The sequence below is a fragment of the Rhipicephalus sanguineus genome, chromosome 2 (assembly GCF_013339695.2).
Source record: "Rhipicephalus sanguineus isolate Rsan-2018 chromosome 2, BIME_Rsan_1.4, whole genome shotgun sequence".
NCBI classification, from domain to species: Eukaryota; Metazoa; Arthropoda; class Arachnida; order Ixodida; family Ixodidae; genus Rhipicephalus; species Rhipicephalus sanguineus.
In genome coordinates, this window is record NC_051177.1 from 25,846,900 (window position 1) to 25,991,078 (window position 144,179).

Genomic DNA, 144,179 nt, shown 5'->3' on the forward strand with positions numbered 1-144,179 from the left:
TACCTTTGGTTCAGTGTATAGCTTGCTGTTGCTTCAACTGTTGTTGATCGTTTTAACTCCGATGCGTTCACCTGTGCCCGTATCTACAGACGTCTCTTTGGAGCCACTGCGAAGTCTGATCGGTGGGCGAGATCGGATGTGTTTTCGTTCGGCATAACTAACGATCGATTAACGCGCCGACTCGAGAATTACTCCCAACAGTGTAACTTGTCGAAAGGCGAAAGCCTTGGATGCCTCATCAAATACGAAAATTGACTGTCGGCGGCATCGGCGTCAACACGAGTGATGTAAAAAATCATCACGTGATGACGTCACCATATGACGCCGTCATAGCACCAAAACTTTTGTAACGTCATCATGACGTCAGTATGACGCCACATAACGTACCGTCACACGAAGACGTCATCACATTACTTCGTCGCTTGGTCAAAGGTGGGGCCGATCGCGGAGGCAGAGCAAAACCAGATCAGGTGCAGAAAGCTTGCTAATGCCTCCGATCCTGGAGGCAGTGCAAAACCACGCTAGGTGCAGAAAGCTTTCGGAGAGGGGCGGGTGACGATAAGTACATCGAGTGAGAAGAAAACGACGGCTTTCGCCTTCGACGCGTCTTAGGCGAATACATAAGGGACCCTGTGACTTGGGTGTGAAAGTGCGTACGTGCGTGCGTGTGTGTGCGTTCGGCCCGTCCGCAACATTGCTGTTCGAAGCTAAATGAAGAAAATCTCAGCGCGCAAACCGAAGCGTATACGTTGCGGGGCTAAAATTATCTCAAGATTAAAGAGTAATATTGTCGAGAAGCTGGTATGTGCTACACACAACGCCAGCCAAAAATTTTCGCTTCGCTCTCTGTTCCCAATTACAGAAAAATATACCCCTCGATCCTTGAACGAATTATTCGATGAACGAATATAATAATGATATCTGGGGTTTTAAGTGCCAAAACCACGATACGACTATGAGGTACGCCTTCGTGGAGGGCTCCGGAAATTTCGACCATCTGTTTTTCTCTAACGAATCCCCGACTTTGTACATTGTTATTTTACAGCGAAAGCTGTTATGAGATCACAACAACGGCCGTTTTTGCCGCCGGTGTCCGTAACCGCTATCGCGCGAAATAAGAAAAAAAAAAAAAAACGCCAGGCCTGCGCTGAAACCGCAGCACAGTCACAGCGAAAGCTGGAAGAGCGGCGTTTCTAGAGCCCGTTGTAAGCTCTGTTGGGGCTACTAATACAAGTACACTACCATGGTACCCACTACGCCATAAATCACAATTTTTGTGAAGTTGGGAAGCACCTACTAAGCCATTATTCGTCATTCTGCGGGGAAGCGAGGCACCAGCTACACCTTTGTAAGGCATTATGTGCACTTTGTTGAGGCGACGACTGATGACAGTGAAGAATTATGGCTCAGCCCTTTCTAATGGGTTGGAAGCTTTACACGGCCCACCAGTTATGTAATTTGCATTGGGTGACGCCCGGTCGCTATTTCCCTCTCCTGTCATGCTGTATAACATACGTTGACGTGGGAGAGAGACGGGGGGGGGGGCGAAGAACTTTACTGAGACCCCGAGGAAATAGATCATGCGCTTATGGGCTTCCTTGGCAACCAATACAAGTGTACTTGCGAAGAACCGCTACGCTATAAATCATTGTAATTTTACTGAGACCCCGAGGAGATGGATCATGCGCTTATGGGCTTCCTTGGCAACCAATACAAGTGCACATGCGAGGAACCCACTACGCTATAAATCATTGTAATTTTACTGAGACCCCGAGGAAATGGATCATGCGCTTATGGGCTTCTTTGGCAACCAATACAAGTGCACTTGCGAGGAACCCACTACGCTATAAATCATTGTAATTTTTGAGAAGTAGGGCAGCAGGCACTGTGGCATTTTCGTCAATCTACAAAGAGCCGTGGTACCTGCTAAACGCATGTAAAGCATTATGCGCACTTTGTTGATGCTGTGCCTGATGACGATGAAGAATTATGGCAGAGTCCTTTGTAATGGGTTGGAAGCATTCAACAACCTACTCGTTGCGTAATTCGCATTGTTTGACGCCTGGTTACAGAATTCGCGTTGTGCGACGCTTGGTGCTTATTTTATTCTTCTACCACGCTATATTGCATATGCTAATTTGGTTCCTTCCCGACATGCAGCCTGTATAGGACCTTTTTGCAAAGCAGTTTTCAAGTACCGGCATGGCTCAGAGGTTGAATACTGGGCTCCCACGCAGAGGGCCCAGGTTCGAACCTCGTTCCATCCTGGAATTTTTTTCTTATTTCGAGCGATACTGGTTACGGACACCGGCGGCGGCGGCGGCGGCGGCGGACAACTACGGCGCCAAAAACGGCCGGTGAAATGATCTCATAACAGCTTTCGCTGTAAAAAAAAAAGAGAAACAAATTCCAGGATGGAACGGGGTTCCAACCTGGGCCCTCTGCGTGGGAGCCCAGTATTCTACCAGAGCCATGCCGGTGCTTGAAACTACTTTGCAAAAAGACCCTATACAGGCTTCATCTCGGGAAGGAACCACATTAACATGTCTAATATAGCGTAGTATAGAAGATTAAAATAACAACCAGGCGTCACACGATGCGAATTCCGTAACCAGGCGTAACACATTGTGAATTGCGCAACGAGTGCGTTGTTGAATGCTTCCAACCCATTACATAGGGTGTACCATAATTCTTCATCGTCACCAGCCGTCGCATCAACAAACTGCACATAATGCCTTGCAGATGTGTAGCTGGTACCTCGCTTCTCCGCAGAATTACGAATAATGGCGTAGTGGGTGCTTCCCAACTTCACAAAAATTGTGATTTATTATAAGTAGTTGGTACCTTGCTAGTGTACTTGTATTAGTAGCCCCAAGAGAGGTTACAACCGGCTCTAGAAATGACACTCTCCCAGCTTTCGCTGTGGCTGTGCTGCTCTTTCCGCGCAGGCCTGGCGTTTTTTGCATTACATTTTTGCACTGTTGTACTGCATTATGTTACTTGTGTATTCTTAGCATTATTGTACTGCCGTCTTTCAAATGCTACGGTCAGTGGACGCTTTCAAGCCCACTTTAGACGCTCTTTGTCTATTGCCCACAACATCACTGCACACTGTATCTTGATGTGAAATAAAAACCGAACCGACTGGCTGACTTTCGAGTCAGCAGCCGAGCTCCGTAACCACTGTACCAATTCGATGAACGAATATTTGAAAAGTCGACTTCTCACGAAAATGTCATTGCAGTTTATTAAACTATAACTAGCGTTGCAGGAAACGTTATTCACGGTTCATTTAGACTAAAAAAACTTTTTCGATAATTACTTTAGAATGATAGTGATTGCGTGTACGCTTATCTTTTCTTCTTTGAACTCAAACTCTCTGGAGTGTTCTGCTTTAATACACAAGTTTACTGTACGCCACAGAACACGATGCAATCATTGTGCAGGTGCAGCAGCAGATCTCTGAAATGTTCTGCTTTAATACACAAGTTTACTGTACGCCACAGAACACGATGCAATCATTGTGCAGGTGCAGCAGCAGATAAAGTTTTCCGCAATATGCGTAACGTCCGCGTGCTTCTGTGCTGCGCCAAATAAATTAATGATAAAGAATGAAATGACAAAAAGAAATCTACATACTACTTACTTTTCTGGTTTATAAGAGTTCGAATTATGGGCAATTTCAGCGAACACCAAACATTCCCCGTGCAACAGCACCTCGTTAGCATGGAAACTCGTTGTCTAGATTTTCGTACGGTTAACAGCGTCAGTGTGGACAGGACCTCCTATAAACCAAATGCAGCCGCCATCTCTCGCACTTACACACACGCACGCACGTCTTTTAATGAAAGGGACGCAGTTCCCAGGAGGAAAAAAAAATACGTACTGATTCCGAGGCCAGTCAATCAAAAAGCAAACAAAATGTGAACACATGCACTGAAGCGCATAACAGTGGTGCAATCTAAAACACTTGTGCCCGAATGAAGCCCAACGCCTGCGTATCGTCCACAAAACCTCTTTGTGGATCACATCCTGCGCACTGATTGAAAAAAAAAAAAGTAACTATAGAGGCAAAGCTGATTGGGAGCGGCGCGCGAATTTTCCACGGTAACATGGAAAAGGCGAGCCCAATTCGTGCGAACTTCAGTGCCGGCGCCTGCCGCCAGACGTAAGGTCTGGCGACTACGGCGCGGGAACGAAGGGGGGCCTTCTAACGAACTGCATGTTGGGAAACTCTGTTGTCACGGCGGAGACACGCAATCAAAAGAAAAAAGAAAAAAAAACGACGTCGCCGAGAGAAAGAGAAGTAATTAAGGACAAGAAAGCGTGAAGGTTGTTTGGAGCTCGGTCGGTAGCTACAAGGTCAACCAGAGAAATTTGCGGTTTGCTACCCCACACACATGGACGAAGAAATTAGAGGAGTGCACTACGTCACGCAGCCAGCTTCGCGCTCTTTCCTTAAATACATTCTCTGTAACCTTTCGCGTGTTGCGTTGTATCGACCCGATCGCAATGGTCGACCCGACCCGTTGCGTTGTATCAGTTGTATCGACCCTTCGGGGAGGGGGGGGGGGGCGAAGGTTCGTCGCAGCGCTCCCCCTTCCCAATTATGCCAATGTATGGCGCTGACATTGCGCCCCCCCTCCCTATTACGTCAATGTGTGGGGGCTGACTTTGCCCCCCCCCCCCCCCCCCCCCCCCCACTGCCCTTCCCCTCCCCTGTGCGCACGTCTATGGACCCGACGAGTGACATTCGAGAGACAGCGTATTGGACAAGATTGTTCGGCTCCGCCAGCTGCGCTGCCTTAGCTTTGCCTGCACAGCACGTGAGCTCTGTCGTGGCGGTCACGTGTTGGGCCAATTGTCGCTTTATTTTTTTTCTTTAGCTTAAATCGTGTTTCACGATGCTATCTCGAATCTTCTTTCCCTTCCTCAACGACCGCAAGGAAGCTAAGTGGGAATGGACATAGTATAAAGGAATCGACGCCCTCCAACGATTTACAAGCACTTATGTTTGGGCGAGTGTGTATGAAACGTGCCAAAACCAAGATATGATTATGAGGCACGCCGTAGTGGAGGGAACCGGAAATTTCGACCACCTGGAGTTCCTTAACGTGCTCTTAAACCTAAGTACACGGGCCTCTCGCATGTCGGTCAATACCCTCAAAATACCTTACAGGAAGCATTCACGTCACGTCAATGTAAGCCACTTCGCCGTACGATTCGCAGCTTTTACTGTGCTTCCAGAGACGAAAGGTCTATGCCACGTCTAGGCAAAGCGCAGATTTTCGCCGTGCTTGCTGTATAACAGATAGGCAGCCTCGGTGACGTCTAGCAACGCTAAGGGTCCACGTCAGGAAGCTCAGACTTCAAGTGCTCTGAATGATTTCTGACGGAGATGGCAAGAGCGCGTCACAAACGCATGTACTGAATAAATATTGCGCTCGAACGCTGCCTGTTGCAACGGTATGAACTTAATGATACACTCATCGTTTCTTTAGCTAAGGCACGCGATTGCAGCAACAGCAGGACCGTAATACAAAAAGGTCTCTTTGCGCCCGGCTCTACAGCGAGTCCTTCACACAATAACAGGCCCGGCAATGACCACTCGTCCATAACGGGGAAATCGTTAATTAGCTAATTAAGAAAGAAAGCTGTAAGCGCGCTCACGGAATTGTAAAAAAAGAAAAGAAATACAGCATGTTTCAGCGGCTCCTTCGGCTATAAACTCATTATACTGTTAAACGCTTAGCAAGACCGAAGGATGGAGAGAGGTATAAAGGACAAAAGCGCTCATTCCGTTTGTGAAATTTTGCGCAGTATATGCCCATTAATTGCTCTGTGTGAAGCGACTGTTCCGCAACAGAGTATGCTTTTGGAGTAATGATTCAGGTGATAAATATTGCTTCTTTAATTAACGTTCTGAACTCCTTTTCTTCTTCCTGAGCTTTGACTATCTCTTTCCGGCGGCGATCAAAACTATGCTCGATGCAGTGAAGCATATCCTCCTTTGTCATTACACTAATGAAGGTTCACGTTAGAGTTTGAGAGGAAAAAAATAAAAGAAAGAAATTCAAACACGCACCGACACATCAGTCGGCGCGACCGGACCCCGCCACCCGGCGAGCGATGCAACGAGTGCGAGTGACAATTTAAAGTCGCCCTGACATGCAAACTGTCGCAGCTCTTCGCGTTGAGAATCACCGGGGGCCAGCGAGGGTCACGTTGGACCGCGCGTGCATACACACAAACACACACAAACACGCGCGTGCGCGCGCGCAGAGGCTCGTGCATTGGGAGCACAACGTTGATGTTTCACGCTCGCAGTAGCAACGTACGCCTGCCTGCTCGCACGGCAGCTGTGTTGCTCGACGAGGCCATCAATGGGGGGCGAGAGAGGCTCCGGCAGCACGGGAGACGCAGCGTGAAAGACAACGACAGCGGTGTTTCACTCAACCATATACAGGTGTGTGAAGTGAGCAAGAAGATAACCAGGGGTTATACAATCAGCGGTCAGCCGCCGTAGTAAATTAGCGGATGTGTGTAGAGATGCGCGACTATATATAGCACGAGGGCGCGGGTTCGACTCCCGATTTCGGAGAGGACAATGTGTAAGAACGCCCGTGTACTATGTGTACTATATAGTGTAGATTAAAGAGTTGACCCCGGATGGGCAAAAATAATCCGGAGTCCGACACTAAGGCGTGCTTGTTAATAACACCTTAATTTATGCACATAAAACACTTAGAATTAAATTACGTAATCTGTAACGACTGTATGCTGTGTGTGTGAGTGAGTGTGTTTGTGTGTGTGTGTGTGCGTGCGCGCGCGAGCAATAACACCTTAACATGAAATCCTACAGTTAAGCTAGCTTTAACGACTGGATTCTAGGTGGGATGGGGTGGTCGTGGCTGCGCGGGATACCTAAACAGCTTTATAGCTGCACTCACATGACAACGCGGTAGCGTTCGTCGTTGTAAGTTTACGAATTTAAAGCTCAACACGGTACAGATAGGTGGCCAAATGCAAAGCGCGTAGTAGCCGCTTCAGTGTGTGTAGGTACGCCCGCAAAACGGGCGTACCTACAAAACGGGCGTATACCCAGCTGTGGAACTTAGGATTAGAGCACTGCACGGGCCCGGGCCAAAGTGTTTTCCGGCGGGCCCGGACCGGGCTTGAAAGTGCGGGCCTAGGCCGGGCCTGAGGCTGCGGGCCGGACTAGGGCCGGCCCGCAGTGTGTTAGTTGTACACTTCTTTCAAATAAATTTTGTTGCTATGTTTTATTTTCACTATACTGTCATTGCATTGACTTGCCATGTGCCATATATAGGCAACATTTCATTTGATATTACGTGCCCAAACCACGATATGATTACGAGGCACGCTGTAGTAGGGACCGGATTAGTTTCGACCATCTGGAGTTCTTCAACGTGCACCTAAAGATAAGTACACGGGTGTTCTTGCATTTCGTCCGCATCAAAATGCGGCCGCCGAGGCCGCGGGAATCGCACCCGCGTCCTCGGACTAAAGGCCAACTCCGGCGATTTTTTGGCCATGTCAAAGTAATGGTGCTTTTATGTTCCTGAGACGCTCCTGTCACGGGCCCGATAGCAGAAATACTCGGCAAATTGGAGAATAATTTTAAATAAGCAAAAAAGCGCAACACCGAAACCGAAACCCAACCGAGTGTACCGTTACGCATGACGTAGACGTTGTTACGAACGAACCGGAAGTCGTGCAAGGCATGCCGGTCACGCCGGCGCGGAGTATGAAAACTGTGACAACCGGGACGAGCAGGCGCACAGTGGAGAGGTGAGCACGCCACGCATCAGCTGTAATGTCTGCGACTGACAGTGCCGCGTCTGATAATGACGGTGTCTTGTCTCGGCCAGCACAGCAGACGCTCGCTGTAGCGGCCGAAGTTAGCGGTGCCCTCGGCTGCGTCACTTCCGCCGCCTTCCCAATACTGACGTCACAGACGCAATGTTGCCACTAATTGTGGGAAGCCAGGAGGGCGTTTGCAGACAATCTTTAAAATTCATTTGCAAACAATCTGCGCACGTCTCAAGCCTGTAATTTGGCAGAAATGATGGAAACGTGCAAAGGAACGTACCCAGCGAATTTTATTGAGATCCATCGACCTCGAAAAAACGCCGGAGTTGGCCTTTAACAGCGAAACAGCTTAACCGCTGAGCTACCACCGCCGCCAAAGCAACATTTCGATGCATGCACACTCCGGATTTTCCGCCCGATCACCCCCTACAAAGCGCAAGTCATCATTAATAATCATCATCAACAAGTAACATCCTCTAGCGGGCCCGGGCCGGGGCTGGTCATGAACAAGCCCTGGATAAGTTTAGTAATGAACGCCTGGGCCGGGCCCGCGCTTGGGACCACGGGCCCGGGCTGGGCTTCATAAAGCGGGCTCGGGCCGTAAAATCAGGCCCGTGCAGTGCTCTACTTGGGATATTTTCCTATGCAGTAGCAATAACCACACAGTTTTATAAAAAATGTTGAGAATTGGGGCCCCAAGGAGCTTGGGGACCCAGGAGCTTGCGAGCCATCAAAGCGCATGCGCAGAACTCAAGCAACTCATGGGATCTTGCGCTGGCGTTGAACCAAGACGCCGAAATCGAAAACTAGCGTGGGTCCCCAAGGCGTCTTCGGTCACCAGCGAGACGACACAGACGCAGCGCGCGCCACGATGCAGTATGAACCGCGTCTCGCATGATTTCAATTTCGCCACGTGTGGCACTCCGTGCGCTTGACCCAACGCAGCCAACGCAGCCTGCAATCGGCCCAATTCTCAAACTCTGCTGATCATCCGAACGCAAGAGCAGGCTGCCCAACGCAGCTTGGGGACCCAGCACCTTGGGTCCCCAATTCTCAAACTCTCTATTAGCACACTACGGCACTGGCGAAGCCAAGGGGATTCAACCTCCCCCCCCACCCGCCCACCCCGAATGTTTTCAATTTTGCGTGTGTACATATACACGCGCACATACAACGCACGCACGAACATACGTAAAGTATGGCTGAGCCCCCCCTCCCACCCCCCCACCCCAAAGAAAAAAAAATTCTGGCTACTCTGCACGCGTGTCCCGCATATCCGTGTGAAACAGTCTTCAGGATTGCCATCCAACTTTGCACGTTACACACATTATTGACTTACCTTGACTGTCATGTCACGGCACTGAAAGAAAGGCTTTCTATGCTGGATGCCCTTCCCCCTCCCCCCGCAGAAAGCGCAGGTACAAGGGCTCCACGAGGCAACTTCGGCAGAGCTATCGGACGCGAAACGTGCAAACATGTTCGACGGTGCTCACAGTACACGGCACGTGGGCATCAAACAATGCAACCACAACTATGTACTCAGTGCGCCTGTTCGTGCGCGTGTGTGTGCTCAAGCACGTGTCGACAGAGCACACACCGAAAGGAGAACTCAATGAAAAGGAAAAAGGTACCTGGTAAACCTAGACGCAACGCCTTCTGTGCCCATTAAACCATTCTTCGCTTTGGCAAGTGCACCCGCGTGTGTGTGCGGCGCCCGTTTCCGTCTATCGGTTACACGTGCGGTCTCCGCGGTGTGTTGTCGTGAATGTGTATAGTCTAAAAGCAGCAAAGCTCGTGCCAAAGGCATCTCACGGGCATCGTTGTTATAACGGTTTGGCGTGTGCTAAATATAGCTCTAGCGAACGCGCCCGTATTATGAAGGACTTCCTCCACGCAGGTGTGCAATAAATCGCGATGCTCATTCACAGTAGTATATCTATCGGTGGTTCGAGACACGAAGGATTGAAATAGGTGCATACAGAAAGGTGGTCGCAGAGATGGTTGACCCCCCCCCCCACCGATTATATATATATACACACACTATATATATATATATATATATATATATATATATATATATATATATATATATATATATATATATATATATATAAGGAATGAAGAAAGAGACTACGACTTTCGTTGGTTTGGCACTGTGTATTTTCATTAACGTTTTGTCTGGTGGACCACACACACTGGTCCACCAGACGAAACGTTAGTGAAAATACACAGTGCCAAACCAACGAAAGTCGTAGTCTCTTTCTTCATTCCTTATTCTATCGGGGTCTGCGTGATTCTTTTCCCACTATATATATATATATATATATATATATATATATATATATATATATATATATATGTATACACACACCTTTTTGTCTTGCTCTTATGTGCTATGCTATGAATTATGAACTTTAGCACTACTGTACTGGCATACCAGTGAAGGCATTATTTGGTTACCCCCTCTACAAGTACATTGTGTAATTTTTAAATGTGTATTCCAGTATTCCACATGTACCTAATGAGATAGTCTGAAGGTTTTCAACCAGGTGACTACTGTGTTGCAGATTGCAAACCAACAGGCTCTCGCAGGCACAAAAATTGAGCCCATGATTGGCACCATAAACTTGCATGAGTGACATTAAGTGCAAGGTAGTTAACAGATGAAAACATTGGTGGTTGCAAGCGGGATGGAAGTGACAGGATGCCTGTGTTTACCAGGTGCAAATTCAGAATACAGGTATAGTGCACCAATATTTTTATGTCCAAGTATCACAACCGAAAATGTTGTTCTTATGATGCCGAGTGAACTACAAGTGGAAAGTGTACCCCTATCACAACAAGCTTTGCTTAGCTTTACACTGACAGACACATAACAACATCACTCTGTCAGCTGAAACATTTACTTTCGATATGAAAGCAGTACACATAATTGTCCCTGCAGCCAACAATAATGTGGTCTTCAAGCACAACTGGTGATGAGAAGACTTCACTGTCCAACTGATATGAGCTGAGCACTTCTCCGTGATGACTGTCAATTATGCACAATTTTCCTTGTGTGCTCGCACCAACATAAGTCTTCTCATCATGGGAACAAAATAATGTTGAGTAGATGGGTGCACTGAGAAAGGTCTTCCAAAGCACTCCCCCGTCCTTACTAGAAAGTTTGTAGACATAATTATCATGGCACCCAACAACTAAACATGAACCTGCATCTCCAGTTGACACCGAAAGGGTTGAAAATATTGGGCCACCAGTTTCTGCAATCCACAGCTGCACATAGACAAGAAGTGTGTTGGTGAAAACGCCAAACAGCATGCTGAAGAAAGGATATACAGAGTACAAATGAGAGATGCAAATACAAAATACAACTCTTTTTGCACATCCAATGTTATCGAACCACCTGCTCACATCAATGCAGGCATGCTTTATTTCACTCTTGACCTTCAGAAAGCATGCCTAAAAACAAGTACAAGCTATTTGGGGAACACAGGCAGCTCACACAGTTCCAAATATCCTGTTCAAGCAACAATAAAATTTACTGAAGAAATAATTTTGTAGTGCATTTGTATAAGCTTGACATCATTAAAAACTGAAATGAGTTAGAAAGAATAAAGAATAGTTCACGACATATACCGAAGATTTCCGCTTTGCACATTCAACATCTAAATAAACAAAACACTGCATCAGTTGAACATACAGCTGTACAATGAAACTTTGAAGTCAAGGTGATGCAACCAGGGTTTGTGAAGAGAAAGCTTTTTCATGTAGTTAGTAGTGCTCCATGAACTTTTTGATGACTATGCTACCTGATAAACACTTAAATTGCCTCAGAGGCTTGCATGCATGCACACACACATGCACATGCAAACACATGCACACACACACACACACACTATCTTTCACAGAGATTTTGCAATGTCTCTCTCACTTATTGAGCCTGCTATGAGCTACTTCAGATTAGACACACTCCAGTGTCCACAGCCACGTCATCAACTGCTCTATTTCTTTCAACACCAACAGATGGCACTGTCTTCCGTGCAGGGATTAATGCAGTGGTGGCACAGGATGCACAGACAATGTAGACGTTCAGACAGACAATGTAGCTGGTCTACAAGGAGACATTGGCTAGCTGTTGCGAACATGCTAATTTGTTTGTGTGTGTGTGTCTAGCTCTTTTGTTTTTCCTCCACGTCTTTTTTCTCTTACTTTTTTCTGCTTAAGGCACTTGAGAGCTGCCTACCTGCTAGAAAGGGCATGACCACAATTTACCATCACCATCACCACCACAGTGAAAATGGCGGAAACACAGACAGCAATATGAATATTAGAAGACTGGCATAAACACACGTTGTTGCAGTCAACGGGCATGTGCACTTTGTGGCAGTGTTGCCTTGTGTTTAACATCTTTCCGACATTTGCTCCGTATTTTCATGATGTCTCTCTGGGTTATCATACCTGCTTTCATGCCAAACCTGCCTATAGCTGTGAGCACCTATCTGTCCAAACTGCAGTCACTCGAGCCTGCTGCAGTCTCAAAGACAAGGCATGAAACACTGTCTGCTCTGCTCTGCTCACATTTAGCTTTGATTGAACGATGCACATAGGGTACAGTTGGGCATAAGGTCGTGTTTATAAAGTTTCTGCTTATACACTGCCTGCACACTATTCACATTCCCTTTGACAGTCATTGCGAGACGGTTTCTGCAACCATATCTCTACATTATGACTGATAAGTTCACATCTTTGCAACATATCTTACTCTACTTGAAAACATGTCTGCCACTTGGCTAGGAACGGGCTATACCAGCTGCCCAAACAACAGCTAGTTTTGTAACTCGAAAGAGTAAATGCTGACCACTTGCTGCAAACTGAAGACAAGGTATGGCACACCACTACTCACCTTGCAACCGTTTGAATGATCAAGGAGGAAAATCTTGCCATCAACACAGCAAATGCCCACTCCAAAGTCACAAACAGCAGGTGAGGAGAAGATCGGCTTTTCCAACTTACAAGTCCATACCACAGCTCCATGCTCCTGGAGAAACATTACCCATGCATCACACCAAAGTGCCCTTGGTAAGGCAGAATAAAGACATCTGTATGTGTGCGCTCATGCATGTCCACTCATGCTGTCCATGTTTTTATTGCATTATTATTCAAGCACACCTCTCACAAATACAACGTTAGCACTACTGCTGATACTACTACACATATATAACAAAACTGGCAATCCATTCAATGCAATGACAGTCTCTGTGTAATCAAGCAGCAGTGTAGTCATCAATAGCAATTACAATACTATTGGCATATGCATTTATTATTTCCCAACTTGCATAACATTTACCATAGAATCAATTTTTCTCACAAAATTCTATAAGTTAACCTGCTTCCAATGGTTAAAATAACCACACACAGCCATACCAGAGAAAGTTGTGACACATTTAGTTTGATATTTATTACAGAGGAGATGTAAATGGCACACCTCCCTGATTTTGCAGCGTCTGTCCACATACAAAAAACGCCTAGCACCCCCTAGGGAGCAGCGCTATATTTTGAAGCATTAAAGTGGAAGCCCTGGTGCCGTGTAGGGAGTGGCGGAAGAAACTAATGCATTAGAGTGAAGAAAAAAAAACAGTCAGTATGCATTTCGTACGTGTTTCGCCACGCTAGTCAAGTCTAGGAGCTACACTGGCATGGTCGTGCGTGGCGAGTATGGGTTGACTGTGCGCTGTGAGAATGCCTGAGGAGCAGCATGCTAATGAAGAATGGCGACGAGAGCAAAGGCAGGAGTGCGACCGTCGCAAGACCTGAGGTTCATGAACAAGATGCTCAATACAAGCGATTAGTGAGAGAAATACCTGAGGGAATGCCAGGAGCCCATGAGTGATCGTGTGTATAGTGCAGTGCGCATGGAAAACGACGGACGAAAGAGAAGCAAACAGGACTAGCGTTTCAAACAGCGCTAGTCCCGTTTGCTTGCTTCTTCTCCTTCGTCGTTTTCCGTGTGCGCTGCACTTTACGCATGACGAAGATGTACCAACACTCTGAAGTTTCTATATTATTGGCCATGAGTGGGATGCACACCAAAAACGAGTGGTGCTTCTTGCGAAAGCACACAATTTTGAAGTTAGGCTCTTCTGTGTGCAGCAGAAAAACAATGTTAACAATGTGGTGTTTTTTTACAGCTTTGCTGGTCAACCACCTCCACACAGTGGCATGTCTCCTACTTTTTGTTCCAAATCTTTCACTATAAATAAATTTAAGTGCTCCGAACATTTTTATATAAGCAAGTCCAGCAGTGATGTCATTCAGCCTGGTTGCAACGAAACAAATCCTAGGGTGCTAGAAGATGGAGGTGGGGCTGTGGGACTGCAGTTTCCCGTTAATTTTAGACATACTGCCATGTTTATCAGGTTTAGCTCCTTTTCTTTCAGTGATGTCCAACAACATTGTAACCACACACTGTAAGAACAAAGGTGTGATTGTCCTTTCCCAGCAACGTCACAATTACATCCACATCATACAAGATGATCCACATGTAAGCCTGTAACTCTACCAATTGTTGGAAGGTTTATAAAAATGAGCAGTACAGTGGTAGCCTAGGGCAGCATGCTACCTCCTAACTTAGTGTCTCTTGCTTCCGTGGAGAGATGGTGATGTAGCTGCTGTATGTGCTCCTTTTTTTTACACAACGATGTCATTAGATGTGCCAAATGCATGTTCTAAACTGTACTTGAATAATGTTCGTTGTCCTCATCACATTTATTCTTAGTGAGTTCTTCATTTCATGGGCCACGAGACTGCCCAACAATTTATGGGCTCATTCAAATTCAGCTGTTCATAAGTGATGCTACTACTAAGTGACAAATTTCTTGTCTTCTTGTATTTTGACCAATAAAAGTAATTAAAAAAAACCAGCCCACAAAAAAAACAAAGATAAGAAAGAGAGGCCTCTCTTTCTCATCTTCGTTTTCTTTGTGCACTGTTTTTTGTAAAAATGAACAAGCACCAGCTAGCCCAACTTGCCATTTTGTTACAATAAAAGTAACTTATGATAACAGCATAACGTTGATGTTGACTGTCATTTGCAGAACGCATAAAGCTATGCAACAATTACCGAAATAAATTAAAAGCTGTACAGTGTGCAAACAAACATGCTAGCAAGAAAAATGACATTGGTAGATTAAAACTTACAGGAGATAATGCTGCGACCAATCCGTCAAGTGTAGCTCCGTATATCTGGTACGGCTCATATGAAACAGATGGAGATGCAAAGATGCTTCCTTCTGAAAGCCTCTGCTTCCAAAGAAGGCTTCCAGTCTAAGAAATGGTGCATGATGAAAACAGTTCCATGGATAATACACAACTTAGGAAGCACAATGTTAGTAATTTGTAGGAGCCCTGCTACACCCTTTCAACTTACAAATCTTAATACTATGTAGCTAGATCATGCTCACATGAACATACGGACCCAATGGTCCATACGTTCCATATGAAAATTCTTTAAGTTACATAAATATTTCAGGGAAATGATATTCACATATCAGATATCTTAAAATCTTTAAATGAAGAGATATATTAAGGTTATGTCGAGTCCATTTGGTAGAGAAAAGCTTATCTCATTATTTCATAGGTGTTCAGTCGCAACGGAATAAGATTAGCACAAGTGACTGGTGGCCGGAGTGGCAAATTTGCGCCACGCGGCGCTGTTGTTTCCAAGCACGTCGATAGCGAGAGTGCCCAGGACATTCCATTTTCCAAAGCAGGGGTGGCTGACGGAAAGCACTCCAACAAGCAGCTTTTTCGGGCAACTGACCCCAACGAAAAGGAAAAAAAAATCATGTGCCTAGCCAAGTCTGCCGATAAGGAATGCACAAGCGTGTATTTAAGATGTGGGCTTTCAGATGGGCCAACAGCAAGATGGGCTGCTTTCTGCCGGCCACCCCTGATTTGGAAAATGGAACGTGCTTGGCACTCGCGATATCACCGTGTTTGGGAGCAACAGCGCCGCGTGTCGCAACTTTGCCGCTCTGGCCACCGTCACTTGTGCTGACCTTTTTTTCATTGCGACTGTACATAATCCAATCCATAAGTGGAAGTCCTCTCAAACGAGCAAGCTGTAAACGAGAACAGAGAGATGATTGTGCAGGGTTAACTGTGATAATAACAGCAATAAAAAATAGAAGAGCAGATAACCGAATGCATGCTCATTTATACGGCCAAGTGAAATTGTGCAGTCATGCACCTTGTTGTAAAGGCATTTCGAAGATGGCTAAATTGGCCAAGTAATAAATTGCTGTGCTTAAATTCAGGCAGCATGTTTGTAAGGTGCCTAATGGAGAGGCATCCTAATGAGTGACATGAAGGTAATGATCTGGAATTATCTGCCCCATGCGGCCACATATGAACTCGTAGTGCATCTGTGCAATGTCCACACTACTCCTGCAGCAAAGCTGCAACATCCACTAGTACACTCATGGTGCTTTTTTTCCTTTCAAGATTAAAAAATGTAAATCTTCACATTCGAATGGAAATTAGTATTAAAAAATGTCGAATACTAAGTTCTTGAATACTGAGTTCTTAATCATTTAGCAAGTGCTATTCAATTTGAATTTCATACTTTAAGTATTTATACACTTCTTAAAATTCTGTTTGCTATCTTTAACTTTCTGAAACATCTGCAATTTTCTGTCTACATTTCTAGGTACTCAAGAACACGGTGACCATTGGATGAATATCATATAATGACCACAACGAACTAGTGCATGTCAGAGAAGCAAAAAGAAAAGATTTATCAATGATAGGGCAGTGGGAACATCTGGTGCCAGAGAATGATGCCGCGATGCTGATGCTATGGCCTCTGAGATTTCGTGGCACCACTGCTTAACCCTTTCCCTACTGAAGATGAGCTGAGCTCGTCCACACTGTTTGTACCGCTCCTACCGAAGATGAGCTGGCCTTGCCCACGCTGAAAGAAGCGTTTGGGGGCGGTGAAATTAAGCTACCCTGATTCATTTTGCTTTCTCTTTGGCTTCAACAGATGGTGCAGTAAAAATATAAAACATGAATTAGAAAATGGTGTCCTCCTCTGTGCACGAGCGATGCACGCGTGCCTGCAACAGCTCTGTTCAGAAAAAACATGGTTGATCTCTCCGTCATAGGAACCGGAATAACACAAAAGTAAAGCGTGCCCTTACAGAAGCAACTGAATGTTTACTGTAGATTGGTATAAGAGAGTTTGCACAATGTATATTGATGTCTGGCAGCTATAGCACCGTTTAACGTGGATGTACCCACTTTGATGAATGGTGGTACATCTCCATCCTGACGACTAACTTCCATGCTAAATGATTAAACAAACCCTTGTTGTAGTTGTAGTAGTAAACGGTGAAAGTGTAATCAGAGAATGAGGTGTGATAGCCACAAACGCATCGCACAGAACTTCGTCGCTATCCCGCCGCGGCATGTTAAAATGCGATTGAACACCACGGCCAGAGGGAAACGCAAAGCGCGTCGTGCCTCCCCTGCAGCCCGGCCGTGAGTTTTCTCGGAGTGAGCGCGTGAGCGAGGAACGCGGTGTTACAGCCAGGTGAGGCAGGCGCGCGTCGCAGAGCTATTTTTGGTTTGTATTCGCGTGATGATATGAGTGAGGCCGATGATTTTATGACGCTTGGGCAAAGGTCGCCACCTCGCGGTGTGTTAACATATTGACAAACTTGAAGTTCTATTGAAAACGCGCCGAATGGGACGGACGTGTAACGCGTTGCAGGTGCTAATCACGGAGGCCACAGTAATGACTAATTACTTTACTTTGCCGCTCCTAGAGGGCAACACCACCACGCCGACTGTGAGAATGGTAGATATAAAAGGCGCGTTTGTAAAGCCTCTAAAGTCTGTGACCGTGGCGCAGTAGATAGCGTGCCCGGCATGTGTTGCTGCGGACCGAGCGGTCGTGGGTTCGATGCCCGTTGACGGAACTTTTTTTCTTTGCCATCTGATCGTGTATATTTTTTCGACGTCATTTCCGTGATGGAAATACGTCACTGAAGTCTTGGTGAACCCCGGCATAAAACACTTTCGTGTTAAAAAAAATGCTTGTTTGCCAAAGTTTTCTGGAATGAAAAATTCCATTTCTCCTGCGAGTATGGCAGCGACTACACAGAGCAGCATATTTTCTCCAAATCATTGGATTTGGATGACGACAGTGTCCCAACGTATTGCCAGTAGATGCTGATAGTGTAAACAAACCCCCACTGGCCAGTCCAAGGCTTCTTTTCAAGGGCCTGTACATTATTTTTTAAATTTGAAAGAGACATTTTCTACACCGAAGAATGGAGAAGTTAGGGCACCTTCTGTGGTGCAGTGCAGTGAAACCAATCCTCTGCATATTTTCAAAAAGATATTTTGCGTGTATCTTGCAAATAAAGCGCCTTTAAATAGTTTTTTTAGTTGTTTCAAGACACGTAGAATCAAATGGGCAAATAAAAAAAATCGGTATTTTTGTGCAGTTTCTGGCCAAAAAACTCAGTAGGGAAAGGGTTAAAGACACACATTAGTGCTGATGCACAATGTGGCAGGTTCCCATGAGAACAGTGACACTGGTTTGAGGACTCCTTCAAATGACTAAAGACATAGGAAGGCAATGAGGACCCAGCAAGCCTTTAGTTACTGAGAACTCCACTCACACAATGCTTATTTTTTTCAAGATGACAGATGAGATCTATTTTGCCTTTCAACACCAAACAATAATGATTGATGGCAACGTCAGCACTGTGGGAATGCTCGCGTCCATCATCCCTTTACATTCTGCTACCTCGTGTGACATGCAAGAAATGTGGGTGTCGTAGCTTAGAACAGTGGTGGCTTGGACTAGTTGGTGGGTTATGAAAACAGCTATAGTGCAAACCGGGTTCAAGGAACAAAGTAACACACGGGGACAAGTGCTCGTCCTCAATTGTTACTCTGTCCCTTGTCCCCAGTTTGGACTAGAGCTCTTGTTGGTGTTATGCAGCTGTGACGATAGACAGAGTGCAAATGCAAGCGCCACCCAATAACATGAGAGTGAGAGGTGCTTACATCCAGCTGTTCTGCAATGGTATATTAGCACATGCAAACTAGCCATGCATTCACTGCTTCTTGCAAGCTAAAAGCATTAAAGGCTTCTTGTTTAGCTTCGGGGTAAAGTACCGGTGTTGGCAAACACAGCTGCTTGGACATATTTCAATTTGCACGGCTGCACTCACATGTGACTATCGTCGGATACAGCTTCAGAAGGCAACAACATTTCCATCTCAAAGGAGGTTGCACACAAGCTGGCACCAACAAGCACATTCTCTTGAATGGTGTCACAAGCCGCACGGTCAGTGACCCCATCGCAGAAGATCATCGCCAAGTACATGAGCGGGGCTATTTCTTTAGTTGCCAATTAAACCACAATCCTTGGTTTAATTGTCTGTTGGTTTCATTCGGTGTTGTCGAACAAAAAAACAAGCCACTCAAACAATTCCCCTTCTTTAGCTAGGTGGTATCGTAATACAAGGACCAATATAGGCGGGTGCACTTTTTACATGTTTGCACATCTATGTGCTGTGTTCTTTGTCACCAAGAGTACTTCAGGTCCCACAATGCAAAAAGACAACTGATGTGCAATTGCAGTCCTGCTTGCTAGGGAAGTGTATCGATGTTCACAGAGGATGAACTCTTTCAATGCAGCATCAGTTTCAAAACAGCTCACTCACATTCTGACTGATGCAGTACAGGGACTTGTCATGGGATCCACAAAGGAACGAGCAGTTGATTCTGTTTGTGGTGGGTGAGCTTTTGACTTCTGCACCAGTATTTAATACCCACTTGACACTTCCATCCTCAACATCAGCACAGTAAATGTGGTGATCGTAGCAACCTAAGAAACAAACAAATGAATTTAGCGTATTAGTTCAAAACATCATAACTTCATTCTTTCTCAGCACTCCAAAATATTTCTTATACAAATTTTTGACAATGACAATGATCATATTTATAAAAGTGTTGTAAAAAAAAGACAGGTGTGAACTAAATACACATCATCAACATTTTGGTTAAAAATTGTGGAGTTGCTGTCATAATTCACATCTATCAGTAACATAATCATTATGTTCACACAGCAAAATAAAAGGAGAATGCATATCTGCATTTCTCAAGGTTAACATGTGAACAGTGCAAATGTCATGCGGTCACCATCACCGAGTTGTTGTCAACATCACTTGCCCAGCTGCTTTTTTATTTTGGTAACACGAGTTTTCCTTGAACTGGTCTTCTCTCTTGCAAATTTTCAATATTAAGGCAGATAAACAGCACCAGCAAAATGCACACACTTAATGTCATTCAAGCAAGGCACAAATATCCCAGACACATACCAAATGCAACATATTTGCCACAGGTGGAAAGTGTGGCAGAAGACTCTATCCTGTCAGCAACTGATATCACCCAGAAGCAATTTCCAGACTTTTCATTCAAAGCACAAAAACGGCCTGCATGAGATCCTATGAACACAACTGTGTCTCCCCTGTAACAAATTAAAATAAAGCTTTTTTTTGCATGCCAGGAATTATGCGTGACAAGCAGAAAAGGCACATCTCACACTATGCCTCCACAGTGAAGATAGCTAAAATAAAAAAAACTCCAGGCCTGCGCGGAAAGTGCAGCACAGTCACAGCGAAAGCTGGAAAAGCGGCATTTCTAGAGTCGTTATAAACACTCTTGGGGCAAGTACACCAGCAACATACCCACTACGCCACAAATCATAATTTTTGTGAAGTTCGGAAGCACCCACTACGGCATTATTCATCATTCTGCGGAGAAGTGAGCTATCATCTGTAAGGCATTATGTGCACTTTGTTGATGCGACGGCTGATGACGATGAAGAATTATGGCTGAGTCCTTTGTAATAGTTTGGAAGCTTTAAACGACCCACTAGTTTCGTAATTCGCATTGTGTGACCCCCAGTCGATATTTCATCCTCCCCACCATGCTATATAACATACGTTAACGTGAGAAAGAGAGAAGGGGGGAAAGAACTTTATTGTGACCATGAGGAAATGGATTATGGAGGCCTTATGGGCCTCCTTGGCAACCAATAGAAGTGCACTTGCGAGGAACCCACTGCGCTATAAATCATCATAATTTTTGTGAAGTAGGGAAGCAGTCACTACGCAATTTTTCATCATTCTGCGGAGAGCTGTGGTACCCGCTAAACACCGGTAAGGCACTATGTGCACTTTGTTGATGCTGTGGCTGATGACGAAGAATTATGCGAGAGCCCTTTGTAATGGGTTGGAGCATTCAACAACCCACTCGTTGCGCAAGTCATACTGGAATATTGGCAGCGCAAACTAACGGGACACAGAAGGGGAACACTGCGCAAGTCACATTGTGTGACGCCTGGTTACAGAATTCGCATTGTGTGACGACTGGTTGTCATTTTACTCTTCTACCATGCTACATTACATATGTTAATGTCGATCCTTCCCAACATGAAGCCTGTATAGGGTCTTTTTGCAAAGCAGTTTCAAGCACCGACATGGCTCTGAGGTAAAATACTGGGCTCTAACGCAGAGGGCCCAGGTTCAAACCCTGTTCCATGCTGGTTTTTTTTTTTCTTATTTCGTGCGATAGCGGTTATGGACACCGGCGGCGGACAACTACGGCGCCAAAAACGGCCCTTGTTGTGATCTCATAACAGCTTTCGCTGTAATAAGAGCCAGGAAGCAGTCGAGAAGAACCGGCAATCTGACTAGGAGTGAGAGTTTCTATCTTTCTTTCTTCCCTTTTTTTCTTTCTTGTTTTTTTTACAGCTGAGCTGTATATGGCACATCTCCTTTATAATGAAGCATCCGTCTATATCTACAAGAAACACCTAGCGCCCATTAGGGAGCGGTGGTGTACTTTGAAGCTTTAATGTGCTACCCCTGGCACCCTCTACGGAGTGGTAGAAGAAACTAACGCACAAGAAATGTCTAGCAAGCCCTAGGGAGCAGTGGTGCATTTTGAAGCATTTAGGTAAAACCCCTGACATGCTCCATGGAGTGGCAGAAGGAACTAACAGATTAGAGTGTAAAAAGCTTTCTTGCTGATCCTGAGGTTTGAATTCAGCCCCCACCACCCTAAAGGCAAGTCTCTTAACTACTGGGCTACACACCCACCTTTGCAAAATGTGAATATATCTGAACGATATCAATGCCTTGTACCTGCGGTTGAAAACAAATGTAAAAGGAGAACACTTTCTATGAAGGCTGCGTTGAATTTTGTGGTAGTGGAATAAAAGCCCCCTGCAGGACAAGATCTAAAAACCCCTAGTTCCCTCTAGTAAGTGTTTTGCCACGTCAGTCGAGTCACGGTGCTACCTTGGCATGGTGGTCTGTAGCAAGTATGGGGCGGCCATGCATTGTGAGAACGCCTGAGGAGCAGCTTGCTTATGAAGAACAGCAACAAGAGCAGAAACGGGAGTGAGCCCGTCAACTCCACTGGTTGCCCAACTTGAGAGAGTGGAATGGTCTGGAGTTTTTTGGTAATGCCTCATAGTAATTCTCAAGTTTGTTCTTTTTTCACTAGGAAGGTTTCAATATAGCAAAAGTTTGCACTTCCTTAACAAATGTGTGGAAGTGAAAATATACAGGAAAAAAACCTAGCACAAGTTTAATCAGGTTTATAGAATTACAGGCGCTTGCAAATAGTTATATTATTAGGAATAACATTGAAATTAAATTGTTGGGCACCCCTGCACTACCACCCCTGCTCGTTGGAAATGTCATCACAAGTGAGTTTGAAGACTTTGAACAGAAGCCTAGTGTTAACTTATTGTAGTGCCATTCTGCTGCACAATATTTTTGTTTTAATATTTGATATATACCACTAACAGAGTTCTAAAAGAAAGGAGTAAATGTAGATGAAACATCAGCATTCTGCAATATCAAAGGAGCAAAGTACTAAATGGGTATAGAGCAGCGCTGAATGAAAAGTTCACACAAGTAAACTTTACATGACTGACTTTTTCGACTTTCGTGCTTTTAAAATTTTTCCAAATGACACTGCTACACAGAGTGCAGCACTGTATTGCCCTCCAATTGCTTTAGGCAATTTCAGTACTTTACTGCAATTATAGTTAACTATAACAAACAAAAGCGAGGCAAACCTTTCATAGCTGACAATGAGAGGAGATGCATCTATGCATTTCTGCAGGTCATACTTCCACCTTTCAGAGAAAGTTGGCCTCTGAAAATCACGGTCAGCTGTCGTCCTCGGTTGATGACAGCTCTCAGCACAGCAACAACGCTGCCAAGTTTCAAACCTTGTTATGCATGTAAAACAAGATGAACGCTTCACGTGCGCAGATTCAGGCGACACGCTCCATGAAGGTACGTGTAGTTTTGCTCTTTTTGCAGGAATGGGGTAACTGAGTTGTTTGTGGCTTTCTGTCATGGCGTACAAATATTTCTCGACATCCGAGAACTTCTCATTCAGAATCTTGTCCACAAGAAGTGGCAGAGGGATGCCTGAAGCAAACTCCAGTTCCTGTGAAATACTCACAGCACCCAGTGAGTTTCCACCAGCAGCAACAAACTCTGAATCCCCACAAACAATTGCGCTGTCATTTCTTGTTGTTGAGGTCTGGAAAAGGAAAGAAGGGACAATGTTTAAAAGATATGTCGCAGCGAATGCTATCAGTTGTTTCTCACAAAAATTGAATTTGACCAACAGAAGCCATGCACTTAGATTTAAGTCTATATCTATTACCGTATTTACTCGAATCTAACGTGCACCTTTTTTTCGGCAAAACGAGTCCTAAAATCGCATGCGCGCTGGAATCAAGTACAGAAAAAAAAACTCTGTTATTGTATTGCCATCGGCATTTCAATATGGCCGTCTCCTACGCGCCTCGGCTATTTCTGCCATTGTTTCAGTTCGTACGTGTGCTGAGGAGTTTGTCATCCCGTTCTGCGTTCACATCGACGGCATGGAAGTGCCAACTCCAAATACTCGACAAGTGCACCACGATGTCGCATTTAAAAGAAAAGTTATTACATGTGCAGAGACGGACAGAAATCGGGCCGCATCGCTGTCGTTCGGAGTTCCCGAAACGTGCGTCCGAGACTGGCGCAAACAGAAGCAGAAGATTTTTTACAGCAAAGCTTCACGAAAATGTTTCAGTGGACCAAAGGGCCAGTTTCCCGAAATCGAAGAGCGTTTACAGAGACAAGGAGTTGTCCGACAGCGACGAGGACTGATCCATTACGCGACTCGTATCGCCGCCGTAGTGGTGACAGTTTTAGCGGCAAGGCCCGCTGTTTGACTTAGTGTTTTATTTTTTGAAACTTTAGTTATTTAAAACCCAAATACTTGTTCTTCGGAATGTGCGAAGGTTGATTCCTACGGACTTTTTTTGTTCTTTTTTCTCACAAAAAATGGGTGCACGTTACAATCGACGTTTTACTTTTTTTTTTGGCCACGGAAAACGGGTGCGCCTTACCATCGAGGGCGCGGTAGAATCTAGTAAATACGGTAACTCAGAGCCCTACTACATTGTGCCATGTAATCATATCGTTGTTTTGTCAAGTAAAACCCAAGAATTTAATCTATCAGGTGCATTCGTGTGCTTCAGTAAGTCACAATGAATGTGAATGCACATGTACGTAGTGCTGTTCATTTTTAAGAGCAATGACTGCTACAGAACAGTGTCCAAGTGGTCCGTTTAAGCCTCACTTTACTATAAGTGTGGGAATATACAAGAAAAGACACAGCTAGCACTGAACTTACAATTGCTGAACCCTTAAGCTGGCACTTAACAGATTGATTGACTAATTGACTGCGCTTTACGTATTCATGGAACACAATGGTTATCAAACGTCATAGTCAACAGCTTTCAATTACACTCAAACCTCGATATAACGAACACAGATATAACGAACTATTGGTTATAACGAAGTAAACAAAGAATAGCCTTGGTAATTGCTACAGTGGTTCGAATGTACGCTTATAACAAATTTTTGGATACAGCGAAGTTATTTTCGTGTCATATGCAACTTTGCTATAATGAGGTTTCAGTGTACTACTGACCACTTTTCTTGAATGTAAACCTGATTCTTGGTTAAGACCTTGTATTCCTCCCAGGGTGTTGGAACGAAATGTTTTTCATTTCAGTTTTAGTTTCGTTCCACCACAAAAGGTTCCGTTCCGTTTCTATTGCGGAACGAAAAAGAAAATGTTCCATAACGTTTTTTTTTTTGTGCAAAAACTTGAAGTTAAGGTAATCACAAAAAACATTGGATTTGTGATATAGTTACTTGCCCTCTTCTTAAGAAAGTGGGACAGGGGTAAAATACATTCTTTTCACATTCTTCAGAGGAGCGGAAGTAATTGTACCATGAATTCCCACCAACTAACCCAAACCAGTATACCCTTCAAAGTCATAGTACCTATTATCTCAAAAGTCAATAACGATTTTTTTTTTTCAGGCTCAATGCTTTGTGTCAAGGGAGTGAGCACGGTCTCAGAAGCAACCCATTCTTGAGTGTACTCTCTTACGTGCGAGACTGCTGCTCTGATAAAAAGAATCGCCAGGCCTGCACGGAACACCCAGCACAGTCACAGCGAACGCTGGAAGAGCGGCCTTTCTAGAGCCCATTGTAGACTGTCTTGGGGCAACTAATACAAATACACAGGCAAGGTACCCACTACGCCATAAATCATCATAATTTTTCTGAAGTAGCAAAGCACCCACTATGCCATTTTTCGTCATTTTTCCGAGAATCGTGGTACCCGTTACACATATGTAAGGCATTATGTGCACTTTGTGCTGTGGCTGATGATGATGAAGAATTATGGCTGATCCCTTTGTAATGGGTTGGAAGCATTCAATGACCGACTCGTTTTGCAATTCGCATTGTGTGACACCAGGTTGTTATTTTACTCTTCTGCCACGCTATATTACATGCATTAACACGATTCCTTGCCCGACGTGACGCCTGTATAGAGTATTCTTGCGAAGAAGTTACAAGCACCAGCGTGGTACTGTGGTGGAATACTCGACTGCCACGCAGAGGGTGCGGGTTAAAATCCCATCCGATCCTAGAAATTTGTTTCTCATTTCATTGTTTCTTATTTCACGCGATAGCAGTTACAGACACCGGTGGTGGTGGACAACTATGGCACCAAAATCGACTGTTGTGATCTCATAACAGCTTTTGTTGTAACAAACTTCAGCGCCGACAATGCCCTCTCCACGCTGGCCCGCGTGACAGGCGCGCAAAGGTACACTTACATTAATATAAACATCTTTGGTTGCCACTGTTTTCGTTTTTCGCACAATTTCAACATATCTTTGCTTTAGAGTTCCTGCCTGAGGTACGCACTAATACTGTACCCTGAGATATGCATAACTGCTCACGTTGCATGACCTCAGCTGTTCCGGATTGCCAAGTTTTCTCGTGAACCGAAAAACGATTAAAAAAACATGGCTGATCCCTCCGTCATAGGAATCGGTAAAACATGAAAGTGAAACGTGTCTACACAGAAGTAGTGCTTATTCTGTAGTGATATATGAGAGCTTGTACAATGTCTATTCGTGCTTGGCAGCTAAAGCACCGATTGGCGTGAATGCATTCATGTTTACACCTAGTTTGTAGAGGTTCTTAGCTTTACCCGCAAACGCCTGCGTCCCACTGGCCTCTATCTCGCTCCACCAAGGCACGACATTCACACGTCGAAATCATGTCCTTTCTGCAACACGCATTGCAGCAGTTTTGTTAGTTGGTGCTCTCGCAATCGAACTAGTCGGCGGCGGAGAAATGCCGTTGGTGCATGTGGAAGCTGCACTACTCCGATGAGCCGGCGCACGCTCACATGAAGCGAAAGGCAAAGAACGTCACTGCGTCTAGGGTGCCTCGGCGACGCCAGTGTCCCTTGTTGGTATCGAGACGCTTTAACCATGAACTCCAACATCGCGCACAATCTCGGAGTAGGCGCTAGTAAGTGTCGATCGTGACGCATTACTTCTTCTCACCTCTCACAGATGGCGGCACCGCCCCCGCTCTGCCCCGCCTATCTACACCGCCAACAGAGAGCATTGTGCGAGAGAGAATGTGTGAAAGATATAAGGCACGTTCGTGAGGTGTCCAGCATCTGCCAAGCTAGCTTAGTTGGTTTAGCGTCGAGCGCTTACCGTCGCGACCGCAGCGTCGTGGGTTCGATTCCCAGCAGCGGATCTTTTTCTTGGTTTTTTTTCTTTCTCACCCATTGGCGTCCATTTTATGAACGTCATATCCGGTAACGGAAGTACCTGGTGGACCTCGACATAAAACACTTTCGTGTTAAAAATTTCGGTTTCACTCCGGAATGAAATAATAGATAAAGTTTCGGTTACGTTTTTGTTCCGGTCAAAAATATTGTTTTTCTTAATTCCGTTTTTGCTTTTCGTTCCGTTCCGGCACACTGATTCCTCCTCTACTTGAATGTAGTCAAAATAACCTGGAATTGAACTTGGTGACTTCATGCTCACCAGCAAAATGCCACAGCCACAAAGTGGGAAACAAAGAGAGCACCCCTGATTCTGCTTAATATGGACATCATGATGTTGCTATCACAAGCTGTGAACGTGCCACCAAAGCCTTTGTTATATGCTCATTAACAGGTGGCACTATGTGGATACAAATGGTTCTTGATGCAGGAGGAATAACCTATTGCGAATAGGAAAAGGGGAAGCAGAGGGTAGCTGTGACCAAATACACATGTGTACATTTTTTGGTAAACTTACATTCCAAAGTCTGGCCAATAACATATGAAGATCTGGGAAGGAACCTTGCAGTCTTCGTTTCTTCTGGTAGGCTACCAGGGCTTCAACATCTATTTTTCCTGCAAAACAAATCAGAATCACACCCTTCCATTAGACTCTGAGCCCTAAACATGAATAGAAAGCTGTGTTGCAAAAAAAAAAAAGGTCTGCTTAAAGATTGCTACCATGCTATTTTACAATGCCACAAACTGTTGAGGGCATTGTATCTGGCAGTGCACAAATCCCTAAGTAAAGTACAATAACCAGCCTTGTTTCCTAATCTGTCACTGTTATACAATGTGTATGAATACACTATTTATGCATTAAATGCCAAGAATCAACAAACCTTTTCCATAAACTTTGTGCATTATCCACAGAGGACTATGATCCATGGCCTAATGACTCATGGCCGCTTAATAATGCTGCCAACGGCCCTCTAAAATCCCTTTCTGCCAAATAAATTTTCTACGCACTCACTAAAAAAAGAAACATAGAAAGCTGTGCACTTAAGTTTCAGCACTGGACCATGGCCGATAAGTTTGCGGCATAATAAATGGAGAGTAAACACATTAAAGTATGCACTGAAGGTTGATGAAGCTGGCTAAAATGCCTACAAGGGATTACAGGGATCTCAAATGGCCTCACTCAAAGTTGGAGAAGAAATAAATGACTTTGACAAAGTGTGTCAGTGGACAGGCAAATAACAAGCAGGAAGGCAAAAGCCCAAGTGCACATTTAGTAACCTAGGCAATGCCAGCCGCAGCTTAGGCATGGAAAAAAATACAAATAAAATGCACATACAACGCACTATGTGACAAGCAGGACAGATGAACGCTGTCACGCATACCCTTTTTCCACTTAGGTATTTGAAGATTAAGTGCGGAAATATGCTGAGCACATTCTCAGACCTACCAATGCACAGTGGCACCGAATGTGCAGTCAACTGCAACAATTTATGGACCACGCGGGTGTAAGCAAAACTGCCTGTCCGCACAACCTAGCAGTGCACCATCTACTGTCAACCGCATGATAGGCTGGAAATAGGTCTTGTTATTCACTCGCAGTGGCATCCCAATTTTCAATTGTCATGGAGCCAGGGTGTCGGAACGAAATGTTTTTCGTTTCAGTTTTAGTTTCGTTCCACTGCAAAAAGTTTCGTTCTGTTTCTGTTCCGGAACGAAAAAAAAAAATGTTCCGCAACGGTTCGTAACGTTTTTTTTGTATGCAATAATTTGAAGTTAAGGTAATCATAAAAAAACATTGGACTTAGTTACTTGCCCTCCTCTTAAGAAAATGGGACAAGGGTAAAACACGTTCTTCCCACGCTCTTCAGAGGTGCGGAAGTAAGTGTACCAAGAATTCCTACCAACTAGCACAAACCAGTATACCCTTCAAAGTCAGAGTATTTATTTTCTCAAAAGTCAATTACGATTCTTTTTACGGGCTCAATGGTTTGTGTCAAGGAAGTGAGCACGATCTCAGAAGCAGCACGTCATTGAGTGTACTCTCTGATGTGCGAGACTGCTGTTGTGACAAAAAATCGCCAGGCCGGCGCAGAACACACAGCCCAGTCACAGCGAAAGCTAGATGAGTGGCCTTTCTAGAGCCCGTTGTAGACTTTCTTGGGGCTACTAATACAAGTACATATACAAGGTACCCACTACACCATACATCATCGTAATTTTTCTTAAGTAGCGAAGCACCCACAATGTCATTTTTCGTCATTCTTCGGAGAATCGTGGTACCCGCTACACATCTGTAAGGCATTATGTGCACTTTGTGCTGTGAGTGATGCCAATGAATAATTATGGCTGAGACCTTTGTAACGGGTTGGAAGCATACAACGACCGACACGTTGCGCAATTCACATTGTGTGATGCCAGTTTGTTATTTTACTCTTATTCCACGCTATATATTACATATGTTAACACGATTCCTTGCTCGACATATGACGCCTGTATAGAGTATTTTTGCGAAGGAGTTACAAGCACCAGCGTAGCACTGTGGTAGAATACCCTAGTGCCAGGCAGAGGGCACAGGTTACTCTGATCCTAGAAATTTGTTTCTCATTTAAATTTTTCTCATTTCACGCGGTAGCGGTTAGGGACACCGGCGGCGGCGGACAACTATGGCGCCAAAATTGGCTGTTGTGATCTCATAACAGCTTTCGCTGCAACAAACTTCAGCGCCGACAGTGCCCTCTCCACGCTGGCCTGCATGACAGGTGCGCAAAAGTCCACTTGCGTTAATATAAACATAACTGATTGCCACTGTTCTCGTTTTTCGTACAATTTGAACATTGCTTTAGAATTCCTGCCTGAGGTACGCGTGAATACTGTACCCTGAGATATGCATAATTGCCCACGTTGCATGACCCCAGTTATTCTGGTTTGCCATGTTTTCTCGTGAACCGAAAAACGATTGAAAAAATTTCGGTTTCACTCCGGAACGAAATAATAGATAACGTTTCGGTTACGTTTTCGTTCCAGTCAAAAATATTGTTTTTTTCGTTTTTCGTTTTCGGTTTTCGTTCCATTCCGACACCCTGCATGGAGCACATTGTTAGTTTGTTGTTTTCACATAACCTGTTCATTCGCGGCAGGGCCGTACCCAGGGATTTTTTTCGAGGGGTGTTTGTGTGTAGAGCAGCCAACTTTGGCAACTCGTGGTCGCTGTGAAGGCATGCAAATATTTGACTATCACCCGAAAAGTTAAAGAATGAAAAAATTTTGGGGGGTGTCATAACCCCCTCAAACCCCCCCTAGTTACGGCCCTGACCTGCGGTAAGGCCATCACTCTCTTATTTCGGCAGCAGAATCACAGCAATCATGGTGTGACTCAAGTTGTGTGCCATTTGGTATATACATATCATTTTTTGCGAAGGGTTGCAACTGATAACAGTTATATCGATATTCTGCTCTTGAGGCACAAGCACGTAGCTATCACCGCCAATGAGTGTGTTGCAATAAAAAAATAAAGATATAAAATATTTGTGCCAAGTGAGAATACAGACTGATTAAGGAAGGAATGCGTCTTGGGCGTAACACTACTGTCGATCACTGCTGACACAGTGCAAATGTTGCACAGAGGTTGTTGTCCACGTGGTTGCATGGTCCATAAGCTTTTGCGGTTGATTGTACATAAGCGAAGTTTTCATTAGCAAAATTAAGGCAAATTTTCTACATGGTCTTAACTGGCCACATTATCATTCTGATCGTGCATAAGCAACATTTACAGTTACAATGAAAAGCTCTTATGCATCCCTCATCCTTCATCACGAAACACAGCACAGTGGTCACTGAAAACCACTGCACTAATGTAAAAATGCATGCAACAATCACATCACCTTAGTAATCAAGCCATAGAGGCAATTAAGTAATTACAAATTAATATTTGTATTAGCACTTAGATACAGCATAAGATTAAAGTACAACAACTTTTATTATTTTGTAATACTAAGCAGTGGTTACAGTAAATATTAATGGTGGGATATGTTACTAGAAAGGTCTATACATGAGCAAGACAAGGGTGACTTGAAGTGCTTTGAATCCACCCACCAACAAAGTGAGCAGAAACTGAAACAACAGCAACACTGAAATGCCTGAAAAATTTTTGCAGCCCAGTGACATTTGTGCCTTTACTAAAGTGACAAACACCACAATAAAAACGACTGTTCTCACAGAAAGCATGCAGCTTAGGCTAACACAACAAAAAGCAAGCACACACCGTGGCTTGTGAGTGGCCATCTGGGAACAACTTCAACCTGGAAGGGACATTGACACTCCTTTTGAAGCCTTTGTATCAACTGTCTAGTCACAGCTTGGTCAATGCAAGTAGGGTGCAAGATCAGAAAGAAGTACAGTGTCCGTTCTGCTTTAGAGAAGTAGGTATGGCAACTTTGTATCATTCCCATTTCCAGGAGCTGTGTCGCAAGGTATGGAGGGTTGATCTTCTTGCCATGATACTTGAAGATAGAGTCCTTCCTTCCTAAGAAAATTAATCCATCGGAAGATTTCCTGACCCTGTCACCAGAGCAGCGCATTTGGCAGGGATTCAGATTTTTCCACTCTTCATTTCCAACCAGGCAACGCCGTGCAGATCCACCTGTATGCAAGAGAGGCGTATACCTCTAGCACGAGACTGAAGGCACAGAAACACCGGAGGCTGTGACTGGAACCTGACAGACAAAAGGCATAGCAGAACAGAAAAACTAAACTGTAGCTTTATGCTCCTCTGAAGAATGTAACAACCTTTCATTTCAGAATATTGTACAGTCGATCCCGGATATATCGAACTCGGATATATCGAATTATTGGCTATATCGAACAGTTGAGAAATCCCCTTGAATTTCCCATGCAAAAGTATGGGGCTGGTGTGCACGTATATCGAACTCCCGCACAGCGAAATATCCGCTATATTGAACGCTGCCCCGCGCCGAAGCCCTGAAAGTGCATTTATCCTAACAGATATTCATCATTTTTCGGTTCCTCGTCAGTTCCAGTCCCTCGTCGCGCGCAGGTGACGAAACTGCGTTGCTTTAGTTCGTTGCGCAGCGCTTGTCAGTTCACCGGTATACTTGACGCGCGATCCGCAGGTTTTAATGCATGGGCTAGTGTTTTTCAAAGAGGCTTATTGCCGAGGGCACCAAAATGAGAATTCGAAGTGACTTGGCAGCCTTGTTGTAATGTTTGTATAGGCACCGTCCACTGACCAGAAGGAGCTGCGTTGCTCGCTGTGGGCCGTCTCAAGTTGGCTGATATTGGCCGCTAGGGGCAGGCAGAAAACAGACGCTCACAGGCGTCCTCCCTTTTGGCCCGGCTACTGTCTGCACACTCATGCAGAGGCGGAGGGACGCGCATCGCGTTTGATTTTGTCCCTGGGCCGTCTCAACGTTGATTTCTTTATCCGCTAGGCTGTGCGTTCTGGCGCTGCAGTCACACGTGAGAACTCGACTGCACGGTGCCTATTCTCTTCCTTGTTTGTTCGCGCACGATGGCATGCGGGCCTGCAAAGCATGGCCTTCGAGATCCGCAACCTCGTGACGTATTTTTAGTGTTTTCGGTTTTAAAATGCAGATCTCAGAGGCTACGCTTTTTTACGCATTTCTCGCCAAAGTAGTGGCTGCCTTCTGCAAAGCCACAAGTGCCATCGGTATCGCCAACATGTCGACGGTGGAGAAATGTTTCTTTTCTCGCTCCGTTCTTGATAAATCGTCATTCGGGAGTCGAACTAAACATTGTCCCGCTCGTAGCGATAAAAATGATGACCGGTGCTTGGAACAACGTCAACTAAAGCACCGTCGTGCACTGTTTCCTTACGGGCCTTGGTGCCAGGTGACGACTTTGGGCGCGTCATGACCGCCGACTACGGCGTACGGTGCGTCAGTGAATTTTGCGACTTATTAGCGTTTCCGGGCGCCGTATAGGACGGGAGCACAGCGAGTGACTTTGTCGGTGCAGATAACGACGTAGCTGTTTCTGATTGCATCGATGCCGAGATCATAGCTGACGTTGCCGGTGCTGCGGAAATGGACCCATGCGGTTTGAAGATGCCAGCCGCCGCTGCCACCGCTAAACCCTTTACCGCGCTACGGAGCTCGCATCAGCGTTCAGCGTCGATCACCGCTGTTGCGGCCGAAGGTGTTGAATTTACTTATCTGGAAAGCTTCAATGATATTGACGATGACTTGGTAAATTCACGGCGCGCAAGGAGCAAGACAAGTTTATGGACTATTTGCATGCGAAATAAATTGCGCTAACTTGCAAAGAAGAAGTTCTCGCCTTGTTCTTTAGCAAATGTGAGCGAATCGTTCGCGCTTTTTACGATTTCGGAAAACTGTGTCGAGGCCTGCAGTGCTTTCATTAAAGCCTTAAATACGCATATTTCGTTTTTCGAATTATCGATATATCGAACTATTTCGCGGTCCCCTTCGAGTTCGATATATCCGGGATCGACTGTATCTGTTGCGAGTGTGGGTTCTTAAGGGTCATTCCACGCCAAACGTCCCAGACATTGCGCTCGACCCTCTCCAAATGTATTGTAAAAAATTGTGGACGTTCATATCAGTGCACTATTTGCCCTCGGAAAGTATTTTTTGGAAAAAAAATTTTTCTTGTCTGTTACAGTGATTTGAATTTTGCCGTAGTGGGTGAAACATAGGTTGCGAAAAAATACTCTAAAAAATACAATACTTTACGGAACGCCCTAAATATCTGCTGTTTACTTGAAAAGGAATGGCACTATCTTATTATCACCCATTGACGACCACTACTTTGTCTCACGATGTGCTTTGTGGTGAAGCAATGCTGCAATTCTGCGCCCATTTTGACTATTTTTTAAAAATTCTACGAATATTACAGACAAAATAGGACTATATCACATTGCTGGATAGTTGGCAGTAAGCGTGTCAAAAAAGTATTGAAGTCGATGACCGAGTAGTTTCGAAGTGGAAAGGGCGCAAACATTGAAAAATGTGTGAAATGCTCCACGTTCAGGCACATGTAGAGTGGTGATGCAGTCCAAGTAAAAATGCACGCTTGGTCTCGTTGGGAAGAGTAAACAAAGGAGATTTATTTGTGAAAGTTTCATCGGAGTGTTTTTCGTTTTTGGCGAGAAACAAAAATTTATGTTGAGCGTTCGCGGCGTGCCTGGGCGCGGGCCCGTAAGTCCGCTTCACTGCGCCGCCACTGTTCCTTGGGGCAACGGAAGTATGCAACGCCCACGCGGGTGGCACGATCGTGTGCTGCTGTGAGTTTTCACGTTGCTGAAAACTTGCAAACAGTGTATATGGCTGGCAGAATGTTTCGGAAGGGCACTAAAGGCTGCCGGTTAGTAGTGGGAGCAGAGCACGATTTCATTGCCACGTCACTGCATGCACACGTACGACAGGTGCAGAGCTTGGGTTGTGTTCTCGATCTCTGTGGAGGTTGCAGTTCTTACTTCCGTTGCCGACGTATGGTCTTCGGACTCTTCGCCACTTGAAATCCCTGTGTTGCTGAATAGGTGGTGAGCCCGGCATTAAGAGTGGTCAGTGATGATGGCACGAAAAGGTGAAACGTGCGCGTACCTTTGAGTGAGATCGTATACTCAAACCTTGCTGAGAGGTCAACTTCCTGCCACGCTGCATGCGATGCTTTCATCTTAGTAATCTCCTTGCGATTACTAAGCGAAGGCGATAGACATTTAAAAGGACGCAGCCGCCTTAAAGGCAGCTTCGTCCTTTTTTATATTTATCGCTTTCGGTTTCCGTTGCACAGGCTCTCCATCTAAAATATGACACGATAGCAGTATACACACCATTTGCAATGTTTATCTTATTACGCGCTGCCAAGGGAAGCGGCCGAAAGACGAACCTTCGAGTGCCGCGTGCTCGCTCGGCGACGCGATCACCGGAGCAAAGTTCACCTCTGCCGAAGATCCGAGCTTAAGAATACGTAGCACCATTCGGCTCCGAAGCACGAATGGCGCGAGTCACGTTCAAGCGAGCTGCCCATAAAAAAGAATTATAAGTGTATTCCCGGTGACTATTAGCCACTTTTATTATATAATAATATATTTTAAACAAACCATCACTCGTTTTCCCTGACACTTCGTCGGCGGCACTGCGGAAAGCCGAATAATGCGTGTCGAAACGAGAAAACTCACAGCAACACATGATCGTGCCACCCGCATGGGCGCTGCATACTTCCGTTGCCCCAGGGAACAATGGCGGCGCAGTGAAGCGGACTTACGGGCACGCGCCCAGGCACGCCGCGAACGCTCAACATAAATTTTTGTTTCTCGTCAAAAACGAAAAACACTCCGATGAAACTTTCACAAATAAATCTCCTTTGTTTACTCTTCCCAACGAGACCAAGCGTGCATTTTTACTTGGACTGCATCACCACTCTACATGTGCCTGAACGTGGAGCATTTCACACATTTTTCAATGTTTGCGCCCTTTCCACTTCGAAACTACTCGGTCATGGACTTCAATACTTTTTTGACACGCTTACTGTCAACTATCCAGCCATGCGATATAGTCCTATTTTGTCTGTAATATTCGTAGAATTTTAAAAAAATAATCAAAATGGGCGCAGAATTGCAGCATTGCTTCACCACAAAGCACATCGCGAGACAAAGTAGTGGTCGTCAATGGGTGATAATAAAATAGTGCCACTCCTTTTCAAGTAAACAGCAGATATTTAAGGCGTTCCGTAAAATATTGTATTTTTTAGAGTATTTTTTCGCAACCCATGTTTCACCCACTACGGCAAAATTCAAATCACTGTAACAGACAAGAAAAATTTTTTTTTCCAAAAATACTTTCAGAGGGCAAATAGTGCACTGATATGAACGTCCACAATTTTTTACAATACATTTGGAGAGGGTCGAGCGCAATGTCTGGGACGTTTGGCGTGGAATGACCCTTAACTGAAGTGGCACGTGTTTAAGTACGACTGCAACAAGCTAGAATTAGATGTGCTGCTCAGTGCATCAAGTGGAAGGAAATGGTTACCGTATATTGCCGATTATAAGTCGACGTTTTTTTCATAAAATGACCTTCCAAAGTTCGGGGGTTGACTTATAAACGGAGTCGACCTATACACGGAATCCTAAAGTCGACTTATCTGTGGGGTCCGACGAAAGGTCGTCGTCCTCGGATTTCCTGCTATTCGACGCATCGATAACATCAGCCGCAGAGGCATCGGAGTGGCGGCAACAGCTATCTCCCAACGCGCGCGCGCCGCTTCCGGAGCCGGACATTTTTGCGATCTGCCACGACGATCACGAAACTATAGCGAAACCACACGAGGTGAAACTACGGAGCGCGTTTGAAAATCACCGCCGTGCGGCATTAATGCAAACTGCTTGGGAAACACGGTCTCGAAAGCAGCATTTCAAACCTTTGACAGAGGGTGAACGATGCTCTATGAATAAAGAGGAATTTACCTTGTGATGCGCCCTGCAGTTTTGTTTTCATACAATAGAAACGATTCGTTGACTAACCATCGGCGTCCGTGTGGGCTGGTAACACATTGCGGGGAACTAAACCACATGACCGGTCACATGCGCCCACAAGGCGTCTTCGCATCTTTTTGCACTCACGCCTGTTCGCCATTTCTGCATTTCACTTTGCTTGCGAGCAGTGGTGTGCGCAATTTGCGACGCTGCCAAATAAACGCCAAGATGCCACCGCTACGCCGGCGACAGTACAGCGCTGCTTTCAAGAGGCAAGCGATCCTCTACGCAGAGTCGGAAAGCAACGTTGAAGCAGGGCGCAAGTTTGATGTGTCGGTAAAATGCGTGAGGGAATGGAGAAAACAAAGCACCAAGATCTTCGCATGCGCTGCTACACGCCGTTTCTTTTGCGGACGAAAGTCTGGATGATACCCTGCCGTTGAGGAGGCGGTTCGAGATTGGGTTCACGATCACCAGGACCCGTTCCGACGGCGAGCAGCAGCAGTGGATCACACGATAGTAATGACCGTGACTGCGTCCTGCTCTCAAGCGACGACGAGTCGTAAGCAATGTTTCACGGGCAAATAAATGTTTCTTTGCATCACTCACTCTTCTGAAAAACTTATTGGTGATCTATGGCCGCAGCATGAGGCTGTGTTCGTAGTCAACCTTTTTTTCCCCTAGAAGGGGTTGCAAGTTGAGGCGTCGACTTATAATTGGCAATATACGGTAGTATTAGCCGATCTAAATGAGAGATCTTACCAACAAAAAGAGTGCCCTCTCCTTCTTGAACGAGTGCTCCAGAATCATCTCTCACTTCCAACAGTGTACCATCCAGTGGTGTTCCCAATGGTATAACTCTGAAAAAGCACAATGCAGTATGAATGCGTAGGTATTGAGCATAAGAATGATGTCACAAATTGACATTATTTACTCATTCTCACATCCGTTATACAGTACAAAACAGCCTCTGCTTATCAATGTGGACATAAACATCTTGCGGTGAAGTTGCTACTGAAACTACTAGAAGCCCTAAAGAAAATAGCAAACATGCAAACAGTAAACAGCCTTCTTTCTTGATGTAGGTAAAGAGTGCACATTAGTCATGTCACCCTCAGCCTACTTATGTTGTAGTTTGCTAATTTATTCATTAAACCAAATACTCCGTTATCTGCACCAGTGATTTTCTTCTCTTGGCACCCATCATGCAAACCTAATATTACCTGGTTATCTATTCTACGCATTACATGGCCTGCCTAGCTCAATTTTCTTTTAATGTCAGTTAGTATGTTGGCTACCTTACTTGCACTCTGCTTCACATTGCCAGCCTTCTGTCCCTTAACTCTTTCAGGACCGCTCCCTTGGAGCATCGATCATAAATGATCGACGGGTTTGCACGTGCTGCCGAGTTCAAATTTTCCCGTGTTTTTACATTTATTGCTATTCAGCATCTAGTTTCATCACTAGACCTTTGGTTTCTGCATAGTTTTCCATTTTTCCTGACGGCAGCGATACGAGAGAGAGATTTGTGGGTAGCGGCGGTGGCGAACATAGCGGACCATGGCGTCGATCTCGCATCAGGCTGTGCAATGAAGCCGACGTGAGTCACATGATTCCACTGCTTCAACGGCAGATTTTTTTGGTGAATTGAGCAGCAAGGAGGCCGAAGATGACTTGAACAGCTCGGATTTAATTTTGGAGAGCGATTTGGATGAGGGTCAACCTGGGACTTCAGCCAGTACTCAAGGGTGGGCGTAGTTTCACATTCACTTCTCTCGCGTGTAGCCAAAGAGGCTTGCTGTTTGTACACATTTAGTATTTCTGTTTGGTAGAGTCTCAACAAACTTTTAGAGAAGAGCTCATCCATCAGATTCTCAATCTTGACGATGCCAGGCCAGCCCACACTGCTCCACCTCCTACATTCTCATCCGTGAGGCATGTGCCCCACAAGCCAGAAAAAGTACAGGTACAAGAACTGCAAGCTCTGTTATGAGCAGAAGAAAACCAAGCTGAAAACAAATGTTTTTTTGCACTACATGTAAACTACATTTGTGTTTTGCTACTGCGTGGAACTGTTTCGTTGAGTGGTGCAAGCGCCATGGGGCACGAGTACTGCACTTGTTTAGAAGCACACCCATAAGAGTGCTGTAGATATGCATACCAAACTTTTCAAAGTAAGAAAAGAGGCAATGAGCCATGTTTTATATATCTTGTTTTTTTTTATGTAGTATTTTTGCTCAAGTATTTATGTTCATTCCAACTTTTTTACGTTGTCCTTGCAGCAAGTGTTCAGTAGGACATATTTTATTATTACTACATATAACCTTTATGTGTAATATTTCAATCTGTATGAAAGACCATTTCATTAGCTTCATTTTGATGTACGTAACAGAAATATAGGTCTATGACTCGATATATTAAAACAAAAACTTCTGACTCCCTTTCTCATTGCCTTTTTTAATGCCCTCCCGAAAGAGTTAATGTTATGCCTAACATTTCATTCCATTTATCGTTGCAAGGCCCTTAACTTTTCAAAATGAGTCATATGGATATTCAATGAACTATAAACATGGAGTTGTGTACATGCCCTGTGTTGGTAGCACTAATCCTATAGAATGTTGCCCAGCACGACACCTCTGTGATTCCATAGAGGTTGTAGATTGCTGTCCTGTTTCCTGGTTGTCTCCACAAGTTTATGCAGGCTCCAGAAGGGCACTCTTCACCACCAAGAGCCAAGACACGTAAGCACGAAGCTTCACTAAGCAGCAAGTTTTGGATGCGATCGAAACCAAGGCTTTGAACAAAGCTTGGTGTTGCCTGCGAAAACAAAACAAAAGAGTAAATGTGAACGTTTTCATGCAACTTTCCCAACTTTAAAGCTGCAATTCAGACTTTAGACATCTTGGAATGATTCACAAATGTGAGGTTAAACATTGTACGCAAGCCATGACTGCTCTAATTAAAGGTGTACACTGAAGCTATAGTCGGATACAACATTTGAAGGCAATGACATTTCCTCCTTATCGGTGGATGAATATGAATCTGAACCTATGGGCGCGCACTCTAGACTGACGTCATGAGATGGACGGCCGGTGACTCTGCCATCTGGTTCGTGAGCAGAACTATTTCTTCAGTCTCGAAGGCAATCATACTTGTCATCTGGGCAAGGCATCTCCTGCCTTCTTAAGTTGTATCTGGCTATGGCTATGCTCAAGATAGGCGTTGGTTCCTTTTTTGACACTTAAAGTGGCGACCCATGAAGTAAAATGCATTCCTACTTATTTCACGTCTATCTTTCCTTGTTTCGTACTTCTTTCTGTGTTGCCTTACTCGTGACGTGACTGCATTGTATACAGCTATGTTATATGTGTCAAGTCAATCTGGGTTGCCATAACAAAATATCATAGAAAATTGTGATAGCTAGCAGGTGCAAATGAGACATGCCTGAACCTACCTGAATAACCGAGACTGAGTTGTCAACGAGGAGCTGTGTAACAGCTCGAGGGATGCGCTTGACAGCCTCAGATGTCAAAACCAGCTGAGCACCGGTTGTGAGAGCCAAAAAGATTTCTATGACACAAGGATCAAAAGTCATGGGTGCTGCCTGAAATATTATATCTTCTTTGGAGATGTTGAAGATGGACCTGTGACAAAAAAAAGGGGGGGGGGGTGTTTAGCATGCATTCATCTTGTACATGAAGCTTCTTTTGACAAGGAACAATGCATGCCTAGCAACTCTACAATAAAAAAAATGTATGCCTAAGCAGAAATAACACATGCATGTGATACACAGATATGAAATATGAAACATGGAAGTACCATGATATGTACAAACATCTGCTATCTCTGGTACCTCCTGCACTCACTTCAGTGTTTGCTCAGTATTACAGTTGTTATAATCTTGGACTTCAAGGCATCATGGGCAAGTTTTAGTCATTTTGGTGCTTCACTGCTTTATTTGCCTGAAACACTATCCCTGTTGGACAAACGAACAGAACCCTCTGCGTACACAGATAAATAAGTTATGGCTCACTGATGACAACATGCATAAACATTGTCACTCTATGCATGCTCAGGGAGTTGTTGATTAGTTAATTTTTGTGCACCAGATCCCCTTTGGTGCACCTAAAACAGCTACGTACAACTGACAAATGTGCTTTTGATGCAGTAAAAACAATACCCTGAAGGGAAATTGCAGTGGGAGAAACCTATTTGACATATTCAGGTGCATTAGGTTAACTTGGCTCAAAACAAGGTTTGCACTAGATATTGCAGGCTTAGTCATAAGCAAAAAAAAGAAAATGAATGGAAAATATTCTTACTTCATTCTTGTTCTTTTTAGTGTGTTTTGTTACTTCATCTTCATATTTGACATTTGCTAGCTCACAGGGGTTGAGCATACTAACAACAGCATTCAACTGCATTCAAGAATTTTGGTCATGATTTACCCAGCATAATTAGTCAGCAGCATTCGAGAGTGACCGTGCAGCTTGTACCAAGTTCAGTCATGCTTAACTCACTCCAATATGTGTGTCTGTGAAAGTGCTGAAAGCATATTTTGTTAAAAGTAAGCACAAACAATGGCTGTCAACACAGCTGAACACTAAAATGCAAAGCTACCATCGGTGTTAAGAAAACAGTAAGTCTTACATTGCCTCCACAGCTTCCTTTCAAAGGTTTGTGCAGTGACATCGTTCTACAAAACTCCACAAAGACAGTGGTCGAGATGGTAAATGAGCGCACCTTATACGTTATGTGTGCAGTATATCTATGTCTGTGAATGCACATGTAACCATCTAGGAAATGTAAAAATGGACTGACGAAACATAAATATTTAGGGCTCTATCTCATGACAATACATCTGCAATGTGATTCATGTTGAAGGATGTAAGAATGGGGTTGTTGGTGGCAATACGGGGCGAAACTTGCAGTGCACTGTGAAGGACACGGACATAGAACACGAAGGACACAGTCGTCCTGTCTTCGCTTTCTTCATCTCGTCCTTAAAGGGCTCCTAAACCACCTCCAATAATTTTTAAACATTTTAAGTTAAATGCATGCATCGAGTTCAGAATGCCGTCACGATCAACAATGCCTAATGCGGCAGCGCTACCAGTCGTGGGCGCCTCAGAAATTCCAAGAAACAATCCCTTCTCCTCTCCGTGCCTTTCGGCAATCCTCATCCCCTCAGCACTCGCCGTGACATCAACATGTCATCTGCTCGTCATTCACAATACCTGTTTGTCTGCTTGTAGGTACGTATGCTCGCTGCTCTTCCTCCTCAAACGGTGAGGAGAGACGAGCCGATGAACGGAGCATAGCGAAGGAAAGAGCGAAACGAGCGGGGTGGAGGGGGTGGGGGAATCTTTTGTATCATTAAATGCATGTAACTTCGCTATTACAGCACCGTTTTGAAAAATTCTCACAGCTACAAGTTCACTGTAGGCTTGTGCAAAACTGCAACACCACAACTAAATTTCGTTCTCTGGATGGTTTGGGGCCCTTTAATAGTGCCGTGAAGTTTGAACATGAAGTTTGACCATGAGTCATGTCCATTATATTGCTAACAAGGCCAAGACTTACACATCAAACATAAAATGCCCACACAAATGCCTTGAACAAGCCTTGATCGCTCATGATAAGCAGTAAATTGAATGTGGCTGCTAAGCTGTTTAATGAAAAACAGAAAATTTCTGACAGTGCACAAACCTGTTTTTGCTTTCATGGCCAACCTAAAAGCCAGCCAAAAAGTTATATGCAGTGTGACATGACGAAAAACACTTTGATGCTCACCAAAGTGTTGAAACAGATGCCCATGAACATGGACTGAAGTTTTTGTTGCCAATGGAAAATAATGCTTGTAGCAGCTAAGTTAGCAAAATATTTGTCCTGTGTATACATGAAACATGAACAACCAGATAGTAAGCACATAATTACCGTAAGTGTTGGACATTCAGCAAGGCACACTCGTGTGGAACCCTGACCACTTTTGGTTCACCTGTTGTTCCTGATGTGAACATAGTGTAAGCCATCTGTGGCTCCAGCAATGTTGACTGTTCAGATTGTTTTCTTGCATTGCCACGATAGCTTGCAAATATGAATTTGCTTTCCCAAAAAGTATCGAGCACAGACCACTCATCATTCGTAGCAAGACAGTGCTGCAAAGGCAACAGAAAAAATTTCTGTAGCAATAATCAACTCTGATGACCCTTTTAAAGTGGGTAAAACCCATATAGAAATCAAGTTACATGTTATCAAGGCAAAAGTACTACACTAATGAGCAAATGTATATGGACCACAGACTCGCCAAAATGGTATTTGTGCTGTAAATGCAAAAACTGAAATCAATGAGTGCACTGGAAGCCCATGTTCATCTCGTTTATATCACACGGGAACATACAAATTGTCAAAATGAACGCAACAAATATAATTCTCCTGTTAGAAAATTTTCAGTTTCACTAAGGTCAGTCTACATTGCAAAAGATTGGCTCAACTGAAGTTCACATCTTTCTACAGAGCACCAAAGTGTGCTTCAACTCAATATGTAGCAGTGTTCGGTTTACATGGTTTCATCATCACAGATGCTAGCAGGCTTGGGAACATCTGTGCAACAGACACATACAGTTGAAACTCAATTTAACGAAGTGTTGGCTGTGCTCGAATTATTTCGTTAAATTGGAAAGTATATAAAACCAAGAAAGACATTTTTCGGCCATTCACAAACTAAATTTGTAAGACAGTGACACCCAAAAACTACCACAGTATTGCTTTTGCCGCCAGCCCACCCGGACATAGAGGCCCCCACGTGTGGGCGATGCGAGCCAAGTAGACGGTCATGTGGAGCTATCACAGGCTATTCAAATGCAAAGACATGTAGAACACAGGTAGTGATTGTGTGGGCAGGCCGAGCGACAAAGTTGGGAGGAGACTATCAGTGCTATCTGTTGCATAAATGAAAGCAAACACTGCTGCCTTTAGCACCATTCGATACATAACAGCGCTACCGACTGTCGAGTCCGTTGTTCTCTGCATGGGCCGTGAGTGCAGCTTCGTAATCCCCACAGTAAAAATAAAGCTAGGGTGGCGACTAGGGCGCCTAGATGCTTTAACGCGATGTTGTTAAAGTGCACTCGAAGAAAAATCTGTCTCTGTCAAAATTAGAAGGAAATCACTGCCTTTTTAATCAGTTCTTTCAGGAAGAAGTTTGTTAAACCGGGTTTGGTGATGCCAATTCAAGATGATGACAACATTGAAACCTATAAGTATTTGTCGGGGGAATGTAAATTTCTTCGTTAGATTTGGAGCTTCGTGAAATAGGGTTTCGTTAGATCGAGTTTTAGCAGTACTACATGTACAAAGGTACAATACACAGCTACTTCAAACTGAAATCTTCGCATGCCAAGATGGGAAAGGCAAGAAAATGGCACACCGTACCTGATCATACAACGATTTCATTGCTACTAAATAAACTGGAGTTTTTGTATCCACCAGTGCCTTAATGTGCTTTTCAGGACATTCGGGCCTCAGGAATGCGAAAGCACAGGAAGCCTTCAGTACCCTGTCGGTGAAAAAAAAAAATAAATATAAAGGTAATTCTCACGTGCAAAGAGTGTAAAATGGAGGTTTTTGGGGAGCATTGGGGGAGCAGAGGCCTCAACGCATGTCCCCCAGGGGCTAGGGCCAATGATGAAGGGCTGGTGTCCTCTTTATTTGCCGGAGGAGGGATTTCTGCAGGCCCTTTTCGTCTCGGCAGGCCCTTTTGGTTCGCCAATGCAAGCGCCAATAATATCGCTCCGCGTACAGTGTAGAAACGCGAACGCCGATGTGCTCGCCATGCAACCCCCAAAAGCAATTCATCTTGACCAACATAACTCGGTCACCCGCATACTATATCACTCGATGGTGAGTCTCTGCTGTCATAGGTTGGAGCCCCGGTTAAACGCGACGTGACACCGAAGTTGGCCGTTCGAGTGATGACAATCAAGTAACTTTTACTCTAACTTCTCACAAGTTCCACAGCGAATTCGAGGTTTTTGATGCAATGTAAGTTGTCATCAGTGCTTTGATTATAATCTGATACCGAGCAAGCTATTGCACACCGCCGGTATTCAGCCCTGGCCTACGAAAACTGTCGACACTACAGGCATACCCTAGAACGAGATCCACGGTGTTGGTTGTTGTCTCACACAGACACGCTACGGTAGCCCGTGATACACCGTGGCTGTTGATCGATGCAGAAATCTCATCAGAGCGTCGCGACAGCTCCGAATACGTCAGAATGGTCTTATTGCTGCCATCGTCGTACACCACAGCAGTCCTCGATGGATACAGTTCAACGGTTGCATCGACACAACCATGCAATGTCGACATGTTCTGATCCACGGAGGCAGGATTGGTAGGATCATTCTTGAGTCACTTGCAGACGCTGGGTAGGCATGCTGCTTCAAGTAGCCTCCGCGAAAGGGAAGCAAGTGCTGTGCCATGTAAAAGGCTATGCATTATAACTTTTTGTATTCGCTTGTGAAAGCCGCGTCAACGTTGGCCATGTGCATGAAAATTAAGGTCATGTGATCAAAACAACCAACCATCAAACAACGAGGAGAAAATGCCATGATGATGATAATCGTGCTGTTGACGAGATCATAGAGTTTGGGTGAGGTTGGGGGCACGCAGGCACGTCTACGCGTCTACTCTACTGCTGAAGTCCACGACATGTTCACGACCTTGTTTGTCGTGGTTTGGGCATATCTGCTTACAAAACTGCGATTTGCTGGTTGTTTGATGGTTTGAGCACGGCCGCTGGTTTGAGTCACAGTTTTTTTTTTATTATTATTATTATTTCGTTGTAAACAACTTGGTTTGTTCGCGACCACTTCAACGGAACTTAAGCGGTTTGGGTAGTTTGTGCCAGAAGGGACGTCAGAAACGTTTACAAGAAAAACAAAAAAAAAAAACCCGAGAAAACTTGTATGTCCACCGCTTTTCACGCGATACCCCTCGTTTGCATGCGGCACTGCTCAGCATCAGCTGAAATATTTGTTTGGTGGGTTCAACCATACTTTATGTACGTTCGTGGGCAAAACTGAAAATTTTCAGAGAAGCCCGCCAAGCCAGTGGCCAGCATGAACGAATCGTGCCAGACGTCGTACTCAATCAGGATCAGGGATGCCAACCTAAGTCAGCGTTTTATCCCTAGATTTACCCCTAAAAATATCCTAGATTGACTGTTTAATGACATCATTCAGGTTAATTCACCTTTAACAAGGTATAGGGAGTATGCACTGAAACTGAGCCGCAATGTGGCGCTGCGGTGCCCCGAGCTGGGCGCCATTTTTGCGGTTCTTGTGCAGCAGCCGACCCACGCTTGCTACTGTGTGTACGCGCTAGGTGTTGTGTGGTGTTTCCTTGACTTCCGTGTACTCGCGTGTTTCATTAACGATAGTACGGCGTTGGAACTGTCCCCTACCACTGCGTGTTGCATGGACTTGTAAAAGTGCCCAAGCCGCAGGACGTTGTTGCGCGTCGAGCTGCGTCAATCGGCTATGGTGAACTGCGCTGTTTACGGTTGCTCCAACCGCACAAAAACAGCCCCAACGACGAGAACTTTCAACGGGTAGGGTTCTATGTCGTGCCGAAAGTTATATCAGGACAGTGTGCGAAGACAACGGAGCTGTCGTCAAAGCGGAGAGCTCTATGGCTGAGCAGAATTCGTCGCGAAGACCTGGACGAATCGGCGACGCACTACCGCGTTTGCGGGGCGCATTTCATCACAGGTGAGCGCGGCAGCAGCATAAAATGCGTCTCCTCGGCGTTATAATTTACGTACAGCACTGCAGGCTGTGTACGTTCCATTTCAGGAAGACCAGCTTATTCGATGGATGAGGCCAATCCCGACTGTGCGCCGAACTTCAATCTCGGCTACAAGTCCACAACGCACGCTAAAAGAAGCGCGAGCAACAGCCTACCTTTGAAACAACGACGATGTTGCCATCACGAAGAGTTTTCACCCTTGGTGGCTCCACGAGGCCGCTTGTGACATAATTGTGAGCCTCCAAGGATTTGTAGCTCTTAAGCTGCTCCCGCGTCACGAAACTTGTCCCGTGAACAAGATAATCGTTGATATCCGCACGGTCTACGCTGGGATAGCAACCAACATCGTTCGTGAACTGGTCATCAGAAAGCGCGAAGGGGTCGTCGCTACCGCATTTTGCGACTTCGATGTGGTATCTCCTGCGCTCGGGATCAGACAGCGACTTGGCGTAGTCGCTGAGCAGCATCTTTTCACTGCAGCAACACGGCGATCGCTTGCCAGGCAAATGACTAGATCCGTGCAACACGCAGTGGTAGGGGACAGTTCCAACGCCGTACTATCGTTAATGAAACGCGATTACACGGAAGGCAAGGAAACACCACACAACACCTAGCGCGTACACACAGCAAACACAGTAGCAAGCATGGGTCGGCTGCTGCACGAGAACCGCAAAAAATGGCGCCCAGCTCGGGGCACCGCAGCGCCACATTGCGGCTCAGTTTCAGTGCATACTCCCTATAAGGATTGTTCGATTTTGTGGCCCAATCAATCTGAATCCTATTTGAACTAAAATGCATCGTATTAACAGCCACTGAAGGTCTTTTTTCTGCATTTTCTGTGAAATAATTGCACATAAAGGGCTTGCAGATGGCGCCATTTGCTACAGAGACAGAAAGATTTGTCAAGTTCACTTTCCCACTAATTGAAGGCATAAATGTGATCGTTCAGTTCAATCGCAAGTCTGTAACCCCTTTTTTGTACTTGCAACTTACGAGGCGGCAGTCAATTTCTAATTTTCCACATTTGAAATCAGCGTTGCGTGATTAGCACTAGATATACAAGGCCCTTTTTTTTACTGGATCATAGTCATCCTGTGTATTTTTGATCAGCTTCACATATGGCCAAATATTTCTGCCACTATTTTTGTACTTATCAAAACAGCGCGACAGAAAGACTGAAAACACAAGAACGGTCTTTTTGTCTTTCCGTCACTCCGTTTTCACATATTAACGAATCCGTACCAACTCGCCCAATTATCAGCCCTACTTTCGATCTCCTATCCATTAAGGTCTCCTGGTCCAGAAGTTACCTGTTAGACATGAAGACATTGCACGAAGTCACGCGACGACCGTGAACTTAGCACGTTTCCATGTGCACTAAAAGACGAAATTTCTCATTGTTTCACAGAGCAGTAATCACTCAGGGCGCTCATAATGATACGCGCGTGCATGCTAAGCACTTTATGACAACAAAGTTTCATTTCCCCCCATTATCCAGCATATAATAATCTCACACCATAGGACTGCTATCGCCTTCATTCGGCCCAGCTCTCTAAAATGCAAAACAGCAAATAACGAAAACTATTGTCTTTTACAGCCTTTCTAGCTGAATAAGCCTGATTACTCAGAAACGCCCGTTATTAGGCCATGTAATGTAACGTTTCCAGAGCCTTACAAAAATCCCTAGATTCAGTAAAAAGACGCCAAATTCCTGAAACAGACAGAAAACCCCTAGATCTAGGGATAAATCCCTAGGGTTGGCATCACTGAATCATCCTAGTGCCTTTCGTCCATGCTTTGGTCGACAGAAATAATTGCAACTGTTATGCAGCATTGCCATCGGCGGCAGAAGCACAGTTGTTAGAGGTGTGCGAATATTCGGTACTCGAATAGCATATTCGAACTACCGAATAATTTTCGTATAATCAGCACCGACAAAAAACCCCCAAGGAACAACACGTTGGAAGAGCGAATGATCATTTTTGCTGTTCCACTCTCATCATCATGAGATTCATGATGTTCATTCATGAAATATTATTTAACCTTTAGGTCTTAGTGTTACTTTAAAGCTGGTGACAAAACAACTTGAATACGGAAGTAACTGCTGCATCCACCCTACAGTTAAAAAAAATGCCTCGAATGCTTTAGTCACATACTAAAGTATGTATGCAATCTTACCTCAGGTTACATAATTGCAAATATTTTGTTGGTTAAACGCAACACTAATGTTACTTTCTTAAAGTTTGTGAATATTTGTTTCAAAGAAAAAGCTGTAGAATTCTAGGCCAGTCTTGAAAATGGTTGCTGTACTATTTGGAAACTGTTCAAACAGTATTCGATTCGGTTCTAAATTTCACTATTCGCACATCCCTAACAATTGGAGATCTTGAGCTGCGAAGCGTATATGCAGTACCGGTCCCAATGAAGTACCGGTCATGGGTAACAGGTGACATCTGATGCATGCACCGTAGATGGTCTCGTGTACTGGACAGAAGCTTTTTCAGACAGGCCCACACTGCTCGTCTTACATGTGGGAAGGCATTGTTACGTAACAATCTCTCAAGGTCCCATCTTAGTCCGCAGCTTGACTCCATGTTGCTGCAGCATACTTTAGGGACAACATTCATACGTATTGGACGTTTACACATTCTACATCTGAGCACAACTAATAATTAAGCTGAGGAGACCCCAGTCCTGATCTATAAATACAGCATTCAAAGAGAAGCTAGGTAGTGGCCAGAAACGTGCCACATTGTGCAAGGTTCTCGTGCCCAGCTTACACACTACTGTTACTCAATTTAGCTAACTGTCACCTTCAGCTACAATAAATTATTCACACACATGCAGACACACTTACCTGCACAGCCAAAAACGCAGTTGCTTCAATGAAAACTTCAGGCGTGTGTGGTTGTTTACAACACAAGGGAGACTAGGGACAGGAGAAACAGGCTGGCTATGTTTGTTTATTCATTCTTGTCAAGTAGTAACGTATTGCTAAAATTTCAATTGCATCAGCCCCTGCCCATGTGCCTGCTGCAACTAATGGCCCCCCGAAAGGATCAATATTTTTTACCTAGTAGACACGTTTAATTCTAGGATACAACAAGCTAATTACAGATGAGTGACCTGCAATGCAACGCTCCCTCCACCACTTTCTCATGGCCAAGCTACAAACTACGTTCGAGTAATCAAATGGTCCACAGACACAATTATAAGCCATCATTTAGTTCTATATATAGCTACATCCAGTAGTGCCAACCGTTTCAAACATTCACTAGCTGTCCAATTTTCCCATGCAGCAAATATAGTCGAAATATGGCCTTTTCAATATATTTACTCAACATGGTTCTCCCTCTCCACCTTTGTTACAGTGCACTAACTGGATTGGCAGTTTCAACTGAAGGCACAAGTGTAAAATACTCGTTATACTTACAAACTGCACAGCCTAGCTCTGTAGGTCTCCAAGCGATTAAGCACACAGGAAGCCAAGGTAGAGAGTGAAACAATTTATTAACAATTCAGCACGATTTGTACAATGACTTATGAACACCTAAATTTGAAGATGGCACACTAAAAAGAAAGAAAAACTAGAGTTCTTTGCCACATAAATAAAAGCAATACACAACTTGTAAGGTCCATCACTTCTGCTTTGAAGTCATTAATGCTTCCAGTAGCTTGCTTTGGAACTTGTCCACAACGCTTTTAGAACTCCCTGCCGTATTGTTGAGGTGCTTAGAAGAGCTGGATGCAGACAACTTAGAAGGCTCCGTCACAACTTGGCGGCCAGAGTTGATGTCCAGCTCATTCAGCACCTTCGTGATGGAGTCTACTTTTCTTTCAATAAATTTCAGTTCAGATGCAGCAACAGAGTCTTGGTTCATGTAGGCTGCCATCCTTAACGAAGCTCGTTTCTCCTTCAATTCTACTAATTTTGCCTCAAGGTTGTGCCTGAACGCATCTTGCGAGCCGCTGTCGGTGACATCCTCAGTCTGACTTTGCGCCATGAACGCAGAGTGAGTGGTGTCTTGTGACCAGCTGGCATCATTAGTCCTGTTCAAAGGTGAAGAGGCATCATCATAGCTAGAATGCCAGTTATCACAGTTGTCAGCTTCGTCCATAAACACAGGCTTATCAGACAGAGTATTAAAGCTGGCTACCTTGCTCTCCAACTCACTTCTCAAATTGTCTGATGGATGCTGCAAGATTCGAAGAATGTATGGAACACTGTGTAAGTGATACAACTGGATGCTGTCAAAATAAAAGACATTGTCGCTCAGACATACTTCAAGGTGAAGTTCTGGGACACACTTTTTTTCCAGCAAAGCACCATCCACACGGATACCCTTTTCAGAGAGCCTTTTTGAAACCAAGTCATCTTTCCAGCCAAAAAGCTTTGAGATACCCATAGAAGACATGTAACGTTGCCCATTCCACACGATAATGTCAGCAGTGTAACCGCCTGAGAAAGCCCACGTTTCTATGGAAGTTCCGGGTGCAGCTACTTCTGTCACAATTGTGCTTACTGCAAACTCTTCGTAAATCAAGACCTCACTAAGAGAGTACTCCATGTTGCCATCAGACATCAGCAACTCCACAACACAGGTGTCCCCCTCTTTGCTCACGACAGAGCAGCTGCATTCACCCATTCTCACTAGCTGCAAGAAGCGTTCCTTAGCTTTAGGCATCCATGCTTGTTCGTTTTTAGGCTTCACACCTGAAAGTGAAGCCTTTATAGCCTGTGCGGGAAGTTCTAAAAAGTCAGATCGCAGCCTCCTGATGTCGGCAACTTTCACAGGCATTACTGTGCCATAGTCAATGTAGAACACAAACACTTGACGAGCCTGAACACTTTTTACAACTGCCCGATGCCATAGTGGCTGTCCGTCGTTTGTGTACAGAGCAGCACAAACAAAGCCTGGCTTCAAATCACCGATATTCACAGAGTAAAAATCCGAAGAAGCACTGTTGTAGAAGTCATCAAGCTCATTCATTAGCTCTGTTAGTTGAGTGAGGGCACCATCTGCTGTAATTAAAACATAAAACTCGGATGGAGAGAACACTTCTCCTATAGCAACAGAAAATGTCCAGCAGTGGGGTAGTTCTTGTACGGGATAAGCGTTGAACTCGTTGGCAGTGATTTGTGGAGTAGGTTGACCTGCATTCTGCATTGGATTTTGAAGACCCTCTTCCAGCATTTGCACAGTGTGTCCTCCATCACCACAGTTTTTCACAGCTGTGAAGGGAAGCGCATACAGAATGTTGCGGATGAAGTCACTTGTGCGTTGGCCATGAGCTTTGATGTGGCGATGCTCTCCAAAACGGCTTTCGTACATGTCAAGCAGCTCTGAAGCTTCTAGGCCTTCAGGAGCTTTGAGGAGAATTGACAACAATCCACACCTGAGATCGTCAGGCAGGGCAGGAACACTATTCTGCTTTTCCTTCTGGGGAAGCATCACTCTGAACATACCTCCAGAGTCTGGCATAACGCACGCCGAAGAGACTGAAGATAAAATATCTGGCAACATTTCAAGGGGGTGCTTATTCTGCTTGAAGTAAGCACTGCTTCCAATTCTTTCCTCGCACATTTCCATTAAAACTTCGATGTCAAGGCCAGTGGGATACTCGTCCAAAATGCTCCTCAAGCAAGTTGCAAAACCTTTTGGAATGCCAACAGTTAAATCACCTGTTGACGTTCCTTTGCTCACCATCTCGGGTGCAACTTGTGTCTGGTTGTCAGCAAACTCTCTGCTGACAGCTCCTCTTGCGAGTTCAATTTCACCTCGGCCAGTACTTGCTTGTACCCCAGTAGGCGTTGGCTCATATGCCACAGCACTAGGATTGAGCATGCTACACACAGCCTGCTCGTTTGGTTCACTGTTACAAATAACATCCTCTTTCTGTGGTGAAGTTATGAACGGACGACACAGTGAAGGCCTCAGAATAGGCTGACCAGGGGGAGTGCTGGCACCTTGCACAGGCAAGGTCTGTGGATGGGACGATTGAAACATGCCGCTGGTAACATGCTGCTGTGCTGTCCACTGTTGAACAAGGCTGTTACAGGGCATATAATATTGACCTTCCTTTACAGAAACTGAGTTGCTGCCCAACAATTGGCCTAAAGGGTCACCACTGCAGGGTGCATGCTGAGCAGTATTTGAAACTTCCCGACAGTTTTCACTTTGAGAAGTGAATGGCGATTCTTTGAGAATTGGTTCCCGTTTAACAAACTGGGCTGATTGAATGGGTGAATCAGCTTCAAAATGGTGTTTTGTGTCCGTATGGATGGGAGAGCTTGATGCAGTGTTGTTGAAAGAACTAGAATTTTGTAGTAATGAATAGTGGAGCCTTGACACGCCCCTGCGTTGAGCTGCGGCTGCTGAGGTCGTTGATGTAGGCGAAGTTCTGTTATTCGAATCTTGAATGCTTGGAGGTACGGCTCGCGAAACTGAAGGTTCACACGACTTCTGAGGCGCAGTGGCTGTTGTTGCACGGTCTCTCCCACCAAAGTAGCGGCCACCTCCTCGGGCCCTTGGCACATACCTCCCTCGTGCTGGTGGTCTGTGCATTGCGTGCTTGATTTTAGCTTTTGTAGAACTTGGCTTTTGCTGCTTGACCATTTGGTCAATGTGCTTGACTTCCTGCTTTATCTTAGCTTGAATTACATCCTCTCCAGTAGAGCCACGTGTTAAAGTGACAGTGTCGGAGATTTTGCTTAGAAACTGACGAACATTTACACAACCAAAATTTTCAAACGGCACGGGATGGCCTTCTTGAGACTTGTACTCCCTTGTGAATTCGGGAATTGTCATGGGCCCTCTATGTGCAATGAGCAATGAAGTGATAATACACTTCAGTGAATCAAGATCATCTGCCATTTTCTCTTAGCAAAAGCGTGTATCTACACAGTTTTGAATGAAACAACTGAAGAAACTAATCTAAAAATGCTTAGAACAAGTTAACTGCTGAGCAACATCAACTCCTGCTTAGTGGAAAAGCAGGCTTGTTCGACATAGAGTCAGCGTATGCAGCTGAAGGCACGGCAGTCGACACTGGTGAAGTTGACTTTGGGCATGACACTGACGTTCGCTTGCTGGACGGGCGAGTGCACCTTGATCTGACGGAGGTGGGTGTCCCGGCCGTTCTGGTGATTCGACAGCACAGCAATTTGCACAAAGAAGGTACGCACAGGGTGGCCAGCTGCGTCGCGTGTCGCAATATGCACCCAGCCTGTAGGTTCCGTCAAGTCCACAGCCTCCAGCTCCTGTAGGTCGTGGAAACTGCTGCCCACACGCACAGAAATCCTGCATGTTGAAGAGAAGGCGAATGACAACAACTCTTGCCCTTCTTGCTTGTTTTGGCCAAGTGCATTATCTACATTAAGGGGCACTCAGCATTTTGCAATTTAAAAATAAATGGCAAATACAATAAGAGTTATTTCAATTGCCATAATTAAGTTCACCAATTGTGCTGAAAACAATGCACCATTCAGATGCATTTTGTGCAATTCTCGCATCAAATTCAGTGGATGTTATAACAAACAAACGTTTCACTGCAAAACGATTATATATTCAATGGTAAAGGTGACGACAGCTAACAAAAAAATCCAGCAGATCCCACACACTGGGGAATCAATGTAATATGAAGCAGCCGGCAAACAGCTGCATACATTGCCTTTTTCGTCTTTGAGGCAAATGAAGTCATTCCTGTCGTGACATCAAGTTCACTATGTATTGCATGTTTGTCATGAATTCATGCATGTACAGTCTGGTACATAACATGTTAATGAAACATATATTCTGGTATTTACAATGCATGACCTGTCATTTATGTTCGTCACGCACTCATGTCATGCCATATAAATTTTGGTATATATCCAGTTAACAAAATGGCCTTAAGCGCACCCAGAGAGCGTCATGTAAATCATGCCGTACATGACATGCATGTCATGATTTGCAGGTTAGGACTTGTCATTTACGTTCGTCATACAGCCGCATTGCGCAATACAAATTTTGGTGTATATCAAGCTAGTGAAACAGCCACAAGTGCACCATGAGTGTGGCATGTAAGTCGTGCCATACATGACATGCATATCATTATTTTCATGTTACCACCTGTCATTTATGTTCATCATAGTCACATCACAAAATACTAATTTTGGTGTATATATCAAACTAGCAAACCAGCCGCGAGTGTGGCATGCAAATCATGCCATACATGATATGCATGTCATGATTTTCATGTTACTGCCTGACATTTATGTTCGTCATACAGAAATCTCTTGTCATACCAATTTTGGTATACATCCATAATTAAACGGCCGCGGGTGCCCAGAGACCATGTCATGTAAATCATGCTGTGACATATGTGTCATGACTTTCATGTCACCACCTGTCGTTTATGTTCTTCATACAGTGACGTCGTGGAATACCAATGTAGATGTATATCAAGCCAGCGAAACGGCCGCGAGCGTACCATGAGCATGGCACTTAGGTCCTGCCGTACATTACATGCCTCTCATGGTTTTCATGTTATGACCTGTCATTTATGTTTGTCATACAGTCATGTTATGCCATACCAATTTTGGTGTACATCCCATTAATGAAACGGCCAGGAGAGCGCGAAGTCGTAGGTGGCTAGATAGAAAGATAGCTAGGTACGATCAGTTGCAGAAGTTCGCTAAGAAATGCTTTGCATTAAAAAAAATAATTTTCTCACTGCTACCATACATACGCAGTTAAGGTTGGCAACTTTCATGTGGTGGAGGTCTGGAAAGGAGGGCTTGAGTAGAATAATGCGTAGAATATGCATTCGCCTCGAATATGCATGCTCAGTTTGGGACCCGCATCAAACTAACCTCTCAACCGCTCTGGAATCCATACAAAATCGTGCAGCTAGGTTTATTTGTTCAGACTACTCTTATCACACCAGCGTCACCAAGCTTAAGTCATTTCTTCATCTTCAAACCCTCGAGCAGCGCCGCAGGACTGCAAGATTGTGTCTTTTTCATAAGTTCTATCACCTTTTACCTCACCAGGCTGACATCGAACCCTTGCATCGTACTTCATCCCGTCATGGCCACCCAAAGGCAGTCTATCCTCCGGCAGCCCGTACTACCGCTCACATGAAATCATTCTTCGTTCACACGGCAAAGGACTGGAATCGTCTTCCTGCCGACGTTGTACACCACTCCAGCCATGCATCTTTCAAGGCATCCATCGAAACTATCATCGACTAGTTATGCCCACCCCTCATGTAATACCCCTCACGGGGCATTTGAGGTACTAATAAATAAATAAATAAATAAAAGCTGTCACATATATCTAAATCTGCTTTACTTCCTGTTAAGCAGTAAGAAAATGCAAAAAGAGTTGGAGGACACTTGAGCTTCGTCTTCAACAGTAGAATGTGATAGCGTAATCGGGACCCTTGCACATCGCCTTCAACTGTGCCGCAAGCAAAGGAATGTTTGCGCGCGTGACATTGGCCGTTTCAAACTATCCTAGAACGCCTACTGCAAGAAGAACAGCTATTTGAGCTAGAGTTGGTTAAAGTTCATTCAATACTTTCAATACACTTTCAATATGCGCCTACTGCAAGTAGAGTTGCGAAGAGCCCACTACGCCATAATTCTTCCTAGCAAATTGGCAAAGTATCCACTACACGTCCATAAGGTGCCACGCGCACCTGCACACTTTGTAATGGTGGGCAGCTTTAAACCACCCACTCGTTGCGCAATTAACATGTTTGTGCGATTTTACGATTCTGCCATGCAATACGGTCAAACACGGATACATCGAATCCACATATATAGAATTTTCGGCTACATCGAACTCACAAATTATCCCCTTGAAAATCCTTTGTAAAAGTATAGAAATTCGCACGTTTATATTGAACGGTATTTTTACCTGCCATCAGACATATAGAACGCCGCGTGAGCTGGAAGGCGCGCTTTGGCACTCGCCGCGCACCGTGACCTTCGCCACCTTCGCAGCACCGCGCCTCCGCCGAAACCCAAAACACTAGAAAAACGTGAGGGCGAGAGGGCTCGGACTGTACTCCTGTTGGGTGCGTTCTCCAACTTGTGGAACGGCTTTTTTTCTTTTCTTTTCTCTCTCTCTCATGCTTTCTCCGCGTTACCGTCGGCTCGGAGAGCAGGAACGGAGCCAGCGGCTTCCTCCCTTCGCCTTTTCTTTTTTAAAAGCAGGAATGAAGGACCCGGCGGCCTCCTCTTTTCGCCCTTTTTTTTTTTGTTGCTGTTTTGTGAGTTTTAATAAGCCAACCACAGCCCGCGCCTTCCGTATTTGCTCAGCCAACCACAGCTCGCGCCTTTCGTACATCGCTGCTGCCCTCGCAGGTCATCCGGGTAGCCATCGCCGCCATATGTTGCTTTTGGAGCTTGAAAAAACAAATCTGTAGCAACTTGGAGGAACAAGCACATATTTTACTCGGCTTAGAATACACATAACATTCAAACAGCCTTTGGAGAAAGCTTTTTTTTAACAGATCATCACCAGTTATGAACTACACTACATTTTACAAACCACGCAATTTATACAACCCGGGTAACAACATATGAAATAGATGAAAAAAGTTTTTCCGACTAGGTTCACTTTACATTTGAAAATAAGAAAAGAAAAAACATCACACTTCTCAAATAATAAAAAAAACTGATTGTACAAGAATTTCAGTCACACAGCAGTAGGTCTTTGCTTTAGATAAGCAATACCATTTAGCAGACTACTGCTTTGACTTTTTGTTGGTCTGCTTATTTAGTTTTTCAGTAGGGGTGTGCGAATATTCGAAAGTTTCGAATATTCGTCGAATATTATATTCGAAATATTCGTATTTGATTCGAAAATCGTGTATTCGAAATGTTTCGAATATTCGATAACTTCGAATAATCGAAAAATTCGATTATGCGATTCGATTATCATGCAAAAAATAACCCGTCTTCCACATTTCTGCTGCCTTCGTATAGCTAAAGACGTTGCCGAGAGGAGCGATAAACATCGTAAGTACACGGAGGCACGATATCTGCCTGCGACGAGCGCCCCAATACGTATGATTTATTGCTGGTGCATCTCCGATGTGCAGCGCTGTTGGCGATCGTGTAACCGTACATTTTCAATATTATGCGGCCGTAATGTGCCGCACCAAGTTAACTATGCGGGACCACTTCTGAAGAAAGACAGTGACCCATGTGACTGGTGGCGGACTGCAGGCACCTTCAGATACCCCAGTCTGGCAGAACTTTGCCCCATGTACCTCTCTATACCAGCCACTTCTGTTCCAAGCGAGCGTGCCTTTTCAGTGGCAGGGGGGGGGGGGGTGTCTGTTACAAGGGAGCGCCTGCTGCCTGATCATGTGGAGCAACTCATATTTCTTCATGATAACATCTAGTCATTACTTTCATTGTGCCGTGACATTTGCTTGTGTTGTGATGTGCATTGTGCTAGCCTGGACATTGTGTTCTGGAGATAGCAGTGTATGTTGCGTCGCCAGTCAGGCTGTCAATGTTGTTTTTTTTTTTTTTTTCAAATAGCTACATGTTAAATAAAATATTGTTACTGTGGAGGCATTTTTCCTTTGATATTCGATATTTGATTCGATATTCGAAGGTGGATATTCGCGTTCGATTCGTATTCGAAGCATTTGATATTCGCACACCCCTACTTTTCAGGCTTACCCAGAGTTTCCTGTAGGTCAGTGTTCCCCTTTGTGGAGGGGGGGGAGCACAAAGTCTGCCCCATACCACCCATACTTTGACTTAATCGGGATTGGGGGCGCTGCGATGAACCTTCGGCCTCCCTGAAGGGGAACGAACCCTGTGTACGCCTGTAAGCACCCCACCACAATACAGCGCCTTCAGCTATCCGCTCAGCCGCGTGGGTGGCGTCGCGTCAACTGTACCGCACGCTTTTAATAGGTGATAACAAAAGCGCGCTGCACCACCGTTCGCTGCCACCTCGTGCGGGACCGCCTTAAAGAATGGGTCGCGAGCGCCGAGAAACCTTACCGCTCAGACACTAAGTCGTCAAACACGCGCGCGTACGGCGCTGCAAGTGTAGCGCCGTTGTAAGCGTAATAGTTTCGAAATGCTCCTTGATGTCGCCACCATGTGCTGTAGGACGGTCGTACGAGAGAGCCCGAATGAGCGCAGTGGTAAATGAACAAACTAAGAAAGGCTTTGTCGTGCGCACTTGAGGCACTATTTACAGCGGCACTGCATTTATTTTTTCCTTGACGGCGTCGGCGCTAGCCAGGAGATGCAAATTGGAACTTGGTGGTTAGTGCCTACTACTATTTAATGCGTAGTTATGCCGCGTTCATGGAAGGAATGTTTTAACGAGCTTAACACATGCAGCCGGAAATATTCGCTCTATCCACACGAAAAATTCTCACCTTTGCTCATTGCGGGAAAACACACAGCAGCATCAACATCAAAAACGTAGCTAGCAGAGGAACAAGCTATGCACAGTAAAGAAACTGAAAGTGAACAACCCCGCTACGCGCTACGTATGCCACTCGATAGTTTTCGCTACGCGACAGTTGACAGTAGCGCCAGAACACTCAGCCTACCAAGAAGCAGCAAGCTAGCGGAGCGGCAGCGCATTTTGGGGGGGAGGGAGGGCACATATATTTACAACCGCTCAGAGGCGATTATCACAGCACTATGGAAGCCTCCATTACAAAGGCGTTTAGAAGGACACGCTTGGGCGCGTTAATGTGTTCTGCGAACGTATCCCTGGCGCTGCTTCTAAAGTTACGTTTTCCCACGCTGAAACTGACGCGGGTTTGAAAATTCTTGCTTGTGAGGCCGTTTCGGCGCAATTCGGTGCAATTTTTGCAATTTTTATGCTTTTGGAGCAGCTTGGCGCAGGAAAACGGAATCGTATCAAAAATGTGCAATATGCGCAGCTGTCTCACCCCTGATACAGTGCAAAGTAAATACAGACAAGATGCACACAGGACTAGCGTGGCCTCCGCGATTAGCTCCGGCAATGGTGTTGCTGGAGCTAATTGCAGGGGCCATGTGCAGCTGTTCACGAGCATTGGATCATACGTCAAGCAAAGGTGGAGCCACTGTTGTGCTCACTACAAACAAAGGTGCATCGGTACATTTAAGGTTAGAAAAGATTATAATAAAAGAAGTGTACTGTAGTTTAACACTGATATAAAGACCATTAAATATGTGCACCAGTAAACGGTCCCGTGATCGCAATAAAATGCATCTTTGCTTTCTTGCTGCGTGAGGCGCCAAAAGTGACTTCAGCGAAGAAATGAAAATATAAATCCGCGTCGATTAAGAAAAACAGGGCTTGTTTTAGCAAATACAATATACAGTAAAATCTCGTTACTACGAACATCACATTAACGAATTTTTTTGAAATCCCCGCCAAAATGCCTATATTGCCAATGTAAAAACTTTCAGTACTACGAATTTCAGGATACCGAATATTTCAGATTAACGTACGTCACTTAACCCCGAAATCAACAAGATGCTTCGTTATTACAAAGTTCCGTGAATGTTTCGGTACGGAAATCACTGAAGCTTACACCTATCATCATCTGCAGCAGATATGCGCCGGAAAACCAGCTTGAACGGGTGCAGCCCCATCAGCGTCGACATCAACGCAAGCGTCACCAACCGGTCAAACTGGTCAAACCAAATCAAACAACGTCGTAGGGTTAGTCCCACTGTTGCCGCTGTTCTCACCACGTTTCCAGTTGCTGTCGTTTGGAGCTGCGAAGTTGAGATCGTGTTGTGCAGTCACTTTTCTGGCAATGAGTTCTGGCCACAGCGTTAAAAAGAAGCGAGGCGAGTTTTCGCTCAAGGAAAAAGTGGACATTCCGACTGAGCTGAATGCTGGAAAAAAGCAAGTGGACATATGCAGGGAGCGTGATATCGCGCCATCAACAGTGGCAACGATACTGAAGGATTGGGAGAAGATCGTGAAATTACATCGAGAATCGCAGCTGGCTCCCTCAAGGAAACGATTGCGAGTGGGCAACTCCCAAACCGTCGACGACGCCGTCCTCACATGGTTTAAGGATGCCAGACAACATGGTGTGCCCTTGTCAGGCCCTATCATTCAAGAAAACGCGCGACAGTTCACGGTCGCTTTGGGCACCTCTGGCTTCGACGAAGTGCCGAATGGCTCTATCGGTTCCGGCAAAGGAATGGCATCATGTGGCAAGTCGTGCGTGGGGAAGAAAAGGCGGCTGATGCCGAAAGTGCGATTGCCTGGCGGAACGAGCGCTTTCAGGAAATCGTCGATTCGTTCAGTCCAGACGACGTTTTCAACGCCGATGAAACGGCGTGCTTTTATCAGCTGTTACCTGATAAGATAATGAACTTTAAGGTGAAAAATGCAAGGGCGGAAAAAAAATCGCGTCTTCGCATGTCAGTGCTCTTCTGCTGCAACGCCACAGGCACGGAAAAACTCAAGCCTCTTGTTATTGGCAAGTGCACCAGGCCAAGCTGCTTGGAAAACCTTGTCTCGTAGCCTTGCGACTATCGGGCAAATAAGAAAGCGTGGATGACGCGGGAACTGTTAACGCAGTGGCTGCTGCAGTTCGACAACCACAATGAAGAAGAAACAAAAGAAGGTTCTTCTAATCGTTGATAACTGCTCGGCACATATGGTGAACATGCGTTTGAGCAATGTGCAGCTTGAATTTCTGCCTCCGAATTGTACGCCTTTGCTCCAACCTTTAGACCAGGGCATAATAAGATGTATGAAGGCTGAATTTCAGAAGCGACTTGTGCAGCGCCTTCTCATTAACATACGACTGAAGCTGCCCACGGAGGTCAACATCTGTCAAGCCGCAGAAATGCTGACAGGGTCGTGGTGGAACGTCAAGGCAAGCACCATTAGCAACTGCTGGCAAAAGGCAGGTCTTCTTGAGACTTCGCTCACGCCGCAAGACTGCAAGCCTACGCCACGAGACTGCGATGACGAAGCGGAGCTCGACCCAGAGCTTTGGAATGAGCTTACCGAGAAGCTCCCGGTAGACGCTGCGGTAACCTTCGAGGATTACGTAGACAGTGACTGCGCAGCAGCTACGTCCGCAGAGCTCACCTGCGAAGAAATCGCGAGTCAAGTGCGTGAGCAAGATTGCTGTAGCAGTGACGAAGACGACGCTTGAGATGCAGATTCTGGGACAACTGAAGAGACTATTTCCAGCTCGCATGTTGTGATGTTCCTTGAGAAGACCCGATCGTACCTCGGGTGCTGCAAGGATGTACCCGAAGACATCCTTAGGTAGGTTGCGGACGTGGAGGCATACATGCACCAGCGCCTGCTTTCTACTTGCCAGAAGAAGATAACCGACTTTTTTAAGCAGTAAATTGTTTCCACTCAGTGCCTAGTGTTTTCGTTCATTGTTTACGCCCCAACACGTGCACCTCCTGCAAAGGTATGTTATTTTCGCTGTTGTGTTACATTACCAACATCATTTTTCAGTACTACGATATTTCAGAATAACAAATTAAATTCGGCGGTCCCGCGAAGTTTGTTGTAACGAGATTCTACTGTACAATCTTTCCATTAGTGGGGTTATCTAAATTCGAGTTCCGGTACACGAGCCTCTAGCATTTAGTCTCCATCGAAATGCGACCGCTGCGGCCAGGATTGAACCTGTGACTTTCGGGTCAGCAGCTGAGCACCATAACCACCATACCATCGCGGCGGCTCCTGATTTGGCTGACATGCTCACTGTTGTAAGATAGTGGCTATGTAAGATAGGCCCTGTGTTAGTATTCACCTGACAGCACTTCAGGAGTTTTTCGGGGTCTGAAAAAAAAAAAAAAAAAAAAAAAGCCAGGCCTGTGTGCAAAGCGCAGCATAGTCACAGCGAAAGCTGGAAGAGCGGCATTTCTAGAGCCCGTTGTAAACTCTTGTGGTTACTAATACAAGTACACTAGCAACGTACCCACTACGCCGCAAATAATTTTTGTGAAGTTCGGAAGCACCACCACGACATTATTCGTCATTCTGCGGAGAAGCGGGGTACCATCTTTAAGGCACTTTGTGCACTTTTGTGATGCGACGGCTGATGACGAAGAATTATGGCTGAGCCCTTTGTAATGGGTTGGAAGCTTTAAACGACCCACTAGTTACGTAATTCGCATTATGTGACGCCCAGTCGTTATTTAACTCTCCCACCATGCTTTATAGCGTACGTTAAAGTGAAAAAGAGATAGAGAGAGGGAATTAACTTTATTGAGACCCTGAGGAAATGGACCATGGGAGCCTTATGGGCTTTCCATGACGACCAATAGAAGTGCACTTGCGAGGAACCCACTGCGCTATAAATCATTTTTTGTGAAGTAGGGAAGCAGTCACTATGCAATTTTTCGTCATTCTGCGGAGAACCGTGGTACCCACTAAAAACCTGTAAGGCATTATGTGCACTTTGTTGATGCTGTGGCTGATGATGATGAAAAATTATGGCAGAGCCCTTTGTAATGGGTTGGAAGCATTCAGCAACCCACTCGTGCAATTCGCATTGTGTGATGCCCTGTTACAGAATTCGCGTTGTGTGATGCCTGGCTGTTCTTCTTCTACCACACTACGTTACATATGTTAATGTGGTTCCTTCCCGACATGAAGCCTGTATAGGGTCTTTTTGCAAGGCAGTTTCAAGCACCGGCATAGCTCTGAGGTAGAATACTGGGCTCCGACGCAGAGGGCCCAGGTTCGAACCTTGTTCCATCCCGGATATTTTTTCTTATTTAGTTTTTTTTCCTATTTCGCACGATAATGGTTACGGACAACGGCGGCAGCAGCGGACAACTACGGCGCCAAGAACGGCCCTTTTTGTGATCTCAGAACAGCTTTCGCTGTAAAAGCAGTGTTTTACTACATTTACAGAACAGGTCACCTACACTCTGCTACAGTTTCACTTACAGCACCACAAAGTCCAAGCTAATTAATATCATAACACCCAAGATTGACCAGACAACTGCAAGGCAGTAAACACAGTATGCAACTTGAGGCTATACACTGATAACTTTCTTTTATATGTTCTTGCAACCCATTGACTCAGTAGTGATTCATTGCTTTAGTGTTTTATCCATGACAGGCGTTAGTGACAAGGGTAAACTCGGAAAGGTGCAAATTTACTGGATGTGAAATTGTTTGTCAGCTGCTCTGTTATAGCTTGACTTCACCGCATCTTTAGTTTTGATGCAGGACTTGCCTGCACAGCCTATCATTATAATCATGAAAACAATTGTGCAACAGAATCAAGCTTCAACTGTTGAGAGCGCAGCCGCAATCTTTGAACATGTGATTGTGCTGCCATTGAAGACATTCTTGAATAGGGATTATATGCAGTATAATGCACAAAAACAATGTCTACACTTTATAAGTTAATTATGATTTGCCAGTTATGCAACACCTTTAGGACTTTAATGTTGGTTATTTACACAGAACATTTTTTTAGCCTGAGAGTAGTGGGCAAATACACAGAATTGGCATGCATCCATTTTCCAGTGAACTGATATTCCATACTGCGCACTCCTTTTTCTTCTGTATTCTCACAACAGTAGATAACTTTTATTCATTGCAACAGCTGTTATATGTGAGCAGTCCATTACTATGGTATGCAGTGGCAAAGGTTATCTCTGCTATTCTGATGCTTGTCACAGTCACAATAGGTAACAATAGCACCTGGAGATACATATGATAGTCAGTGAATTAGTCATTTGGAATTTTGTGAACAAAGTGCAATCATATTTTATGCTTCGGCTAAACTGCAGTTGCTTAGCTATATTATCATGGTTTTACGCATGCTGAATAAAATGGTCATCCAAACACCTTCAATTCCTGTAGTTGCCAGAGAATATGAAAATGAGAATGTGAGACCCTTCTCAGTTTATCTTGATTGCATGCAGTCCACTGCAATTACGTACACGTTTTAAGCCCCGATTAGTCATAGTGCCGTCTTAAGCACCGTTTTATTCTTCATCTACCACGCACCCACCAGCCCAATCAAGCACACTGATCATAGTTTCCCGTTGATTCAAAGCAACAAACGATAAATCTGTGATGATGATGTGCTGTTGCTTGCGACGGCTGGCTAACCTGTGCATTGTGCAACAATGTTCGCAATCAAACGAAAAACTGTGGTGCAACTTGGTGCAACGTGCACATACATATAATGAAAGAAATTAATGTGTAGCATGCTGTAACGTGTACAAACTGGTTTCTGACAATCTTAACGGGGATCAGTTCACGGGCAGTTAAAAAGGAAACGCCAGCGTGTCTCGCTTCTTTACACAATGAAACCAATATGTCGCCGAGTGGAAGAAAATAGTGAGAACTGCACAAGCATTGCGGTATGCGGTTACCCATTACGAAACTTTGAAAGGCGTTACCTCTTCGGTGTACTCTGTTCGCTTATCATAAACCCTTGCTCGAGTAACAATGACTGCAGACAGAGCGCCTTATAAAAGTACGCGTACCTGTTAGGTGTGTAGCTCTCGTCGAGCTTATAGTCGGCGTAAATGCATATCCCCTGGATGGTCGTCTTGCGACGGAACTGAATGTTGACTAGATGCGGCTGAGGCCCATCGGATTGCCAGTACGTGTCGAGGCAGTTGTCACGCAGCTGATCAACACCGAATCCTGCAAAAGCACCCAAAATCACGCAAGACGCCTCAGAACACCAAAACTGCTGATACAACCGCATGTTGCCGAGGCACGAGGGACGCAAGAAAACGAGACGCGCCACGAACGCGCCCGCCCAAAGGCTCATTCGCGACGACGCCGAGTTGGAATGGTTTCCTCACGGCCCTGCGCCCCGAAATGTTTAGACACGTGTCAGTACGCTGAATGGCTTCGTGGCTTACCTGGCTTGCAAGACGACAGTGACCACACGGCCTGCGCTCCAACTTCCCTGACTTTGCCTTCCCGTTCCAAGCTCAAAGAATCGCGGACATAGCCAGTGTTCATGGCAGCACGGGATTCAGACGTAGCGAAGTACTCGCACGCACCTACGAATAGTTGAAAAGGAAAATGAGCAAATTTACGAGCGTGCGCGCATGAAAGGTCAATGTCGCAATTTAATAGTACTGTACAAAGCCATTTACGTGACGTGCTAGAGCGAGGCCTTGCGTGCAGGACAGCCGCCCTAAATTTAAGTTAAACAGAATGCTGGACCGACAACGCTGCTATCTTGAAAGTGGCACAGTTTAGAGCACACGCAGGCGCGAAGAGAAAGCAGCACGAATCATTTAAGTCGACACCTACAGATGCAGCCATCAACGGCACCGCTGCCTCGTAACGTGAAACTGCTCGCGCGCGCTGTCACCTTTTAAATGATGATGATAGGAATGATAGTCTGTGGCCACCCTACTGTGGCGCCCCGCGTTGTATGATATCATGTATGACATAGTAACAGCCGTAACAGCACGTAACAGCTCTAGCACACTATAACCTAAAACCTCAGTATGACTAAAGTGCCCAAAATATACTTATAGTGTGTTGGGAAGGGTTACCTGCCCTGCTCTGTGAAACCATGACAAAGGCACAAAGGCAATCTACGACAGAAGTTTGCTCTGGTTGCTCCACGGAACAGCAGCGGATATGCGACTAGGGCCTCTTTTTCTTTTTCCTAGCTTAATAATGTTCGTCTTTCTACCACTAAAGAAACGTTCACGCTAATGAACACGATCCAGTTAATGTAGATGTAGATCCTGTACTGCTGGCTCACACTCACTCAAGGGGATTGGCCAAGAATCGGGTAGCTTTGAAGAAATATTTAAAATCTAGAAATCAGAATGATTTCTTATTTTGTATAATAAGAAATTTTTTACAAGTTAATTTTGCGAGAATAGTAATTAAAAAAAAGGAAATGGGTTAATGTTCTCTAAAACACGCTCGTTCGTTCTTGTTTCCCTCAGCACGCGCCATGTCGGCATGATTTCGGATCGACACCTGATTCATCTTTATCATTGAGTTGCCAAAGATGACGCCAGTTTAATCATTGGCAGGGCACTCGAGCGTTCACTCGCGAAATCTATTTTACTTTGCAATTTATTTCATCGCGTTCCATTTGTTCGATTGCTACATAAAAGAAAAAAAATCTAGGGACTTTAGTTTGAGCTGTTCTTCAGGCTTCGAACAGGACAGCGCAGTCTCCCACTGCTCCGGTGTTCGTGTTTATGGGATCAATGCAACCAGTGGTAGGTATTCTCTGATGCAACGTGGTAAAGCGTTGGGTGTTCCTCGCGTAGCGGGCATTTGTCATATGCCGGCGGATAGATTCGGAGTGGTGCACTTTCTACAGCGATTGGCTGGTTTGTGGAACTTGCGCAATAGCGGTCGTGGAATTTGATGACAATCAAGAGTGACTGGGCATTTCATTTCACTCGACAGCATGCACACACATCAATATGCTCCATGTGTCGGTGAAACAGCTGCGCAAACCTGGATATGGCTAACGCCTTGTCAAAACTACAGAGAAGCAACGTTCGGTTGTTGCAACGCAGTCTCTCAAACGTTTCCAACACGGCCTAGCCTTCTTGTACCACAGTTGAAAATTTGTTAATGTAGTTATCCAAGAGATCATGCAAAACCATTACCTGATAGGGTTTTTTGCAAGTTACGTTTGTGTCCATCAAGTTAAATGGCACAACGCTGCCTTGTGGGTTACAAGATCACTGGAACAGTGTTTACCACGTTATGTTTAGTACACACCGAAACATAGCATAGAAGCATTTCTGCACAACAGCTGGTAAACAAGGCCACAACTTTGTGCTCACAAGCATGACCTAGCCACAGGCTCAGCACACTTGTGGGGATCGACTACTTTTGCAAAGAGATTAGACAGTTCGTTAGGTTAACGACATCCTGGGGTGCATTAAAAACGAGTACCTTTCTGTATACTGCAGTTCAGACAAATTCACAGCACAAGCTACACAAAATAAAAGTGTGGTAGCCATTAGAGGTGTGCACGGGCTACGGATAGCCCGAAAGCCCGACCCGCGGGCCGGGCTCGTGCCCGGCGCAAAGCCCGACTCAAGCCCGAAATATAATGAGCGGGAATTGTTTTCCAGCACCCATACAGCGCCTTTTCTGCGACCGCCCTTTACCGCTTTTCCTTTCCAGCGACAGTGGTGAGAATGTAGCAGTTACAAAAGATCAGCTCTCAGATTATCTCTTCATGGGATCGCCCTCCTGTCCATCTGAAATTTTAGTCTTCTGGAAAAACAAGCAGCAGATATATCCCAAGCTTGCCAGGCTGGCAAAAAAGATATTAGCAATTCCGGCGACGAGTGCAGGCAGCAAACGTAACTTCAGTTCGGCGGGCTACATAATGCAAAAGCGCCGCACTTCGTTGAAGCCGGTATCGTTGGACTGCTTGCTGTTTTTGCACGACAATTTGTAATCTGTGTAATAGAGACTATATGCATAATAAAATGCCAAATTACCGGAAAACGATGTTTTGTTCTCGCAGCGAACCTTCAAAAAGCCGGGCCGGGCGGGCTCGCAGCCCTTTGCCGTCGGGCTCGGAAATACGGACCGTGCACAGCTCTAGTAGCTATTAGAGGTGTGCACGGGCTCCGGGTAGCCCGAAAGCCCGAGCCCGACCCGGCCCGCGGGCCGGGCTCGGGCGGGCCGACGTATTTTCGCCTCGGGCCCGGGCCGGGCTCGGGCTACTTGGAGTTTTATCGGGCCGGACTCGGGCCCAGCGCAAAGCCCGACTCAAGCCCGAAATATAGAGAATGAGCGGGAATTGTTTTCGAGCACGCATACAGCGCCTTTTCCGCGACCGCCCTTTACCGCTTTTCCTTTTCATTCGCTGCTTTAAACAAAAGGGGAGCAGGTAAAGCACTGCCTCTGTTGCACTCCGACAAACAGAGAAGTAACACCACCTGAGCTAGCGACGGCGCCACGCGACTGTTCTCGTTAGATTTGAGGCCAAATCTTATATGAGTGAAAATGCACGCGACAGCGACGAGTGACCCGACGTAGATCGCCTTCGTGCAAGCTTGCATGGGCATACCCAATACACGTGACGGCTTTGGCGAGCGAACTCCATTGTTGCTGGCATGAGGCCGTCTACTTGTAATTTGTAATCTGTGTAATAGAGACCGTTCGTCGTGTGTCGTTTGATCATATTTGATATCCTCAATAAAATGCCAAGTTACCGGAAAACGATGTTTTGTTTTCGCGGCAAACCTTCAAAAAGCCGAGCCGAGCCGGGCCGGGCCCGGGATTGTGTTTTCGTACGTCGGGCCGGGCCGGGCGGGCTCGCAGCCCTTTGCCGTCGGGCTCGGGCGGGCCTTCGACAAAGTCAGCGGGCCCGGGCCGGACTCGGGCTCGGAAATGCGGCCCGTGCACAGCTCTAGTAGCTATACTGTCCACATAAATGCATTGGTTAGACTAACTTTCAATCTTTATGTAGCAACTACCTGGGGAATAGTAAGAGAACAGACTAGAAACATTGTGTTCATGGTTATTTATTCAAATGTGCTCAGACTGTTTCAAGCACAGGGGGCTCATAGCCCTCTGGTCTGTCCACCTTCATGCCTTCTTCACCCTTGGCGGCAGATGCAGTTGCACTAGCACCACCTTTGCCAGAACCTTCTCCGTGAAGTTCCAAAAGCTTGCCCACTGGAAACAATGAAAGCAATGTGTCATACAAAATGCAATGCATTATATGAATTATTCCAAACAATAAGAACACCTATAGTCATGTGCAATTTTAGAAGTCTGCGCCATTTCCTCCTGAAAGGAGAGTTCACACAAGCTTGCCCCAATGGGTGTGCATTCTAAACTGAGGTCATAAGCCCGATAGCTGGTGACTTTTAGAAGAATATTGCCAAGTACATGCGTAGGACAAATTCTTTAGTCACAGATCCAATCAGCAGCCGCACTTTTGTCATCTGGGCAGGGCCTTTACGGAATTGAAGTTGTATCCGACTACAAGTATGTGCTCTGTTAAGGCGAAGTCTATAAAATAAAATGAACTTTTATAGACCTTTTCACAGGAGAGAAGAAACACTTTTCTGGACAGTGGCATGGGAGTACAAAGGCTGACATCACTCATCAGTGTGTGTGGGGGTCACGCCTAGGTATTTACCACAGCCCTGATTATGGCAGCGCCTAGGGAGCTTAACAAAAGGCTGTCCAAGCGGAACATCTAGCACCACCACTTATGTAACTTTTCTAATACAGTCGAACCCACTTGTACCGATCCCAGATACAATCTATAGGTTATAACGACAATATTTCGGCACACTTGTAATTTCTCTTTGCTACCCTGTGAAACTGGATCAACACTAGTGAATGTTTTTCAAAACCTTCTACTTTTACAACGAACACTTCAGACATGGTCGCGGTAAAAATATGGTGCATACGAAACTAGAAGGATAAAAAATAAAACAGGCCTTCTAAAGCATGAGACAGGCACGTGCTCCACTCCAGTTCACTCTGATAAAGATATCCTAGAAGCGAGACCCACACGCAGATTTCGGATGCTGTGAATGAGGTTGCTTACTTTGCAGGCATTTCTTCAGTGGCAAAATGGCAGTGAATGAGAAAAAAACACTTGAAATAGGAGGCGGCATGAAGCCTTGCAGGCAGCTTTCGTATAGCAACCTTTTTTGATGCCATTCTCTGCAGCTACGACCGCCTTCGATGAACCAAAGAATGCCTTGGAAGGCATGAAGCCGCAAGTGCAAGAAGCAATAACCGCGATAACATTTTGTCACATAAAAAGTTTACTGCGCCCTTCAACTAGACGATGCCACAATGTGAAGTGAAACGTTTTTCGTCTTTTTTGGTAATGGCAGGGACTGGTCAGTCAATGATTACGACCTCCATGCTATGCCTTCCCGGATAAGCATCAAAAAAGAGCGAAGGCGAGGTGGCGACCAGCAATGAAAGTGCCATTATGACTTATTGCCGACGGCCTCATTACAGGGAAAAGAAAGCGCTTGGTCGCTAAGAGCAAGTCTTTACGGGCGAACTCATTTGTAATCAACAACCAGTGATATAACAACTACTTTTCACAGCACCTTCAGAGTTCCGTTATAAACACTGTGCATACTTTCCAACAATGATTATTACAGGGGATTCTGGCACTAGTGTGCACAGAAAAACGGGGGAGTTGGCAAGCGGTGGACAGTTCACTAAGACCCCCCCCCCCACGATCTAGGCCACAATTACTTGAATCTATAATAGTAACAACAATAAATAAATAATGAGCTAACAAGACACTGATTCTGAGACAAGCTGTACTGGAGAACTCAGATTCTGACCCCCAGGACTCTTTAACAAGCTCCTAAATCCAAGCCCATCGGGGCACATTTTGTCCCTACTGACACGTGGCCTGGTATCAGTTGCGTGTTCGAGCTTAGCAGTGCAACAACTTATTTGCTTAACAGCCACAAAGGGTAGCAAAACTAATTACACACACAAAAAGAAGTTCTTAGAAGGCTAGCTTTAGAATATTTTTCAAAATCATTGGGTTTAAATAAATTTGCTGGGTACATCCCTTAGTACACTTCCGTCACTTATGCAAAATTAAGGGTTGAGAGATCTGCAGATTGCTTACAAATCAATTTTGCGGATTACCTCAAGCCACCCAATTATTGGCCACACTGTGTGGACGTCAACCTGGATACAGCAACTAAGGCGTGACTGAGGTGATGGAAGCGGGTTTAGGATGCAACAAACCACTGCAGAGTCCTTGACATTAACGCTAATGCATTTGGAATTGTGCAGCTGCTGAAAATTTACACCAGTAACGAAGCAGAATACACTTATATGTGCTTGCCTGTTTTATCTCCACACTGCCTGACACTCCGTAGGCCGCTCAAGTTTGTGGCTACGGTAAACAGGCGAAATGCTTGCACACTTCTGCTAAATAACTCTATTTTACCAATTTCTGGTCTGTTTAAATATCATTCATGTATTCTCTTTTTTTAAATTACTGAACAATCGTCTACCTTATGTATTATTGATGGCAGATTGCATACCAATAATAACTGCACTAGGTTTGCACACAATCTTAATTTTCTGCTTCCTTGATGTAACACAAACTATGGTAAAATGGCATCATCTTTTTCATTTTGGAATGACCTTCCATTACAACTTAAACAGCTGACTTCTTTAAACACATTTAGGTATGAATTAAAGCTTTATATTCTCTGTAAACACTTTCACTGATAGCTTTTTTTTTTAGCTTTCATTCTGACCATTTCTCGGTGTATAACGTTGATTGTTTGATGTTTCTTTATGCTACAGTTGACTTCGTTACTTTCTGATGGTTTTTTTTTCTTTCTTTTGAATCGTATCCTATATTCCCCCCCCCCCCTGTTTTTACTGTACATCTTCTCTTTTTGTATTTTTAACCGAGAGTCCTGTTTGCAGTCACTGACTTTGGGACCCTTGTCTGCATATCTTTCTGTACCGATCATTGTAATCTAAATTGCAATAAAATGAAACTGAAACTGAACTGAAACTGAAGAGGCCCGTGGTCTAACTCTCAATATTATGCTGGAAAGAATGAATAACTTTGCGGATAGCAGCCTTTCACTTTGCCACGGTAGGTTTGATAAAATTTTTAGAAGCCAAGCATTAGCCGCCTTTTGCATGGTGTGCAGCTTAGCATGTATATTATAGACCAGGTATACACGGAAGGAGTTTTTGTACTGTAATGCGCACTCTTCAGCTGGTACGTTAACTAGCACTACTAAAAGACCCTATTGTCAGTCAAGGACATGGTACGAATGGTGCAACATGGTCACGTTTCCGCTGAGTGTCTGCTCTTGATGGCCTGCGTCCTTCATGCTAGTTCAGCTGGCATGCCTTTGACAACTTACGGTTGGCGCCCCTTTATACGTCACGTGAAAGTCGTACAAGTGGCTGGATTTCAGTTTTGCACCTTTTTTCGAATTTGCTGGGTATTTCGATCAGGCGCGCCACAGGAGTGTCTCGGAACATAGAACCGCTACTACTATGATATGATAAAAATATTGTAAGAGTTGGTCTTTAACAAATGTGTATGGTAATAAAAGCAGCATGCACCCACACACGCGGTTGGCACAAAAAAAAACAAATACAGTAGAACCCCGCTGTTACGTTCCTCACTGCTGCGTTTTCCCGGCTGTTACGTCGTTTTCCGCCGGTCCCGGCATAGCTCCCATAGGATACAATGTATTGGGAACCCCGCTGTTACGTCGTAACTGTCGGACCGTTCCCGTATGATACGTCGCGAAGTGCGCCCGGAGCCGACCGAGTGACTACCAAAGAGAGCGGCCATGGCGCATTTTCACGCAGCTTGGCCTCGTTTGACCGTAATATTAGCCGCATGAGAGGCGCAAGCAACAGAATCTTTCAATTGATGCAAACAAAAGCATGGCCTTCGAGATTCAAATTGCAAAGATGGCGTCTGTGACGTAACTGCTCGCGAAAGCAAGGCCTTCGAGATTGGCATTTACTATTGACAAAAGCATAGCCTCTGAGATTTGCATTGCACAAACATGGCGTGTATGACGTAATTGCTTGCGAAAGCAAGGCCTTCGAAATTGGCATTCACTTCTGCCATCGCGTTGGCGTAGACTCATCATCATCGTTATTTGTCGGAGAACGGGAGGAGTTCGAGCTGGTTGGAGCTCGCATGGTCGTGCGTGCGGTTCGCGGTCGGACTCGCCGCGCCGGTCGTGATTGCGTGTGCTTAGCTTTTTCATGCCTACAGCTGTTGGTGTTAAAAAAATCACATACGTTGATTACATTTCTGTGGATAAGGCCGTCTTAAGCTCCGCGTTTCTATCCATCGACTAGATCGCGGCTGAGCGCGCCAATTTTCGTGCTGCTGGTAAGAATTGAAATAAAATTCTGTACCACTAAGTATTTTGCCGTTTTTCCTGTTTTTCGGCTCTTACGTTTCCCGTCTCTTACGTTTATTTCCTACGGTCCCTTCAAAAACGTATCAGCGGGGTTCTACTGTACTGAACAAGCAAGGCAAAGCACTCACATTCAAATTTAGGCTTCTTGAGCACCTTCACTTTTCGGATGAGCACATCATGCAGAGGGTAGATGTGTTGGCAGCTCTTCTCAATGTCCTTGCCAATGCTTCCAGGAATGCTGTTGAATAAGGGGGGGAGCGTGCGATCGTCACATACACATAATTCAGGCCTAGACTAATGATATGGCAAGTAGCAGATTCCTCTTAAAGGAGCCCTGCAACACCTTCCTTAGTTATATTGGAATAGTCTCATTATTGGCGTATGACTCTTCACGAGTCATATGCCGCAAAATTTTTTCGAATCCGTCAAGTCTAAGTGGTGTTACCAAATTATAGAGATCACGTTCCGCAGCTTTCTCCCTCCACTCAACGCCACGAGCGCGCGGAAAGCTGCGCGGGGCGTAAAGGGAGGGAGGGCGGAGGTGCGAGGAGGTGCCGAAGAGTTATGTCAGCACCGGCGGCATTTTTTTTTTCTCTCTGGCGTCTCGGCGCAACCACGTGGTCTGTGGCGCCACTTCCGGTCGGCTTGCGTAGTGGTCGTCGAGCGGAGCCCATCACACCGTGTATCGCGCGTGCTTGAAAACTGCGAGTCGGTTTGGTAATGTTGGGTGTGCACCTCGAACTGACGTAGTGTTTTCATCGCTCTGCCAACCATGGACGCAAAACCTGCGTGCGCGTTTGGAACGAATGACAGCTGAGATGGGTTTCGACCCACACTCCGATACACCGCCTCGTCGCACTGCTCGCGCTTGAATTGTATTCAACACGGCAAAGCTGCGTGCACCCTTCTCCCAGTGGTGGTACGCTTTTTGCTCTTCGAATGCGGGCGCACAGCGAGTGCGGGCTGACAATAAAGAACTAAAGACTAGAAGAAAGGATCGTGGGGCATCGGGCCGGCGCGGACCCATCCACCGGCTGTCTGCAGCTACCGTGAAAATGCGAGTCTGCTTGGTTGCTGTGTCGCGGTTTCTCTGGAAATTGATACTGCGGGGGGAAGGGGGGGGGGGACACGTCGAGGTACGGCTCAATGACATACTGAACATACAGCGAACAGGACTCTCGCCATACAGCGAACACAGGTATCCTAAACTAGCCGGCGCCAGCATTGTTATCGGAGAAATGCTGCACCGCTGCCTCAGTTGGTCGTGAGGACGTGCCGACGATGCAGTTTCCAGCTGACGAGGCAACACTCGAACGGCTGCCACTCTCAATGGCAACCGGCGATGGTCAAAAGCACAGAAATACTCATGATTTCGGCACTGCGCATGGTGAAGAAAACGCAACCACGCAACTACGATCAGACGAGCTGTCGGCGAGACCGGAAGTGCTAATATTAATGTTTGTTCGGTGTTTTAACGGCATAACACAATAACATACATATTATCTACTTACTGAACTCAAAATTAACAACGAAGGTAATAATGAGGGTGTTATTGTGATTATAACATCAGCCAATGGTGGAACTGCCGACAATCGCGTCATATATTGCGGACTAATACATCATTTGTCGAGAGAAGAGGGAGCGATTTTCAGCTGACTGAGAATTTATTGTAAATTCCAGGCCGCTCGCTTCGCTATAATATTTGGCTCGCGTGTTCTCGGGAGCCTCGACTACAGAGTGGCAGCGCTTTTTGACCCTGCTCAAAAAGTGTTGCAGGGCTCCTTTAATTCAACAAGAAAAAGATGTCCAGGCACAACATTGCTTTATCTCGGTGGTATTTGTCCAATTCCAAAACTCATGCAGTTTTTAAGACCACCAAGCAGAAAACAGTGAGACCAAATTAATGTACACACCATTCTGCATGAAAAATGTAACATGACTCGTATTAATAATAATAATATCTGGGGTTTAACGTCCCAAAACCACCATATGATTATGAGAGACGCCGTAGTGGAGGGCTCCGGAAATTTCGACCACCTGGGGTTCTTTAACGTGCACCTAAATCAAAGTACACGGGCCTTGAACATATGACTCGTATTCTTGTACACAACACGCCAATAGCTTAAAATATCTCCTTTGAATGAATTGTGATAATTAAAGCAGAACAACTTGGTTAAAAACCAATGATGACAGTTCCCCTGACAGTAGGCTATTGCAAAAACTCGAGAGGCACTACCGTTTGGTATCATTTGAGAAAAAGGGTACCGATCAGTATGTAAATAATAGAGAGTACCACATTACTTGCATAATGATCGCATCCCTCAGTTTTGTCTTTTTTTATCTCCCACAATGATCTCACGTCAAACTAGGCATGCGACACACCCATCACGCTTTAAGATTCCCACGAGCAAAAACACGGGTCTTCAAGATTTGTATAGAAAATGGTACTTAAGACATACTTTAGAAATAAGTTTTGGCACATGCAGTTCGCAAAAGTAAGGAACTCAAGATGTCCACCTCTTGCCTAGAGCTGTCATGGGTTTGCCATCATTCGAGATGCTTCCACGCTTTCCAGTCTGATGCTGACTGCGTAGTTGCTGGAGTTTCCTTTGTGTTTCTTGCATTTATGCAACTGTGCAGCACCATGTTAAGTTTTCTCCCTCGACATCATTTTGGCTGAGTGTGCTGCTGTGTGCAGTTTAGGAGGAGGTTCTGGATGAACACTTTTGGAGGTGCCTTTGTGAGACTGCCGTCTGTGGGCCACGGCAGTCTTGCACTGAGCCAGTCGTGCAAATACTACAGCGGGCCGGGAACGTTTTCGCTCAGTGCTGCCAACACATCCAGCAAGTCTTGCGAAAATATTGCCAAAAGTGATCGCTTTCTAGGCATGGGAGCCAACATCCTCATCGGTTGTAGCGGCACTAGATAAAAGATTTTAGACCACTGTAGGTGCTCAAAAAACGCTTTGTGCTGATTGGGCATGACTAAAATGCATCTGGCAAAGCTGCAATTTTTTTCTCAACTTAATGTACAGTGGCAATGATGCCTCCAGTGATGACACTGCTGGCCGCAACAACAATCTTGCGACGACGACAGCGAGGACTCGACTCTCAATAAAAGGGCAGTGTTTATTTTATGTAGCACCTACACAATGTAATTTTTTAAAGGCAAATTCACTTTATGTGATGACTACACCTCAAATTATGCAATTAAATAAAAGTGCAATAATTATGCAAGTAAATACGGTATTTCATTGAGAGCTGCCACCATTTGCCACAGCCAAATTGGGTACACTGCAGGACGAAGGCAGTGATTTACAACTGCCAGGAAACACCATCTTATGCTTGCGAATTTCTAAATTCCACCACATCCGGCTCCCTGCTTTACCAAACTCCTTTCTCTATGCAGTCACTGTGTACCTTTGGTAGACTACTGAGCATCTGACCAACACATTACTTGCCCTGCTCTGTTCCAGTCTTCCCTTCCAATGTTAACCACATGGCTAAAATTTGCTCTCCCATACACACCAATTATCTTTTAATGTTACACCTAACATTTTTCATTCTTCTTTGCTGACCTCCAAGTTTGCATTTAAATATGTCAGTACTGGTGAAATGCAATGACTGCAGACTGCCAAAGGATAGTAACATCCCCTACGCATTCCTGTTTACGTTTCCTTTAACTATTTGGCAATGAAAGAGCTGAAATAGCCACTTAAAATTCTGCAAGAGCAGTCAAGTGGTAATTATTTGGCGAGGACGAGTTTTAGGATTGAAATAACAAGCCTTGTTTAACAGAAATGTTCAGACCCTTGCTTGTCATTGGTTGGCTTTGAATTAATACAAGTCTACTTTATCAAAAACTTATGACACAAAGAAAAAATGAACTTACAGTTTGTTAACAACCTCCTTTAGGCTGGTGGAAGACACCTCCTGAATCATCATCTCAGTCATTTTCTTCCTAATGAGGCGTACCTGGATGTAACATTGCATATGCATTAAATTACTATCGACTACATTTATAAAGAGGAAGGGTGTGTGTGCATATCTCGATCTAGCCCAGCAACCTGGTCGTATAAACGACACTTCGAACATGGAACTTAGGTGCATCAAAACTTTAATCCTAAACGATTGAGAAAGTTTGTTTATACTTCCCTATCATGACAGTGTAGACATACATACACCAGGGTTCTACATGCTGGAATCCCAATCTTGCTACGAGGCATGCTGTGGTGAGGGACTTCGTACCACTTCTACCAGGAGTTCCCGAACATCCACCCCGGTCCAAGTGCAACAGTATTACCGTATTATGCCTTCATTGAAAGTCGAACATCGCAGCCTGGATTGAACCTGTGACCTCGAGCTTATTAGGCCCAACACTGTAGCCATCGAACTACAACTGTCCTTTACATTGCTACCAGCTCTATATACATCTGAATACTCTCCAACAGACTGGCATTACTAGTCTAACAACCAGTGTCACGCTTACAACAGCACCCAAAGCTTGCAGTTTCTAAGCAATATAACCTGCAGTGACAGAAAGTGGAAAAGATCACTATTAACCTGGTTGTGCTGCGCGTAACATGTCTTCTTGAGTTGATTGGCACACTTCTTGGTGAAACCAATGCAAAACATGCGGAGGAGGTAGCCATCGGTCGTCCGCACGTCAACTGTGGCCTCGATCAAAGTCTGCAAAAGAAGTGCGAACATGCATTTTACAAGGGAAACTCCGTTAACTGGATGTAATGGAGTCGTGAATGAATGGTAGCCTTCAGTGTAGTATCCTAGGGAGCAAAAAAAAAAAAAAAAAAAAAAAAGAGCTAGAAAACCGAGCGCTCAATGTTTCAGCCAAGCGTCTGTGCTGTGCTGAAAGCTATCACAGGCCACAAAGGCAGTTTGGACAAAACACCGATACACAATAGACTAGTTTTCCGCAAATAATTTTGTCTATGGTGCCCCTGCAGACATTCTGCACAGTGGTGTTCGTACTGCAATTGAGCCTTGCTCAATGTAGACACCTGTGATCAATATTCTGTCACCCAAGTACAAAAAACACAATGGTGTTTATGCTTCAGTGTTCAGATAATTAATGCTGATATGTAAGAAAGTCGGGGCAGTTTACTGACAGTGTGGTTCATGATGGTCAATTAGCTTCTTGACTTTAATCTTCGAAAAAAATTTTTTTTTAGCTCATATACGGGGCAAACAAAAACAGGACAAGGTAATTACCTGCTGCCTCTCTGTACTGTCTTGTGTATCATTGTACTCGAAAAAGTTTCAAGGTGATTCATGAAAGCATGTAGATGGATCAACGGCTGACGTAAAATGCTGGCAAACTTAGGCAGGGGGAGCCTTGTAGCAGTGAATTACATTTTACAGATGCAATCTGTGTTCCAGCTATTATGGAAGGCAAGCAACAAAATACTGCTTGCCTGTGGTGAGCAGGAATTGATGTAGCACAATCTTAGAACCAGCAAGAGGAAAAGGCCTCAAGCCAGAGGGTTCGTGTGCAAATGTGACTATGATACTGCGTGTGAAAAGTTCAGCTCCACAGTGCACCCACAGGAAGAAAGTTGTAATCAAAGGTACTTGAATACATGCATTTTTAAAACCGTAAAGGTGCTACAAGCGTCTTCCAGACGCCGTGGCTCCAAAGTGCTCGGAAAATCCAATGGAAGCTTTTCACGTGTGCGCGCACTGAAAGCCATTGTTGACCAAAACTATTTGCGCCAACGAATTCATCACTCTGCGCACAACAATGCATTCACGTGCTGCGAAAAGATCACTGCATTTCCGGCCCCAGTGTCTATGGCACACGGATCGTACGCACCTGCCATTTCTTGACCATAGAACGCAGCTTGTCAGTGGTCAGGTCCATGCCGTGGAAGTTGGTCAACACATTACGTCCTTGCACTTCCTCAGCGATGAGGCGGAACTTCCTGAAGGCATCCTCTCCGTTTGTCAGATCGGCTTGCGAGACCTCAAAAACACGTCCCTTCAGCCCTTCCGACGCAATCTCTGCAGTGAGGAGAAACGCACGGCAAGCGTTTTACTACGCGGTTTAAAACTGGTTACTTATCATGTGCACATATGCACTTTTTCCTCTATTAAGTTAGAGAAATTGTTAATGTTCCAGCGATTATGGAAGGCAGGCACAACGATGCTGCATGCCTGTGGTGGGCCGGATTTGATGTTGCACTATCTCAGAACCAGCAAGAGGAAAAGGCCTCGAGCCAGAGGGTTCGTGTGCAAGTATGGCATCAATTTAAGGCACGCGCAGCTATTTACATGGAACAAGAGTAGCACCAGACAGCATGGTTTCACTCACTTGTGCCTTGCGTGCGGTTGACAAAGGTCTTGCCGATATTCCTGACGGCGTACATTGCCGGCGCCTTGACATCGTACCAATCCTTGCGCGTGAACGGGTCAACACTGTAAATATGAAACACAACATGTTACTACACAAAGCAGATCGTGGCGGTAACATGCACCGGGTGCCGACACACCGCAACAGAATCGAGTTCAATCCGCTCAAATTGTCATGTCCTCCGCGAACTGCTGTTCATCGCCAGTACAAAAAATAACCGCTTAATTTAAAGAAGGCGATATTTCTCACTTACATCTTCTTCTTAACGCCCTTCTTTCCGCCTTTAGACAGGCCCTTGTTTTTTCCGACGGCCATCGCTACGGTGCCGAAGATGAAAAGGCCGGAACTCGGCTGCCTACTCTCGACGCAGACTACAAATCGACTGAGAGCCGCGGTGTGTTCCACTATTGAGAGCAAAAATGCCTTATGTGACGTCAGTGACGTGTACAGAGTCAGTTTCTTTGCTGTGTTTGTAAAGACGAACACACCCACACCTTGCCCTCTGGTGTCCGACACAAAAGTGAATATTTGGGGAATTTTTTTCTTAAAACCAGTCTACGGCAAGATTGTTACTCGGTTTAACGGAGCTCTGTAGTGAAAATCATAGCTGACCTGACCTTGATAACCAGTGGCTACGGTGTTGTTATCAACGTTTATAGAACCAGGTAAGTTGCAAAACTCCCCCCGTCAGCCAACCCGTCGCGCGGCGCCGGGACAGCTTCCGGTTTGGTGGCGCTGGTGGCGCAACAAGCTTCCGCTAGCAGACGAAAACGCGGAGTCTGCGTGGCAAGACGCCGGGGCAGCCGTTTAGAAAGGGCTCGGTTGTTCACTAATCGACTGTATATTATCGAGATTTGTGGTTGCGCTGCCGCTGCAATGTAAAACTGAGTAATATTTAGCAGCGGTAAGGCAAAGTCAGTAAAGCTATGGCTTTCGAGACTGTCCAAGATAACTGACGCTTGATAGCATAGCATACGAGTCTGTCCATTACCCTATAAGAAGTTAACTATATGGCGCATTCTCGTAGCGTAATTGTTTAGCTAAAGTGGATGCTTGGGCGTGTTGGTATTTATATCTTTTCGTTTTGGACTGTGCAAGTATTGAGTGGTGTTAATGAATAAATCTTTGTTGTAAGTCAGCCCTGTTGTTTGTGTGATCCTTTTTCTGGTGCTCCGTAGTTTTTCGCGCTATTTTTTTTTCGATAATTCTTCACTTTCACTTTTTTCAAGTGAGGAGTTTTCACTCTGTACCGCGGCTGTCGTTACTTGTAATTACTGAGTGGTAAAATCGCCGTGTGTGTACTGCACGCCACAATTTCAGTCCTGCTACAGAAAGAAAAATTGTATTTATATTTCGCACGCAACGCAGAGAAACAATTTTTCAGATATTGCATGTATGGTGGGATGCACACAAACAGCACAACTTATTTACAGTCTCAGGCATTAAATCTTATCAAGACAGCTCTAATTAACTGTAAAAAATTATTTACAGCATAATTTTTAGAATCACTCAAATCAAGGCAAGTTCGGGAATATTTTTGGGACGCAATCTTCGACGAGGCTCCTTTCCGCTGGCGATTTCAACCTTAATTCTTATCGTTGACCATGTGAGTGAAAGTCTTCAGAATGTCTTCCTCATGAAAGTGCATATCACATAAAAGTGATATGTCGGACAGTTTCTTGTCCTTACGAGGAATGACGCGATCCCACGTCGCTCGCTACCAACGGTCTTGTATTTCTCAGGACTGTCGCGACTTTTCATGCAGCGTTGCGAGCCGTCCTTGGGACAGTTATATGTCCCGGATTTATTCCGTACCGTCCAGTTAGAACTTTTTATGTGATCCAACGCACGCCAGACAACGCGCGTCACGCTCCTGAACTAGGGGTGTGCGAATATTCGAAACCTTCGAATATTCGTGGAATATTACATTGGAAATATTCGTATTTGATTCGAAAATCCTGTATCGGAGAAGTTTCGAATATTCGATAACTTCGAATATTCGAAAAATCGAATGTACGATTCGATTATCATGCATAAAATAACTCGTCTTCCACATTTCTGCTGCGTTCGTATAGCTAAAAACGTTGCCGAGAGCAGCGATAAACATCGTAAGTACACGGAGGCACGATATCTGCCTGCGACGAGCGCCCCAATACCTATGATTTATTGCTGGTGCATCTCCGACGTGCAGCGCTGTTGGCGATCATGTAACCGTACATTTTCAATATTATGCGGCCGTAACGTGCCGCACTACCACTCGTTCACTATGCGGGATCACTTCTGAGGAAAGACAGTGACCCATGTGACTGGTGGCGGACTGTAGGCACCTTCAGATACCCCAGTCTGGCAAAGCTTTGCCCCATGTTCCAAGCGAGCATGCCTTTTCAGTGGCAGGGGGGGGGTGTCTCTGTTAGAAGGGAGCGCCTGCTGCCTGATCATGTGGAGCAACTCATATTTCTTCATGATAATATCTAGTCATTACTTGCATTGTGCCGTGATATTTGCTTGTGTTGTGATGTGCATTGTGCTAGCCTGGACATTGTGTTCTGGAGATAGCAGTGTATGTTATGTTGCCAGTCAGGCTGTTAATGTTTTCTTTTTTTTTTCAAATAGCTACATGTTAAATAAAATATTGTTACTGTGGAGGCATTGTTCCTTTGATATTCGATTTGATATTCGAAGGTGGATATTCGTATTCAATTCGTATTCGAAAAATTTGATATTCGCACACCCCTATCCTGAACACAAAGTTCTCGCGAATAGCACGCACGAAGCAATGTTGCAGTGGCTAGCGGTGGCTGCGAAGGGCTTCAGTTACGTTGTCTGAACTTCTGTGCGAAACGCGGCAACTTTTATGGGTACATTCTCCAGCAAGAGGAAGTGCTGCGAGCAGAACGTAGCCAGCTGAAGAGGCCAAAACAATAGACAATGCCCCCCCCCCCCCCCGTCCCGACTCCCTTCATTGAAGAGTTGGTAACCGTAGGCACAAAAGAAATGTCGTGGTGTCTTGGAACACAATATGTCGGCATGGTGAAGACACGCAGCATATCCGAAGCACAACAGAAAACGCCAAGGTGTTCGCGCAGAAAGCAGCCTCCACGGATACTGACGCGACGCACCGCAACGCCGGCTGAAGAGAGCGGAGTGAGTGAATCCTGTTGCGACAGCAGCGCCACATCTGTCGCTGATGGCGGCGGCGCCGTGCAACATCGCTCAGTTTCGCAACTATAGTGGTTACGCTAGTTACGTCAATGACTCAACATTTGGAACGCACTATCGAAGGAAACTGAAAAATACTGCTGAGAAATACTTCCGGTGCTGTGGCTCCTGCCATGGAGAGTAGTTTATAAGCCATCCAAAGCCGTTTTCGTCTCGAGCGGAGCATTTTTGTTTCCCGTTTGTTGTCGCTCGGCGCTGACGATAGGCGAACAAGCGAAAGGAGATCCCATAATGCGTATAATTTAAAAGCACTGTCGAGCAGTGATGCGCGAAAAATCTGGTCACATAGTCTGGCGGTACGATGTTCTACAACGTTGACCATGACCGAAAAACTAGCAGCGCGTATCGCTTGGCGACTTGCGTGGGCCTGCATTGTGCGATAAGTGATCTCTGGATGTAGGAAGTGCGACAGACAAGTGATTTCTTCTTGTTATCGCCACCTCACCGCATGGCGTTCAAGTTGGCTCTTCGTGCCTCCAACCTGATGTTATGAACCTTCAAAGTCTCTTTGAAGACTTCAATCCTAGGTGACTATCCTACACACTATGCACCGCGCCAGCATCTAGCGTTCTAAATCGCTTGTCCAACTAAGTGGGTCAGAACCCGCATCTTTAGTAGATGTCCGCATGTCATAGGTGCTAATTTTCTAGCTCTCGTGAAGCTGCGTTCAACTGACAGAGTTGTTGCTCGATGTCTTTGCAGTCGTTTTCTAGTTCACTGCTGCCTGTTAGCGTTTACGCTACTCTTCTCGCTGAGGCTCGATGGCGTCATCTCGTGGAACTACTGGGTCGTATTCCTTCCCCTTTGGATCTGGAAGTTTATGGTCATCGTTGGAGCCGTTGTGGGCAGCTACGTGTGGTGGACGCACCCACAATACAGGTACTGAAGCGCAGATTCGTCAGGCCGTAGAACGTTATTAAGTCTAGTTCAGTAAGAGAAGAAGGCATGTCCGTGTCGCCTTGCACAGCTTCATCCAAACTTGACTTAGCATCCAAACTTGACTTGTGATGGCAAGATGAAGCACGCAAACACATGCTCATGCATATCATGCCGTGAGCTGTTCGGCCTACACTTCTATTTTCTTTGCGTTCAATGTGCATGCTGTAAGGTTGACCACCTCAAAAGCCAACAAAAAAAGGAAAACACAAACACAGAGCATATATAGTGCTGAACTACCAACCGAAGCTTTATTCAGAAAACACACTATTTATAATGTCACCCATCTTCATTGACAAGAAGCTGCTATCGTTAAAATGAAACCCATGTATGTGTACAGAAGGATGTTCATAGCAAAGCAGTACCACTCGCAGTTTGGACACACTGTCTTATCGAGAGTGTGCATGTATTTTTGCCTGTCAAATTGTTGTCTAAACTGTAATTCATTAGCACTGATAAAACTGGTTGATTGTGAGATATGGGCATTGCTGTTGAGTGGACGGCAGAAGCAAGCAATTAAACAAAATTGTATGTGACAGGAACAATTATGACACTAAGTGTTGTCTTGTTGACCAGGTTCTCACAATTCACTGGTGCATATGACCTGCCAAGCCTGAGAAATATTGTGTGTCTTACCCCTTGCCATTAGCTTGTTGTTTAAGATTTCATTGTCATTGAGGCACATTTATTTCAATGAAGGAACGAAGGGGATGGTCAGGTCCACTACCAGGCAATGGTCATCAGCCTGTTTCTTCAGTTGCTGCTCCTCGTCTTTGAGGTGCTGGCCTGTGACAACCTGCAGAATGACAGACACCTGTGGACACTCGTCTTTATACCGCTCATCTTCATCTCGGTCCTCTCCATCGCTGTGTGCATCTGGGCAGTCAAGCACGACCGCTCCTTTGAGGTGATTGCAACTTGCGTTTACTTGCAGCATTTGTTGCTGTTGTCAATATCCTTCATGTGCTGTCATTTGGGCATTTTTACAAGGGCCTCAAATGATGCATAATGTAGAGAAGGGTTGCCGGCAGCTGCATTTGCTGAATTCATTCCGTTAGCTCTAAATTGAAGGTATGGCTTCCTAAATATAAATTTTCAGTAGCCCTCTTGTTTTTTTTTAGGTTGGGATTAAGTGCAAACTAGTCTAGGTAAACAACTAGGATCTTTATTGCACTACTGAAAATAGGCACTCGAAGTTAAAAAAAAAAAAGACTTTCATTTTGTGTTCTAGTAATTAACTTATTGTGAAGTTAACAAGTTTATAGATGTTTCAAAGAAGACATCATCTATCTAAACGGTGTTGACTACCATTTCATATCCTCTCCTCACACTGCTGACAAGGTGAAGTGTGATGCTTATCATATAGTAGACTCATTTTCTGCAACCACATGGAACCACTGCTCCATCAGTGATGAGATTTTTTTCAGTTTGCTTTGTCCTAGAGCAATCTGAAAGTGAAGGAGAAAAAAAAAAGTCATGAATTTTATGAAGTTGAAAATAAAAGCAAGCTGGTCTGGAATAATATTTCACTGCTATGTCTCTGTGTAACTCCAGTGCCCAGCCAGGAACACTGTTTGGCTGTTATGTCTGTTGCTGTGTTACCTTAAAAAGTTGATGTACAGAATTGTGCATCAATTACTTACCATGCTGAATAATAGGTGTTACGTAGCTCCTTCAGTGTATTTTTCTGTAGTGTCTCATTTTACAGTGGACTTTGCTATCTTGTTTCTTCAAGTTTTCAATCTGCCTCCTGCTTGTCTCGACTTGGGATGGATTATCATAATATCTTAAACCACCTTCGAACCACGGGGTTGATCTCAGTGCTGCGCCTCAACTGGAAAAGCGGCTACGCTTCTGAAGAATTGCTGTCGTAGTATTTCTGAAGTTTAGTGAGCACTTCTGTCGAGAGGCATTGCTGCCATCAGCTTTCACAAGTCAAGCTGAAATGCTGAGTGGGGTAATGCTGTAGAATATGCAAATTACTCTTGATGAGGGTTGTTGCTGTGTATATCCCTTCTGTAACGTGTTTATTGGTTAGGGAACGAGGATTTTGCTAGTTGTGTTTCAAGAGTTCATTTTCCCACCATCATTTGAGGAGGTCTCTAGCAGTTCTATTTGGTGAAACTAGAATGGCACCAGAGGTTGCTTTTGAAACTTAAATTACCTTTGTGTCATACCGTCTTTTTCTGTACTCAGTTGGAGCTCTTCTGTTCCGTGAACGTGCTACAGTTTATATTCCTGGCTCTCCAGTTGGACAAGTTCATCCAGTGGAGTTGGGTGGTAAGTTCCTGATCATGATAACAATGTTTCGTGGTGTTTGTTATGCTTTAACATTACAACATAGTAATTTTTGTACTGCACGGCAGAGGATGTTATTTCTTCTGCAAAAGTGCCATCTCAGATATTCTACAACATTGTTTTTTAATTCCATTTCATTTCTTTCTCTCCCATACGTTTTGTTGAGAGCTCTTTCAGTGCTGTAAACAATCGAAAACCAATAAAGACTGAATGCAGTGATGTGCATGTGAACAGTAAAAAATTTATAACATTACCTGCATCATGCAAAACATGATTTTTTTTATCATTAGCTCGCAAGCTATAGAACATAGTGTGTGAGTGTATGCTGCTTATGTGCAGGGGATATAAAACTAGAGCGGCTCATTAAAAATTTGTGTGTGCAGGATATTCAGTGTTCCTTTTTTGTTTTTCATGGCATTTTGGGTTTGTTCTTGGTGGGTTTGTTAGCAATCTTTATGTGAGCCCAGCTGATTGAATTTGAAGATATACTGATACAGCTTATGTCCTGAACTTGTAGATGTTGAACTGGTGTGCTATTTTCACTATACAAATTCTTTTTTCTTGTGTGTGTGTGTATATATATATATATATATTTTTTTTTTCTTGTTTCTGAAAAACTACCTGACATTAAGATGTTGAGGCAAATTTATTCAATTCAGTTATTCCTTCCTAAAATTTTTAACGTTATGCAAGAAATTATTTCTGCAGGTCCTTCTTTTTAGCAAACTGAAGCAGTATTTTTGTAATTGCTGTCAATTTTAATCTCTGCTATACTTGGTGGATACATTAAGGGACAGACTGTTGCTGTAGCCTTTGAAGCCTGCGTGCATTTACTCTTGGAGTTTAATGACCTTTCGAAGGCTTGTGTTTGCCGAGGACCCTGCTGAAAAAAAATGCTCTTTGGAAGTTGATTGCCTGTGTGTCCATCCACATGTCAATCTGAGTGGCAGCTGATGCATTTTTGCTGCCTCGCTTCTCTGATGGCATGCCTTGTGCAAAGGGAAAAGGGGAAACAACAAAAACAAAAAGAAACACAGGATGTGTTTGAGTGACAGCTCACAGAGTAACAGCCCTGATCACCTGATGTTTAGTGAAAATGCAGAGAAGTCTGCATGCAGTGGGACACAAGCTTTCATACACATGTCAAAAGTTGAAGCTTTGTTGTCGGAGTTCAGTGCTACAAGTTTCTTTTGTACTGTGAACTGCTTTCAGAAAAGTCGATTAGCTGTGTTTTGCATTAAGCTCACGTTGGTTTACATTTAAAAAACATCTTACTGGCCATGTACTGGGCACTGTGTAAGAGAAGGATTATATAAGTGAGATAAATACGAATGAAACAACTGGAAAGCTCACTAGAGAAGTGCATAACATACCAAATATAAATGACGTTTGGATATTGCCAGTACATCTCCTAAACATGGTAGGCAAGTATAGTACAGTGCATTGGCGTAAATCACGGGGGGTCAGGGGGGTCCTGACTCCCCTTGTGTTCAGGCTGGGGGACACCCCTTGCATTGTCCCCCCCTTGAGATTTGTCTTTCAGATGCGATATATTTGAATTGCTTGAGAGTTAAGTATAGTGCAATAAACTTTTTCTGTTAATGCCTGCTTATTTTGTGGTGTGTGTAGGGCTGTGTTCAATATCGTACAGCTGTGTGAGGCTATTGAAATCGCGACTACCGCTTAACTGCTTTTGGAGAAAACTCAATAGAACAAGCATTTACATGAGCTAGGAACCCATGCTCATTTTTTTAAAATTTTATGTTAAAGCATGATTTAAATTTTTATATCAATAAAAATAAAAACAAAATGGCTGCCATAGCAAGATGTGTGTCCCCCTTGTGATTTAACTGGATATACGTCACTGGTACAGTGTAATTTGAAATGAAGCCATGGCTTATCCGCATGTCCTCATTGCCATTCTGGTGTGTCAAGGACATGTGAGAAGTTATCGGCCACTATCAGCGACTATTAGCAAATGAAAAATGCAACAGTGTGCTCTCTAATGTCAATAACAACTAGATGAGTGCTAGTTGGTTCATATTTAAAGCAGAGGATGAAACAGCGCGACTAGAGCTAGGACACCATAGGATCAAATACCACAGGAATGGTGTACGCACGTCTATTCTAAGATTGTATAAAAAGCTGGTTTTTCTTAAAATAAACCTTCAGTCAGCAGTCATTGCTGGTTCTGTAGTATCATTCCTTAGTGTAGTCCTAGTCGCACTGTTTCATCCTCAGCTCTCTAACATCTACAGCCACATTCTGCTAACGTGGAAAACGCCGTGAAACATTCATAATCAAAATTTTTCCGTCTGCAGTGACTATGAAGTTGTATACACACAACACATGCTGCAAACAGTGGGAAGTTAGCGCGAGAGTGGTTTATATTTGTGCTTGGTGGTTTGCTGTGCAAGCATGCTCGACATGTCCCACTAGTGGCTGCGAAGGCAGCGCCACTTCTTAACAAGAAACTCCTTTTACCTCGTAAGCAGCGCAGAATAGAGCGGGGATAGATAATAATATACGTGCACTAGTTTTGAGCACTAATTTTGCGTGCATGAAAGCATCAGACTACGTACAGCAAAGTGAACAACTCCATAATCCAGCTTCAAGGCTCTTCCGCTCAGCTGCACGGCATGCCGGTTTTTTGTTACTTTTACATGAGATTTAAAAATGTAAATCCTACTGAAATAGGGAAACGATGCTTGAATGTGTTACTATAATTCGCGGTCTTTTCATTCCACCAGGATCTACTCAGACGTTCTGGCCATTTGTCGGTCCCTTTAATGTTATGACTGTTATTTCTTGTGCTCTCACAGGTGGTCTTCGTGCCATTGTGGATCGTAATGTGCCTGGCAGTGATTGGGGTGCTTTACGCCATCATCTTTGCGAGCATCCTGTTGCGGACCCCTGAAGTGAGCCCTGAGCAGCGACGCACTAGCCTACACTCTGCTGTCTCCTACAGCATGATCGTGGGCCCACTCCTTGTGTTCCTCGTAAGTTCACTTGGCCAGAGGTATCTAGACAGAAGTACGGTGATGGTCATTACATCACAGCCAGCATAGGGATGGTCAATTAAAATTTTTAATCGATTAATCGTTCATCGTTAATCGGTTTAGCCTTTAATCGATTAATTGTTTTCGGTGGAATGTTTTAATCGATTAATCGGCATTTTTTTTTGTCGGTGCTTTAAAACCGATACCTCTTTGTTTGAGAGGCATCGGTCGTGTTTGATATGGACCCAAATCTTTTTTCTTCAGACTTGCTAACGATCGAAAATTACCACTTTCGAAAGTGTTGACGACGGGCCCCTTGTGTCCAGCGTGCGAAAATTCCCACTTTCGCACACTGGACACAAGGGGCCCGTCGTCAGGAGATGGCTGTTGGCTAAACAGCGAGATAACTCGCTGTAACTCGAGATAACTTAACTGAGGAGGTGGATTGATATCCTCAGGATAGGATTCTTCAACACTGTCACCTTCGTCGTTACCACCTTTCTTTGGGAGATGGTTCTTTGGCACGTGAATAGAGTGGGCGTGCAGCTGGTTATATCTTAGTCTCCGTCGCTGGCTTCGAGAAGTGCTTGCCACATTTATTACACCTTGCAGTCTTCGTTTTCTCATCTTCAGCGAACAACGACCACACTGTGCTCCTCTTCCGATTGCCCGGTATTATGACATCCCAAAGGTAGCGGTATAACCACCAATATGTAATAATTACACAACATAACACGCAAGCAACGCAAGCCCCGCGTATACTCAGTAGTGATGCAGAATTATCGATGGTACTATCGATACTATCGATAGCTGAGTCACTATCGAACTATCGATGGTGAAAATTACTATCGATAGTGCTATCGATAGTAACAAATTGGATGGTACTATCGATAGTATAAAATCAACAGCCCGAACTAATTGCAAAATAAACTTGGTTCCCCGCGCCCGTGGTGCATAGTGGAGCCGGAGGAGCAGGCTGAAGGATAAGAAAGTTGACATGCGTGTGTTCTTCACCAGAGTGCTTTGCTGACACATGATCGTAAAGTCAAACTGTTCAGCTGTAGCGGAAAGGAAGCCGTTACATGTGGTGGAACATCGCGGCATGAAATTCTATTGCATTTTATGATTTCAAAATAAAAAAATATCAAGAACTAAGTTTGTTAATTGTAAGTTGTAACTGGTTGCTTTTGAACATGAATTTATTAATGGAATTTATTAATGGATATATTCCACCGTTTTCACTGCGGAAATAATTTATTTTTCTCCTAAAAAATTGCTCGTGAACTAGGCGAAGCTGATAATAGTTATCCCAATGTTTTGGCAATATGGCCGGCTAGCAACAGCATCATTATTCACATCACTATCGATAGTATTGTCACGTGGTTGTGACGGTGAAGAATGCTGCAGCAAGACTAGGAAATACTCAGCTCTTTCTTTGGGCGAACTTTTGCCCAGAAAATCAAAACTCAATATACTAGCGATACATGCTGCACACTGAAAGCGGTGAGAACAGTCGTTGGCTGTCAAGTAATCTGATCATCGGTGGAACGCGTCGTCTTTTGTACATCAGTCATCATCCCTTTCAGTGTTATCACTGGTGCTCGTGTAAGCTCTTGAATAAACTTGACTATTCGTGTCCGGCGCGTAATCTTAACAGAATGATCTCAAACAATCGTGAAGCTTCTCAAACATTACGGCGCGGTCAAACGTTGCTAACAGTCTTTCTGGGTGAAACCCAAATACATCAAAACAAAGCAATAAACACGCGTGGCAGTAATACCGGTAGTAATATTCACGGTGGTACTACCGATTGCACAATCGATAGTTTGTTTACACTATCGATAGTTTAAAGAAAACTATCGATGCTATCGATAGTCAATTTACCGATAGTTCTGCATCACTAATACTCAGTCGATGCTCAACCAGCTTAAGGGAGAGGAGGTGAAGACAGTAGCAGCAGTATACTGTGAGCCGGAGAGAAGCGGGCAAGTTCATTTCTGCCTCGATGGGGTGGAGCCGCCTGCTTGCCCGGGCTTGAAGCATTGGGGTGTGCTTGCAGTTGGACGGAGATCAGGGCGTGTTCATATCTTTCTCTATGGGGTATGGCCGCCGCCAGCTCCGGGCTCGTTCTGCTAGCGCAGAAATATGCGCTGTAGTGAAAGCAGTGAAAGAGAGGCGATGTGCACGGCATCTGCGTCTCAGGATAGCGCGCCTCGAAGTCATGCGCTCCGGCCAAGGGGCGAGGTTGGGAGCGGAAGTGGGGGGTGCCGTAATTGATTAATCGAATAGTTTTAATAGATTAATTCGATTAATCGAAAGGCGGAAATCGATGATGATTAATCGATTAATTGAGGACCTTTAATCGGTTAATCGATTAATCGTTCATCGATTTTACCATCCCTAAGCCAGCAATTGCAAACGCTGCAGTCAAAGGCAGGCTTTTAGTACATCTCATGACGTTATGTACAACACAGCCATATTTGTGGCTTGTACTTGAACATTATGTACAAGTTGGATATCGATTGCAGAGTGCTTTTAAATGCATGTAACGTGTACAGCAATGTGACCATCTTTCAGTATACAGTAGACTCCCGTTTAGATGAACTCAAAGGGACTGCAGTCATTTGTTCGGCGTATCAGAAGTGCCCCAAAAAAGACATGCTAACATGCCAAGTGCATCCAAATATGTTACTTGAAAACATTGAATGGAGTAGACTTACAATGGGGGAAAGTAACAAGAAAAAGCATTTATTTGGCTCATCTAGGTAAAGACTATACAGTAAAAGCTCGTTAATTCGGATTTCTAGGGACCGGAAAAAATGTCCGAATTAACCGAATGTCCGAATTATCGAATGGCCGAAATAAACACAATAAATGCACGAGTTTTTTCAACATACCTTTACTTAACGAAGTAATCGCGGATGCTTGTCTGTTTTCGAGCAGAAATTCGCGCGGACACAATTTTTCTGAGCCCTTCAAGGTGCTCAGCAGCTCGCATGATGTCTGCAGTACCGCAAAAGTTTCACCCGTCATCCACGCTTTTCGTTTGGCACGGTAATCAACGGGAAGATTGTTGATGTTCTTAAAGCAGCGTGGCCTTTGCACCTTTCCGATAACGAGAAGCGGAAAGCGCTCTGTTCCCGTCACGTTGGGGGATATAAGTACGGTTACTCGTTCCTTGCTTATTGCCGCCGATTGAAGGATCCCCTTTCATCACTCTTCATCACTTCTTGTCGGTAGAGCCCGTTATTCAGAGCACGCAAAATTTCTACTTTGGTGGTGAAGTCCTTGGTCTCGTACTTGGGCCGCTTCGCCGGCGTTGCCATCGGCGGAGAGTGCGGTCGCACGAGAAGTCTGCACAAAAGCACCAGCAACGATCAAGCTAAAGGAGCCGTACTGAAACGTTCTTCGATAAATCGGCGATCAACGATGCAGCACACCAACGGGAACAAAGCAACAAAACCCACACGCGAAAAAAAGGCGTTCAACCAGTCTCAATCCAAGCCAAGTCGATAATTGATGTCCATGGCGATGCTGCGTTGGAGCTTCACTTTTGTTCCGAATTGTTCTTTTTTCGTTTTTGAGCCTCGCCAGCGGCCCGAAAGTCGCCGAATTATCCGATTTGCGGTCAAATCTGTCCGAAATAACGAGCGCCCAGTCTCATAGAGTGATGCGTATATTTACAGGGACCAGATGACGTGTCCGAATTAACCGATTTTCCGAATTAACGAGAGTCGAATTAACGAGCTTTTACTGTACCTTCAAATACCGTATTTACTAGGGGTGTGCGAATAGTGAAACTTAGTCTCGAATCAAATAGTGCCGAATAGTGGCCAAAAATATTGAATATTGAATCGAATATCGAATAGTACATTTACACGAAATGTGCACCGCCAGTTACGGCAAGACAAAGGAAAAATCACGGACGCTACAGCGTACTGATAGCTTCATTACGCACTTGTTCGGGAGTAGCTTTTGTTTCAGCTTTTATGGGTGCGCAGGCATGTTAGAAGAGCTGCCATCCCAGTCAGCAGCGGCACTCCTCACCTCCTAACAGAGGGGGGTACGGTAGCTAGTTTTCTTTCCCCATGGTCGAGCAAAAGGGCTCATCTGACAACGGTAATGTTGTGCTTCATCGCCATGGGTGCTCCGGGCTCAAATGTATTCAGGCGCCTGTTCACAGCAGTATTTTAACTGCACGCCAGAACGATGAGAATCTCTGAACTAGTGGTGCAGTGTGGCAGTGGAGACTGACCAGTGTGAACAAATTTTTACATGCAAAGCCAATCACCGAGGGTTTCGCAGGCCAAAGTGAGATCGTTTTACGGCGCTTGCGGCATATGCGACTCAACTACGCAAGAAGAGCGAAGTTGTGATGGACTTGACAGTTTTCTCATGTGTTTTTCTACGAGCGGAAATGACAAAATCTCCTTCAAGATCAACATGCGCTCACTTTTGAACCAGTATGTCAGTGAAAGTTTAACGAACGGTGACGTTAGCGTTAGTTTAAGCCACCCTACCCTAGCCAAGTTGCACCATTGGCCTTTGTCGCGTTTTAGATATTCGTCCTCTCGAATTATTTGAAACTTCGAATACTAGCTATTCGAAAGTCGAATCGAATTATTCGATTAGGAACTATTCGAAACTCGAATATTCGCACACCCCTAGTATTTACACAAATCTAACGTGCACCTGATTTCGCGGGTTCAAGATAAAATGCGCATGAATATATTGCTACCACATTTTAGCGGTAAAACTGTGACACGCACCTATATTGATGATTAGAAAAAAGAAAGAAGTGGCAAACAAGCACAATTTGCCATCATAGAATGGAAAATTTATTCTTCTGGCAGTTCATTTTCTTCTGTGATCCTGTTTTGCTGTTTCTAAGATCACTTCTAGATACACCTCGATTGCGTGTCGTTACCATGACAAAGTCAACATAGTACACTGAGCTGCTTAAGAAAGTCTGCAAGCTTGCCTTTAAGGTCCGGACATTTTCCCGTTTTAGGCTCGTACAGTCAAATCCCGCTACAACGATATTGACGGGACACGCGAAAAAGTTCGTTGTCGCGAAATTTTGTTGCAGCGAAATTGCATCTATAGACCACAAAAGTTAGGAAGATCTGATGATCATGACTCGTCCTTTGGTCCTGGCAAGCGCATGCATTGTCCTTTGCATTTAACTCTCGCTAACTTGGACGTTCTTGGCTGCACACCGAGTGAATGTATTTTCTCGCATATAACACGCACAAAATACTCGGGGTGTGGGTTATACGCGAATTTCGGTGCGCAAGTTGGCTTCACGGTAATGCAAGGAAGGCGGCTTTGCGTCAGTATGCGAGTTATACACGTGGGTTATACACGAGCAAATACTATATGCAGGCTACCCTTGAAGCTTGCCGAGCACGTAGTGCCACGAAGGAGCGTGCCAAAGTCCGCTAGAGGCTAACTGAAAATGAAGTGCCGAAGCTCCGCACCACTACAGTCATAAGCGAGCGAAAGGAAGGCCGAAACGCTTTGCGCCATTTTATGACTTTATTGCCTTTAATCATTCTTCCGGTGTGTTAGCTGCGTATTTGAGCGTATTTGCTACAGATGATCGCGACGATAGCGACTGCGGTTTTCTGCTCAGCGGTCGGCAAACGGTAGTTCCATTTTCAATCTGTGCGCGCTGGCCGTGCGTGTGCATTCAGAACTGCGTCGTTGCTATCTGTGATTGCGTCTACCGCGGTTTTGACCGCAGCATTTCTTTGAGTCGGTACGCATACTTTCGTGATCGCGGATGATTGCGTCGACACGACCGAATTTGTGTTTGGAGAGGTTGCGCCAGAATGTAGTACGCTTGTACTAGGTGTGTGCTGGACGCGCGCGTGTCTTCAATACGCCATGGATGTCATTCACGATCGCAGGGCTTGTGACAATGAGCAGTAGTTTTGTTTTAAGTGTCACGTCAAAACAATGGCGGGAGTTCTTGAAGAACGATTCTTCTGCGGCCCGAACGCGCATCAAACCCACCAGCAGCATCATGGCAGATGGACAATCTGTCGCCGAGCATCTCAGTGGCAAATAATTTACCGGGATGTGCGTGTGGTGGCAGAAAGCATGTCTCCGATGATGACACGGGTCTTGCGATGTGGCCGCACGGCTCTGGCAACGAGAAATGGTCGAGTTTCTAGTGGAATTTCGCGGCAATCCTAGGCAAGCTCCTTTTCCTTATGTGGTGGCACTCGCGAAAACTTCGTTCAAGCGGAGATACCCAGAAAAAGTATTCATTGTGACGAGACATTTTTCACATTGTTTTCTATGGGCGGCTGGTGGGGAATCGAAAATTATTCGTTGTGGCGGAAATTTCGTTGTAGTGGTATTCGTTATAGCGGGATTCGACTGTAGTAACTTTTCTTGAATCGACGTGCTGCTGCAGATCTCCCTTCACGTTACTCACGGTCTCAAACCTCGGGCACACAGAAAAGACACGGTGCAACTATATTCATTGTGCAAAATAACCTTCCTTTGTCATATGCTTTCTTAATGAAAACGGCGCATCACAATTTGCACTTCACTGGGAACAGATACGACGTGCACAGGTCCTACGCGAACCAAGGCAAACTGACGACAAAACGTTCTCGGTCGCCATTGTGTGATGGCGATGACAGTGCATCTGACCCATATGACGGGAGTGCTAGCACTGCAGATGTGGTTCCATTTGGTACTCAATTCTAATGCCCAGGCAATTTTTGTTCCCGCTGTTGCTTTCGTTTTGCACAGTCAAGCACAAGGTTTCCCGAGTTCACTTTATTATTGAAGATAAGACAGTCAAGCTTCATGTATGGCGTATCAAGTGTAAATTGACATGGAATCACTGTGATAATCATTCAAGCCATATTGTGCACACATGTACCCCTTATATAATATTTTCTCGAATGTCCTTGAGCAAATAAAAACGGGTGAATAGAAATGTATATACAGTATTGCGATTTGAAACATGCAGCTTTGACTCTATGAGGAAACAACATACATATTGCTCAAAGTGTAAAGTTTTATTGCAACTCCTTCTTTCTGATAGTCTGGCACTGTGAGGGGGCCTGTGTGTAAAGACTGCCTGTTTGTTTTAATTAATCGAAAGCTTTCATTAAGCAATGAATAGTTGCACATGATTCATAAACATGCCTGTAATGTTTTGGTAGTAAATTTTAACAACTTAGGGTAAATGTACACTCAAACCTTGATATAATGAATTATTGGTTATAACGAAGTAAATCAAGAATAGTCTTGTCATAGTTACAGTGTTTGAGTGTAGTTAGTATTGCTGTTCAAGAACGCTATCAAGGACGCTTTTCCATTACTTGAAGTCTTACATCTTTCTTTAGGGATGCTGAAATAAGAAGTAATCATAGCACTTCTTCATAAACAAGGTTTATGGACCAAGCATAGTATTATAACACAAAGCATGTGTTTGTGTAAGTGTTTCAACCATACTACAGTCAAACCTCGTTACAACGAACACCACATTAACGAACATTTCAAATTAACGAACTTTTAAGAAATCCCGTGCCGACTGCTTATAGTTTCAATATAAAAATATTTCACTACTATACGAACATTTCAGTATAACGATCGCTATTTAATTCCCGCGTAATCATAACAACACCTCAGTACTACGAACTTATATCCCGAAATGCGAGGATTCTTAGATTTCAGTGTATCGGTCACGCCAGTTGGAGCTGTAAGGTAGCAGACGACGCAGCGCGAAGAGCAGACGCCCTCCCGTAAAAACCTGAGATGGCGCGGGAGGAGAAATATGCGGGCGGAGAACTTTTTCTTTTCCCTCCGTTGTGGAGGCGACAACGCATCAGGTTTTGTAAAGGCCCAACCGCATGCATTGCACGTGACTTTCGAGCGAAGGCGACTGCGACAAATGGGCTCCGTCGCGACGGGAGCACCCACATGTTTGCGACAAAGTGTCACGGTTGCTCGATTAAAAACTATTGCGTGCACGCAGGCAAATTACGAAAAAAATTACAGAGTAGATGAATGACAACATGCCAAATTTATTATTGTCTTGTTTGAGATAAGGATGCCATAAAAGCGTTTCGTGACTTTCTTTTTTCGCAATCTTATGTTTAACCACGACAGTAGTATCTGCTGTGATCCCATGGGGCGCCCGGAAGCGTATGCTGCCTACGCTACGTCGCACTTTGCAAACTGCGTTATGTTGGGGTTAGTCCACGAGGCGCATCTCGACAACGTTTCCTCTTGCTGTCGAAGAACATTTAAGAAAAGCCGCAGCGCCTCACACCGTTGCTTCGCAGGGAGAAGGGCTACCTCACACGACAACGATGTTGACATTGCAGCAAGCTATCACCGAAACATCAAAACGAACCGTCGATCAAAATTAACGACAAAATACGGCCACTGCCTCGCTCTTCGCGTGAGATGGGGCTGTAAAGAAGGTAGTCTATAACTTGCATTCCTTGAAGTATGCGCCGATTGGAAGCATCACGAGCAAATTGCAACCGAAGCGAGGGTCAGAGATGCTGCCATGTTGCCGGATGTCGTTATGCTCACTTCCAGGCGACAAGCGATGTTTTCTGGTTTTCCAGAAACCTGTGACGCGACGGCGATGGATGGCCCTCTGCGACAGCAAATACTGTTGGCCGTCACTCAAAACTCGCGTGCATGCAGTTGGGCCTTAAAGGATTGCAGCGATGACATGGACGACGATGTCACGGTAGCACCCGAAGATCGCGACGAGTCCGTGTCGGCCACAGATGCGTTGGACTACTTGAGGAAACTCGGCATATTTATAGAAAAAAGCGGAACAGCGACTGAAGCGGCGCATAAAAATGCGGACGGTCTAGAATCGTTCGTGACGCAGAGTTTGTGCTGCACCCGTCAAAAAACGATCACGGACTATTTCAAATAAACCTGCCTTGTGTGACGTTCACGTGTGCATTGTTGTGAGAAACGAGTTCAAGGACGTACCGTTGCAAAGGTAGGGCGTTTGCGTTACTGAAATTCTATTGTTATGGTAAATTTTTGGGCTTTCACTATAACGACCTTTCAGAATAACGAACATTTTTCTGCGGTCCTCTGAAGTTCGTTATACCGAGATTTCACTGTAGTTGAACTGTTTGTGTGAGACTGTAAACTGCAAGTCGCTTTGTTGCCTTTTTATTTCAGGTGTTGCTGTCAAATAAGCTGGACACAGAGGACAGCCTTGGCTACACGGAAACCTGCACGCCCCTCTATTTCACGTTCCTTGTTCTCATCTTCCTGTCCTTTGGATCCAAAGGGGGAAACCACTGTACGTGATGGCACTGTTCCTCTTTGTAATACCATTGCCTAATCTGACCATCTTTGTGCAGTATTAGCCACCATCTGCTGTCGCATGGTTTGCAGTGGTCATGAAGCTAACATTGACATTATGATGAAAGTGTTTGAATTCCTTGCGTGTATCAATTTTTTGTGACTACAGTGTTTCGCTTATCACAATCTTGTAGAATCGTTGTTGTAGACGTAAAGATATTTACCTCAGAGTGGGGCAACATGTTTCTCTGTCCAGCAGCCACAGCACATTGCTTGCTTTCAAAGCCAAAACATAGCTTATTGCATGCTGGCAGCACAAGGGTGGACCAATATGGGATGCGATGCAACCTTACACCTGTAAGTTGTAGTCATAATAGACTGTTTTAGCAAAGCATTCGGTGCTGTATGAACTGTATCTACTTGTGTAAGATTGCATCCTTAAGTGTTATTCAAATTTGCTTTTGTTTTCCTGTTTAATTAATAATTGCACCCTGAATTTGCATCACTGAGAGCATGACGGCTGGCGGCACTGCGTGTTCACTATTTTGTGTTGCGGTCACCGTGCCTGGGTGTAGTGGCGAAACCGTCCACTGTGTTCTCTGTTGGCATCCAGTCTGGTACAGTTGTGCTTGAGAGGGCTACACAAGAGCATCTGTGGGGAATGATCTAGGCTCCTAAATGCTCTAAACACCACCAAGTTAAAAGGGCCCTGCAACACTCTTTTGGCATGGTGGGAAAACGCTGCCAATTGGTGTCAAGGCTCCTGAGAACATATTAGCCACACGTTATAGTGCAGCACATGGCTTGGAATTTACAATTAATTTTCAAAATGTGCTAGAAGCCGCTCACTATTCTCTCAACAAATGAAGCCATAAACCCAAACGACCACGCCATAAAGACAAAGTTCACGGCCATTGGCTGACTTGAGCATTGTGAGCTGCATAGTTACCGTGGCTGCCGTGGGATGCCACCACGTGCCTGCTCGCTCGTGATCACACTGAAAATAAGGCGCGCATTTGAAGAAAAAATAGAAAAGAAAATGCTGGTCATGACGCGCACTGACGAACGGATGTAGCTTCTTGCCCCCTCGTCATCACCTCCCCCCCCACTCCCCCCATGCGTAGCTTTCAGCGCGCTTGCTCGTACGAAAAGAGAGAGAAAGCGCTTAAAGCTTGCAACAAATCCCTTTAACTTCACTCGTACTTGACAGATTCTAAAAATTTCTGTGCCATTCGATTCGTGAGGCAATAAACTCCTTTAACGAAGCCATTTGGTGATTACTTGGAAAAGTGCTGCAGGGCCCCTTTGAAAAGCAGAGGCAACAGTGGTTGCCTGTGGACAAACTCACCAAGTGTTGTTGTCCTAACGCAATTCCTTGCACAAAAAATTGGATCTAGAACATTGCGACCCATTTTCTTGAAAGTGCTTTTTGTACCCGTAACCTCACTTTTGTAAAATACGGTCTTAGAATGGCTGGGCTGATTTGTCCTGTCGCTATCCATGGACTGTGCTGTACATCAAGACAGTCTTCAAATTTTTGTTTAGAATTCTGTTTTTTAGTATTTCGTGATTGCTGCATGGTACTGTTCAGTGAAAAACATTCACATACATACTATGTTCAGCATAAAATTAAAGCAGTAAAAAGAAGAAAAAAAAGGAGTGTCCTTATGTACAAACAACATGTTAGCAAACATACAGAGCAGTTGGAGCCCCCTATTGTGTTTCATCACTGTGCCTGGGTTGCCATGAACAAGAAGCTTTGAAATTTGTGTAAAGTAAAAACTAACGTGGCTGTCTTGACAAAAATTTAAATTTGCCTGTTCGTTTTTATTTGTAGTGTGTATGCCAAATGCCAAGAAACAATGTTAATGTCAATTGCCCCCAAGTGTTGACCTAATAAGAAGAAACCAGTGTCAGATGTAAACACGCGCTGTTACTCGTTTTTCTTTAGACATGTACCAACTGGCCCACGTAAGCACGCTAGGACAGATGTAAAACTGAAGGGGAATAAGGGATGGGGGCAAATTCCATGAACAAATCTTGTGGTTTAGTGGCTAGGGCTAGTACAGTTGCCGACGACCGAAAAGTCCGAATAATTGAGAGTCTGAAAAATATGATATAAAAGGATCCACCAGAAAAAAAAGCACCTTTATTGGCCCAGTGGCCGGAAAAACTTGTCAGTGCACGTCTGCACTCAAGCACGCTCATGCACGACGCAAGTCTGCCTGTATTTCAGCCAGTTTTTGCCATTGCTGTAGGTTGTCAATAGTGTTGTAACTCAACACAGAGGGATGTACCTGTGGAATGTCATTATTCCATTGGCTATGTACTAACAGTCACCCCCGCAAAGCAAAAACCCCCCATCCAAGTATCTGTGAATGCACACATCCAATCACGAGCCGGCACATACACAGAACAAACATTCAAGTCCCCCAGTCACAATCACGGCACCATCTTTCACGTGCACATGTTCCGATGCACCACGCTCGGTGCAACGCCATGGCGCATTGAGCGCAACTCCACAGCGCGTTGGATGCAACTACAGTAAAACCTCGTTAATTCAGAGTCACTGGGACTGTGAAAAACTTTCGAATTAAGCGGGTTTTCGAATTAACGAAACATACAAAAAGTGGGATGCAAGGAACTTTGAATTACTGAAAGTAATCCGAGGTGGCCGTTTGGCCTTCTAGTTTGTGGCTCCAAGGGTTGTTTTCCAGCAATACCTGGTCCCATTTTTGCCGCGAACCCGTGAAAACGGCGGGCCTCGCTGCTGTCAGCGCAAAAAAAAGAAAGAAAAAAAAAAGGTCTCGTGGTCAGCTGAAATGCGTGCCTGCGGAAAAAACAGCGTGCTTCACTGCAGTGCAGTGGTGACACGCGGGCAGCATGTCACCTGCTCCTCGCAGCGTCAGCGCGTCATGATGCCACCATTCGCCCATTCCTTCTGGTAAAATAAAGAATATGATAATGGCCAGTGTGACAAAATACGCGAGCTGTTCTGGCTGGAAAACATGATCATTGAAGTTTTCGAACTGAGTTTTCGAAGTAGGCGTTACAGGCAAGAACTCCGCCAGCAGTGCAAGTGCGCAAATTGCTGGAGCAACCGCCAGTCGGAGGTTCGCATACATCATGAATTCCGTCAGGTCGTCCTTTATTATCTTTTCTTTTCCCAAAAAGAATGGGTAAGTCATGACGCGCTGACGTTGTGAGAAGCACCCGCGTGTCACCGCTGTGTTGCAGTGAAGCACGTCTTATTTTCTGCAGGTGCACGTAGCTGACCATGAGACCGCGTTTTTTTTTTCTTTATTACTTTTTTTTTGCGCTAGCACCAGCGAGGCTGGGTTGCTTCTACTTTCACTCATTAATATCGCTACACTGCATTGCCCTGTGGCTCCTAATGGCCGTCGCTTCCGCGGAGTTTCGGCGAAATCGGGATCGGGAATTGGCACATGGCACCCAAAGTTTTCGAATTAACCGGGCTGGCGCTGACCGCCGCTTCAAAATATCCACTCAGATTTACATTGCAAAATACGGGACCACAAAAACCCTTCGAATTAAGCGGGATTTTGAAATAACCGAGTTCGAATTAATGAGGTTTTACTGTAATAGCACTGTTACAACCTGCACTAAATCCGCATTTGATAACTGTGGTGTGGGTGGCGCGTCATCGGAGTCACTGTCCACCTGCTCTGGTTCGAGGACCTGACAGACAATCTCATCCATCGTCCAACTCGCCGAAAACTCCTGAGCGACATGGGATTCAGGTCAGCCGCCTTCCGCCTGGCAAATAATCGCTGCTTTTTCGCCATCATCAGTGTCTTGTAGTTGCCATGTTTCTTCATTAGTACTGACGGCGCAGATGAAACAGGTGGCGTCGGCGCCATTGCAGCAGATCAGGCCTCGCACGCCAAGCAACAAACAAGAGAGCGAGACACAAAACGCGACATGCGCATCAGGGCTAGCCGCATAAACAGCTGACAACGCAAACCCTCAAACACAAAAGGGAACGACGTCGGACTAGTTCATGCTACAGTGCTCGTGGTGTAGTGCTCTCTTTGTCCGTGTCGTACGCGCGGTCATTATCAAACACCACAGCGAGCTGACTCTGAGCGTGGCTTGGCTTGGCCTGCAGTTTGGCAGTGGTAGCCATTCAATGGATACTCGACTGACTAAAGCCGAAAGGCGACCATTACGTGTAGCCAACAAACATAGCCTTCGAGATCAGCACTTGTAATTTCTGTGTGGATTTTTACAGTGGCACGATCTCCTGCCATAGCCAGTGCAACCTTTCTGTGCTGGCAACCTGGCAAAAATATTGTAAACATTGCTGACAGCTTGTCATGGCATTTGACATTGCCCTCGATAAGGCAGCCGCAGTCCGAAAAATCAAACTGTGTACTGTGGGGCGTCCGAATTTTCGGTCATGAGTTTACATTACTTCAGTGGGACAAGTGGCGGTGCTGGGAAGGTGTCCAAATAAACGAGCATGTCCGAATTTTCCGCGTCCGAATAAACAGTTGGAGACCGTAGTTATATAAAGTGCTTGGACTTTATTCGATCACGCAGGTATACATATGCTAGGGCGTCCTTTTTTTGCTGTATTATGTTGTACTCAAATCAAAGCACAATTTCCTAGTTCAAAACTGTTGTTACTCACCATGCAATAGCAAGAATGTCATACGATGCATGGTGGTCTAGTTAACGTGGGCTGACACAACCAATGCTGTAATTGCTGTGCAGGGTGGTTTGGAATCCGCAAGGACTTCTGCCAGTTCCTGTTGGGAGCCTGCCCACTGCTTCAGGAGTATGGTAACATTTCCTACAGCCTGCACAACAACGAAGCTGACAGTCCACCCTCAGTGGATGCCGTTGCCGCCTCGGAGGTCAAGTCGATACCTCGGCAGCGTCCCCGAAGTTCGGTGCTTGCTGAACCACGTCCCATTGTAGCGGCTCTCGCCATCGACACGCCCGACTGATAGCGTTTGCAGACAAGAGTTTGTTCTTTCTTTCCCCTGTAACCGAAAAGCCTGCTGAGAAAGAGTTAGTAGGGGCCACTATGGCACGAGGCAAGTGTACAGTCGAACACGGATATATATGGAATTATTGCCTTTATTGAACAGTTGTAACATAGCTTTGGAAATCCAATGTGAAAGTGTCAGACTGTAATATGCACGTGTTGAAAACCTTCGCCCCCCCAGTTTTAATCTATCAACGCTGTGCCATGCTCCTGCCCTGTGAGTGCATTTCTCTTAACGGTACCATGATCACTTCTCCGATCAATGCAAATATTCATGCCGATGAAGTTTCACTGTTATGGCAGATGCTGTTGAATGAGGAAGTGAGTCTGAAGGGGATTATGTGACTCGGAGAAAAAAAAAAATTTCAAGGTGCATGTCTTAAAATATGGAGGGCTCATGCAACAAGTACCGTATCTTACTTACACTTCTCAATGAGGCACTTGCTTTAGTAAGCTGCACCACAACGCAGCTGTGTCACACAGCCCAAAGCATACTAATATTGGAAAGAGCCACCATTTAGTGCAGTGTACTAGTTGGGGCCTATATCTTATATCAGATTACCGGTTCACTATTTTGTAATTCCCTTCAGATTTTATTTTCTTATATGTCCAGGTTTGACTGTATTACTGTGGTTGCGACCATTTCTGTTCCTCCACTTTCACACGAACTCCAATGAGGAGAAAAAAAGGGCACAGCCCTATGCACTTCTTTATTTGTTTTTAATACAGAAGGCTATAAAAAAGACAGCTTAGTCTTTCGGGTTAAAAAGACATTGCAGAGAAATGCTTCCACGTTAAGCTAGATTAGTAGAGTGCACATCTGGTACTGCAAATACAGCAAGGCATTTCTATAACAAAGTTTAAAGTGAAGCTAAATTACTCCACTAGGATGGATTAAATTCCTTTGTTGTTGCCATTTCTTTGTTGTGATTATCCAAATTACTCTGGTATAACCGTCACTTTGCCATAACTGTTTTTACATATGACCATCACAGCTCACCATGGCAAGAGCATTTGGGCTTTTGCGATATAGATGCTGAAGCTGATGAAATGTCCCGACATCCACCACGTAGGGACTGCATATGAGTGTTTTCCATCATGTTTTCTCTAGCTTGAGCATTGCTCTGATGCTGGTGTAGTCTGTGGAAATGGCTACCAGTTTGGCAGTGAGACCGGTTGATGTGTTGTTGAACCGCACCATCAAGTTATTTACTGACAGCACAATGCACTTGTAGATTTCAGCTAAACCAGCAAGTCTTTGTTCTGAGCTAGTATAAGGTGCTTCGCAGGTCCATTTCATTGCAGACAGGTCTCAAAAGCATGTGTTTACGTTATGTGGAGTTTATGAGGAATGGCAATGACCTTGATTACAATTTGTTAGTTTGTTCTGGCCTCTTTCATTATGCTTTGACTGCTTTGCAACTTCAGGCACTTCTTTTTTTTTTTTTCTCTCTTTTTGCATCACTCCTTTTAATGAATGGTGCTGTAACAGATGCAGCTTCAAAAGGTTTAAGCAGCAGGTATTAACTGAGTGAAAAGGACAATTTTGAGGTTGTGAATGCAACACACTAATGCCGCACTTTCAAGCCCATTTCACAAACATGCGAGGCACCATTGATGTCTGGGGATGATGTAACAATTCTCTTCCTGTTTTGTTTCATCTAAGCTCCTTGTATTCTTCATCAGTGGCTTGTACAGATTAGGTACTGTTACTGTTATCGCTAGAACTAGCAGTCTGGGTCATCGCAGATGAATGGATTTGAATCTGTGTGGGTGGTCAGCAGGGGGGGGGGTTACTGTCTGTGCCATATGGCATGAGCACATAGGAAGATGGCGACGTGGTAGTTTAGTGAAGGAAGAAAGTAGAGATGGGGGACTATTGACTGAATTTGGTTCATGTGCAGTACTTTTACGTGTTACTTTCACACACTGTTGCTTACATTTGGCATTTTTAAATTGAAGGGACACTAAGTGAAACAATAAGTTAGTTTAAACTGACAATTTATACTCTGAAAACTCTAATGTTGTTAATCTCACCACCATCGGTGAATGAATGAGAAAATAGCGTCAAAAGTTTTACTTTTAAATTTCCCACCGAAATCTCCAATGGTGCAATCACGGATTTCAATGTGTTTTTTCGTATTTTGGCCACATTGGCTCAATGAAATTTTCTTAAACATGCTGTGTTAAATCTCTGGCTCCCTCAGAAGACAATGTGCTTAATTGTTACCAATTATGGACAACGTAGGCACTAGTAGACGCCGTCAAAATCTGTGACGTCAGGGTGACTGGAGCGGGAACTTCAAGGTGGCGTCGCCACTGGCATTTTCTTTATGCACGTTTGCTCGCTTACCAAGCATCTTCTAGGAGCAAGTGTGGTGTTTTTGGTATCGTGAAAAGGTAATTTACTAGTACGAGAAAAATCGTTTGGCTATTTAATGTCCTTTGAAGTCATGCTGCCAGTTGCATACAACGCACTTTCTCCTGGTAGCAGTCATTGGTCGTGATCAACTCAAAAAAAGGTGTCACAGCCACCCCATGGACTCCTTGTTTGGGGTAATGGGATATATCAAACTGAGGCTTTATTTTTTACCTGTCACATATAGGATTAGTGTCGCCTTCAGTCAAATCAAGCATTTGAAGTGGGTGCAATGAAATGAACTTTTTGAGTAAGCACGTTCTGTTTTTTGGCAGCATTATTTTCAGTGTTGAGTGCACTGACCAGATTGGACAACGAGAGCGATGTTAAGTTAAAGAAAAAAAAGGTGATCTAGTACTACAGCTGAGCATAATGTTGCAAACTAAGTTACCTGTAAGTGAAAGTGTTACTGAAGGTGGTATGTAAAAAAATGTCTTTTGGCAAACGTTGAACAAGTGCTATTACTTCATTTGCTTAAAGGGGTCATGAACCACTTTTCCAAGTAATGATCTAATCACCTCAGTATCGGAGTTTTCTGCCTCCCGAATTGATTGCCGCAAAAATTTCTCGAATCCGTCAAGAATCAGCGGAGTTACGGGGGTTTGGCGCACGCTCTCAGCGCTTTCTCTCTTTTCTCGTGTCGACGAGTGCACTGGAAGCTAGACAGGGAGGGATGGCACGGGGGTAAGAAGTTACGTCAGGGCGCGTCATGAAACGCGATCGCTCTCCCGCTGTGATTCGCATGCGCGAGTGCGGCTACCGTGTAAAGTTAGCAGACTGAGGAGTTCGGCGCGGGCAAGTGGCGGCACCCCGTGGCAAGAAGGGCATCTCATCCGGCTATCGGCCACTATGCATGCTATGTCTCTTGCGACGTCTCACTGACGAGAGTGAGAACCGGCCTCTGTTTGAAAAGAGGGCACCTGAGGAAACGGCGCGCTCCGCTTGTGGCCTTTACGCGGCGCGCACGACTAATATTTTGCAGAGCAGTTCATAGCCGTGTCAGCTTTCCGCAGGATGTGTTTTTTCAACAAGCCCAAGGGGTGCTTCATGACCCCTTTAAAGCTTAATGAGTGCATTATGTGGAATAAAAACAATATTTTTATGCCTCGTATGCAATGGCTATATTTCTCCTGGATTGTCTAAACAGTTTGTGGTAGTCATGAAAGAACTAGGTCTGTTTGTAGTGAATCCACATTTTAAGCTTAGTAGCAGCATCCATTATTTATGCTTGCACTTTTTGTGCACTGACATTAGTTTTTTGGCTTTGATTACAATTCTCTTTAAGGACCTTGCACTTTTCATAATCTTAGGATGCAAATTAGCACTCTGTAAACCATTTGCCCATGCTGTGTCACCACACTGTGACGTTTTTGCCATGAGATAATATGTAGCAAAAACGGGCGTACATGTCTGCATGTTGTCTGCTAGAAAATGCCAATTTATGCTTTAAAACCATATAGCCCAATTCCCCGTTCGCACAGTCATTGCTTGTCCTGTTTCATCATTGTCATAGCACTGGTCTTTACTTATAGTTTCATTTTAAAAAAATTCTGTTGAAGCCAGTCAATTCTAGAGCTCTGGAATCCTTGCCCTTTCTGGCTATCTGATGTGATGGAAATTTCTTCCAAGCATCCAGTCACAATTGCTAAACCATTGCACTGGCACTTGCGTGCAGTTTGTACATTTTTGCAAAGCCCTTTCTTCTACTTTGCAGCTTTCAAAACTGTTGCACACATTGCAAACTGTTGCGAAATGAAAAGGCCGAGCCTATTCACTTTTAGATAAATAGCAGTTCTCCCAAGGAACTCCATAGAAGAGTGCAGGGGAACAGATGTGGCTGGCCATTACTGTTCTTGCTAACAGTGCAATGGCCTGTTTTCAACATTTCATAGATAACATGTTTTTTAGCTGTTTCAGTGACGCTGCTATACAAAATGGATGTTTGAATGAGGAGTTGCTCTGTGTTTTATCCTGGAAATTCTTAGTAGTATTGGCAAAGAATTTTTAATAGAAGGTACTGTATGTAGATGTAAAAGCTGACATGTTTTTCAGATAGGTGTTTTTGTTTCTGTTGTGCAAGTTCCTCCTGTTAAGTGCTACTCAATTCTGTATCTGAGTGCAATGCTTGGAGTGACTGCTGTAAGCAGTCACTGACAGTGTGTAAAGGTACCATTTGTTATTGGGGCAGTGTTCTCTTCTAGCATTGCATTACCATTGCAGAATGTGAGGAGTTATTGTCACGATGTTTGAGTTAAGGATTGATGTGTAATTTGCATAAACGTAAACATGGGAAAGGCGTTGTGCTTTGCATTGAAATCATATGGTACACCATGCTATGAATGTCATCAGCACATAAAAAGTATTTGTGCCTTACATAGTTTCCTGTCAAGGCACGACACTTAGGCATGGAACAAACTTTGCAAAAGTGGCATCGAAGCAGTGACTTTTCCTATGACCGAACAGTGGCAGGCATGGGCTTGACCGTACTGAGGATTTATTTGTTACTGTGTGTGACGGCCATTATTATTTTTGGTCTCTTTGTTATTTAACTCTTGGAGTGTTGTTAATGTTGAATCCCTGAGCTTTCCCTTGTACACATTGTGTGTTGTTCCTTTAGTGTTGTGTCAGTGTTTTTCACATGCTACTATATATTGATTTTGACTGAAAACCTTTTTCACTATTTTTCTTGTTAACGCTGGTCTGATCAGCTAGACTATGCATATCACTACGCTTAATGTACCCTCTCCCCAGAATTTTTATTGTTCTCTATTAGGCTTGTATTGCGTACATTGCTATGCATTTCTACACCTAGAAAGAATTTATGATTCTTGATTTTGTCTTCCCACACCTGCCTTGAGCGTAGTTGCGAATGATGCATTTATGCAACACCCACTTCGGATGATATCTCAATATTGTCAAGCGTGTGTCTTTGTACCATTTTTCAGTGTTGAATGGTAAATTGTTCCAAAAACAGGGAAGCAATACTGAAAGTCACATGTAGAAAGGGCAGATAAATTATTAATTTGCCTAGAAATAATGTTTATTAGCGGTACTACCATGCAGTTAGGCCGTACTGGCAATAAAGATGGCCACACACCACAAATGCAAACCCACCTGTCTGGGTGACTTGAAATGCAAATGTGTATTTTACCACTCTACTAAAGCACAAAGAATAAAAAAAAATTGATGTTACGTCACATTGAAGATTTTCCTGTTTCTGCTTACTCATATTTGTTTGGTGGGCGGGCAAAGTGTGCTAGCATAACAATGCTACAACTCGTGAGATTATCACATACCTATTGCATTGACTTGTCAGGATGTATATATTCACGGATTGAAATGCAGCATTCGGGACACCAGTACATCCAGCACTGCCCATGGAAGCAAGGTGCTACATTGCTCTGTACTGGTGACAAGCCTTGCTATGTCAGTCGTAAAGAAAAGAAAAAAAAAATCCACAGGGTCCCTTATGCATTCGCCTAGGACAACTCGAAGGCAAAAGCCATCTTCTTTTTCTCCCAGTTGATGTACTGATCCTCCTCCGCCCCCCTCTGAAGTTTTCTGCGCCTAACGTGGTTTTGCACTGCCTCCAGTATTGGAGACATTGAAAGCTTTCTGCAGTTCACCTGGTTTTGCACTGCCTCCGTGATCGGCCTACCTTTGACCAAGTGATGACGTCATCATGTGGCGTCACGTTATGTGACATCATTATGACGCCACAAATTTTGGCAGTCTGGGACGTCATCACGTGATGACGATTTTTCGCATCACTCGTGTTGACGCCGCCGACGGTAACGGTCAATGTTCACATTTAATGAGTCATCTAAGGCGTTCACCTTAAAAAAAAATACTGCTGCTGTAGCATTCGCAGCAGACGCTGTTACCCCCCCCCCCCCCACCCCTCTTTGCTTTACGGATCTCCCGAATTTCGATGTCCTCATGTATCTATAGTAGGTCCTTAGGTAGTATGTAGGAGGCCCCCAGGTATGTGTATGTGAAAGTTGGTTGTTACCCCGAGTCACGTTTATCATATCAGAACTTCTGATAATTCAAGCAACACGCTGGGGTCCTCTCAATTTGCTGGGGTTCCTGGGATTGGTCAATATGGTTGGATAAGTTAGAGAGTAAAATAAATGTTTATTTTCAAAAAAAGTGACACCTCCCAGCGACGTGCAAGGCTTTGATAGAAAAGATGGACGGTCGCGCTCTTGCACCGGGTGGTAGCCTGTGGCACCGACAAGGGCGGTATATAAAACAACCACTGAGAGAGAGTGAGAGAGAGAAAAATTTAATGTTTGCACTAAGTCGCGCAAAGCTTTGCACAGCGAAGCACGGGCCCGTCGGGCACGCTCATGCGCTGCTTCCTCCTCGGAGTACGCACTTTCTTAGGACGCCCCATGACTCACTGGACAGGATCGAGCGCTGTCACGCTATGCACTACTGAGCGGTGGTTGCACGCGATGTGTCCATCGGTGGGCATGAATTTTTCTTCGGCAAGAATTTTTCACTTTGTCTACTTCTGTCTCTTTCGTTGATGTTTTCTATCTGTCTCTTTTTCTTTTTGCATTTCCCTCTCTCTATTTCTCTCTTCTCATTGTTTCTGTGCTACGCTTTACTATCTCCCCTCCTCCTTTCCATCCCTCTCGCCATCATATCGCTCCACCTCACCCCCACTTCCCTTTCCCACCCCCTTGCTACACTATACTACACAAGGCTATGCTCTGCTAGCGTGCCTGGATAGCCGAGTGGTTAGGACTCTAGCCTTCGGATCGAGGGTACGCGGGTTCGAATCCCACTTAGTGAAGAATTTTTTTCAGCAAGAATTTTCTTTCTCTTTCATTATAGCTTTCTTTCCGTCTGTTTCTTTTTTTTTCTTTCTCTCTCTCTCTCTCTCTGTGCTCGTTCCGTCACCAATCAGAGTTATTACAGGCCACGCCGTAGCGGTGAGTAGTGGGATTTGCCTAAATTCTGTGGTACATACCCGTTCATGATGATGATAGTTTTGCTGCAGGGTCGACACTTTACGGCTGGCTTAAACAGCTTTGCGGTTAAAAAAAAAAACCACGCCAGGCCTGCGCGGAGCGCTCAGCACAGTCGCAGCGAAAGCTGGAAGAGCGACCTTTCTAGAGTCCGTTCGAGACTCGCTGTTTCGTTTACTTTTGTCGCCTAGGGGAAACTGTGTCTTCGGAAACTAATACAAGTACACTCTCTAGGTATCCGTTACGCCATAAATCATAATCTTTGTGAAGTAGGGTAGCACCCACTATGCCACAATTCGTCTTTCTGCGGATAAGCGAGGTACCCGCATCTTTAATGGATTATGTGCACTTTATTGATACTGCATGTGGCTGATGACGATGAATAATTATGGTAAGCACATTGTAGTGGGTGGGAAGCTTTAAACCACACACTCGTTGAGCGGACAGCACTGCATGATCGTCGCCTGGTTGTTCTTTTACTCTTCTGACACGCTATATTGCACATGTTAATGTGATTCCTTGCCCGACATGACGCCTGTATAGGGTCTTTTTGCAAAGGAGTTTCAAGCACTAGCAGGGCTCTGTGGTAGAATATTCGACTGCCACGCAGAGCCCGGGTTCAAATCTCATCAGATCCTCCATATTTTTTACAGCGACAGCTGTTATGGGATCACAACAACGGCCGTTTTTGGCGCCGTAGTTGTCCGCCGCCGGTGTCCGTAACCGCTATCGCGCAAAAAAAAAAAAAAAAACGAAATAAGAAAAAAAAATACCCAGGATGGAACGGTGTTCGAACCTGGGCCCTCTGCGGGGGGCCCAGCATTCCATAGACCACAGAGCCATGTCGGTGCTTGAAACTTCGTTGCAAAAAGACCATATACGAGCTTCATGTCGGGAAGGAACCACATTAACATATGTAATATAACATGGTAGAAGAGCAAAACAACAACCAGGCGTCACAGAACGCAAATTCTGTAACCCGGCGTCACACAATGCGAATTGCGCAACGAGTGGGTCGTTGAATGCTTCCAACTTATTACAAAGGGCTCTGCCCTAATTCTTCATCGTCATCAGCTGCTGCATCAACAAAGTGCACATAATGCCTTGCAGATGTGTAGCGGGTACCTCGCTTCTCCGCAAAATGACGAATAATGGTCTAGTGGGTGTTTTCCAACTTCACAAAAATTATGATTTATGGCGTAGTGGGTGCCTTGCAAGTGTACTTGTATTAGTAGCTCCAAGAGAGTTCAAAACGGGATCTAAATATGCCCCTCTTCCAGCTTTCGCGAAGAGCTAGCGTTTTTTTTTCTCATTTGCATTTTTTCTTATTTCTCGCGATAGTGGTTACGGACACCAGCGGCGGCGGCGGCGGACAACTACCCCACTGCCGTTGAGATCTGATAAAAGCTTTCCCTGTAAAAAAAGAGGGGAGGGGGAGGAAGGGAGGGGCTTAGTCAACCTTGAACACGCACGCGCTGAATAGGGGCTACGTCCGGATGTCCTGACACGGATTTGTATCCACTGAAACTTAACTCATATGATCCACCAACAAGCCCAATCGTTCACTATTACGACCCAGCGCTTCCCACACCCCAGCTCTGTTCGAGGTCTGTGCGCGCAGGGCTCTTTCCCAGGTGTAGCTATGTCAGTTAATGCTTAGTGGCATGCGAATAAACTTTTTCTTTTTATTATTAATAGATAAGCATTCACAACAATCATTATCAATCACTCTCCTAAAGTCGCACTCGTACCCTTGGTAAAGAAACCTGTATACGTGCCTGCACGCATGCGCACACAAGCACAAAACGCTTTAGGTGAGGAATTTCGATAGGATAAAAAGAAGTAATAATAATTGTTGGGGTTTTACATCCCGAAACCACGATATGATTATGAGTCACGCCGCAGTGGAGGGATCCGGAAATTTTGACCATCTGGTGTTCTTTAACGTGCGCCTAAATCTAAGTACACGGCCAGGGGCGTAGCCAGAAATTTTTTTCGGGGAGGGGGGGGGGGGGTTCAACCATACTTTATGTATGTTCGTGCGTGCGTTTGTATGTGCGCGTGTATATACACGCAAGCAAAACTGAAAAATTTCGGGGGGGGGTTTGAACCCCCCCCCCCCCCCCCGCGACCTTCGGGTCAGCAGTTGAGCACCATAACCACTAGAGCACCACGGCGGGTAGAATAAAAATCGCAGCATGTCCAGGTGGTGAATGATGATGAGTGGGACGAAGCTCCGGAGGAAATCATCGGTAAACCGTGAATCTGCTGTGTAACGCCCCATCAATCATCATAAGAATGAGAAACACTGTGTGTATATTACAAACATCAAACTTTTATTATTCTTAATTAGATGATGCTTTGCTTGCGTTGTCCCTTCATTATCACGGCTTTATGGTCCGTGAAATGAAGGGGTAGCGGTTCCTGTACGGGTTGCAATTGGAAATTTGAAAATACCAGGTCTATACACGTCCCTCGGATGGTCGTTGGTTTCATATGATAAAGGACGTGCACGTGAGAGCATATTTGGCTGCCATATGTTGTATTAACCACTCATTGTTCTTTTCGGTAATATCGACATTCAGGTCACCAACTAACACAAATGGTCTATTCTTGCACTTGTCATAATTACACAATACCGTGTCAATGAATGTCTTGATATTCCCACTCGACAAATTGGGTGCAAGGCACATGGTCATGATGATGCATCCATCAAAATCGATGGCAGCATATTCACCGTTTTGGCTCTGTGTCGTTGGTAGTAGTTTCAGATCTTGTGCCTATTCTGTTTGTTTGACGTAAACGGCCACACCACCTGCAGGACGCTCTTTATCATCGATGCACACGACTGGAACGTATCCTTTGATATACAGTCTTTTGGCGTTCCACGTCCCGGTAAGACAGAGAACGTTTACCGCAGTAAGTATGGGGTCCCGTTCCACATCGTCTACAAGCTTAACATAAAACCAGCTAGGCTTACATGGTAGGCGGGAAACTACAGAAGGCAACAACAAGTAAAGAAAACATAAGAGAACGGCAGTCTTTTGCCAAGACGTTCGACCACTGCAAAGTTAACGGCTATCTCGTGGGTAGGTCTCTGTAGCCTTGTCTTCCATAGGGCGACTCCGAGCGAAAGAAAAAGCGCGCCAAGAGGGAACCTCGTGGCGCGTTACTTCTGAAATGTTGTCTTCGGGCGTCGTTGAAAACACGAGACGTAGTAAAGAAGAAAGAACGCCACACTGGCGAACACGCACGAGAGTCTCACTCGTCAACGTCGTCTTCTTCTTCTACTGCATACCAGAACGCGCGCTTCTCACGAAGTAGAGGTGGCTACTACAAACAAACAAACGGAGGATGGACCCACGGCATAAGGAGCTCCGCCCCTAAAAGAAAGTGCCTCGTCTATTTCTCTTTCTTTCCCGGTCTCGCATCTATCCACCCACTTGACCCGAGGCCACCCTTTCGACGACCTCCTCCATGCCTTCTGTGGGCACTCTCAAGGCAGCAGCTGTCTTTTAACCCGAGGCTGCCACGTGCGCACTCCAACAAGGCGACAACGTTGCGAAACTTCCTTTTTTTTTACGATTCACATCAATTACTTGCAGAAGAGTGCTGCACCGCCTGGCATTGTATTTAAAGCGCTGACATTTATAAACGAGCTCTTGTCACCACGTGCTGCGCTTTTTCTCATTCCGTGTGAATAGCGAACTGTGACCTCTGACACCAGGAAGGCGATAAGGAATATATATGAGGTTATCGAGCGCAAAGAAAAAAAGAAAAAGAAAAAGAAATAGAAAAAAAGAGAGTGTTTCAAATGCAGGTGCGAACCGCATAAACCTTGCTATTCTTTTTGAGAATTAGCTATTTCGAACTTGTCGATTGAATGTTTCAGTTCTAATTTAAGAAATGAAGATCGATAGAAAATTTTATTAATATGTTGGCACACATACAACAGTGGTACACGCATATACATATATATATACTTCACTACACTACGTCCACCTGCCGTGGCAGTTTAGGGGCGTTGCTCTAGTAATCTCGAGGACGCGGGTTAGATTTCCGATCATGGCGTGCGCATTTCCTCGATGTCCTCCTCGCCCGCCGCTCCGTGCAGCGGTCAATAAGGACATCGAGGCTCTCTTTGGTGCGCTGCGCTGCGCAGCGCAAAACTACGTTACGCACTCGGTGTTGTACGTCATCGCCTCATTTTGGAGTGCGGCGCCTGCGAGGAGAAGAACAGGCGACGTTCAGTTTGAAATTTGACCTCTTTGCGCGGCGCTTAGCTATGTAACTCTTGGCAGACACGATCGTAAGCGCGCGATATAAGATTGCGCTTCTCAGCTCGAAATGGCCAGACCTTGTGAGGGGCCATTTAAAACGCCAGAATGACTCACCAGTATGTGTTTCAGATCTTCCGACGTCTTTCTTTTATTTTATTTCCTATTGGCAATTTACGGCCTCGCACTGCATATATTCTGCTTGTGTATACAAGGCGCGAAGCTGTTAAGTCGCTTAAGGATTTCACCATTGCGGTAACCTTGCGTCCGTAACGACAATGCGGTCGATACAAATACGATACGCCTCGTGATTTTCCTCAATGGGCTCACCAGCACGGATGAAGTCTTCCCTCTCATGATTATTCTTTGTTTTTTTTTCCTTCACGAAATCCGCTATTTCTAGATGTTGCATGACGACAATTGTTTTCGAACTGGCCGTAAAATCCAGCGCGGGCGTACCATAATCCTGACCATCCACAGCCATAAAGCGCCGAAGTCGTCGATCGGGTTATGCCCCGTTAACAATGCCGGGTGCGGAGATTCGACGTAAAGGCACCTGTTCCGAGACGCCTCTTTTTATGACGACGCTCGTTAAAAATCTTTCGCAGACCTCGAACGGTTTCGAATGGGCGCACTAACGTTTTGAACGCTTTGTCCGCTTCGTTAGCCGGGTCGGCAGCGTTCCTTTTTCACTGCTCGGAAATCCTGTCTAAGTCGAAAAAACAGGAACCGCTTTTGTCCTGAAGCCGAGTGTTTACGGTTATATCGGGCCTGTGATAATGATCACGATATAGTTTAGGATTTATACATCAACGTCCTTTATTTTATGAACTCTGTATATATGATCCGCAGTGTACTACACCGCGGTAACTAATGAGGCACAGCGTTACGAGGCATGGGAACGTTGACCTGTCGATGTATTTCGGTTTAATACAAATCCATATTTAAGGAAACTCGACTGTGTACAAATTCGCGAAACTTTCTGAACTCGTGTTCGTACTTTCCATTGTTATGTTCGTTGACCTCTGAAGAAGTTAAGCATCGAACCAGCGCGAAAACAGTTTTATATCGCTTTTCGCTGCTGCGAACGCAAGCGTTCATTCGAAGTGACTGGCTGTAAGTTATTAGTGGATCCCGGGGCTGTCAAAAATATCGACTAAATTGACAATTCCTTTAATTAATGTTTTAACGCTACAAGTCCATGTTTTTAGTTGTTCAAAGTGTTGATGAGCATATGTTCTAGGTATTTGTGCGTAGATTTAGGTCGTCTTAAATGCCCTTCTGACAGTGAACTCTTGATCAGTGTGTAAGCATATTCGATATGTCGCATTGTACAGAACACAGGCAGTTAAGTAAGCGAGGGCACGAATAGGAAGTTTTTTGTTTGTAATGTTCTATGTTTGCTGTCGCGCGCATGACCAGCGCATGTTCTTATTAACTCTACTATACGAACCATGAATATATGGAATGAAGAAACATGTCAGAACTTGAATGGTTGAATACGTTTCACTTTACTTCAAGCCCGAAGCGTATATACATGCACACATAGGAACGCACGTAGGAACGTGCACGAAGGGTAGTTGAACCCCTCCCCCCCCCCTTTTCCCGAAAAAAAAAAATTCTGGCTATCCTACCGCTCAGAATATTCAGGCCGATGGTGCATGGCACAAAACTTCTTAAAGGGACACTAAAGAGAAACAATGAATTGGTTTAGATTGATAAAGCATGCTTGGAGAACTCTTGTGTAGTTTATTTCACCACCATGGGTTTATTATTAAAGGAGAAAACCAAGTTCAAACTAAAAAGAGACAGGGCGTGCAAACACGGACACAAGAAAGAGATCAGGACACCACAAACGCCGACTAACAACTGCTGTTAGTCGGCGTTTGTGGTGTCCTGATCTCTTTCTTGTGTCCGTGTTTGCACGCCCTGTCTCTTTTTAGAATGAATACGTACCAACTAGCTCAGCTCTCTGTTATTCCAAGTTCAAAGTTTCATTTTTAAATTTCGCGCCGAACTTTGTAATTCGTGACGTAAAAGACTTCAAAGAGCATTTAACGTATTTTGGCGCCACTGGCTCGACGAAATTTCCACAAACTCGTTATGTCAAGTCTCTGGCCCCCTCAGAGGACAATGTACTTCGATTTAACCGATTAGGAACTACGTAGACCCAAGCAGGCGCCGTCAAAAATATGTGACGTCATGGCAAATGGTGCGGGAATTCCAAGGTGGCGTCGCCACCTGTATTTTCTTTTCGCGCGTTTTCTCGCTTATTAAGCGTCTTCGCGCACAAAGCGTGGTGTTTTTGGTATCGTGGAAGACTACTTTACTAATGCGAGAAAAATTGTTTTGCTCTTTAGTGTCCCTTTAAGTCAAGCTTACGTCAACGATTCATTTCATCACGACGACAAACTAAGCGGTACCTGCAATCATTGATATCACCCGCCGAGTCAATCCCATAAGTAAGCCATTTTCTTGCGTTCCGAGCAGCGAGCTTCATGGACTGCTGTTAACGTTATGGTGCATGCTCATCCATTCGCACGTTTCTAAAGTCAATATTGCAGTCGTCACAACATGTATTCATACAGGCGGGGACAAAATATTGCGGGATCTGCGAACGCCTGCCATATTATGACCAACTGCATTCTCGTTCCCTTTGACGAAGCAAGCACCTGGTGTAGAGACTCGCGCATGCGCACATTTCCGTGCTAATTTGAAGTACGCTCGCAGATTCCGCAAAGTTTTGTCCCCACGCACTTCAGATTCTGCAGCGAGCAATATCCACTGCCAGATCCTGCTGCTTTGAGGTTGACTCTCGTATACTTAGAAAGACACCGTGAAGTGCGCTTGCACCAGCTGCGAATTTGCTGTCCAAAGACAAGCGAACCAGTGACATGGGTTCCTTGATTCGCGGCTCGCTCTTCTTCATCGCCGTGGCTTTGTTTACTGCCATGTCGGCGGTTCGACTGCCTTTATGCTTGCCCGAGCACTGTCCGGCCTGCGACGACTGCACTTCGAACGTCACGACCGCGAAGGACTGTGAGGTCATCCCCGTCGCTGGTGCTGCGGGTTGCCTGTGTTGCAACAAAGGTTTGTGTCCTACTTTGTTGTCATAGTTTGAAGACAATGTATTCATGGGTCTTTTCCACCCACATATTGTAATGTGGTACGTTTCATACTTTTGACTGAGCTCAAGCACCGCATAATAATATCTCGGGTTTTACGTTAAACCACGATATGATAAAGCTCGAGCCACGCCCGTAATGGAGGGTTGCGCAAATTTGAAGTTGTTCTTCAACTTATACTCTGAAATAGCACAGTACACGGGCCTCCAGCATTTCGCCTCCATCGAAATGCGACCGCCGCTGCCGGGATCGAACCCGCGACCTCAAGTACCGCATTTGCTCGCCTGTTACCAATACTGGTAAGCCTTAAATGATACTCGGCTAAATTATTGCCGATGATCCTAACTGTTGGCTAACCATTAGCAGATTTCCGCTGGTAAATGTTAGCTGAATGGTCAATGTTGGATAACGTCGGTTATCCACTCATACAATGTCAGTGTTGCCTTCATTCTATACCGTAATTTTTCTGTTTGAGTTGCCTACGTCACTTCTTACGGGACGTTTCGCTCTTCAGTTTGGTACAGTTTATTTGTTTGCTTCCTTGGAAAGAAGACGTGCTAATTGGGTCTATTAGAAGTTTAGTGTGTTGCATTTTGCTGAACGTGGATATCTGCTACACAAATGAAACACGCGATCTTGCTTCTTATCATTCAAGTGTATATGCACTGTGAGCAGTTCACTGCACACGAAAGAAAGGTTCAGCGTTTTGCGGAAGTTTCTCAGACGGTGTTGTAACTATACAAAAGGCGACATACGTATCACGCCAGGCAACTGATACTGGGCAGCAGAAAAACAAATCCCTATAGGCGTCCGACTACGCTCGCTTGAGTAGTGCTGGCACCGCACATTGGTGGTGCGCGAGATGCGACCGAGGTTTAATTTATTCCGAATCGCGAACAAACTTTCCCAACATAGTTTCATTGTTTCGCCCCCCGTGCTCCTTAGTGTCATGATTGCACCACCGTGATTTTGCTTAACGTTCACAGGCCACACGCACAGTGAGGGCGTTGCGTCAGTGCGCGTGGCATGGCACGATTTATCCAGTGCGCGACCCGACGCGGAAAAGGCAGCTGCCCTCGTGTCGCCGATGTCGCAAGGAACTGTACAACCTCCAGGAACTTTGGTTCAGAACTTTGGAAAGTCGGAATTGACCACACGTATGTAGAGAGAGCGCGATAATCCGTCACGCCTGAAGAAAGCCGCGCTTCGACGTAATGTGGGACTTCAGAGGTTGCGCGTGCTCGTTTAACCGAGTCGCGCCGCTACGAGATCGCAGTGAATCGCTCGCTATTATACCGCTACACTGGTAAATTTCGTAGTATTCCTAAACCACACACACAAAAAAGAAATGCTACACTGCGAGGGGAAAAGACAAATCGATCGGTGCAAAGACCACATCAAGAAAAAGAGAACGCGTTTAAAAGTGGGGATATAAATGGTGGGTAGCAATTTTCCCAGGGAAATTGCTTCGTCTTGAATCCATATATTTCACATTCTAGGCAGCTGTTACCGACAAAAGTTTCCCTACGTGGGAGCGCTATCTCTGATAGCTGCGCCACAAAAAAAGGTTACACGACTGCGGTTTAATAACACGGGTTCTATAGTACGAGTGACAAAAAAATCTTGAGGAAGGTGCAGGAGTCTGCTGAGCAAACTATAGTTGTGAATTGTTACTCATACTTTTTAACGCCCACTTTAATACGTTAGTTGGAATATGAGACGATATAAAGAGAGCGTGTACGCACTATTTGCAAGAATATATGTATATAACATGCAAGTTAGGTTTTTGAAATAAGTATATGATCTTAATAATAAATATGCGAGGCTTGACTCACGTGTAGTGTGATACGGTGATGGATGTGTTGCGTAGCACCCTGCAGCACATTTCATTTCAAACTTATGAGACAGAAATGCTCTCGTAAATCAGCTGCCTCTCTTCCTTAAAAATTCTCTCCAAGTACAACTCGTGTTACTAACCGCGGGAGCTGAACATTGGCGGTGTATATTTCTTTTATTCGGGAGTATATACGTGTTAGATTTATGAATATCGTGGCCTTCTGCCAGAAGACTCGCTCTTTCTCTATTTCCTCGGCGAACACGTACATTTTATCAGTATATAGGCTACATTTACCACGGGCACACACTGGCAGAGCATTCTTATATTGCACCGTTTTCTTTTTTTTTTCTTTCGGGGAGATTCGGACGAGCTTACACGTGAAAAACACCCAGTGGAGTTTTTTAAATTGTGTTCTCGTATACTAACTTTTCAAGCAAGTAAAGGGCGTGAGAAAGAATGTTTTCGGCTAGTCATAATCCTAACCAGTTATGTTACATTCCTATTTCTTTATGAACAATTTGTAAAGGACGTTGGGGCTGCGTCAAAGGAAACCAACACCCCTAGCAGACGTCGAAGTAATCAAAGGAAAGACCACAGCACCCGTCACTGTAAAAAGACAGTCGTCGGGTGTTTAAAAGGCGCGGTTGCATCGAACGACCCTTTTGTATAGGTGCATATGTTCTCTCAACCCTCTTTTTCTTTGTTTAAAGGGTTGAGTTAGAGAAACGAGAAAACACCATGAAAGGTGCAAATTCGTGTTGTTTCACTGCCCTTTATTTTATTACGTCTACGCTTTCATTTGCATGTTGCACAATGCAGACTTGTTGCATACAATACGCATATCAGGAAACTCTCACCGGACACCGCTTACTACGAAGTGGCAGCGCCTGCGGATGACTTGGGACAATGCATACACACGCATTCATTGGTAATCGTGGCCAGAGGTGTAGCAGAAATTGTCTTCGGGGCAGGGGGGGGGGGAGAGTTCAACCACCCTTTATGCATGTGCGTGCGTGTGTTTCTACGTGTGCGTGTAATATACACATGCAAAATTAAAAAAAATCGGGGTGTCTGACTCCCCCCCTGGCTACGCCAATGATCGTGGTAGTTATACATGTGCGCGAGGCACTAAGCATGCCGAGGAGGGCAGTAAGTTGCGAAGTAACGTTACGAAAGCGTGAGAGCAGCAGCGAGCGCATGCCGTCCTGCAGTACATTTTGGACGTGTTCGTAGGAACACGAGCTTAACAAGTTTTGTAAGCTGCGCACTTTCGGTTCATCGCTGTCTTGTTTTCTTATCTATCTCATTTTACGAATAGTGGCCTATGTGTGAAGTATATGTGCGCGAGCGAAAAAGTAGCATCAATCATTTTCTCGTTATATATATATAGTGTCAGAGAAAAGCGTCTTTTCGTGTCCGGTAATAGAGCCCGTCGCCGGGCCTCCCACTTACACGACTTACGAAAGGGTTAAGTAAAGAGCGAAATGCTGAGTTTCTTGCGCCTTATCTATGCAGCACTGTTCAAGGATGCTAAAGACCGGCTTCGCGAAACACTGACATATCTTGTTTCTTTTAAAGGGTATTTGAGCATGTATCCATGCTGTCGGGCCAGAGGGAACGAGTGGATAATACATACTTGAAACTGGATAGTACATTAAAAAAAAGCGCGAGCAGAAAATGCAAGAATAGGGACAGACAGGACACAAGCTCTTATCAGCACCTGACAGCTACAGACTCGAGTGGCCAACTGTAGAAAACGTTATGTTTCGCCATAACCCGTGCATAAAATAAAAACTCGCTCTCCATCGCCTCTCCTACGTGTGATGGAAAAATGAACAAATTCTCCTCTATTTCTTCGAATAACACTTGTTTAGGGAGCGAGTCAGTAACCGAGGCGGCGGTGTTCGCTGAGGAGCCCGGATGAATCTCTGAAGCCCGTCGATAATTTAAGACAGCGTCTTACTTGGGGCCACCAACTTTCCGTAGCGGGGAGCTTTCACGTGACGTCACAGGTGTAGCTTCTCATCGTGCTAGTACTCGGGCATGGTGGCCGCGATGACGTCAGTGTGCCATTTGTCACACGCACATCACGTTATACTTTTTGTCGGTGACCGTTTTTTCGCCAAATTATCACTTATCGCTCTTGTCACTTGACGTGAGATGTGCTTGCCGTGCTTTCACACGTTTTTTCAAATCAGCTGCTCGACATGCTAGCACCTAGAATACCTGAAGATGACGACGAATATGACGTCAGAGAAAACTATCTATTCGATAACTTCTGACCGAATCATAATACCCTATTTACGCAGGTACTACCAGCCATAGGTCCGGCAAACTCATTCATGAGTCGACTCACTCAGACTCACTCACTCATATTCAGCCGTGAGTCCGAGTCTGAGTGAGTCCAGGTGAGTAACACTTTTGTGAGACTGAGTGCGAGTGAGTCCGGTTGAGGAAAATTTTGGTGAGTCAGAGTCCGAGTGAGCCCTAAGCGCAAGATACATTTCTTGAGTGAGCGCGACTTCTTTTCTTTTATTCTTTTTTATTTTGCCGACGTTGCAGACTACCTATTGTCGGCTAGCACATGGATAACGTCGATTCATCGCTGTTATAGCAGTAGCACCGTCTTCATCAATCTCTCTCCAATAATTGAGAGCTGTCTGCCATTTTCTTTAGTCCTGTTGTTTTAGTAACATGCTATGTTTCCATTACAGGCAGTGCCGTGTCTACGGCGAGTGCTGCAGGCGTCGAACCACCGTCGGCCAAGAAACGGCCGGCTTGCGACCTGCTTTGTCGCGGAGAAATCGACTTGGACACTTGTTCCTGCGAATCGTCGTGGTGATAGGCGGTTGCTTCACGCGTTTCGCACTTCCTCTTCGCTTACGCTGCTCCGCTGCCCCCGGCAGGAAATATCGACTGCACGCTGTCTCCGCGGAACCCGTGATAAACCACCACCGCAGGATCCGTTGTTGGCGTACCGCAACTTTCTGGAAATAAACGCTGCGTGTGCCGAGGCCGTTCCTTGAAAACGGCATCGAAACACTGCGTAGTCCACTTCTCCTCAGTGCCTCGTGCCCTCTGAAATCGTGCCTGTTGCGTCACAGTGGATTTCTTTGAGCTAGTGCAGAGAAAAACACCGTGGGCCGGATTGCTCGTATTGAAGATAGATCGGTAGGTAGGTGTACAGGTAGGCAGATAAACAGGTAAGTATATCGGTAGGTAAGTAGATCTCTTAACTTAACAGAACTCTTAACTAGTTTGCGTCTGAAAAGAATGATTCATGGTCAAAAATGTGTCAAAGAAAGAGGAACGGAGGAACACGAAGTTCAATGCAATGGTTTTTGCTATAGATATGAAAGGCGGCAGATTTGTAGTGGGCACTATACAGTAGCGAACACTCGAGATGACCACCAAGAATGAGTGTTCGGTTTTCGGCTAGGCGCGAGCTTATGGAAGTGAACCAATTTATCCTCTTTTGTATGTATGTATACGTTTAAATAATTCGTCACTGAAGCTGTTCCTGCAATTGTTGCTTTCGCATTCATATATGATTTCGCCTTTCAGTAGCACTTAAGCAATAGCAGTGCTTAAAATTTGGGATTATAATGGAAGTAATCCGCTCATTGCATGGTAAATCCCTTATTTAGTGGGTATGGTCAACATGTTCAATGAAGAATAACTGGGCTAAAATCTCTTGACTGACATGCCTCCGGCAGCTTTTGGAAAGTGGAAAATGCCAGAGCGGGGATTGTTTTTCGAACCCCCCATTACAAAGGGCTCAGTTATAATTCATCGTCATCGGCCGCGGCGTCAAGAAAGTGCGCAGCTACGTATAGTCGGATACAACTTCAGAAGTCCAGAAAGGCCCCGCCCAGGCGACCAGCCGATCGCTTCCGTGACTAAAGAAATAGTCCCGCTCATGCCCTCGGGAATGTTCCCCGAAGGCGGGATCACCGGCCTTCGTGACGTCAGCCTGCAGTGCGCGCCATTTGGTGCAGGCTTGTGTGCATCCGCCTTTGAGGAGGAAATGCCGCGCACTTCTAAAGTTGTACCCGACTACAGGCGCGCGTATTGCTTTACAGACGCGCAGTGGGTACTTCGCAACTGTACTTGCAGTAGGCGCCCTTCGAGAGGTTACAATGGCGAATGTCACGCCACAGGCGTTCGTTCCCACGGTTACGGTGACCACCGAGAAGCGAAGCATGGCAAGCGAATGAGAAGGCGATACGAACAGGGCCCGAAACGCTATCGCGAAGCTTGAGCGTCCTACAATTTTTAAATTAGGCTATGTATGTATGTATGTATGTATTTATGTATGTATGTATGTATGTATGTATGTATGTATGTATGTATGTATGTATGTATGTATGTATGTATGTATGTATGTATGTATGTATGTATGTATGTATGTATGTATGTATGTATGTATGTATGTATGTATGTATGTATGTATGTATGTATGTATGTGTGTGTGTGTGTGTGTGTGTGTGTGTGTGTGTGTGTGTGTGTGTGTGCGTGCGCGTGTGTGTGTACCCGCATGGTTGACAAATAATTCTCGTGTTCCCTCCTCCCCGCCACCTTCACCACTACCGATTTCGACCTTGACTTCGGTATACATGTATGTGTGCTTTCTTTAGCGCGATCTCTGTAGATACTGAATTTCACGGCGAGGACGGCTGCGAGATTTGCTTGGCACGACGGAGTCACGCGCTGAAATAGATTGCGCTTGGCTCATGTCCACAAAGTGCTGTATATACATATCAGCATGGGCGTATTCTGCGCATATCCACGACAGAGCAATAAGAAGAGCCGGGAAAAAAAATCACACTCATCTTTTTTTCTATAAGCGCAAGAACAGGCGTAACACATATTCCGTCCCTGCTTCTTTCTCAAGACGTTTCGCCACTCTATAACTTGCACCAACAGAGGCTATTTCTTCACACTCTGCAAGTCGTCGTATAAGGTACTTCTTCATAGTTTATTTCCCAGGGCGTTTCACAATTCTGGCGCTTGCGTGACGAATTCATTTCACGTTCCCTACGCTTTCGTGTGGTTATATAATGGCGCATATCTTCCGGCTGTCGGATTCTTGCGCTCCGAATATGAAGAAAGCAAAAAGAAAAAGAAATGAATTTCGTATCTGGCGATACTCTGCAGGATACGAAATGATTTGCGTGGGAAGAAAAGAAAGAATAGAAAACGCAGCGATCCTTGCTAATATCCGAGACTGCTGAAGGGTACTCGGGTCGATGACATTTATTCGATATATGTCACCTCTGTCGTCGTATCGCAGGACCGACTTCAAACTTGCGTCGCTACAGCTTCGCTCTCGACCTTTTCCGTAACCGCCACCCGCCGCAGTATAGCTCAGAGTCAGAGGCTACAGTGTCGTGCTGCCCAGTTCGAGAAGGCGGGTTCGATCCCCGACCATGGCGACCGCATTTCGATGGAGCCGAAACGCAGGAATACCCGTGCATATCGTGGTTTTGGGACGTTAAACTCCAGATTTTATTATTATTATTATTATTATTATTATTATTATTATTATTATTATTATTATTATTATTATTATTATTATTATTATTATTATGAGGAATACCCGTGCACTTAGATTTCGGTGCACGTAAAGAACCCCAGGTGGTCGAAATTAATCCGGAGTCCGCCTCTTGTTTCGCAATCATTTCGTGGCTAGGCACGTGACATAGCAATTAATTAATAATTCATGATCTAACATTAGTGTCCACTAGTTAAGAAACAACTCTGCAGTGCGGCCTCGAACCCATAAAAAAATTCTAGTAGGCGTAAGTGTATTACCTAATTTTCGGATAGCCTTCGCTATGAGTTACGGCAGATCACTATTCAAAAGCGTCGAATATTTTGTTATTCTGTTCAGTTACCTACTACTAGGGATAACATCTGTTGCACTGCACCGGGTTGCCGAACTCTGAAACTGGAGAATATGGGATTTAAAATGGCCCCAAAGACGGGTGAACAGTGGTAGAGACAGTGTTTTCTTCCACTGATCTCATTTCTTTTGCGCTATCTTGAACTCTGAGTGTGATCGTACCAACTCGTCCAAGCTTGCGCTTTGCAAGTGGAGACTCCTTTAACACGGTAAACTTTTTAATATGGACATGTTGCGCTTTTTATAGTTCAAGTGTTGAGGCCACTGATCAGTCATTACAAGGCATGTTTACGCATTTCGTTCTTTATTAAGAAAAATTTTCTTCAGCCTTCTATTCTATTTTCTATTGTGAAAACTAAACGCTTCGCACGACTCAGTAAGCAATAATATTTGCCTGTGTCTCGGGAATGTCTTCGTGTTGTTCCGGCTGCAGTAGTCAGCTTATCGTCACATTGCGTCATAGCAAACGGTTATTCTCTAGCAAGACCATAATTTATTTCTTCTTGTTATGGCTCACGCATTTTAACGAAAAGAATCCGGAAGAGCCCTTTGTTCTAACTACTCATTTGATGTTGATGACACGATAACTCTGGAGCTTGGATAACGCATGTTTTAACCCTTTCAGACGCCACCTATGAAGAACTGTCTGTAAATGCGTCAAATTGACACAACACTATTTCAAGGCGCTCGATATTCTATTGCAACAAAAATAATTTCATAATAAATTGATTTATGTGTCTTATAGTAATTAATCCAAATTAAAGTCTGATTAAATATCTATTTATGATGAAGCCATTCATGTTATGTTTTTGCATATATAAAATCAAATCTCAGGCTAGAAATATAGTGCAAATAAATGCGTTTTTGGCTTTGTTCATTTTGAGGAAGGAAAAATTATATCTCTGACATACATGACTTGTTCGCGCTGCCAGGAACTGGACGATTTTGAAACGGAAAAAGACACACACAGGGTGAAGCGCGTCACCCCGTGTGTGTCTTTTTCCGTTGCAAAATCATCCAGCTCCTGGCAGCGCGAACAAAAGCCATGTACTCGCACCAACTAGCCCCCATAGCAGCTTTACTGATATCTCTGATGTGGCTGTCCCGCCACAGTGGTCTAGTGGTTATGGTGCTCGACTGCTGACCCGAAGGTCGCGGGATCGAATCCCGGCCGCGGCGGCTGCATTTTCGATGGAGGCGAAAATGTTGAGGCCCGTGTACTTAGATTTAGGTGCACGTTAAAGAACCCCAGGGGGTCGAAATTTCCGGAGCCCTCCACTACGGCGTCTCTCATAATCATATATCGTGGTTTTGGGACGTTAAACCCCAGATATTATTATTATTATTATCTCTGACGCGGCTCGAGAGAAGCACCACAACGAACGACTCGTCTACCTTCAGAAAAGTGATCATGCGCGAAATGAAGTTAAATGAAGACAGCTTTATTATGCAGGAGGTTCAATTCATTCAAACTGTCAGTGTATATTGCTCTTTCTTAGCCCCTAGTCGATACAACTAGCAAAAACAAGTTATGTACACATTTGTGTACATAGCATCTAAAAAGGTTAAGGCGACGAACATTGATTTTCCAGCTGGAACGCCGCACGTTGCAGGAACTTTTCTGGATCGACAAACAATTGTTTATGACACCTATTTTCTTTAGTAGAACGGGAAGCTTACCGATCAGAGTGTCTAATTACAGAATAGTAACTCGAAAAACGCCGTGAAACATTTATAATAAGATTTTTTTGTATCTGCGGCGACTGTGAAGTCGTACACAAAACACATGCTGGAAACCGTGGGAGGTGAGCGCGACAGCGGTTCGTCTTTGTGCGCTGCGGTTTGCTGCACATGCATGCACTTCGCGCGCATGTGCGCGAAGTGCATGCATGTGCACATGTTCCGTTGCCACGAAGACAGCGTCGCTCCTCAGCGCCAACTCCTTTTACCTAGCAAGCAGCACAGAATAGAGCATCGATGGATAATAATAAGCGTACTGTAATTTTGAGCTCTAATTATGGTGCGCATAAAAACAGCAGACTACGTACAGCAAACGGAACGACTCCATAGTGCAGCATTAAAGGGGTCATGAACCACTTTTCCAAGTAATGATCTAATGGCCTCAGTATCGGAGTGTACTGCCTCCCGAATCGATTGCCGCAAAAATTTCTCGAATCCGCCAAGAATCAGCGGAGTTACGGGGGTTTGGCGCACGCTCCCAGCGCTTTCTCTCTTTTCTCGTGCCGACGAGCGCACTGGAAGCTAGACAGGGAGGGATGGCATGGGGGAAAGAAGTTACGCCAGCGCGCGTCATGAAACGCGTTCGCTCTCCCGCTGTGATTCGCTTGCGCGAGTGCGGCTACCGTGTACTGAGGAGTGCGGCGTCGGCATGTGGCGGCACCCCGCGGCAAGAAGCGCATCTGATCCGAACGCCGCTCTCGATTTACGTCGGCTATCGGCCAATAAGCATGCTATGTCTCTTGCGACGTACAGCGGACAGACGCCCCGCCCACCGACGAGAGTGAGAACCGGCCTCTGTTTGAAAAGAGGGTGCCTGGGGAAACGGCAACTTCGCGCTCCACTTGTGGCCATTACGCGGCGCGCACGACTGTAAATTTGGCAGAGCAGTTCATAGCCGTGTCAGCTTTCCGCAGGATGTGTTTTTTCAATCAGCCCAAGGGGTGCTTCATAACCCCTTTAAGGCTCGTGCTCGTGACATACCGGTTCTGTTGTGACTTTGAAATGCGATTTAAAAATATAATCCTATACTCAAATCGCGAAAAGGATGCTTGAATATGTCACTGTAATTCGCGGTCTTTTCATTTACACCAGGATCTAATCACACGTTCTGACCAGTTATCGGTCCGTTTGAGAACCGGCATGGAAGTGTACCAGCGAGCACGCTCGCCGTTTGCCCAGCGCCGCAGAAACATTGAGTATGGGGGCTTCAGGGGGCTACAAAAAGCTGCTTTCGTTTCTAAAAGCGCCGAGGCTTTCAAGTGGCATTGGACACGTGTCAAAGGTTCAGAGTGCTTTCGACAAGTAAAAGCCAGCAGAGACTGTTGCAAACAAGAGGACGAAGAAAAAGAAAAGTCGAAAAGAGAAAGAACGTTGCACTTAGTACCTCATAGATGTCCGATAAAACTCGTTTTCTCCTTAAAGAAATAAAACCAAGCGCAGTTGACTCGTCGGTCATCGTCTAACTTGGGAGAAGGGAACTGCGACAAATGACGTCGGGGAAACAAAAGTATAAAGAAATGTTACTTTCTCTCACTGTCGTTGATTCCTTGGCGTTCGTAAATACTGAGAACGGAGTGCTGTACAGAGACCACTACAAACAGATCAAGTGTTGCGGGAGTGTAATGGCGGTTGTGCCGTCTAAAGCCGTGGGGCATCAATTACTTGACATGGAAACCGAGCGCAAACAGAGCAGCCATAACCGTTGTTGATACGCGTTGTTGATACAGCGAACTAGAGTTACACTTGGGGGCTCTGGAATGAGCTGTCCCTACTGTGTAAGGGAGCTGGCAGCAGGCAAATAACGTCCCCGAACCAAAATAACGTCCCCGTATACTCACGTCGCCTTCTGTGCGAGGTCAAGACACTTGTGAGATCATCGAACAGTCTTCTTTGTCTCATTTGCCAGCGATGCGATTGTCCAACCGTTCAAAATGAAACGGTGCCCTTCGAGAGCTCTGGGAAAACACCCGAAGACGACCGTCTGAATTTGTGGCCTTCCCCGAAAGGAGCCACCACTGCGTTGTTGCGTGATTTTGATTGGAGGATGTTAAACCCTGCATGGGAACCTTCTAGAGGCCACGTGGTAACACCTCTACGGTTGCTCGATCTCAGTCTATATATAGATTACTGTTGTTATTGCTACTACTGCCATTATTATCGTTGCTGTTTCGAAAATGTTCTTTAACGTCAAGACGTATTAGGTCTGCCAACGTACCATCTTTGATCAAAATAGGGCAGGATGTGTTTTGATAACCTCCGAGTCGTCTCTAAAACGCCAAGGACTACCGCGGACGAAGAATAAAAATGAAGGACTTATAGTCGTAAGGACTAAAATGTAGCAGGACGTTCCAAACAGCTTTGACGTTGTGAAGATGGATGTGACAGAGCCAGGCATGGGCTGGTTTAGATCGCGTACGTGACGACCCGAATTCCGCATTAAAAGCGATTTTTGTGTCTGTCCTCGCGCTTTTATCTCCTCCACGCGAACGAAGACTGACGCGAATAATTCTGTACTAAGTAGCGGAATAAGAATGCAGTGACATTCAGATCGATATGTCATTGAGAAGATGGATGCGCAATAAGTTTGTTCTGTTAATCAAACAAAACGCGTAGAACTAGACATTTCCAGTCATGTACCAGCGTACGCTATTAGAACTCATTTGTTAATTTTTGTGACGTCACACCAGAGGCAAAATTTTGTTCAGTGTCTCTCTCGCTCTCTCTCTCTCTCTCTCTCTCTCTCTCTCACACACACACACACACACACACACACACACACACACACACACACACACACACACACACACACACACACACACACACACACACACACACACACACAAACGCGCGCGCGCGCACATTCACAAAACTGAAGTAAAAGGGGTAAATATAACACTAATAAAAAATTATTGGCGCGGCCAATGTTTTCAAATGCCATTCTTTGTAGCGCCGAGCTTAGACTGCACTACAGGTACGTGGCAGCTAACAAGAAAAGCGACACGCACACATTGAGCCCTGATTGTGATAAAGTGAAGCTCGTTGCTAGGCGGCAACCAAATTAAGTTTTTTTCAGGGTCAACCAACGCTTCATGTTGCGGGAATCGGCGATCGCTCAGCTTCATTGGCTGCCATGCAAAGGGGCCGGAAATTACGAAGCTCGTAGGTTTAGAACACGCCGGATATTTATCAGGAGATGAGGTCGGCATCCTACGCACATGTTCGCTATTAGAGTGAGGGCAAATATTGTTGAAAGTAGATGTTACGTTACAGTCTTCGAAATCCGTTTTTGGTCCGTATTAGACGAACTCAAGAGCGAACGGCTGCATTTATAACTAATCCCTTCCACGTTATTTATCTGCTGTCCTTTAACAGCTTAATCTGTCCTTTAGTAACACGCTGGCTTAATCTGTCGGCAAGTTGAGCAGAAGGAATGTCTACATCGCCACAATGAGAGAATGAGCAGTGTAAGAACACTGTTGCGCGCAATAAATCTTCGTTTTCTTTTCCCCTGTGCCCATTCGCAACGTCATGTTGTCGCGGCAAAAGCTTTAATAAGTGCTCAGAACGCCTGTACGCCATTGAAGGACGTCGGGCTGCTTATCCAAATAAAGCTAGATTACAGTGATAGAAAGGAATGACATGAGTAGACCAGAACTGGAACAAACAAAAAGGTAAAGAAAATGTCTTTACAAAGCAATGTTTATTGCATTTGTAAAACAACTGTCTAGGACAGAAAGCACCCTACAGTGAGGAGGAGTGATGTGAGGGTGAGTAGGAGGGGAGAGGGTGAAGAACACCATGGTATAGCAGGGTGGGAAAGGGAAGTGAGAGTGAGGAGGAGAGAAAGGAGGAGGGGATGGCCACTGTCTCCGCTGTTTCCTCAGCCTTCGCACCATTAGTAAGTAGCTGCCCCACTTTCTTTTTTATAACATACGTAAATTCAATGAGTAGCCAGCAGACTTCAATCTTTTATAAGTGGCGCTCGGACGGTGCACTCGCCGGCTATCGTTGTAAAGCTAGATCCTCCTCTTCCCCCTTCTCAATCATCGCTTTCATCTTTCTTTCCGTTAGATTTAAAATTTTGATGCGACACATTGCCTGGATCGGCCGGTCGCGTCAGCGCAGCAGGAAAAAGAAAAATTGGGGTTTTACGTGCCAAAACAACGTTATGGTTACGAAGCACGCCGCATTGTGTGGGACTCCGGCTTAATCGTGGCTACCTAGCGTTCACCTAAATCAAAGTACACGGGCGTTTTCGCTCCATCGAAATGCAGCTGCCGTAGCATGGAATCGAACCCGTGCCCTCGCGCATAGCAGCGCAACACTGCAGCCGCTAAGCCACCATGGCGGGCACGATGTTTAGCGCCTTTCCTTGTGTATTGTTTATTGATTTTCATGCTTCGCGCATTTCCTTCCCTGTTCCTCCTCCTCCCCGCCTCCTTTTCGTGCTTTAACCACTTTCTACCAGGGGAGGGTAGCAGACCGGACGTCTGCTTGACCAGAGTGCATTTCGGCTGTCTATATTTCATCTGTATCCCTCCGCATAATTTTGCCCCTGTGCCTCACAGCAAAGCGCTTGCACTGCCCTCCTCCTCTTCTTCACCGTGTACATCTTTATCCGTGCTACTGACCGTTCATGTGCACTAATGTACAGCTGTGCTGGCAACTGTATACGTCTCTCGCGGCGCAAACATAAAATTGAAGAATAATCATAATAACAAAACGGGATGCTGCCCGGACGGTTTTGCGCTCGAATAAAGACGAATGCAGGGAAGGAAGAATGGCGCGAAGAAGAAAGCTAGGCCAGCTTGAAGCGAATGTCGCTGAAAGCTGGAAAAGTTATTCACTGACATTGGAGCACATGACTGTCGCAGTTATCAAATCTAGCTGACTCAAGTGCTCCTCCGTCCGCACAGAACAAAAAGAAATTGAAGCTTTTCATCTCAAATAAGGCGCTTGCTATGGAAATATAAAGAAATCATGCAACGAAAGTGATGTGACCATCGACGCTTCTAGCTCGCTGCTCCGACGACGTTTGTGACGCCGCTCTGCAGGCACCGCAGCTACGGGTGCACACAGAGCCGGACGCACACAGAGCGCGAGTGCAGACACGCAAAGCCTCGTTATTTACAATTGGTGCAACGACCTCTCAGGCGCGCCGGTGCTCGGCCAGGTCTTGATCGAAGTGTTTGCTTTATTACAGTGAGCATACTTGAATTTGCATGCACTAGTGTCATTAACCTCTCCTCTATATACTCACCGATTAAAACCAAGGGAATTATGAAATACGTCAGGGGAGAATAACAACTACCGTATTTACACGATTGTACGTCGACCAAGTTTATTTAAATTTCAAATCCGAAGTTGGGAGAGTCGACTTACAATCGAAACCTCAACTAGTATCGGTTGTAAGTCTAAGGTCGACTTACTATCGAAACGAACGAGAAATCAGGCACGCTGTGGCGCGGTCACGACATTATGTTTATGTTCCGGCTCTACCTGTGACATATACCGTATTTTCTCGCTTACAAGCCGCCCCTTCAGCAACGATTCGCGGAAAATTTTGTAGAAATGATCCCCGTGTATTGCCGCGAAGCTAGCTTTTCTGCATAACCGTGAAACACTGTCGTGAAGCACCTTTGCACACCTGAACTAGAGTTTTATTTTTTTTTCCGCGACATCGTAAAATAGATGTCCTTTATGACACGCGCTCGCGCTTTTTTTTGCCCTGCGATTTTACGGGGTCGACCTATATTCGAGTCGGATTACAATCGTGTAAATACGGTATACTCGTAGGCGTGCGCACAGGGGAGGGGGCGCCCCCCCCCCCCCCCCCCCGTTTGCTAATCATTTAAAGGAGGGCGTCGGTTCTGCCATACACCTTCCTTTCGGGCCTTTCACGCCATTTTTTAATGCGCAGTGTTACGGCTACGCATGCTTTTTGACGATAACAGCGACAGAGGACCGCTGATTTTTCATTCAAAGAAGGGTTTACTTCCCACCTTTTGCCCCCGGGAAGCCGGGGACCAAAGGTAGGTCGTTGTAAGAATCACTTCATCGTTTCATTTTTCATATTTGCAGCCATGGCGGAGCTTGTTTCGGTACTCGACCAACTGGGGGGCGGGGCGCTCCGATGAGACTTGCCCCCCCCCCCCCCCCCCCCCCCTTGATGGAGAACCCCGCGCACGCCTACGACTATTCTACATCATACCAGAACTTTGGCGTTAGCTGACAGCAAAGGGTTATGATTGAATCAAGGTATCGGTACGGTTAGTTGGTATTCCATATTAAGCTTGCGTACAGCGCAGGAAAAGACGAAGGGACAAAGAACCGAAAAAGACGAGCGCTGTCCTTCTTCCTTTGCCCCCGATTATACACCTCACCACGGTGAAGAGCCTTTGAGGACCGTGCTGCCCCATAACGGCATGAACGGAGCGCCGCAAAAGGTGATACACGGCGCTCGAACTGGACGAAAAAAAAAAGCACTCGACAAAATTGACGTGCACGCTGTCGCAACGTTTCCTGTTTGCATCATCTTTTACTATTTCACCCGGCAACGTTGACTACACTTCGGTGCGCGAAGTGGGCGTAAAAATAAGTGTGTCGTGAGCATTTGTTCTGCGTACGATTTTCAAAAGCTTCTTTGTGCTTCTCATATTCGGCCTATACGCGACTCTCGGGCCTATAAGTATAGGCCCATGCTTACAGTTTTCCATCATGAATGTATGCCACTGTGGTACAAGGGATATAGAAGCTCTAGACGTATTTATCCACACACCGTGTCGTACCTCTGTCGTAGCATGGTGTATATTAGATTGTACATGCATGAATGCATGACAAGAATCATCACGGCATGAATCCCTTCATTTGCATCAAAGACAAACAAGTCGATGTATGCAGTTCTTTGGTGGCTGCTTCGCGTTACATCGATTCCCAGAGTGCTTGGGATCTGCCAGATTTTAGTTGTCTTAGCTGCGTCTGCACAAGTGGGGCTCGTCTCACTCACTTAAGTCAATACCTGTGCATGCAAGGAAGCAGTTCTGTATAGCACAGCCTGGACAGGAGCGCATATGTTAGTGTGTTAGTGTGGGGCACGACGGCTAAAACAAGTTTACGGAGGATTTCACCTCTACATAATAAAATCCTTCGTCTAATTTACAACCTTCCTTACAGACATACAACGCAACATTTGTTTAGTGAACACAAAATCATGAATGTTTTCAACCTCTACAGTTACAGGCTTTTACACAACTATAGGATCGAACAAAAAAAAGTCACAGTTTCGCCGCAACGGCGAAGCAATGATTGCGATAGCAATAAATTGTAATGTAACGCGAAGAACGGAAAGCAGCTCGAAATTGCCAGCGCATCGCTCGAGCCCAAAGGACGCACGAAAAGAGCGCACACAGGACGAGCGCGAACTAATGCGTCACAGCTCGACACTTGAAGCGCACTGCTCAAACATAATGCAGGACGCACTAAACAAACGAACAGGTACACACAAGACGAGCGCGAACTAATTGTCACAGTTGTTACTTATTTCTGTTTGAACAGCGCGCTCCTTTCGCAAACGCGGCCGCTGCAGCGAGCGAAGCAAGCACCCCACCGGCCGCCCCTTCTTTCCTTGAGATAAGCGCACGAAAGCGACGACGCCCTGTAGAGCGAACAGCAACGGCGTTCGCAGGGGCGGGGCGACGATCTTTAAAGCGCGCAACACGCGCGCACGTCGCGCCATCTATGTGGCCACTAAGAAAGCGTGCTGAATTACATGGAGTATTAGTAGAACTCGTTGTTGGGCTAGTTGGTGCTATATATATACATGGAGTATATATATAGCTCGCCGTTAGCAGGCTGAGAGACGGTGCTGTCGTGGCCTAACGTCTAACGCGGCGGGCTGCAAAGCGAGAGATCGCCCGTTCGATTCCGCGCGTCGGAAAGAATTTCCTAATTATTTTTCTTTGTGGTCTTTCTATATATATATACATACTTATACATATACGGTGAATGACGGCGACGGACATTTTCCAGCCGAGACTGTCCATATAATTGCTATAGCAATAAAAAGACGTTTCTATTTTCTTTCTGCCAGCACCACAGCCTGCTGCTTCGAATTTATGTTATTGCTAAATTCTATAGTGTTGTATATCTTCGTCAGATCTTGTGTTCTGTTGCCGCTACTGCCTCTGCCTGATGTATAGGGGGGTGAGAACGTACTCAAGCGGGCAGTCGCTTTTATTCTCACCCCCTCCATCGACTTTGTACTGATGTAAATAAACGTTATTATTATTATTATTATTATTATTATTATTATTATTATTATTATTATTATTATTATTATTATTATTATTATTATTATTATTATTATTATTATTATTATGTGCTAGTGATCGCCTTGGACAATGCTGCTGATGATGGTGCAGGTGTGCTGCACCTGTTTGTTGTAGGTTGAGCCCGAAAAACGCGACGAGGCAGAGACACGTGTACTCGCTATAGATAGCCCGATGTGGTAATGACGTCGATCACGCGTAGTCGGTCTCATATATGTGAATGGCACAGGGTTCATGACGACGACGACGACATGCGGTTGAAAGTGTTTTCTTTCTGTGATCTTCCTTCTGTGTTCGTTTGCTGGGTGATATCCACACCGAATCTTGTAAATTACCAACTCCCCTAAACCACTGCGCTTTAAAAACATTAGCCGAGAACTGCACCGCCTGAGCTTCCTGCGAGTGCTTTGTCTTACTGAAACGCCACAACGTTCGTGGGGAGAGAGAGAGAGAGAGAGCACATTACGGACATGTCTCTCAAGAGTACAAACCAGGAAGAAATCCAGTCAGACTTCGTCCTTCCCTTTATTATCAATAATCTATCTTCCTCCGTTGTCTTACACAATGCACTCTGTCCGGCACGCGATGGCACTCCTCGCTTTGGTGGCGACAGCTTGTGCTGGGTTCTCCGAGCGGAAGCCATTAGCGAGGCGAGAATTGCGGGAAGCCTGCAGGCAGGCATACACTAGCACGCGAGCTAATTGCACGCGTGCCGAGTCTCCCTTCCTGTGCTGCCCGACGGCAGCCGTGAAAAAAACAAGCGCCGCGCCCTAACCGCATTAATCTACGACTTGCAAGTCAAGCAATCGGCCGCGCACAGCTCACATCTGGAGAGCGGCGCTAACGCACTTAGCGCCTGGGCGCGGTTCGTTAGACACGTGCGGGCCCCAGCCTGCCGATAGTAAGTGCAACCTGACGACCTACTAGATCTCAATATCTCACTTGTGTACACATACGCGAACATTCGCGTGCGCAGGCTTAGTGCGCAAGGAAAATACAAACGCAGCACGAACAACAGAGCTGTTTTGCTCGTCGTTTAGCGTGCGTTCATCCGGAATAAATACATCTTGCATGCAGCAGTATGCAGTCGCAGCCTCAGTCGCGCCGTTGCCAGGCTGGCGACGCTGCGACTCATTAACGCCAGCCGGATTTAAAATCTCGTGCAAACAGGACTGTCAACAACGTATGCGCATCGGTGTTATCACTGCTTTCCTACTGTTGACTGAACAGACCAACAATGGCTATATACGAATAAAAGATGGCGCGCCCAGGGTGCTTAGAACTGATAGAGACAGAAAATTAAAAATTCATTAGAAAGACAGCGCTGTTCCCCTCTTTTGTCCGTGTCGTTTTGCGCTGTTAACCATGGGTAGAAGTGATAACTATATATATTCGTGCACTGTCATTAAAGTTAAGAAGCGACGATAGATATAAATTTGCGAGCTTGGGCTCCAAGCTCGCAACTCTAAGTTCGTGTTGTCAACACATTAAGGTGAAGCGCATAAAGCGGAATGGATGGATGGATGCGAAACTTTATGAGGTGCGGAAGAGTATGTTTAAATGTAGGCGTACGTTTATGATCCCTATAGGTGGTCCAAATTGATTGGGAGTCCCACGTCTTGCAATAATATCCTAATTTTGGCATGTAAAAACACAGAACTTAATTTACAACGCATTACGATTTGTACGTGTGCTCGTTTATCTGCAGCATGACCCCCCCCCCCCCTTTTTTTTTAAAATCGTCAGCGTCTCACATAACCACGCGTGAAAGTCTAATGCGTGGTTTTCGCGGCTGCTGATTTCACGAGACGACACATCTGGCGCCAGAGCGCGTTATACCGGTAGATAAGAAACACGTACCGCATCCGGGGATTCTACATGCAACGATACAGGAAAGAAGAACAACGGCAAAAACGATCGCGCCAAAGCAATCCGTTACAGTATTTGAGGAAAACAACGATAACAGGAGAGTGGAAGGGGGCTTCTCCACGCAAGCCAAAGATCTCCACTGTCCGGAGTTCTGGCGTGTGTCGCTGATGCCACACCACCAGCCTTCAAGTTCAAACCTGCGTTCAAACCAGCGGTTGGCATAACACCTTCGTAGGCCTGTATGTGTGTATGAGAGAGAGAGAGAGAGAGAGAGAGAGAGAGAGAAGGATGAGTGGGACAATGTGTACGGAGCGGCCGCTTCGGAATTAATAGCACTCACCTGCTGCGCTGAGTGAGCACTTTCTCTCTGCTCACTCTCGGATTTCTCCTCATGCGAAAGCGACGAACCAGATCGAAGAAGGATCGCAAGAGTAAGGAGTATTAGGAGGAGAAAGGACAAACACGCACACACACAAACCTACGCGAGGCGTCGTGTTCGTCCTTTATGCAACTTCCATTAATCAAATCCTTACACCCCTTATCCGCACGGTTGGTCATCTTCGCGCGAGTGCCGGTGCGTGCGCTTACAATACCTAACCGCGAACGCCTATATAGGGGGGCCGTTTTCTCCCGCATGCCTCGTGTTTTCAGGTGCGAGCGCCTCTGTTATTGTTAGCGAATTGTTCGAACGTGGTGCCGCAGTTAATCACCCGCAGAAGCCGCAGCGGAGGTTCCTATATTCATTCTCTCTCTTTCACGTGCGAATGACCGCGCGGTGCCGTCGTCCGAAGCACCAGTGCCCGGCATCGAAAATGAGAAATAACAGAAGGGGATCGAAGCGGAGAACTTCGATAATGAAAACGAAAAAAGAAAAAAAAAATCTGGCGGGGAGCGCATTTATCGTCGGCTGTCGTGAATGGCAAGAACGGACTGCGGCGAGAAATCACCGCGACCGTGAGCGTATATGCGCTAATATTTCTGTCGCTCCTGGCATGGCATGCATTATATGGGACTATGAGAAGAACGGCTGAGGGATATTTTTGTTAGCTCGCGAGGCGCAGGAGGCCGGAGTTCTTGCCTATTGGTGGGACGGAAATGCACGGAGCGTTGCGCGCATTAATGACGACGCATAATTAAGCGAAGACTTAAGCGAGAGCCGATTATAATTGGGAACCTTGATGATGAGATCACTCCTGAAGGACCGAACGAGAATTCGGTCCTTCAGGAGTGAGCCATCTCCTGCTCCATCTCCCGCTCTAGGGCTGTTGGCGGTGGGAAGCTTTTTTGGGCGCCTTCTGTTAATCCAGGCATTATGATAATGCACGAGCGGACTACATGATGAATTCCTCTGGATTAACGGAAAATAAGAAGGCCGCGCAGTCGTGGCTAATAACGTAAATGCGAGCTGCGCGTTTTTATATTCGCTGTTTTATTCAGTGAACAAGCAAGGAAACCAGGTCATTAACGTGATTAACGAAGAACGTGGTCGAGGGAGCGAGGGCGGATTAACAAATGCATGAAACGAAGAAACTTATATCCTTAAAAAAACTGGCAGACTAGGAGATATCCTTCATAGTTTCGTCAACAACGCAAAGAGAAATTTAGTTCCGGTTCATTGGTGGTGCCTTCTTGAAATGGTCGTTATGTTATCTGGAACATTTAGCTTAGTTTGCATTGCACTATTTCATACCTCCGATAGCTTTCAGTTCATTCCTAGTTATCTGTATAGAAGCGAGTGTAAGAAGATGACTTTTAAGGGCTCGCTTTTCTTTGTTAGACACAATAATAATGAGAACAGACAATAATGTCAAGGAAAGTATGGGGATGTTATTTGTAGCAATTAGGATATAAATGTGAAGAAAGTAAAGTGGACGAAAAGATAACTTGCCGCCGGCAGTGACCGAACCTGCGACCTTCGAATAACGCGTCCGATGCTCTACCACTGAGCTACGGCGGCGGTCATCCTACCGTTCACTTTTGTATGGGTATATGTGTGCATTTAAACCTAGGAGTGTTAGTCAGCGCCAGTCGCAGCCATGGCGGCGAGTGTGGAACACTCTTTTTCTGCCTGTTGGCGTCACGTAGCACGTGATCTTTTTTTTTTTTTACGAGCTGGAAGGCATCAAGTCTGCCAGAACGAGACGCTCGCTATGAACGAAGGAAAGAAGATGACTTCTAAGGGCTCGTTTTTCTTTGTTATACCCGTGTCACACGGGCGTGCAAGAAGTCTTTTACGTAAGCGGTCTTTTACTATGTTGAAAGACTTTTTATGAAGAGGCGTTCCCTCGCAGTCACACGACACCGACGATCTCTTTTTAGGGGTTCCTTCCGAATGCGCTAACGAAATAGTGGCGCTCACTTTCAAAACAGAACCAGCGAAAAGAAAATTATGCATCTCAATACAAGATGTCCAAATTTATTGTATGGCACTTTTGTGGGCGTCTGTTTTCCTTGTTAGCGCTCTTGTCTACCTCGCCATGGATGATCGTACGGAGGAAAAAAAAAATCACACCATCTCCCGCTAAAGGGGACCATGAGGCGATGCGAAGCAGAGCCCGCGTTTCAGAGGGGGAAAGGCGAGAGGGGAAGTGGAGAGGGGGAGGGGAGAGAGGATGTGGGGAGGATTTGCGCATGCGCATTACGGATGGTCACGCCGCACACCACCACCAACGGATTAAACTCCACTATAAGATGCTTCACATCTAAAAAGTGACAATTGCAAGTCTTGTAGCGTACCATCTATCTTTGGAAAACGAGGCAGACGCGGCGGGACACGTGCAGGTTATCCTCCCATAGCCTAATTAATGTCCAGATGTCTGTCTCAGACCACTGTACCCGGGGCTTCTTTTTTTTTCTTGGGCTGATTGCACACCGGCGTTCCCTTTCCGCGCTCACTCGCGTCCATGGCTGTGTTCCAATTCTGGACAGCATCGTAGACAGTCTACGCTGACAGCTTAGAAGACAGCATCGAGGTCATGTTGTCCGACAAATGGAACGCGTCTAGAAGACGTCTACGCGACGTGATGCCACCTCGCGTCGAGAAGAGAAAGCTAAGAAAAACAAACGTAAATGTTCTTTCTTTAGCCTCTTTCGTGTTCAAACCTATGAAAAAATTAACGTAGCTTACATTGAGCGCCTGGAAAAGCGCCTACTGGTGTACAGACGACCATACCGGCGAGATCCGAGCTACGCGAGCATTGCGCTGAGCCGCCATCTTGTTTGGACAGCAAAGTAGCCTGCATAGTTTTTGTCTTTCTCGAAGCTGTCTACGTGAGAATTGGAATGGGACTTAAGATGGCCGCTGTCCACTTAGCTGTCTATTTAGCCGTCTACGGTGAGTATTGGAACACACCTCAGGCTAGCGTCTGTGCGGGCGGCCATAACCCTAACCCGTTCGCCCTGTTTACGAGAGTACACAAAAAATAAAGTTTAAATGGTTTTCTTACGCTGCTTACGACGAATGAAATTTATTTTTATGGTGAGCCCAAGTGACACAGAAATAAAGAGTTGCCGATTTTTTTCATCACTTCATAAATGCTGACGCCCACTGGTTTTGGTGCAGTTTTGGTGCAATGTTGTTATTGTTCGCAAGCACAAACCATAGAGCATTTTTTCACAGAATGTCGCAGATATCAACATCTAAGGCAAAGATTTCTTGAACCTCCTTTCCAAAAACTTGGGCTTGAGCTTTCCGTAACGGCATTACTCTCCCTGGGGGCGTCGGCACTGGGTCACTGCAACAGGGACATATGTGAGGCAGTAATTAACTATATAAACGAATCAAAAAGACTGACATGCTAATATTTCTAGTACACACTTATTTTATTTATTTCATTTATTGTTAATTATTTATTTAATGCTTTTATTTAACTAACTTTTTCTATTCCTTTTTTTTCTATCTCTTTAGCATTCAATTGGGAAACCGCGAACACAAATAACATTTTCGCTTACCCAAAATTATCTCTTTAGAATCATCCTTTTTTTTTTCTTCCCCCCCCCCCCCCCATTTTTTTTTTACACTCACACATCCTACTGCCGCACGATTCGTGGCCGATACCCCGTGGTGGGTTGTGCCATTCCTCTAGGATCAACCAACCAACCAACCAATCAGATGGAGCCATGAGTCTGAGTGAGTCCGAATGAGTAATATTTTGGTGAGTTTGAGTCCGCGTGAGTCCGGTTGAGAAAAACTAATGAGTCTGTGTCCGAATGAGTCCGATTGAGGGAAATTTCAGTGAGTATGAGTTCGAGTGAGCCCTAAATGCAAAACATATTTCTTGAGTGAGTATGAGTGAGCTCCAGATTTTTTGCCGACCTATGGTCCCATCTAATGAACGTTAGCATTACTATCAGCCTTATGTCGGCTCACGTTTATACTCACGTCTACTCACACATACTTCAACGCACTAGCGTCCATAGGCCAGCTCAATATTTATTGATCAGAGGTATGAGTTACGAAGGGAGGAGGGGAGGGGCCTTGACCTATGCGCGCAAACTCTTCCGCGGGAAGAAGAAGAAGAAGAAGAAGAAGATGCTTTTAATGAGAAGAAGGAGGAGAGGTCGGCCTGGAAAGCGGGTTTCTAGCCTGCTACTCCTCACGGGGGTAAGGGGAAAGGGGAAAGAAAGAGAAAGAGGGAGGTGTGATGATAGGCGACGATGGTATGGCACAATGAGTCACTGTACATACTGTTTTGCACGGGGACAGGGCACGCGCCAAAGTCTTTATGCCGCACATGCTCTAAAGACGAGTATCTAAACCTGTATCACTTAGAAATCTCAATAGGCACTTTATACTTTGTTGGGCCTGGTCTGCATGCTCCCAAGCACCCAAAAGCTTCTCCTCCGAAAAAGGTCGGGAGTCCAGACGATCTACGACGCACTTAAGTGATTGTCTTTCGGTCGCGTACTGAGGGCACACGCACAGGATGTGGTGAATAGGCTCAGAGTGGGTGAATAGTCCGCGGGAAGTTCTTCATAAAAATATCTCGTCGGAGTAATCTCTTTCGATAAAACTGTCCTTACTAAATGGGAGCAACTGGCAACTCGTGTATGAAGGTACGAGATCAAAAGGTGCTATGTAGAGCACCGATTGTGCGAGATATTGGTGTTAAAGAGCATTGACGCCATGGTTGAAAAAGCTAATTATACGCTAACGGACTCATGAGTCGACTCACTCAGACTCACTCGGACTCAGGTCGAGCCGTGAGTCTGAATCAGTCCGAGTGAGTAAGATTTTGGGGAGTTTGAGTCCGACTCAGTCCGGTTGAGAAAAACTAATGAGTCTGAGCCCGAGTGAGTCCGGTTGAGGCAAATTTGGTGAGTCTGAGTCCGAGTGAGCCCGAAGGGCAAGATATATTTCATGAGTGAGTCTGAGTGAGTTCCAGACTTTTTTGCCGACCTATGACTATGAGTGTGTAGGGTTCCGAGTAATTTATACCACCCTGGGTTTCTTCAACGTGTACTGACATCGCACAGTATACGGGCCTCTAACATTTCTATTCCATCGAAGTGTGACCACTGCTAGCGGGATCGAATCCGCGTCTTTCGCGTCAGAGAGAAGGTACATAATTATCACTTGTTCGTAGAGTGAACTAGAACGTATTCGTAGCATTACAGTTTTATAATATTTCGCTGCGTGTTGGAACTAGGCTCGTGTGGATATACCTGTTTTATGAATGAAATGGGCGATAGCGCGGAAAGAGCGGGCCTTAAATAGCGGCCACTTTCTTTTGGTACAGCTACCAGTTCTAAGGATCTAAATCTACATCTACTTCCCGCGTCATCCGAACCAGCTGTAACTAATCTTGCAGAACACCGGAACAATCTATTCTTTTGGCGCGGAGTCTTCTTTCAAATCAGAAAACATTCTTAAACTTTTTAGACCTTTTATAAGCACAAGGCTGGTCTTGCTTCCTTTACGCTGTGCCCATTCTGTGGCTAAGACGAGGCAATTTATCTTTCTTTTTTACTTATTCTATCGCTGGTTCGCATATACAAGAAGAAACACTTGAAAACTAATGTTTAGGCAAATTGGAGTGAATTTTTCAATCTCCTATATTCCTTACTTGGTCATTGTAACAGTGAGCTTGACGTTTACCGCACGAATAATAAGTGAGAGGGACGAGGGCAGACTTTGTTGCTTATTCGTGCTATATCCTCCAAGTATAATGGACGATCGACTAGTCCAAACCACTACCCTTCTCAATGTAACGTGAATGCTTGCTCAACAAGTGAAAAACTAATAGTAGCTTCAAGCAATCAAGATAGTACTTGATGTTTTTTCTTCTATTGCTTTGCACTA

The 144,179-nt window shown here is 45.1% G+C and overlaps 4 protein-coding genes across 5 annotated transcripts; 2 read left to right on the top strand and 2 right to left on the bottom strand.

The window, feature by feature from the left end:
* Positions 1 to 10,718: 10,718 nt before the first annotated feature.
* Positions 10,719 to 65,713, bottom strand: LOC119382572 (beta-alanine-activating enzyme). Of its 2 annotated transcripts, XM_049412241.1 has the most exons (16): positions 65,650 to 65,713; positions 65,250 to 65,393; positions 64,863 to 65,025; positions 44,015 to 44,138; positions 42,518 to 42,738; positions 40,035 to 40,224; positions 39,168 to 39,397; positions 37,343 to 37,440; positions 31,367 to 31,744; positions 27,623 to 27,720; positions 23,006 to 23,481; positions 20,232 to 20,380; positions 19,575 to 19,738; positions 15,031 to 15,156; positions 12,737 to 12,871; positions 10,719 to 11,106 (listed from the first exon to the last, which is right to left on the bottom strand). In XM_049412241.1, exons 2-16 carry the CDS (start codon positions 65,350 to 65,352, stop codon positions 10,723 to 10,725), a joined length of 3,039 nt encoding a protein of 1,012 aa, XP_049268198.1. In that variant the 5' UTR covers positions 65,353 to 65,393; positions 65,650 to 65,713; the 3' UTR covers positions 10,719 to 10,722. The 2 variants fall into 2 exon arrangements, with proteins under 2 accessions (XP_049268198.1, XP_037506260.1); XM_037650332.2 differs by lacking the exons at positions 64,863 to 65,025; positions 65,250 to 65,393; positions 65,650 to 65,713 and adding an exon at positions 44,730 to 44,967.
* Positions 65,714 to 68,860: 3,147 nt separating this feature from the next.
* Positions 68,861 to 80,069, bottom strand: LOC119382575 (40S ribosomal protein S3a). The gene is made up of 7 exons (XM_037650337.2): positions 79,879 to 80,069; positions 79,587 to 79,690; positions 79,089 to 79,276; positions 77,822 to 77,947; positions 77,151 to 77,233; positions 73,388 to 73,497; positions 68,861 to 69,018 (listed from the first exon to the last, which is right to left on the bottom strand). Exons 1-7 carry the CDS (start codon positions 79,938 to 79,940, stop codon positions 68,879 to 68,881), a joined length of 813 nt encoding a protein of 270 aa, XP_037506265.1. The 5' UTR covers positions 79,941 to 80,069; the 3' UTR covers positions 68,861 to 68,878.
* A 2,909-nt stretch (positions 80,070 to 82,978) lies between these two features.
* LOC119382576 (transmembrane protein 185A) lies at positions 82,979 to 108,952 on the top strand. The gene is made up of 7 exons (XM_037650338.2): positions 82,979 to 83,371; positions 83,547 to 83,723; positions 84,480 to 84,687; positions 85,977 to 86,060; positions 88,901 to 89,077; positions 98,261 to 98,384; positions 103,124 to 108,952. The coding sequence occupies exons 1-7, from the start codon at positions 83,334 to 83,336 to the stop codon at positions 103,357 to 103,359; spliced, it is 1,044 nt and encodes a 347-aa protein (XP_037506266.1). The 5' UTR covers positions 82,979 to 83,333; the 3' UTR covers positions 103,360 to 108,952.
* Positions 108,953 to 117,812: 8,860 nt separating this feature from the next.
* Positions 117,813 to 123,202, top strand: LOC119381128 (uncharacterized). The gene is made up of 2 exons (XM_037649101.2): positions 117,813 to 118,165; positions 122,752 to 123,202. Exons 1-2 carry the CDS (start codon positions 117,970 to 117,972, stop codon positions 122,877 to 122,879), a joined length of 324 nt encoding a protein of 107 aa, XP_037505029.1. The 5' UTR covers positions 117,813 to 117,969; the 3' UTR covers positions 122,880 to 123,202.
* The last annotated feature ends 20,977 nt before the right edge of the window (positions 123,203 to 144,179 follow it).

Excerpts from the sequence above, each read along its gene's own strand:
- LOC119382575 (XM_037650337.2), bottom strand. The coding sequence starts at position 79,940 with ATGGCCGTCGGAAAAAACAAGGGCCTGTCTAAAGGCGGAAAGAAGGGC. Across the intron at positions 79,691-79,878 it reads AAGGGCGTTAAGAAGAAGAT|TGTTGACCCGTTCACGCGCA; the intron begins GTAAGTGAGAAA and ends TCATATTTACAG. Across the intron at positions 77,948-79,088 it reads CTATGGTCAAGAAATGGCAG|ACTTTGATCGAGGCCACAGT; the intron begins GTGCGTACGATC and ends CTTCTTTTGCAG.
- LOC119381128 (XM_037649101.2), top strand. The coding sequence starts at position 117,970 with ATGGGTTCCTTGATTCGCGGCTCGCTCTTCTTCATCGCCGTGGCTTTG. Across the intron at positions 118,166-122,751 it reads TTGCCTGTGTTGCAACAAAG|GCAGTGCCGTGTCTACGGCG; the intron begins GTTTGTGTCCTA and ends TTTCCATTACAG.
- LOC119382576 (XM_037650338.2), top strand. The coding sequence starts at position 83,334 with ATGAACCTTCAAAGTCTCTTTGAAGACTTCAATCCTAG. Across the intron at positions 89,078-98,260 it reads GCCCACTCCTTGTGTTCCTC|GTGTTGCTGTCAAATAAGCT; the intron begins GTAAGTTCACTT and ends TTTTTATTTCAG. Across the intron at positions 98,385-103,123 it reads ATCCAAAGGGGGAAACCACT|GGTGGTTTGGAATCCGCAAG; the intron begins GTACGTGATGGC and ends ATTGCTGTGCAG.
- LOC119382572 (XM_049412241.1), bottom strand. The coding sequence starts at position 65,352 with ATGAACACTGGCTATGTCCGCGATTCTTTGAGCTTGGAACGGGAAGGC. Across the intron at positions 65,026-65,249 it reads ACTGTCGTCTTGCAAGCCAG|GATTCGGTGTTGATCAGCTG; the intron begins GTAAGCCACGAA and ends GTGCTTTTGCAG. Across the intron at positions 40,225-42,517 it reads CTGAATGTCCAACACTTACG|GTCCATCTTCAACATCTCCA; the intron begins GTAATTATGTGC and ends TTTTTGTCACAG.